Source organism: Python bivittatus, unplaced genomic scaffold (genome assembly GCF_059951505.1).
Source record: "Python bivittatus isolate LINGU-HERP-01145 unplaced genomic scaffold, Pbiv_v1 ctg000080_np1212, whole genome shotgun sequence".
In the NCBI taxonomy this organism is placed as follows: Eukaryota; Metazoa; Chordata; class Lepidosauria; order Squamata; family Pythonidae; genus Python; species Python bivittatus.
The window spans coordinates 22,741,162-22,863,057 of NW_028277035.1; the positions used below are offsets into that span (position 1 = coordinate 22,741,162).

A 121,896-nucleotide genomic window follows, 5' to 3' on the forward strand; every position below is an offset into this window, starting at 1 on the left:
TGAAACTGACCCAACTCAGGGAGGCAGTGAAGGACAGGAAGGCCTGGTGCAATATGGTTCATGGGGTCATGAAGAGTCAGACACGACTTAACGACTAAACAACAACAACAACAATGGCTGTTGACTCAGAAAAGAAGGAGAAAGACCCAGAATTCAAACCCTGGCATGGACATATATAAAGGAAGAATTCCTAGCTGTTTTAGGTAGAGAATGTCGTGTATGTATGACATCCAATTTTCTGCAATAACTTTGCTTATCTAATCTCCTTGAATCTGCTTGAGGAATATGGAATGAGGAGAGAATGTCTAATCACCATATTGGGTATGAAGCCCAGGCAGAGCACATGCCAGCGCATTGCAGGTGGCATGTTGCTCCAGGTTAAAGTCAGAGTAAAGGATTATGTTCTTAAAAAGGAGGAGGACAGTCTAAAAGACCTATTGTCAGCACACATGTGACATTCCCCCAATTATTCCCTGGTTTACTGGAGCATTAGGTACATGACTAGTGAATTAAGTGGGAATGGAGTATCCCTATCACTTCTCACATGTACTTGCTCCCATCCTTCAATGGCATGTCTTTTGCACATACATACCACCCTCACATACATACCATTTCACTTCCTGTATTCCATACTGCCCTGAAAAATCTGTACAGCACCTTTGCAGCGAACACTGGGGAATTGAGAGGGAAGGAGGGATTAGTGAAAATCATCTCTCTTCCTTTTCCTCCAGTGTAAATAGAATTCCACTCATAGAAACTTGAATCCCACCTGATAGATCATTAAATAATATACAGTACTCAGTTCTTTATTTTTGAGAAATAACCTAATCTCTAGTTTCTTTGTCTGCATTTGTATTTTGATACAGAAAACAGGACTTCTCTGCTGTGTCCAGTCATCTCTTCTGCCCATTTCTGTATCAGATTTTTAGAGTTCCTTGCAGTTCTCTCTTCTTCATTGTTTTCTTGTAAATTATTTATTGTTACTCCCTGATTTGCCAGCTCAGCAGCAGTGCAAAAAAAAAAGACACTCCCATAAACACAGATAATTGTAAACCATTGGCCAGCTGACATTAAACAAATTACTTGGCCTCCACATCAGAAGGAATCTAGTAGCACCTCTTCCAATGAACAAATTTTATTAAAAGGCATAAGATTTTGTGAGCAGTAACTCATTTCATCAGTTGCATGGAATGGCTAGATTAATGTAGGATTTAAATGGGGATGGAGAGGGAGGGAGGGAGGAGAAGATAGGTTGGTTATGCAGATGCAGATTACATGTGAGATACAGTACAAGTACCTTAACAATTAACAACTGTAATGAGTTAAAAACCCATGTGTTTGTTGAGACCTTTTGAGATTGACTGAAACCTTTTGATTATGTGAGTTCAGCAATTTCTCACACAATGTTGCTGAATGTTTCTCACTAAATGAGACTTTAACAGCAACATTAAGTGAGAGAGTGCTGAACTCACAGAGCAAGACTAACACAGCTGTCCTCCTACATTGACCTGCTCATGTGGACAGCATATACAGTCTTTGCTTTCACAAAAGGAGATCAAAAATTGATTGCCATATGCACAAACACAGTTATTTGAATGCCACTACCATCTAGGCCTTTCTCAGATCAGGCTTCCAGATTTTGCTGATGACTAGAACATCAATAACTTTGCTAGCTATTTCTATATAGTTGCCTGGCATAAATAATGGTCCTATATTCTTCAAGCCCCATGTTTTCATTTTTCACTTTAGGGTCTCTCTCATCATTCTCTTGGCATAAAGAGGTAATCTGTAGACTACCCAGAGTCACTTTTCAACAAGATGGGCAGTGACAAATTCGATAGATAGATAGATAGATAGATAGATAGATAGATAGATAGATAGATAGATAGATAGATAGATAGATAGTTAGATAAAATTGTATGCCACTTAATCACTTGAAGAAGAGAGACCTGTCTACAAGCAAGAGCTGGTATGGAAATCATGTCCACTGGGTCTCTTGACTAAAACTACTATGGGGATAGGGACATGACCTGTTAAGAGAAAGATGTTTCACTTTCCTGGCATTCTACTACTCCAGCCAGATGTTTCCATGACACCCTCTCTTTCTATTCATGATCTCTTCAAATAGAGCTCAGGTTTGCATAATTGTTATCCACAGAACATGCAGGCTCTTGCCTGGTCACATAGTAGTGGTCCTGTCCTAACTTCATGAGGTCACTTGAGCAGAGGGCAAGAACTGAACAAAACTGTTGAGCTTCTCCTGGGACAGCTGGAAATAAAAATGCCTATTTGCTGTTCTTCTCTAAACTTTGACTTCAGAAAGTCAATTGGCTGCAGAGAATATACTTTCCTGTCAAATCACTTCTTGCTAGGTTCCTTGGGTGCCGAAAGTTAGCCAACAATTTTCTAAACAATTTGTTTCCTTTCTTGAATCACACTCACTTTGAGTTTCATTTCTCTCTGGATGTTCATATTAGGTTACATGCAGGTGGAGAAACTATTTGAAGAAATTATGGGATCGCAATTGTTGAAAATTTTCAAAATAAAAAGCTCTGACTAGAGTATACAACAGGGAGGTACTCAAGCTCTTTATTTTTCCTGTATTAAGAAGGAAAGCCTGTTATCTGAAATAGTTAAAAATTATTATCTAGATATTTAAATTCTGAGAATGCTTCTTGTTGAGTGCTGGGAAATCAAATGACACTTACTTGATAGTTAACTCTTACTGGTACTCAGAATAGTTCCAGCTTCCCCCCCCTCCCTGCCTCTATCCTAAAGAGAACTAGGGAGGGTCAAGTCTGAGACATTTTCTCAAATTACATTCCTGCTTTGGACTCAGATTTTTCTTATCTGACTGTTGTCTTGGTTGTGGCTCTTCCTTCTGTTCCTCAAGGTTATTCTCACAGCCCATTATGGAAGCAAAAGTTGGGCTTTGAAGAAGCAGGATCAAAAGATTATTGATGCTTTTGAATGTTGGTGTTGGAGAAGACTCTTGAGAATATTGCAATCAAGGAAACAAACCAATGGATCATTGAACAAATCAACCCAGAGTTCTCACTCAAGGTACAAATGACCAGTCTCAAATTATCCTACTTTGGGCACATTGTGTGAAGACCCACTTCCCTGGAAAAGGCTGTAATGCTGAGAAAGGTGAAAGAAAAGTGAAGAAGAGAATTACTAGCAGCAAAGTGGATGAACTCAGTTACAGTGGCAATGAGTGCACCGTTGGAAGTCTTGAAAGAACAGATTAGAGATAGATCGCCATGGAGAAACTCTATCTATATGGTTGCTAGGAGTCGAAAGCAACTTAATGGCACATAATCAGTCAATAACCAATCAACTAGGATAATGTTTCATTTTGCACCCTGATCCCAAATGGGGTGCTCTCTGTTTACCTTTAAAACAAGATAATATCTAGAAGTGGACAAAAAAGAGTCATCAAGTTTTTCTCATTTTGTGACTGACACTTGGTTCATTGAATTTGAAAGTTTTTGCTTTATGTTTGCACTAAAATATATATGGTATTTTGATGTGCATTTCTACAAAGTTATGCATTTTAAAAAATAAAAACCCTAATATAATTAATTTTCTATATTTCCTTTCAGGAATATATATATTCCTTATCAGAATTTTTCCTAAAACACATTTTTAAGGGAATTCAAATTTCAACTGATAATCTGAGTCTATTTATTTCAGTCTATGTATTGTATAATGGAAATTTAAATGAATTTGCATTCAGATTTGTACCTCATCCCTACAGTAAGCTGTATTCTTGGTTCTAAACTGTCAACATTAACTGTGTACAAATCAAATTCTTTCATGACTAGGGATAATAACATGAATATTAAGTACACATGTTCATACCTTCACGTTTCCTAAGATCACGAGCAAAGTATTAAAGCCAGTATCCATTCCCGCAGCAATAGAGGATTTTTTATTTGTTTTTGATTTTGGGTTGTGGTTTGTTTGTTTGTTTGTTTTAGCAAATAGGAATGGATATTTTTTTTTATAAATCTGGGGATTTGAAGAGATAATTAATGAGATCAGAAGGACTGTTTAAAATTGGCCAGTTCTAACTTTACCTTCCTTAAGTGCTGGCTAAAAGATGCTTCCTTAAGAACTACTACCTGTATGTTCTAAAGGAGGACATACTTTTCATGACAAAGGATTGTGTGTGTGAAAAGAAGGGGGGGTGTAATTTTTTAAATTGGGGAGAAAAAAAAAGAGTTTCAGGTTGACTTTTTAGTATTAAAAGTACATTATTTCCAAAGATGCTGAGTCGCCTTTTTCTGGATGATCTGATGTGGAAGCAGAGAATTATGTTACTGCTGGTGTGGTAAGATGGTTCCTCTGTTTGCACTTAGTGTCTGAAATGTAATTAATTCCTATACAGTATTACATTATATGTCAGTCTTTATTCCAATTCTTTCTTTCAGCAAAAGAAATCAAATCTAGGTAAGAACTGCATCTATGGAACTTCTATTTTACTCAAACAAGAATAAAGTATTTGGATCCAATCCCATCATCTCTGCTGTTAATATTCATATGTTTTTCTCCAAGAGATGATGAGCATTGCAACCCAGCATATATGCCAACTTTCTTCAACCAGGAATTCCTCCCCTAATATTCTGAACTTCAAGCTAAACTATATAAAGCAGGACTGCACTGACTCCTTGTCTGTATCAGGCTTCCCTATGCTGGCTGTGGATTAGAAGGTTGGAGAACACCAGTCTGGAGAAACTTAATATACAGGCAGTCCTCATTTAGCAACTACAACTGGGGCCACAACTCAGTCGCTAAGTGATGCAGTCACTAAGTAGGAAATCATGTGACCATGCTTACAATTTTACTTCAGGTTTCCTTTTTTCCCACTCCCCCGTCCTTTGGAATGTTTGTGTTTATATTCATTGGAGAGGAAGGGATTACAAGAGAGTAGGCAGGTACACAATAGGAATACACATTGAAAGGAATGTGCTGGCACCAGCTGTTTGCCTAGCACACTCCCAGCTCCATGCCCTGAGCTGTTAGGGAGCAAACAAAAGCCAAAGTGTGAAAGTTATTAAAGTCTTGTCAGTGTCAGGCAGCAGCTGCCAGCCGACTAATTAAGGTCACAGAGCTGAGCTTATTAATTTGCTGTTAGCATTTTTTAGGGACATGCTGCACTGCAGAGAAAAGCAGATCAGGAAGTGGGGGGGGGACAAAAAAACAGGTTAGGCACAGAACAATGCATACTGACTGTAATGGCAAAAGGCAACTCTCCTCTAACAGCCCAAAGAGGGCTGAGCTTGTTCATTGCCTTTTTTAGGTTTGGTTGTTTTTGGTTTTTTTTGAGGAGAGGAAGGGGTGATACATAAATGGGCATCTCCATTTTAAGTTATTGTTTAAATTTTATTTTACTGCTGGCTCTGATCCCAAGCAACCATAGATAATTTATACAGTATTATGACATCATAGTGACCTTTTGATAGCCTGATTTAGCTATATGGTGACATCATTTTGAACAAAAGACCTGAAGGACCAAGTTAGGGGCAGGTTTTCCTGGAGAAAATCTATCTATGTCATCACTCAGATCTGACACCAACTTGATGATACATAATCAATCAATGAATCAATTTTGAACAAATTAAATCTTGCCTGCTCCTTACTAGCTGGGGAGAGGAGTGCTCCTTTGACTGTTCCTAGTACTGCTCCCTTTTGATCAGCTTCACTGCTTACCATTACAGTATGGAGAAGCAGAGAATATTGGCAGCAGAAGTTATGCTCTTTCCCAACCAAAAACATCTTTATACCCCTTTTTCTTTCCCCTCATAAAATCACTAGGAAGGAAAATACTTAATGGAGATGTAAAAGTTCATCTCACCTGTATCAACTCAGCTTCAGTTGTTCCTTCTTTTTTAGCCGAATCATTGGTATTTCTTATCTTAAAATTGTAATTCTACTTATAATTCATTATAATTCCATTTATGAATAATTTCCCACAACTCTCTTTTTTTCTCTCCATGAACTTCTGGAAACACTTTTTAACTTTTTTCTACAAAATAAAGTATACGCATACTTCATCAGTTAGTAAAAAGGAAAAATCTTACTAACCAATGAAGTATGCATACACTTTATTTTTAGCTCAATTGACAATCTCCATTTGATTGATTCGTTAATAATGACTATGTACCATCAAGTTGATGTTGAATCTTAGTGACCAGATAGATTTTCTCCAGGAGATTCTGTCCCCAACATGGTATTTCAGATCTGCCAGTGGTGCACCCATCACCACTTGAATTGAGACCATCTACAGTACCTTGCTGCTGGTTGTCTAGGACTGTGATGGACTGGAATGGAGAAAGGGGGGTGAAAACGGTGCTCTCGTCTCCAGACGCTCCAGCAATGCTCTGGAGATAAGCGGAGAAAGCTGGTGCATCCCTAAACATTCCAGAAGATAGTAGAGACTTATGCCTGGGAACTGCTGGTCAGTCTGAGAAGATTTCTGTAAACAGGTGCTGGCAAATAAACCTTGCTGATTGAACCTGCATGGTCTCCAGGAGTTCTTTGGGCTAGGCCTGACAAGGACCTCCCAATTCAGGAACGGGCACAAGTAGCATACTCGATGAATCTGGGCAAAGGCACTCTTGGCCATAGCTGCCATCTGCACTTTCTGCATTGATTCAACATAATGTCTCTATGGGCAGCTTCTGAAAAACACATCGTACGGGCTAATCTCTTCTCATTCCTGCTATCTCTGCTTCAAAAGAAATCTCTGGAATAATTTTTTAAAAAAATATTCAGGTGAAACCTTTGAAACTTTGCAGAGTTGCTGTCCTCTAAACAATCTATCATCTCTAGTCTTATTCTGCCAAAAAAATAAAGCAGCTGGACATGTTTGTTGATACCCATTGTACACTATGATCAAATCTCTCATCAAATCTCAGATTGGTTTTGAGATACATCTTCTGCTTTCAGGTCTCAAATCAGCTTTAAATCTAATCTAACCACCTCTGAATCTTGACTTGGAATCAGAACCGATCTGATTCACGTGCCCCTAGTGTCTAAAACTGTGCAGTTAATAATATGCCCATAAAATAAGCTAACATTTTTCCTGTTTCACTTAGACACTAGAATAAATTGATTAAAATAGTGATGGATTAAGGAAGAGCTGACTACTACTGCAGCTAATACCAAGTCATTTTTCAACTCACAGAAAGGAATAAAAAGGCCCAACTTTTACTAAAACAATTTATAGATAATGTACCAGGTCAATATTGAATTGTGCTATGGCTAAATGCAAGATCTTTGCAGAATGCTTACAAATCATACCCCAAGTGTGAAACTTTATTTAGCTCCTGAAAGTAGCATTATATCATTTTAGGTAATGCATTCAGCTGCTGGTCCTCCCAGCTTGATAATGTGGTAATTCTAAACAGTGATCGGTACAGTAATTCTCTGCCTCCCACATCCACTCCAACCTTTCGAGCTGTTCTTAGTTCAAAGAGTCACTATAAAATATGGTATGGTACACAGCCCCCTCCTCTCTCTTCTACCCACTGGGTTAGGACAGCTACTTGACATTTTATGAACCAAGAAGGAACGTTGCTGCCTAACAGACAGAAATCAACAGAAGAGGCTTTCCCTAAAATTGCTGGAGGAAAAAGAAAAACCCTCCTCTCTTGATTTTTGTTTTTTATGCAGCAACTAAAATAATAGACTGCTTATAATAAAGGGTTGGAATCCTGTTGTTTGGATGTAGGAGGGGAGAGAGGACTGATTGTACATATATTCATTGCAGCTATTTTTCTGCCATGAGGGACTGCAACTTAGAAGCATTTGCCCTAAGTGGTGAACCACTAAACTGCACTTTCTCAGTGAAGTATTTTCAAGCTTTACCACTTAATATCTTCAGAACCAAACAGATCCAGGAGGAAAACTTGTCAGAGGATCTGCAGTTGGAGTTGAGCATTTCCTTACCAAAAAAGGATGGTAAGGATTGAATTACCAGAGGATGCTCCTGTGATTACTTTTCAGCCCAACTTTATGAGTTGTCTTCTGGTCTGATTTGGTCTTTTTTTGGGGGGGGGGGGCTTCAAGTCAGCATTGACTCCTGGCGACTGCCTGGACAAGTCCCTGCAGTTTTCTGGATAAGATTTTTCAGAAGTGGTTTGACCTTGCCTGCTTCCTAGGGCTGAGAGAGAATGACTGGCCCAAGGTCACCCAGCTGGCTTCATGCCCAAGGTGGGACTAGAACTCGGTCTCCTGCTTTCTAGCCTGATGCCTCAACCTCTACACCAAACTGGCTCTTTGATATCATCTTTACTTCTGTCATAATTCTAGGCTCTTTCGCAAGGCTTCCTGCTTGGTCCTGACTTAATGGTTTTGTCTCACATTCATAGTTTATATCGGATTGCCAGTCCTAAACCAGCTTTGATTCTGTACCATGAACTGGGCTTACCCATTCTGATAAGCCAAGGTTTGTTGAGTAAGCCATAGTGACAATGTTCATAATTCATGCTTAGCCATAAATCATGTTTTTTTCAAACCACAATAGCTGGGTTAACATAAAACACTAAATCAAACCAAACTACAGTATGACATGGCAGAATGTGTAATCTAATCATATTATGTTGGTTTTAGAGACATAAACTGCTAAGCAAATGAGAAATGATGCAATGGGGCTATTATATTGGCTTGTTTGAAGACTCAGCGGAGTTTTCACTTGCAAAATGTCACAGGGGTGAAGCTGAGATAAAACTTAGCTCAAATCGATGCAAGTTTCTTCTGAGGACAGGGTATTATTAATTATGCAGTTAGCCAAAGACTAATAAGAAAAATGTAAAAAAAATAATGTTCTTGTTTTTGATGTCTGGGTTGTATGTAAACTTGGCCTAAGGTATAAATGGGATGATAAAGAAATGCACTTAATGAATGTGGAGGAATGTAATGAAGTATCTGGAAACCACTGTTTTTGTGTGCCACGTTGAGGACTGAAGGCTTTTTTTGTTGGTAACAGCAACAGCATGAAACATCTGGGTATTTGCTCAGCCAACATTGCATGTGAGTAAGTGCAGGGCTGCCTGGACAGCCTTCTTTTGGTTTCCATGTTCCAAGAACCTGCTCCATTCTGAACCCTTAAATGAGGTGGCTAGGAGGAAGGAAGTATATGGTGTGATTTTTGTTCCCGTGATTGTTGTTCCCACTCTCAAGTTTGCATTTATGGACAGCAGAAGAAAAAAGTTTGTGGATCCATTTATACAGCACATGTGGTAAGAGAGAATGCTGATGAAATCTATTAATTAAACAAATAAAGGTAGATTTAAAAACCAAAAATAAAAGTGCATCTGAGAAGGAGGAGGAGGCATAATTCAACCAGTTCACAACATTAGCACACTGGCAGCCTTATCTAGGCTGGCACATTGAGCTTTTCCTGCTTCACCGCCATGATGGTGTGTTCTTCCCCCATTATCTTATACAGCATAATAAACCTAACAGAGTGTCTATCATTCCGACCAGCTATTTGCATGGAAACTCAGTTTTATGCAACTATGTCACCCTCTAGTGGTCATTGCCTAAAGGAAAATTATTGCTTGTATCTGAAGAACACATTCTGGGAATAACTGGAATTACACCACAGAGAGTTACTCAGTCTCACTGAAATCAGAAAGAATGAAGCTTGTAAGAACATCAGTTATCACACTGGAACTTAGATGTAATGGATTTTTTGTCATTTTGACCCACTTAAGGACTGGCAGCAAAGGAACTGGAGGGAGGCTCTTGTCCAGGGAAGAACTTGTGATAGAGTTTAGGAAAGCCATCGGGAGTGTACATGGCCGATAAATAGTGTTAAAAGGGATGTACGTAATGCTGAGCTCCATTATAAAAGCAAGGTGGACTACCCCAAATGGAAGACCAACCCACCTATCATTAATATACAATATAAGCCATGGAAAAAAGTTATTGGAAACAAGGTAGCCCACCAAAGAAAGTAGAAAGCCGTGGCTAGTGCAGGCCAGTAGAACTGTTTGTTTAAGCCAAACGTTTTAACTCTTTCTGAACAACTTCATTGCAGGAATGAGCAGCCCATGGAGGCTTCGCTATGCAGCCCTGGAGGCCCTTCCAATCCCAGCTGCTAGAAGTCAACAGCATATTTTCCGATCCTCTGGAGATAACATACACATGAAAACTCTAGCACATTCCCCAAAACCAAAGAAACTGCCCCTGAACCTGGGATAGGATGGGGAGATCATCCAGACCCCATCCATTTTTGTGACACAACGCCACTCATTGTAAGTAGTTATTTTGCCCACTGTGACCTTTGTCTTCCCTGGAAAGTGTCATGTCAGCTCCTTCTCAATAAAAGGTTGCCGTTCTTGCTATAATCATCAGCCAACCTCTCCCGGTAGTTGTAGTTGTTGTGGGGGAAAATAGGAGGAGGAAGTATTATGTATTATCCTTGAGCTCCTGAATGAAAGGCAGGATATAAATCTAATAAATAAATATGCTCACATACCTCATGAACCATACTGTGCAGTTTATAATAGCAGTGGCTTTTCCTTTCTTAATAAATTTTGGAGCAACAGATTATTATCTATTCTGTCTGCAGTTGAATCTCTTCCTTGGCCCTGAAATGAAGTTCCCAAATAATCTAACAACTACCTGATTTCCTTGTGATCAATAAAACTTGGTTAATTCCTGAGGGGGACTACTATGATTAAAGTTCATCTTTCTACCCCTCCAGCAGAGAGGTCATTTGGTTAGGGGTCAATAGATCCCTTTATCCCTGAAATTTTAGTTGATGTGGTGGCATTCTGTGTTTACTCAAAAGATTTGCTTGGAGAGATGGCCTGTTAGTCTTGGCAAACTACACATATGTTGCAAACTTTGTCAGAACATTTCACTATTCTGAAATGAGGAAATGATGAAGCACATTTTCCAGCCTTTAGGCAGAAGATTCTGTAGATCAGCCAAAGTTCTATGGACTAGTTGTCCTGATTTGATCATTTTACTTGGTCTGAATACAAATAGGGACCCATTCTAACACTGTAGGTTGGGTCAAAAGCATCTCTGGTGCAAGCCAGGAACGACTGAAGGCCATCCTTGCATATTGGGTAAATGTTTATGTCTATTGTCATTAAGCTCTTTCGTACAAGACTCTAGATATTTGCTGACACTTATAGGATCCAGGCATTACTTAGCCTGCCTAAATAGACTCTTTTTCTCTAATAAATTCCAAGTACACTTTCTAATATTTTTACTTTGTTCTGGAAAAACATACTGAAGAGATTGTTAACAAAGCATGGCTTGTAACTGAGTATTGTAGGAAGAACCTGTAATATGTTTAACTTAAAAATAGAGTGAGTTTTAATGAGGATGCATTGAACAAGGAAATGATGCTCAGGTATAATGTCCCTTGTTTGGTCTTAGCTGACTGTGAAGGGTATATCAGCTTTGAGGTTTGTACACCACAGTTAGAGGTTATATAAGCAAGGCCATTACAGCTTATTCAGCAAACACTGGTAAAAAATAAAGCCATATCTTTGCAAAATGTGTGAACCCAATAATTATGTGAGCCGCAACACTTTCCTATCCTATTAATGATCCCTACTAGAGATGTTCAGATATTCTAGGCAATTAATTTTAACTTTTTTTCCAAATAGTCAGATAACACATGTATTTTCCCAACAATCATACCAGCCTAGACTCCAGAAATCAAGAGGACCACTAGATGAGAGCAAACTGCCACAGAAAACTGCAACGTTTTGTTGCCATCCAGTGGTCCTCCAGATTTATGCAGGTCAGATATAGGGAAACAATAGGCAGCCCTGAAATGCCAATTTGGAGAAAGCAGGGAAATAAAGATCAGTGAATACCTGTAGGCATTTCTGTCTGTTAGATTTATACATTATGCAAGGCCATAATGGAGTTTGCCCACTTGTCACGTAGCATGTTCTATACAGCTACAATATTGGGGCTGCAAAAATCTAGACAACCACCCGGCATGGCAAGAAGATACAAGTTTATTGCGGCCAAGTGGTCATCTGGACTTTGCATCTCAGATCTTTAGCTCTAGTTTTGTAAATCCCTGTATATAATTCAGCAAGTTGTGTGAACCAGACAAATGTTGCTTCAGCAAACAGTTTAAAAAATGGTCCCTAGCACAATGTGTATGCCAGGCCTTAACGCACACTTTACAGCTTGGGTTCAGTGTTGTGCTAAGGGATAGTTAATTCCTGGTTTACTTAACATGCTAAATCATAACTGTTTGCTTTTGGCCATCTGCATTGCATGAAACCAATCAATCTGTGCCAAATGTCATCTCAGCATCAAAAATTACATCTCCTGAATAAAATCTGGCATATCTGTATGTTTTGATTCCTGCAGAATGAAATAGCTTTAATTAGTATATTAACAGCAGTTCAAAACATCTAATTTTTTGTTCCTGGACTAATATTTTAGAAGCCAAAGATGCCAAGTTAAATGTCTGCAAAACCAGCTATTCTGAACATCTTAAAACAGTGTAGTATAAATCTGTTCTGGTTGTAAATGACTTCTTTAAAGATAGCCTTTTTGTATTTGTTGGCCAAGTCTCACATGCAAATTTTGTTTTCCAAATAAAAACTCAGACTGTAAGTTAGAAGTGTAGTCATGTGGCAATGTTGTTGATGGGATAGCTGTTTCTTCACTGTGCGAGTTGCGGGAAACTGGGCATATTTGAGCAGTAAACACATTTTGCAACAACGCTAAAATTACAAAGTTATGAAAATGCAAGAATATCCTGACTGAAGCATTGTCTATTTAAAAAATGCAAAATCATTTTGCAAAATCATACAAAAATAGAAAGTTTACAAGGACTTGTACATTTTATCTTTATAAATTAAAAATAAGCTAAAGACCTTGATGCTTATGTAGCACAGTATGTAATTTTTTAAGGCTACAAGATCTGAGCTTCAAAAATCTGGGTGGCCACTGATAGCAATGAGTTAAGAGTTTTCTGTGTCTCACTGCTGACATCTAGCACTCGTCCAGACTTTTTGCAGCCCAGATCAGGTAACCATGAATTTCTTCCCTTTGTAAATTGATAAAATTAATGTACTTATTTGAAAGTTAGCCATATTAAGCTCAACTGGACTTAATTCTTAGTGAGGATACTTCTGATTCCAGCTGTAATTTCTAAATCTTTGAGGCCATATTGAGTTGTATCACTGCTTCATTATCTTTTGTTTACAATTTGTACACAATATTGATAATTTGGCTTGGGGCAGTTGCCATGTGACAACTATGATACCACTAGATGGTACCCATAGATTTCCAATATTTTAAAAGAACAAGTATGTAAATGCCTAAGATAATCTTTGGGTGTTTTCTATGCTTTCATGTGAGTTCTCATCAGATTTGGGCAATGGGAGGGAAGAGGGGAAGGGTATAATCATGACTTTACCCATACACAATGCTACCTGGTTCACTCTTGTTGATTCTTTAAACTACTTCTGTTTCTCCTCATTTCTGACTGAGTAAAACCAGATCAATTTTTCCTCTTTCCCTTGGATGACTAGCATACTCAGCATATTGGTATGACATGTGAAGACCAAACTGGTACAAATGGCTGCCAAGCTCATTTAATTATTCAGCACTGCATAGCCATGAACAATCTCAAACTGATGCCCAGCCAGGAGAGCAAAAAGTGAGTTAAAAGCCCCAGTGCATCTGAAAGGTGTTGGATTGGGGAAGATTGAGTTGGAGGAAGAATTATGTGGCCCCTGACTGCTCAGGAGATCTTACTGAAGTTTTTTGGGGTTTTTTCCCATTCACACAAGGAACTCTGTTTGTGTAGCAAGCAACTTATACATACAAATTTGGCAGGTTACTTCAAAAAGTTTCAGGAAAAATTTATAAAAAGTAATTTGAAAAATTACCAGACTAAGAAGACAGATTCTCTCTCATCACTGACACACAGTGAAGCATTCTTCTGTGTAAAACTGTTGACAGAAGCCACACCATAAGGTTAACCACTCTGCAATGTGACTGAAATGAAGAGATCTCACTGCTCTGTTAGGAAATTACACAAAACAGCTGAAGCCAGATTTTAATTAGATGGACAATATTTCATTTATTGCCTTTGTCTTTCCCCGGCACACTTAGAAAGCCACATGAGTAAGTAGACCAGCATCTGTGTTTCTGAGCAAACTGAATGGTGTTTTTTTTTTAAATCACAGAAACAGCTCTGTGTTTCATTGGTGCACATCCCTTTCTTCTATTCTTCCTTCTCCTGAATAATGCCTAATCAAGAATCCAGGTTTGTTTCAAATTACTATGTCAATGTTTATTATGCTTTGACTGTATAACCAAATATGATAATGTCCAATCAGGTGACTTTCCAATACTTATTTACAACATTACTATCAGGCCAGCCAGCAAAGCAAATTGACATGTACGATGGGAGGGATCCAGGTTGGAAAAAGCTGCATCCATAAAGGAAGTTCACATGTCCTCTTTCCAGGTTTTCCAGGCTGAGTAGAAAGTACTCACAAATGGACCCAGGAGATCATAGCCTTAGGAGAATGTTGGATTATTTTCCATGGAGAACAAATATATTCTAGGTTTTTGCAGGGCAAAGTATTCCTCCCTCCCACACATACCACTGAAAAATGCTATTAACACAGCATTTTAACATATGCTACAATCCAGCAGTAGTGGATTATAAAAAATGATTTATAGCAGATTTTAAATCCATCCAATTGTGATGTAGTCAGACAATAAAGATTAAAACGAACTGTGGCTTCACCTCTAATTGTCAATGTCCATATAGAATAAATAGAAATAGTACTACTCATTCATTGTTTGGATTAGCCTTCCCAGTCCTCCAAATATTTTGGGAGAGAGCACACTAAATCTGCTAATGTACATATCTTAATTTCTATGATTAGTAAACCATTTGGTTTCTTTATTTTTACTTTTTATTTTATTTTACTTTATTTTATTTCTGCCTTCAAATCATTGTTGACTCCTGGCGACTGCCTGGACTAGTCCCTGCAGTTTTCTTGGGCAAGATTTTCAGAGGTGGTTTGCCATTGCCTCCTTCCTAGGGCTGAGAGAGAGTGACTGGCCCAAGGTCACCCAGCTGGCTCTGTGCCCAAGGTGGGACTCAATCAAGGCTAGAAACTCAATCTCCCCGTTTCTAGCCTTGTACCCTAATTACTACACCAAACTGGCTCTCTTCTTTCAAATACATTCAAATTACTATTATTGTTATATTCCCATTGTGCTAAGATCTATCAAATATGCTATTAATTATGATACTTTTCTAAGCTTTAAATAATTCACATAGATAAATTAGATATATGATCAAATTAATGTGTGCTGCTTTAAACAATCTATTGGCCTAACAGAGAAGGGATCTATTTTAAATAAGATTCACACCAACAGATGACTCAATCTAGGTGACAGACTCCATAAATCAAATATATTCTGTGTAATTGGCACGTGTTGTTGCCATGATTAACAAGAAAGTTAATACTAATAGAGCAGAAAATCCTGACTTCCAGTTAAAGTTTATCATAATAGATTTATCCTGTTGACTATGAGCTGGATCTATGTTTAAACATGTTTGCAGTGGATCTGTCAAATCAACGAGACTTAATAACTAAGCCTGCTAGGTTTTTGTGGGTTTATACTAAGCATGATGAACCATAGCTACTAGTCTTCTGTATATTGACATGAAAGTAAGTAAACATTGACACAAATGCAATGGAGTTTACTTTTGAGGGAATGTATCAATATGAATAGGATCAACTCTGACTTGGTTTTAATTTACTACATTTTTCTCCAAGGTATTTGAAGAAAATATCTGCTTGACTCAAGGTGATCCACTAAATTTTATAACTAAGTGATTTGAAGGCGGGCTTTTCTAGCTCTAGTACAACACTAAGAGTTACATTATACACACATATATACCCATCATTCTATTTCAGAGTAAGCAACAGCATGCCAAGTGCAAAAAAGAAGAAATAATAAGCTATACATTGTCTTTTAGTTTATGTTCTTTAAACTTCTCTTTTTGAGGATCTCATCCATTCCATTCAATCATGGTTTTCTCAGTCTTCCCATCCTCTCAGCCTATTCACTCTTTCTTGTTTTGCTTGCTTTGTAGTTCAGTCCTCATTCAAACCCCTCCAACATGCTTCTTTCATACAAGTCACTCACTTTTGTAGTCAAACCATATTCATGTAGCACCAATTCTTTCTTAACTGTTTCTTGACCCTTCTTAACTACTTCATTCCCCCTGCATTGAACTTACTTTTATATTTCTTCTGACATACCTATTCTTACTTCCATATAACAATGTAGAACAAGCATATATATATTTAAAATATATATATTTAAAAAGTTTAAGAGTGGAACTACCATCAGCCACCTCCTCTACATGGATGACATCAAGCTGTATGCTAAGAGTGAATGAGACATGGACTGGCTGATCCACCTGACATGGATCTACAGTGAGGACACTGGGATCTCATTCAGGCTGAGAAGTGTGGCTGGATGGTAGTAAAGAGAGAGAAGGTAGTTAAGACTGATGGGATGGAACTACCAGCAGGGCATATAGCAGACATACAGACAAGCTACAAGTAACTTGGTATCCCACAGTCACATGGGAACCACAATGAGGAGGCAAGAAAGTCAGCAACATCCACGTACCACCAAAGGATAAGACAGGTCCTGAAGAGCCAGCTCAATGGGAAGAACAAGATCCATGCCATCAACACATACGCCCTGCCAGTTATCAGATACCCTGCCAGTATAGTGAGCTGAACAAAGGAGGACATGGAGGCCTGGAAGCTCCTCACAATGTACAGAGGTTTCCACCCCAAGTCCAACACCCAGAGACTGTACGCCAGCTGGAAAGAGGGCAGGCGGGGTCTGGTGGGTGTCAAAGCCACTGTCCTGGATGAAACCCAGAGCATCCAGGAGTACATCAGTAAGATGGCACCCAAACATGAGCTGCTGAGAGAATGCCTGAAGCAGCAGCAGGCCTGGGAGGAAGTTCAAGCAGAGGAAGTGCCATGGCAAGACAAGACCCTGCATGGGATGTACCATTGAGAGATAGCTGAGGTGGCTGACGCTGGGAAATCCTACCAATGGCTGGAAAGGGCTGGACTAAAAGACAGAACTGAGGCACTGATCATAGCAGCACAAGAACAGGCACTAAGCATCAGATCCATAGAAGCAGGGGTCTACCACACTAGACAGGACCCAAGGTACAGACCGTGGAGAGGCCTCAGAGACAGTCCAACACATAGTGGCAGGGTGTAAGATGCAGGCAGGAACAGCATACACTGAACGGCACAACCAAGTAACTGGCATTGTGTACAGGAATATCTGCACAATGTATGGGCTAGACCCTCCCAAGTCCAGATGGGAGATTCCACAGAAAGTCATGGAGAATAACAGGGCTAAGATCCTGTGGGATTTCCAGATCTAGGCGGACAGGCAGGTACTGGCCAATTAACCAGACATTGTGGTACAAGGACCAGGAAACAGTGGTGGTGATAGATGTAGCGGTGCCAGCTGACAGCAACATCGGGAAGAAGGAGTATGAGAAGCTGGAGAAGTACCAGGGCCTGAAGGAGGAACTAGAGAGGATGTGAAAAGTCAAGGCTAAAGTGGTCCCAGTGGTGGCAGGAGCACTCAGGGCTGTGACTCATAAGCTGGGAGAGCGGCTCCAACAGATCCCAGGAATAACATCAGAGCTCTTTGTCCAAGAGAGCACAGTGCTGGGAAGAGCTAAGATACTGTGCAGAACCCTCAGACTCCCAGGCCTCTGGTAGAAGACCTGAGATTGAGGAAGACACATACCATCCATAGGGGTGAGAGGGGATTTTTTTCCCCCTTTTTCACTGCTTTTGACAAACATTCATTCCTGACAGCACACCACATACCTTTCTACCTGCACTTACCCATCTTATTATTTTTTCATCCATATTCCATCTTTAGGTAACATTCTATTTCAAGTACACAAATTTGTGCACTTACTCTAATTTTTGCCAGGTATGTATAACTTGCAATCATCCACTACATTTTCCCTATCAAAACACAACTACCTTTGTTTTTGGTACATTACTTCTCAGATCCATATTCTTGTTACAGCACATAATCTAACACTCACTGCCAATCATACAGGTTGTCAACTAATAACATACAAAGTACACGCACAATCATATTTACAACCAAGACACTTCTAACATCACTACAAGCATTTCCAAGGTTTTAACCATAAATATGTTAAACCACCAAGGGAACCACACACATCTCTGTCAGTGCTGAACCATTTGCTAAGCATGCTAATTTTTCTCATGTATGCATTACTTCCATCCTACACCTCCATTACTGCATTCAGCAACCAACCTTCAATACCATATTCATGCAAAATGTTCCATATTTCAAGCCTGGATGACATCAACCCCTGAAGCCAAGCTTGCATAGTGTGAGCTTGTTTGGTGTGAGCATCCTGGTGATAAAAAGTGGGCTTTTTTTCCATTTGGGGCACCCTGTTCAAAATATGCTAAACTAACTGGCACTATTGTTACACACGCTGCTCCCAGGTTCGGCTTATGGTCACTCACTCACACACTCACAGCCTGTTGAGGCACACGGATCTTGTCAGCCCCCCTTGCTTTCTACCTGGGTTTTCCAGATAGGTGCGGCTGGAGCAGACAGACACACAGCCCTGGTCAACAGCCGGGTAAGAATTAGGGATACACACAAATCACTTCCAAACGAACAGTGAGGCACAAGAGGTTCTTTGTAATACACGGAGACCCAGTGAATTTAAAGTAACAGCAAAACTTTACTGGTTGCAAGGTACATTTGCTCTTTCTCCTACACACACACACACACACTCATCCACACTTACCCTTGTCCTTCCCAACTAGGCTGCCAGGCACTAGCTAGAGGGACGGAAGCTGCCAAGTCTGGATCCAAAGGTGACTCAGATGACTCTGCTCAGACAACTCAGACGACTCAGAGTGGGCGGGCTTTGGGACCCCTTTTATCCCCAAAAGTCCTTGCTTTGTTGATTCACAAGTCTGGCAGTTGTTGATGGGATTGGGGTTTCCATATGCTCAGGCCCAACTTTTTTTCTGGTTTAGGTCCTTTGTTTTTTCCTTAATGTTCCTTAATGACTTGCTTCCTTCTCATCTCCCTCCCTGAAGGGATCTCATAGACAAGATTCCTGGCTTTTGTCCTCTCTGCTTACGTGCCTGCTTCATCTTTAGGTTATGGCAGCTTCAGCCTAGTCTCACACTATCCTTACCATTAGCAGGGAATGCTGCTTGTGGTATGTGTTCTCTTTCCTTCTCTTACTCAAAAGCATCATATGAAAGTCTCACTACACCACATAATTTTTTCTCTTTTTCAAAGAATCCACTGTCTTCTCTTATGCTTCTGACATCACCAATCTATCAAATGTTGGTGATATGTCTGGAGAAATTTTATATAGCAACCTCCTTCTTGGCCATATTTTTAAAAAAGCAATAGTGTGCAGTAAATAGCATTTCACTTGCTTTGACTAGAAGAACCAAACTCGCTGTTCTACAGCAAAATGTCATATATAGGTGTATGTCAGGGAATCCTACATATAAATTCTGAAACCAAGAACCTTTAGATTTCTTCCCTTTTTAAAGAATCTTTTGGAAAAGCTGTGTTTTTCAGAAGCTTGCTGCCACCTATGGACAGGCAGCTGTAGTGGACATGGACTGAAAATGTAAGGCCCATTGCACAATATCATACTTAAACTAGGATATGTTTTTGTAATTGGCTGTCCTCCCCTGACCTCCTTCTCCAATAAGGCAGTTTCTGATATGACAAGTAGGGTGATAATGACCAGAATTCCCAAAGAGACTGGCTCATACTTCTGGGGGACACCATGGGAGGGAAACTGTTTTATGATGAATTATCTCTTGTTTTAACCTAAGTTCTTCTTTGACACTTGTAGGATCATGTAAACTACCATTCTCCTAGTTTGAGAGTATCATATTTAGCTTCATAATGCACCAATTACAAGTAAAAAACCCAACCATGAATGGTAAAATCCCTGATTCTAATCCCATTTCAGTCTCCAGAAAACTTCAGCCTCTTGATTATACTAAATAGCCAGTAGAAACATTGACCAGCCTTTCTGGTTCATATGCTGCATTAGGCCATGGTGTCCTTAATCCTGCTAATTTAATGAACCAACTTGGCTGAATCTGAACAGGCTAGCTGTGAATCATAGTTGGCAAATCAGTTGTCAGGTTCAAATGACATGCTAAGCCATAAACAAAAAAAATCCACAGTATAGTTTGGACAAAGTGTGAACTAATTCAGTGTCATTATTTTGAACACTTAGGAAAAATGACACAACTGAAACGGGCAATGTTTTTATATAAAAATGGCATTTCTGGGAGCTAGAAGTGAGCACATATTGCAATATTTTGAAAGCACCATTATTTCTCTTTCCTTCTGTTATTCTTTTTTTATATCCACCCAGAGTCTCTGGGAATCAGGTGGTATAACAACAACAACAACATATCTGATATGCTTATACCCCACACACAGGAACACACCATCGTAGCACTCTTCTTTTCCTCTTCCTTTCCTCAACCAGCACAGCATTTCTGTTTGCCCTCTGTTTCTCACACTCCATCCATCCATCCATCCATCCATCCATCCATCCATCCATCCATCCATCTCCCTATATTATACTTCCCTTTCTCCCTCCTTTATTTTGGGCTAGGGAGAGTTGCATGACCTGGCTTATTTCTCCTGCTGAAGCCACTGATTCTATGTCTCTCATCTTCATTCACAATATACCGGAGGAGCTTAAAGAAGAAGGAAGGGAAGAGGACTGGGAGGAAAATGCCCAGCCACAAGGGTGATGTTGTCTTTTGTCTAAGGCAGCCACTGCACAGACTGTTTTAATGAAATTGGAGGTCCTGAGGCATGTGATTTGTCTGTGAAGCTATCAGAATGGCATATCCAGTCCACCTTCCTTTAAGCTCTCAGAGCAGAGAGATACCTCATGTATCGGGTTTTGCATGACTTCCACCTCCAACCTTTGCGGGGGTGGGGTGGGGGATTTCTCTATTCTCTGCCATGCTCAAAAACCCATTTCCACATACAGTTTGGTTTGGGTACCTCAAAAAACATGCCATTTTCTCGCCTCCCTCCATTTTTTAATATTTGATATTATTGCTATTGGCAGACAGAATCCAGAAGAGACATTTGCCCAACATGGTCACTGTTGGGTGCCTATTCACTTGCCTGTTCAAAGTCTTAAGCCATAATCTCCTACTTCTTGCACCATTTGTCCTAATGAGGAAAGAGAAGGGAAGCAGATACTTGTTTCTTGAGAATATGCCAGCTTCCTCAACCTGATGTCTTCCATAATCCAATGCTGCAGCGACTGTGTATCATGGCATTGAATATCCAATGCATCTGGAAGATGCCACGGTAGGAAGGGGAGGGGTAAGCTAGAGCCAGTGTGGTATAATGGTTAAAGTGTAAGATTAAGAGCAACAGAGACCAAGGTTCTACTTCCCTCAGCCCCAGAAGTTCACTGGGTGACTTTGGCCCTGTCATTCTCTCTTAGCCCAACTTATCACATGGAGTTGTTGTTTCAGGAAAAAAAATAGCAGAAGGGATGCTATATATGCAGCCTTGAGCTCCTGATGAAAAAGTGGGAAAAGAAAGAAAAGGAAGGAAGGAAGGAAGGAAGGAAGGAAGGAAGGAAGGAAGGAAGGAAGGAAGGAAGGAAGGAAGGAAGGAAGGAAGGAAGGAAGGAAGGAAGGAAGGAAGGAAGGAAGGAAGGAAAAGACTATCACTAGGAAATCCCTGCTCTTAACAAAAGCACTACTGTACTTAAGTATTTATTCATTTATTTTATTTATATTCCTCATTCAGGTGCTCTAGGTAGTTCCCTCCTCCTATCCTTTCCCATGGAGTACCCACAATATTCTCCCTAAATTCCAAATATGCCCACCAGCCCAAAAAACTGATGGAGCTCTGTCTTAATTATATTAAATGCTTCATTGCAGAAATTGATACCAGCTGATGTACACACACATTTATAAGCACCTTATTGCCTAATGTGGAACCATTGTTTTATTTTAAAATTTATAATCTGAAAGTCCACTTTTACATGGCTGCCAAGTGGCATGAAAAAAGAGGCACAGATCAAAACAAATATGAAGCAAATCTATTAATTTATCCCCCCCCCCATGCAGAACACCATGTTTACCACAAGAGGGAAGCAGAGATCCGTTTTAGATTGTTAGCCTTCCCGATATTTCTCCCCTGATTCAGGGAGCAGTTTGGAGAATTGACTGAAGTGTAGCTGAATCTGTCTGGGACTAACCCTATCTGAGGCACAGGCAGACAGCTGCCTTAAGCAGTATGCAATATGCGAGAAGGTTTTGTGTTTTTCCCCACTGCAGGCATCCAGTCATATATCATTCAGATATTTACTGAAAGCGACTGGGGTGTAGTGGTTAAAGTGTTAGATTCAGCCGCAGAAACTCAGTCGCTGACTTTGGGCCAGTCTACCGCACAAGGCTGCATTTTGCGGGGAAAACAGGAGAAGGGAGTCCTGTATGTTGCCTTGGATTCATGGAAGAAAGGTAAGAGATACATCTAATAAATATCTTCAGTTTGCCCTATTTTAGATTTATATTTAAACTGATGAAACAATTAAAAAACGAATCATAAAATTAGAAGCTTATTTCCTCTCAGTATGACATAGCAGGTATTCTTAAATATCCAAATAATTCCCACCGTCTGAAGGTATTCTTTTGTCTAAGAAATTTTCCCGGTGTTCTTGGGCCACCTCACTTTATACATCACTGTGAACCCAAAGTTGATTTCAACAGGTAGCCTCATAAGGACAAAACCAACTCACCTCACAGCAGTATAGCTCAACATCATTATGGGCAACTTAAATACCATGGCTTTCACAAGCTGAAAAACAACAGATGGGCCATGGCGTAGACATCCCATATAAACTGCAGTGATGATGATCAAGGTGATGATGCAAAAATGATAAAACGTGTAAGTCACGTGGCTTGCGTTGTGATGTTGTGATGCACATTTATCCTTTGCCCTCACTGCAGATGCCCATGGCCCTTGGCAAGACAGGTCACACATGGAAATGCTTTGCCTTAAATAATTTGGAAAGATAGCTTTGAAGAAGGCATCTAAAATGGATTTAACCAGCCTTACCTCATATGACCTATTACCTTCATTCAGTATGACGTTATTGCTGCTATAGCTGCACAACTCAAGAATTGTATACTTCCACCAACACGGAAAACATTGCTGGTACAAAGAACTCTATCTCTCCATTGCATCCTCTGAAATCTTCTTGAGGGTTAAAAAGCCCTTCCCAGTAAACATGAAGCCATGTGAGGTGTGCAGGAAGAGGAAAGCAAGGAGACAATTCATTGCACAACAGGAGTTTGTTCCTAGGTCATTGAAGGTATCCAGAGTGTTTTCTGTGGGGGAAAGAAAAATCCTCCCTCCCTCCCTGTATGTGAGAAAGAGAGTGAGTGAATGAATACAGTAAGAACCTTCTGTACCAGAACCTGATGCCCCCAGGAACACAGGGGTTCGTTGTAAGTGACTCTTGCTTTAAGGTTATGAAACAAGCTACATTAATCAACCTTCTGTTATTGATCTAATACTTTCCTGACTATGTGCAGAAGGAGTTTATTTTCTAAAATCAAGTTGTTTTTCTTAAAGCCTTAGAGTCCTCATGATGAAATCTCCCTATATCCATATGTAGGTGTTCTCTTGCACATAAATAGAGTAAACATTGGGTTGAGGGAGGAGGTCCCATCACCTTTCTCCTCACCTGCCCTCAGGATCCTGAAGTGTTATAAATACTTCTGGCTGCATTTGTTAAAAAACTCTCATAATTAGGAACTCTGAGAAAGTTCCTTGGTTTTTAAATGCTCTGTAAGAGTGTTAATTTGAACACACTTCTAGGGCTTTTTGTAGAACTGTGCCCTGAAAACAAGAAGATTGAATAGGCAGCTGCACACGTGGAAGCAATGGAAATGAACGAAGCTTGATGCACGTCCACATCCTCTTCCTGCTTTAGTTTTGTCTGCAGGTGAATACCTGCAAAGGCCTTTTCTCATTCTTGGTTAAAAATAAGCCATCTGTAAGTCTTCATTTCTTATTTCTCACTGCAGTGCTGACTCAAGTGCAAAAGAAAACATGGTTCATCTATTTCTGCTGTCTGTGCAGAATCTAGATTTCAGCAGTTTGTCTCACTCCAGAATGAAAAGGTGTATTTGCAGAAATGTCCAAATGGGATAGTTATATACGGCTGTTGCAGCAAGCAAAAACATCACTTTGATGGGGCTTTATGAGCAAAGAATCTTTTGCAAGACAGTCAGAAGCAGAAGGCACAAGCTGATTAAATCCAAGAGGAAAATATATTTAAAAGTCCTGGCTTAAAAATGTAATTTCTGGGTGTCAAGAGGCTTCCCTCTGCTTTTTCTCTTTATACACATAGACACAGAGGAACGGAAAGATGCACACTGGGGTTAGGGTGAGAAGAAAAGCAAGCTATAAAATCTATACTATGTTTATATCAGTTCAAAGCTCAAATGTACATTCTGCACAAGCACAGAGACAATTCACAACGACATATCTTGATTATTAGAGGAAAGTTCTACATTTAATGAACTGGGTGCTAATAAACATTTATGCTAAAATAAATTCATTCTCCTTTAAAAGCTCCAGGTTCGTTTTGCTCTTTCACACAGCCCTCCTCTGCATCTAGTCTCCCTCAAGCTAAGGAAGAGAAATGTGGCCAGAAAGGCACACATAGAGAGGGACTGAGGAAGCATGTGTCAAGACACCAGCTTTGTATGTGTTTGTTTCATTGCTGGCTCACTCAGTTGTACGAAAAATCAGATTCACCAGACTGCAGAACTGATCTTTTGCAATGCAGACCTTTCACCTGTCCTTAATAATAACTTCCAGCCTGGTCCTAGGAATATTTATTTGACTTACAGAGCCACTGCAATATTATAATAAAATATTTATCTCTTGTAATTAAATTTAGTTACAAGAAAATCCATGTTGGTACCAAGAAAGCTGAACTGTCCCATAGGCAAAAATTATGCTAAGAAAGCACTTCCATCCAAGATATGCAGATATCTGCTTATTTTATCTTGCTTTAACTAATCCTGGGGAAGGGTAGAGAACTGTGTACAGCACTGTAAGCCTGCTGCTGACCATAATAAATACTCTTTGGTTCTCTTCAGCTGCTACAGTACTGTTTTCCTTGGAGTTGCCTGTATATTTCCAATCATGTTTCCCCTAAAACCTAGAAAGTTGCTTTAGAAAAAAATTCACAGAATTTGAATGCTACACCCCGTTCCAGTGGTTGTCTTTCTATGGTATGACCATGACATAAGTAGGTGCACAATGTGCCTGAAAGCACATGTAGACCCAAGAATGAAGCTGTGATGTAAGTAAGAGGCCCTAATCTCAGAAACACTGAGTTAATGTGATCCATCCTTGAAATGGCAGAAATCTATATTGGCAAAAAAGTTGCAGCCATTTGTGATCCTTATCCTGCTTCTAATGCCTCTTTTTTGACTCCACTAATCAATTTCCATCCAAGGTAATGGATAACACACCAAATAGATATTACATACCTTGAGGTCTCCTTGAATAGTTTTGAAATAAGGGGGAAAATATTATTTTAACACTGGTGTACTAAATACAAAAGAGCCAGTTTGGAGTAGTGGTTAAGGCAACAGGAGACTGAGTTCTTGTCCCACCTTAGGCATAAAGCCAGCTGGGTGACCTTGGGCCAGACACTCTCTCTCAGCCCTAGGAAGAAGGCAATGGCAAACCACTTCTGAAAATCTTGCCAAGAAACCAATCTAGACAGGGACCAATCTAGACAGTCACCAGGAGTCAACACTGACTCAAAGGTACACACACACATAGCTAAATATAACTTAAACACATGTCACTCTTAGGATGGGAGGAAGAAAATGTCAAGAGGGCATTGCAGAAAAAAGAGGTTGCCTGGGCATTGTGGCACAAGGTTTTTGTGCCATGATTAGATGCAAGTGGGGAAAAGCTTCTAGACATGTCCATGAACAATTCCACTTGGAACAGGTAAATAAAAAAATTCTGGATCTATCTGCTTGACTGTAATTTATGCCAACAGTCACAAGCATATTTAGGTAGAAATGATTTGGTGTGTCCCTCACAAGAGTGAATTTACATTGACCCATCAGGTCTTTTGTAATAAATTGTCTGCCATATTAGAAAATGTGAGTATACACTATGTTTTGTCCTCATTGGCGTGGAGCTTACTCTACAGAGCATAAATTGATTGAAGATTACTTTTCCAAATGGGAAAGTCAGGGGGTGGGCACACACTACTAGCAGTGGGGCCAGAGTGAAGGATTGGTAGGAAATGAGCACAACAGCCCTTTTCAGGAAAAGTAGATATCTCTGCTGTTTAAAGATACTAGGTTGGAAGAAGAAAGTAGCAATATTTAAACAGTGCAAAAATCAGTCCTTCCACTGAAGGATATGTAGGTTTCCTATTTGCATGTATATCTTGTGGCAAGTGGTTTACTACATAATTTGTAACAAGGAGAATTCTATTTTCACTTGCTGCTCCCTGGGTCCAATGTAATCTTTGGGTACTCCCTTTTTAATTTTGGCAATCATTATGGATTGTTACCTTGTCCTTTTCTCTCCATCAGTCTTAGAGAAAGTTGGTCTATTGATAAGATGGCAGCAGCAACATAATACCTGCAGGCATAACATCACACTCAGACAACACCTGTGATACCTTTCAAGACTCCTTTGGCTGATCTTCTTTTGAAGGACGGGATTAAAAGAAAAAGGCTTTGGATGCTTGTACCATTGGAAAGTAGCAGCGCTTCAGCCTTCCCTTCTTCCACCTTCCTCATCCTGCATGTTTTTGGGATCCACATGAACTTCAGGAAGGAGAGGAAAAGGAAAAGATAGCTGGAGATCCACTTTTTCCCCAGCCCATCAAATCTAAAAAGGATAAAAGAAAAACTGCTCCTAGACAAGCTCAGAGAGCAAGAGTCTGATGGTGGAAAGAAACAGGTAGGAAAGGAAAAAGACCAAGGAGACAACAAAGAGGTTGGGAAAATTAATGGTGAGCAAATATACGAGGTACAGGGAAGGGAAGATGGATGAGCGTGACAAATAAGTCATAAGAGTGAAGCAACAAAGAAATAACATAACATGAAAAGAACTAGAATTATCTGTGCATAAGTGCCCAAAATAGCAATTGCTTTGCCAGGTTAATAGACCTGAGAACCCTGTCCACTTCCTCAGGAGTTACAGGCTCAAACCTGCCCCAGATAACCACACAACATCTTGCTTCCATCACTTCAACAGGACATTCTCAGGTGGAGTCTAGCTCTGAGAATCCAAGTGACCTTATCCACCAGATGACTAGAATATTCCTCACAGTGGCTATCCAGATGATCCCAGCAAAGAACGAGTCACTTTAAAAAGGGTTGTTGGGTGGATATCTGCAGTCGCGATAAGAGTGGAGAAATAATTAGCTTTTGCTGACCTTATCACCACAACATAATCCCTAATATGGGCTTTTACTTGTGCTCAGTTGGCTTCACTCTCATCTTCCTCCAACAGTGCTCTAGGCATCTCTTCTGCTGTTTTATCTCCTGAGATTCTTTGGAAAACCAAGGAGACTCAGGACTGATTCACAGTGAGAGACCACATGGGAACAATCTATTCTTCATCACATGCACATTCCAGGCAGCAATCAAGGCTTCAGATGAACTACCTAGCATATCCTTGGGGAAAAGACCAAGCTCCCTCTGGAACCCCATAGGATCCATTAGTTGACATTCCAGTAAGCCAGAAAGTGATCAGAGAATGATCTGACTATGGCAAAGGACTGATTGTAAATCCTCCATTCCCAGATTGTGTCAATTGCCCTGGGACAACAACCATATCTAACATGCAATCTTGGTTATGTGTTGGGCTTTTGATGACAGTTAGGGTTAGGGTTTGGATTCATAGGTGTCCATGAATTCTTGAGCTGTCTCAGACTCCATGCTATCTCAGGTAGGTTGAAGTCCATAGGTTTTGGGGACCTCACTGCCAATCTGGCACTGGAATTTAGCAGCTCAGGCAGGGATGTCATTGCACAACAGGGAGGCTGGTACAGCAGCAACAAACCAACTGTTCCCTAGAGCCAAACATCAGCCAGAAGGTTACATACCCTATTATCTGTAGAGCAGAGTCTCTAAAAACCATTACTGTATGGTCTTAGGGATGTCAACTCCTCCACTACCCCCCTGCTTTGAGTTCATGATTGGGTGCCAAACCCAAAACCCAGATGGGCACATCTCCAGGAGCAGAATTCCTCCTCTAAGCCCACTGTCAGTCCTTCAAAGTAGACCAGACTAGGAAACCAAAGTCATGCAGGCCAATATTACTTTTATTATAAAGATATAGTAATAGAATCTTGCAAATCTGAATGTACTTCCCCCCCACCCTTCCTCCCTTTATCTTTGTGAGAAGTAGGGAGGGTCTTGTCTGAGATGTTTTCTCAGGTTACAGTTCTGCCTCAAGTTTCTTTTATCTGACTGTTGTCTTGGTAGCAGCTCTTCCTTCTGTCCCTTAAAGCTATTCCCTTGGCCCACTATACCCACCCAAATCTTGGTTATATACACCAGGTCAGTTGCTTCATCCATTATCACATCATGGATGATGATAGTCTTATTGCATACCAACCAGGTGTTCAATAACAGCAGCCAGGAGCCCAGGGCCATCAAGGATCCAAAGTCCTGGCCCTGGGGATGAGGGCTGGAGCCTAGGACAGATCTTAAACATCAGCCTCACCATACTCACAAGTAGCCTACCCTCTACTTTCCACCATATCTCCCTCTGCCTGTCACAACCCTGATAGAACTGCCTGTTCTCTCCTGCCCCACAGCCCCTCACCCCCATTACCCTTTCAGGCCATAGAGCCGGTCATGCACCTGATCATCCTCACCCTACTGCCCACATCAAAGATGACCTCTCCAGCTCCTGCATAGGGCTGAGGGAGGGCAGGAAACATTGTCATGGATCACCCCCCCACACACACACACTCACTACCTATCCATTTGCAATCACTGCCCTCTCTCTCTTTACTCCCTACACCCCCCCCCCAGGCACAGTCTGGGCCAGGTTGTAAATCACAAGGGGGTTAGCCCACTGCAGATACTTCCAGTACCGTAGCAAGAGATGGAGACTAGATTCTGTAAGAAGTTGGAAAGAAACCTGGTAGGATTGTGTAAAGGAAGAAAAGCTTCAAAGAGTGGTTTCAGGGCTCAGGTTGATAACAAGTCCCTCAACCTAAGCCCATTCTTAGTACCCCAGTGACCTCCAGCTGCACCTCAGAACATACTCACCAAAGCTCCTCCCAAGGGAACAATACTTCCCTGAACCAAAAGTCCACTGATGCTCCTCCACCAGATAAAAAAGAATCCAATCATGCCTCCTTGCAGCTGCTAGCACACACTTGTACAGGTCAAGCCTCTGTGCCACTCCAGGGGCCATCTTAGGAACCAGCAGAGCCAACAGAACCCAAATCACCAGTGAAGCCAGCACTGCTAGCTCTCAGGCCACACCACACAGCCTGCTTCCCAGCTAGCGAATGTCTCCAGCTGCCACTCACCTGGAACAGAGCATTTCCAAGTAAAGAAGAGGTCAGATGTTTTCAATGGGCACACCATCTGCAGTTGCATCTTCACGTACACTTCTATGCCATTAAAACTCAAAAACTCTAAAACTTAGAAATATACTCAAAAGCACAAACTCAGCTCCAGACCTCCACAAGCAAAATCTGAATATGATCTTTAATTTAATTTAAATTATATTTATGTTCATTACACTACCCAGAGGTTACACTTAACAGTGAGCTGCAGCCAATCGCAAGATATACGTAACCCATGTTGTTTGCAAATGCACATTTTATTAGTTGATTACACTTTTAAGGTCTCTCTCTCTCTCACACACACACATACACACACTGTTATGTAGTTTTAACTTTGAGAAGGAAGGAAAATATATTGTTTTGTTCTTCAAAACAACTGCACCCGCATTTTTCTTACTGCATTTCAGGAATTAGGGCCATAGAATTGTTGGGAGAGTGGGGAAGTTGAAAGGATCATAGTAGGGGAAGAGGCCAAATACAGATCCTTCCAAGGGTAGCAATTACCTGTTGCTATCCTTCTAGCAAAGCAAGAGTATTTACAGGGTCCAGCCATGTGGACTCCATAAGAGCTGCATCGATCCAGCAGGGCTATTCCAGCTACAGCTACTGGATCCAAGCAGCAGGAAGGAAGAGAGCTGGCAATGGAAGGTTCTTTTCTTTGCTCACCAGAGCAGTGACCAGAAGCCTTTCCCCCCACCTTAGCCTAACCCTAATCTTTCTCTCTGACAACAGACAATTTAAGGAAAATTTTAATAGTTTTTTCAGCTGGAGCTTACAAACGGGAATATCAGCCTCAGGGAAGGTCTTCCCTGAGTGGGTATTCCACTGCCCAACCCAAAGAAAGAAAAAAATGGGGGAAAGTTCCTGGGTGAGCTTCTATTCTCTCTGACAGCCAAACCAGAAACATCAATGGAAGAACAGAGCCATGTGGTTGGATTTAACAGGGGGTAGGGGGGCAGTCCTGCAGCAGGCCAATTGGAGCCCAGCAGGCCCTTCAGATCCTCTGAAGACTCTCCTTCCATGTGACATAGAAGGTCTCCTTAGGAGATTTTCTTCCATTTTCTGATGGAAAATACCAGTTTCTTGCTGGATTGCCTTGATCTGGCTTCAGCCTGCATCAGTGGAGGGCTGGTCCTGAGATGGAGGCTTCTTTCTAAGGACATGTCATCAACGAACGTTAAGTAGGTTGTCTTGAAGTATGTGGATGAGCCCAGAATATACACATAATATCTTAAAACTAATACAAGTAGTGACTCTTAGGACTGCATATTGAAGAAATGTTGTTGCTTTAGTGGCATGAACTTTTTTTTCAGTGTTTCAATATTTGGTGAATATACCATAGATCTGCTGAGGATTGCTTTTCAAAATGTCATAAAAGCAGCTATTCAAGCAACAAAGATGATTGAAGTCATGAAACATAATGAGTTACAATAACTGTTGTAACCTTAATGATTATTACATGGCTGCACAGGCAAGCATGCAGAATTTTCCAGGATTTAGAGAAGAAGAGGAAGAAGCAGAAGAACTGTTGGTACTTCAGGAACGTTTAAAACAAATCAGAACGATCATAGCCATGCTGATCCATAATGAAAAAAACCCTAACTCCATAGTTGGATAATATCTATCGGAACAAAAATCCTGACCATTATTCTGTGATATCCTCACTAGTCAGACTAAATCAAATAAGTCTTAGATGTTTCAGCCCAAGAACTATTTGTTGTAGGATTTACACTGTTAGAAATAGTATCTTTACCCTAGATTATGGATAAGAAGAGGAAGACTCAACATGACCATCAGATATTGCTGATACTTCTCACTGCTCTCCAGTTAATTTTTGAATGTATGAATGCAGCACACAATGAGTTGCATGTTATCTCAGCATTATCCTGTGTTGCTCTTGCTGCTATAAGATCACATCTTGGGTTCAGTCCAGGAGCCAGATGAAGGTGGATGGCAGAGGCAGATATTCACTGAAAATCAATACAGTTGGCAGCCCCTACCCACCAAAGCTACACTTAAATACTGCACACTCTTCCTCCCATTTTGCTTTCCTCTTTGACTTTCCATCAGTAGAAAACAGCTCACTACATTGCTCTGGAGACTTTTGTGATCCCATGAAAATCTACATATCTAAAAATTGCAGAGGCAGGCTTGTCACTGATGTTTCACTTCCCAGGGTGGCAAGCAATTCCCAGGGAAGCACATAGCAGTATAAACTTATTGCACCTGAGTAATAATAACCTTTTCATCTGTTTTATCAATAAAGATACGTATACACCATAGTGGACTAGAAGAGGTATTTCTATAAGGCACCATATATACCCACATCAGATCTTAACTCAGAAACCTGAGAAATGTTCTGTATTTTAATTTGCATCACTTGCAGCCAATTCAATTCTTTATGTGCTTTCCAAAGTATTAACTGCTATGTACCTTTTAACTGTTAACTTTTTGCTTACAAAACATCTACTTAACAAAACACCAGGGAACCAGATGCCAAGACAATCTAAATAGCTTCCACATGGAAATATTTTTTTCCAGGAAGCAAATCTGCACAGTTCCCCCATAGTGGTAAGTTTATGCCATCAATTCGGTCAGAAATCTTAACATATAACATGTCAACATATGAGCTTGATAAAAATCATTATGGATGTTGCACCCAGAATTGGGCATAACTGAACCCAATATATTCTCTTTATAAATATATTTGGACATTGTCCAGATTTGGACACATTTGGACAAAAACTTATTTGGACATATTTGGACATAGTTTCAAATGCTATTCCGTTCCCCCCGCCCCCCCCCCCCGGGGTTTGGTCCCTGAACTCAGTTCTACAGTTATTAATGAGACAGTACAAAGAAAAATGCAAAATTCTTCACTCAGGAGACAGAAATCAAATGTGCAGAGAGGGCATACTGCCTTGGAGTAAACAACAAATAAAGAAATAAAGAAATAAACATGTTAAAAAGCAGCTTGGATTTTTAAGTGATGGTTATAATGTAATGAGGCTGCTAATAAGACAAATACAATTTTAGCTCATCATTTGGAAATCATCATTTCCAAATTACACTATATTCTGCCTTTACAATTTTAATAAGTCGTCATCATCATCATCATCATCATCATCATCATTATCCTAAGACCCCACTTTGAGTATTGTGTCCAGTTCTGGGCATCATGATTTCAGAATGGTTCAGTGCAATTGGAAGAGGTGCAAGAAAGAGCAATGAGTAAGTTTAGGGACCTAAAAACTAAGACCTGTGAAGAAAAATTGAAGGATCTGGGAACTGAATCCTGAGAAAAGACAACTGAAGGGATATAATAAGCATTCTTCTAGCATCTGAAAGAGTTTCACAGACAGAAAGTCAAGACCTGTACTCTATTAGTTCAGAGTGCAGAATACTGAATAGGGCATTTAAGTTAGAGGGAGATAGATTCTAATTGCAGATGTTTGACCCCAAGGGAGGTGATAAACTTCCTTTTACTGGTTGTGTTCAAACACAGGCTGGAGAGCTATTTGTCTGTATAACAATCCAAACTAAAGCACCTAGACAATGGATTCAATGGCTTAAATGACCCCTTCCAAAGCAATGATTTTATGGATTTCCCCTGACCCCAGTAAGTTGAGTTGAAGTCCTATCTATCCAACTTGAGACACGAAACAGTAACACCTTAAATTTTGCTGCACCCATTGCTGATTCCTATAGTGCCTCTCTTGCTCTATTTCAAGTAACAGCAGAATGGTGTTGTCCCCACACGTGAGGGGGCCAATCATTCTAGGTTTTCTTCTCTGGCTTTGCTACCATCCCTTTCAACATGTCATCAGTATATGTAGAAAACATTCAGCAAGGGGACAATGCAGCCTGAATGAGGTGGGTCTGACTTAACTCTCTCTGGGATTCTCTAGGCTGGTTTGTCAGCATCTCCTAACACTCCTTATTTGGCATCTCCTAACTAAAATACAGGCAGACCTCACTTAATGACCCTAATTGGGACTGGCAACTCCATTGCTAAGCGAAGCAGCCGTTAAGCAAAACATCATGTGACTGCCCTGCTTAGCGATGGCAGTTCCGGCAGTCCCAGTTGCAGTCATTAAGTGAATCACCCATGGTCGTTAAGTGCAACATCATGTGACTGTGTCTTGTGATCTCCTGCTGGCTTCCCCATTGGCTTTGCTTGTTGGAAGCTGTCTGGGAAGGTCGCAAATGGCGATCACATGACCAGGATTCTGCAACCATCATAAATGTGAGAGGGTTGCCAAGCGCCCAAATCGCAATCACATGACTGCAGGGACGCTGCGATGGTCATAAGTGTGAGGACCGGTCATAAGTCACTTTTTTTCAGCATCATTGTAACTTCAAACTGTTGCTAAACAAATGGTTGTTAAGCGAGGACTACCTGTAATGGAATTTTAAAAGGAGAGAAGATACCCAGGCAAAAATAGAGGTAGACTGCACCACAATTGTGCAATGACCAAAGTATTATAGAGCAATAGTTGAAACTGACTAGGGGAATGGGGATGGTAGTGGGAGGAGGAGTAACAAAGACACTGGCAAAGAAACAACAAAAGCCTAATGTGGCATTTCTTATCATTTTTCAGATGCTGCACTGAATCATAATGGGGCTGCTACATCTAAAGGTAATGACTTTTTCAGAAGCCATTTCAAAGCACTGTTAATATAAAAATATGCTAATACTTCCATTCTTCTTTAGATCAAATAGCTGAGAAGAGAATCTACTCTTTTTTTCTGCTTTGCTGGAGAGAATATGGTTTCAAAAATATGGTGGGTGGGGTAATGGGTCTGAAAGAAACTCAGGAAACATGGTGCTAATAAAGAAGACACATACTGAAAGAAAAAAGGCTGCAGCAGAGGCTAGCTAATGACAAAGGCAGTTTGCCCACATTTCCAGCATTGGTTTGGAGTTGGGCAGGGCCTAAATCAAAAAGGAAGGAAGGAAGGAAGGAAGGAAGGAAGGAAGGAAGGAAGGAAGGAAGGAAGGAAGGAAGGAAGGAAGGAAGGAAGGAAGGAAGGAAGGAAGGAAGGAAGACACCTCTGTTCACACTCACAACACAGTCCCTGACTTTGCCTCCAAGGTCACAGGTAAGAAAACTTTACAGATTTTAGACACCTTGAAGCTACAAAGGGAGAAAGCAGGCTTAAGGAGGGAAACAATGTATTTTTATACAAGTGCACTTGGTGATGACTTAAGGCTGTTCACTCATGGGTAGGGACAAATTAAGTAGCATCATGCAACCAGGGGGGAAGACAGCATCTGGTTGGGGTGGGGTGACAGCATCTGGTTCTACATGGAGGCATTGCTGCATGATGAGTTTGTGCTAGGGCAAAGTTGACTCTGGACTTGCCTAATCAGATGGTGTTGGCTAGTTTGAAGAGTTTAATCAGCTTTTTTCTGACTACGTGCCAGTCATCTGAAACTGGAACGAGCAGATTTTTCAGCAAAGTTATGATTGATGGAGCTCGAGGTCGATTTACTGATTGAGAGAAAGTCTTGCCGTGCCACCCCCCCCCCCAACTGCTGGACTCTAGAATCTTAATCCTTCTCTCCTTCCCACCCCATAGAAGCTTTGCTTCCCATTCCTCTTATCTCTCTCTGGCCACCTGCAACCTACTGAGAGAAACACTGCGGTGCAGAACCACTGGCATGTTGAGTATGCTGTCATTCACCTTCAGAGTTTTTTTTAAATATAACAAAACTGTATCAAGGGCATTCCTGTAGCATGTGAGTTTTCCAAGGTACATCAAACTTGGAAACCAAAGACACACAATTTAATACTACTTTTATTATAAGGTTTTAGTAACAGAATCTTGCAAGTCTGAGTGTGCTTCCCCCCCTCTCTCCCTTTATCTCTGTGAGAACTAGGGAGGATCTTGTCCCAGATGTTTACTCAGGTTACAGTTCTGCCCCAGACTCAGATTTCTTTTATCTGACCATTATCTTGGTTGCGGTTCTTCCTCCTGTTCTTCAAGGTTATTCCTTTTGTCCATTACATTGCATCTCAACACGTGCAGGGGTATACCAAGAATAAAGGCAGGAAAGGGGGTACCTAAGTGCCTTAGGATCCCCTTTGCCCTGAACCTTTAACAAAATGGTTATACAGGCAGGGCTCCAATAGAATATCCAGTGGAGAAGCAGCAGAAAGGATGAGAAAGAAACCACAGCGACACCTGGAAGTGAGGCAAAGAGATCTGTGCAAGGAAGTTTTGCTCACTGTCTGGGCTGAGGCTTATTTCTGCAACAGGAAAAAAAGCAGCTATGAGATCCTCTTCCTTCCTTTCTCCTACATGCTCTGGACTTGGATAGTGGGGCTTGGTGCCTGAGCACTTTCACCATTGGGAGACCTCATCTGACAGGTTTGCTTGAGACCCAGAGAGTTATGCTCATGGTCTGGACAACATAGTTTAGGGAGGTTGGAGAGCTAGAATTTTTACTTTTAGAGTATGAAGCTGAGGACATTCCTTGCTATCTCAGGATCCACACCAGCTCAGATGGCAGAACGTTCAGTGACTGCCAATTTTTGCACTCTCCTCTTGGTTAGCTAGAAGGAGCAGAGATTGGCTCACATTTTCTCATCATTCAGAGGCAGGGAGATAATCAGACCATTCTGAAGCTGGCTTCAGAATGCTTTGGAGCGAATGGAGGGTGGAAAAAATGCCATACAAACAAGCCTCAAATGGAGTGAAAAGTGAACATTCTGAAAATAATTCTTTATAGCCTACCTTCCTATCTTCTGTACTTTGGGCTGACATGCATCTGTCCATCTAAAGTCAGGGATTTAAATCTACATATGTCCCTCATGAATTCAGACACCCATTTTATTTAAATATATATGCAGCCCTTCAAAATCAAGGTTTCCAAGGCAGCTGACAACAAATTAACATGACAGGCCTGACAATAATTGCTGTTTTGAATAGGTAAACATCAGGCTTGCTCTGTTTTTAAACAGATATCTGCATCACCTCCAGTAAAAATACTTGGGAAAACCCAGCGCTGCAAATGATTCTAATAAAAGAGAATATATGTAGCTCAGGGTTGAACTGTGGAGTCCTTGGTGCTCTCCACAAATGATTCTATTTTAAGAAGAAAAATAATGCCTAAAAGGAGGGGTCTGAATAGATGGAAATCTTGCATATTTGACATTGGCTGCAATTAATTCCTGGCAGTTCGGAGGAGGAGAGAAAGGATGATGCTGCCGCGATCTTTTTCCTGAAGCGGGTGGCGACAACGGGAGCCACCATGGCAGGTAGCAAGCGCTTCCCCGCCCAGTGGGTCTGTGGAAAAAAGGTAGGGGCTCGGCAATTCACCCCGCTGCTTCTCGCGGGGGTGGCCTTTCATTTTCAAGAGAAGCAAGGAAGCGCGCGGCTTGGAAGGGCACTTCGGCTCCCGCGGTGACGAGCCCGAAAGGGCGAGGGCAGCAGACCCAGCCTGCGCCGGAGAGACGGCACCGCGCGGGGCGAGAGGGGCAGCCCCCCACCGGGTCTCTCTTTCGGGAAGCAGGCCAGAAGGGGAGGCCCTCCCGCCAGAACCAGGCTGCGTAGGGGCGGCTGGCGAGCCGAGGAAAGGCCGTCGCGCCGCCTGGAGAGTGGCCGCTGGGGCCCGGGCGGCCCCTCCGCCGCGGAGGAGGGCCTGATTGGCTCGACGGAGGCCGCCGCGCTTGCAAGCCGCGCTCCCGGCCCGGGGCGGGCGAGTGAGCGCGGGAGGCGGGCGCTGAGGCGGGGCCGGGCCGAGCGCAACGAGGAGGGGGCGGCGGCTCCGCAGCCAGCGCGCCTGCCCGACCGGTGGCAACGACGACAACGACGGAGGAGCTCGGGCGGCGAGCAGGCGGAGGAGGGGGTCTCCGGGCCGGGACGGCCGGGCCCCATGGGCGGGTGTGTGGGCTCTCACCACGACTCCTCGGGCAGCCTCAACGAGAACTCGGACGGCACCGGAGGTGAGAGCGCGGAGGGGCTGGGCTGTTCTTGGCCGAGGCAGGGAAGGGAGGCGAGCAGAGGCAGCTGCTTCTCACAATGAGGAGGGAAGCCGGGAGGGGCCCTCGGCGGCCGCCGCCTCTCTTTTTCTTTCGACGGCCTCCGTTCGTGGGAGCCTCGTCCGCCCGTCCGTCCTGCCTTCCTCCCCCGAAGAGTGCGCCCCGCTTCCTGGAGGTGGTCCTCCTCTTCCTCCTCCTCCTTCCAACTTTCCTCAACTAAAAGGGTTAGCAGACGCTCCCCAAGAGGGAGCGCGACCTCCAGGGGCCGGGGCAGGGCTAGGGGCAGGGGCCTTGACCTGAAAGAGAAGGTGGGAACGAGGAGGGATGGTATTCCCGTGCCTTCCGCCTCAACCACTCCAGGGATGGGGAGAGAATTGTTCTTCGTCTACCCAAGGTGGCCCGTCTCTCCCTCAATCTTGCCATCTTTCTTTAAGAAAGGACACTAATAAAATCACGGACCCTTTCTCTTCCAAACAACTTTAACTGTAGGAGCTGCTTCTTCTTATTCATTTTTTTAAAAGAAAATAATGCATTTTATTGATACTTTGAGGTTGCCAGCCACCTGGCATGGTGACAGGTAGAAGAATGGGATGAACATTCACTTAACATAAGAGTCAACAGTTTTCACCTATAGTTCAGTGACTTCTACTTTAAGGTAGTGACATTGTACATTGTGGGAAACAATTCTGTTGTAAATGTAGCTTTTCTTAAAACTCCCCTGCCCTCTGGAACTCCAGAATACCCTGAAGTATAGAAACATCTAATTGTGCCAGAGAATGGAACTCTTTAAGGGGAATATTCTTTTCCCTTAAAGCAGACTGTACTCAAAAGTTGTGGGGTGCTGCAGCTGATGTCTTGCCTGTTTGTAACTCTGCATACAATTATATGATAATCAAGCGAGGATGAGGATAATGAGGATAATGCGTTTTTTCCCCTGCTTTTAGGATTTTCTCCTCCTCTGCCACCTGGAGAGCATTTACCACCCCCTTGAGGGTTATGCCCCCTGTTTTTCAATAAAACAATGGCTGCTGTTCTCCTTAGTGGTATGGCATATAGCTATAGAACATCCATTAGAGGAATCTAAAGGCCTGCTTAATAAGTTATCATAACCAAGGACAATGAAATATCACAGGCTAGACTTACATCTAATAAAGTGAAAGTTGCCATTCAGATGGCCCTAGATAATTCACCATGTCTGTGTAATGTCATCCATTGTTAAGAAACTGCCATGCTGGTTAGGTATTATGAGGCAATGGAAGGTCATAGAAGAAATAGTCTTAAATGTGATTTTTTTTGCTTTTATCTTCATCTTGCAGCCTAGTGAATAGTTAAGGACTTTTTCAGTAGAGGGTATCATTATATTAAATGCTATATCATTTTGCACAATAAAAGCATATAAACAACTGATCACAGTGGGATTATGGTTCCTTTTTGTCCTGGATTTACCTGTCAGGGTCTTGTGTGTATACTTTGGAATAAATAGCCTATAATATGTAATATAGCACCTAGATTTTATTGGGTTGCCCAATATGTTGCCAATTATGTACAGGGTTTAAGCTAAAAAAAATCACAAGTGAGATATGATTTCAGTTGATAATGTGATCGTCAGACTTGAATCCCAAATCATTGGATGTAGGGTTTTTCCCCCTATTTTTATTTAAATGAAGTGTTTAGGTAGATACTTGCACATCACAATAAAACAAACCAGGGAGTACAGTACAGTAGTTTTTCTATTTCTACAGGACGAAATAACTGTAATGTAGTGTAATGTATCAGCAAAGATGTCATATTCTCCAAATGTATTGTATATTCTCTGCCTTTCAGTAAATATGCATTTGTGATGAACACATAATCTGACTAACCATTTCAAGAGAAGTAGCACTGTACTGAAGTTAGAACTGAACTGCCATTAGGGCACAAGTTCAAGAACAGACCTATTGAGGTTGAGACTAGGACTGTTATCCTACTAGGTCATTTCTGTCTCTAATTTCACTTGCAGTGCTAGATCACAGAATATCAATTTACAGATTCTTGCAGATTATTACTAGCAGATTTTGCACATTGGAGTTTTATTTCAGACATTTCCAAAACACAGCTTTTGTGTTTTTGCACAGAGCTCTGAATAATAAGTGATTAGTGTTCATTAATTCACCGCTGATCAGTGGAATTCCCCAAATTATCTATTTTTCTCTTGAGATTGCAATCAAAAATATACTATATACTATAAGCCTTGAAAGCATTATAGTTAGCTACATATCATAATATATATATGTTAAGTATGTGGGCAAGGATTTGACATACAGATGTCAAGGTATGTCTTTCTCACTGTGTTGTCATTTTGACCTTTTTGCAGTTTTGCATGATAGACCTGAATTCAGCTGGATTTCTTATGGGAAGTTGTTTGATAATATAGTTGAGAAGAGGCATGACAGTTGGTACATCTCTGCGTTGTAGAATGGTCTTCAATTGCAGTGGGGCTTAAAGACTATGATGATGCCATTATCTGCTTTTCCTGAGTTACAAAGGGAGGAGTATCAGCTGAAAGCCTACTACAGTAGATAATTGTTCTGTTTGCAAGCAGGTTGAAATTTATGCCACACAGAAATTGACAGGCATAAATTGATAGCATGGCCAAAATAAATTCATGTCATGTTGTTTGTGTGAACTGAGACCTGAAGTGTGTTCAGACTACCAGAGCACTAACTTGAATGACTTTCATAATTATTCCATTCTACAAATCTTTACCGCCTATCGTGTGGTTTGTTTTCTCCAATCTGATATTACAGTGATATAGGCCAGCATGGCTTATATTAATTTTCTATTGTGAACAAAATCAACAGTTTTTCTACTGCAATGTTTGTTGATAAACTTTTTTTAAACCTCTGTTAAAACTTTTATCTCTTTTGACCGTTGTTAATGTCACTGAGGCCTTTTCTTAATTGTACACAATGGAAGAAGAAAGCTATTTATTTATTAGTTTATTTATTATTAGACCAAAAAACTACCTGGTACATTATAAAATAATAAGAATTAAGATATTAGAGTGATAGTGGTGGTAAACACTAAACATTATTGACTTTTTAGGCCAACTTATATAACCAAGATCCAAACCTAAATGTAATTTAAAACCAGAATCTTCTGACAGCAGTCACAATTGAACTTGCAAAAAAATTTAGATAGACCAGTTTGCCAGTAGAAGTTCCATTTCAGGCCAACCTGTATATTTAATAAGGAGAAGAAATATAATTCAGACCACCAGGTATGGCACAAAGGGCAACAAATAATATGTGATGTGCAAATGTTGGCTTAGTTCTCCAATAATGGGATGTTACTGAACTTTCCCTCCAACATCCTTGAGGGTAAGGCATTAAAGCTTGTTAGTGTAAATGCCCTTCTGTACAAGACAGGGAGGATATTAGAAAAATACAAATAGTGAAAGGTCTCCTACAGAAGCCCTTGTAACAATTGTTTGAAACTTTGAGTATGTTGTTCTGGAAGTCCAAATCAACGATTTGGTCTCTGCTTGACCTTCAAGATATCTTTCTCTGGCCAAGCATTAAGAGGGATTGGTGTAAGAAGCTGCAGTAGGATAAGTCAAAAGCTCTACTGTTTTTTCCAGAGGACATTAACTTATCAGCAAGGATTGACTAGGCCGGGGGTTGACCCCAGAAAAAGTTGTTCTAACCAGTATTTCAAATGACCAGTTCTCATATGGGCCTCCTCATAAACACAGTCCATTTCCAGCCAAAGAATAGAGTTTGGCACAGATGGAGGCAAGTGGAGCATTGTTCTTACAAATTTTGATTTACATCATTACAGGCCCAAAGTTGTGTGCCATACAGCAGAAGGCTTAGCACCTTGGCTCTAAATAATTTAACTGCTGCAGGGACAAAGTTATTATCATTACAGTTAGTGTATCTAATTATAGCATTGGTGGCCTTTTCAGCATGTATTATAATTTCTCAAGTTTGCTATTTCCAAGCAGTGGAAGATTGAAAGTAGATTCCTAATATTTGAAAACACTATTTGGCTCAGTTTGGATGTCATTGATTTTCCAATTACGGTGGCAGTTAACATGTCTGAAGGTAAATAAGACCACTGCCATTTTAAAGTAATTTCTAGTTATTTGTCATAGTAGACTGTTGCTGCCATAAATATAGATATAAATAAATAAATGAAGAAGATGGCCAACTGCTTTACGTATGAGCCTTTTAAGTTATTGTAGAGTAGTAAACCTTTGGCCTGCTGCTACTGCTCTCTTTCTGACTTGTGCCTTGCCTGTTCATGATTCAAAGTACTCCAACAATTCAGTTTCATTCTTCTTTCACCCCTGTCTCTTAAAATATTCTAAGATGACCAATGATTAGTAACAAGAAATAGAAGCATATAACTGCACAAGATGGATAGGATGTTCAAATAACGACTATATGGGTAAAAAGTCTAATATTATGTTTCTCTTATCTTAAAAATACTCCTAGGCCAAATATAGCTCTTGGACTATACTTGAACTAAATAGAAGAAAAGCCATGAATAGGATTCAGAAGCTAGAAGTCAAAATAGGAATATCAAACATTTTATATTGCTGATTGTGTTAGAAATTTTGGATGCATTGGAAGAGTTTGATAACCAGGACTTTACTTTCCTGTCTCTTCTTTCTTCATGTAACTCCAATTCTTAATATTGTGCTATTAATATATTTTTAGATATATTTTCATAAAGGTCAAGACACATAAAATTGAAATTATGATTCCACCTTGGAGACTTATTTTTCCAAATTGCCTGGGGAGCTCACTTCTTCCTATAAGTTCATATTCAGAGATATTGTTATTTCTAGTAAAGAAAAAATTAGCCCTGTTGTCAAGTGTTTAGTATTGTTGTAAGGAAAGATGCTATATAAATAACAGTTATACGCATGTGATTTAAATATTGCATTTCTGTAATACCATTTGCATGATTTCTAGGGTAAGATTAGAATTGATAGAAACTCTTGGCACTTGCAGAATGTTAACATGGCCTCTAATCAGTGAAGGGCATATGCCATAAAATCCCAAAAAGATTTCAAAATGCAGTAAATGTATTTCCAAGCTTTATGGTACATATCTAAATGTTATCAAGGAAACTCTTTCATAACTCTTCTATGTTTCAGTTTTTGTCCTAAACTGAAATTTCCTACAGTGGAAAACTAGTTACTTCCAAGTAATCTTATTATGATTTCCAAGGTCACCTAAAATCCGTTCTTCAGGGATAGGCATCTGTTCTTAATTCAGAATGGCCCACAGAACTTATTGAGAGTTGGATAATTATTACCGTAATTGGAAGAGAAAGGGTTGGAGAATACAGCACAGTATACAATGAGATGGGTATGATAGTTCTTCACAGTATTTCTTGTGTTTCCCAACTACCTAGGGAAAAGACAAAAATCCCAAATTACATTTGCAGGGTTCAAAGCATCTGTGGATTTTTGGCTGTTAGAAGAACTAAAACTGGATTTTAATGAAGTAACTAGCATAGGTTCTGGATTTGGTAGTAGGAATATCTGCTACCAAAGTTGTGCATTATTTATTGTAAAAGAAACTTTCCACAGTTTAACATTACATCCTAGTGTTACTTTAACTGCTTGTGTAATTCTAATTTGCCTGATTAATATGTGTTCTATTCTGTCCTCTGGAGGTCCTAGTATGCATTCTTTCTGTAAATGTGGACTATTTACAGAAATGTGGACAAACCTTAAGTGATGATAAAGTAATTATTTCTCTGTGATCTACACATTCCATCCCAAGTAAGCTTCCAGCAACTATTCTCTTGTTCCAAAAAGGAAGTGGACAAGCTTTGAAACTCTAGTGGGGGATCCCATGCTGAAAATATTCATCATTAAGCAGATATAGTTAAAATAAGGTGTTTCAAATATTTAATTTAACAAGTGCTCTTCTGTTTATGAACTGAATTTTTTTTAAAAGTGATACATTGTTTTCATTAAGTATGTATTCTCCTTATGGTCACAAAGAAAGTATTCTGCCCATGGGACTTCATAGCCATATTCTGGTTTTATTGATCAGCAAGAGCTACTGAGCGGTAGGCATATGTATCATTGTAATAGGTTCTTAAGCCATGTGATAGAAAGGCAAGATATCTGTCATCTAAGTAAATGATATTGGAGACAAACCACAAAGATAATAAAATGTATGCTTACTCAGATGTAATTCCCACTGTGTACAATAGTACACATCCCTAAGTAGATGTTACAGTATTAAAATTATAGCCTGAGCCTTGCTGTGAAATCACTGCAGTTTGTAGAAGTAATCTAAAAGTATCACTGGTTCCAGCAGTAGAGAATATTAACAAACCTTGTAGGTAAAAATTTAACACTTCAGGAAATGTTTATATGCAGTGAAGAAATATTATGTGTTCAACAAGCAGAAATATACACATTGAAACTGGGTGAATTAGTAGTTTGGGAATATTTCCTAAGAAATAATGTTGCTTCAGTTGTTGCAACTTAACTGTAAATAAAATTTTATTTCTTACTAGACAGCCCATGGCCCATTGGGTCATCGTTTCAGAGATATTTCCTTACCTAAACAGAGAAACTGAATGACCAAGGGCAAAAAAACAGTGGGAATATGAGTGACGATTTGGTGCTGGCTTCTCCATTGACTTCGCTTGTGCGAAGCTGGCAGGGCATGTCAGCAATCTCCCCCCCTCCCTCCACAGACCATGAGGAAAACTGCACCCCTGTTCCACATTCCAGCATGTCTCCAAGGGCCCCCTCCCTTAAGGGAGAAAGAGGGCTCACCCATCAACCACCGGCACTCCATAGCCAGCCCTACCTTGCCAGCAGGCATCCAAGTTGCTCCCTCATCCTTCCCTCAATGCCCACCACTGTTAAGAAATTTCAGATTTCTGCCTCATTTCCAAAACAGTCAATCGCCACTTGTCCATTGGGCCTTGCTGCCAGCCGATTAGGTGCAGGGGACAGAGGGAGACAGGAAGGAGGTCAGGGATATGCCCATGATGATCACATGATCTGGACTGACCACAGTGGCGTGGCAGTATAGTACTGCTGAAGTGGCCACAAATTTCCCAAATTTCAATCCTACAAGAGTAATCGGTCCTGGATTTTGGATACATTCTGTAAGCTAGCCCATTTGAGGTACCTTGGTTCAAAAATGGTTGCCCTATGATGCACAGTTTCGCACAGCTGAAGGTTACAGACACAAGAGTTTTAGTAGTATGTAGATAGATTTCAGTTTCTCTTTGGGTAAAATAATTTGGAAAGACATATATAGAAAGAGAGATGCAGGGAGAAACTTGTCAAATTCGAGCACCTTGGGAAGTTGCCGTTAAAAAATCTAAATAAATTAGTTGTATAAAAATGTGATTTATCACATTGGAACACAATGTAAGAACTAACAATGCCATTCCATCTAGTAATAGTAGTTAGACAGTTGCTATACAAAAGATTCAAGAGGTGAATAAGAAATAATATAAATTTGGAAAACACATAAAGGCCAAAGAAACTAAGCAAATTTAGCAAAGGAAAAGAATGGAAAACAGATACATAATTGTAACTGCATACTTTATTTCAAGTGGGGTCTGACCACAACAGTGTAAAGTGGAACAATTACTTCCCATGATCTGAACTGTATGCTTCTGGTAATGTATCCCAAGATAGCTTTGCCTTTTTAGCAGCTGCATTACACTGATGACTCATGTTTAACTTGTGGTCAAGAAGATCCTTTTCACATGCTCCCTCATCCTGTACTTGTACCTTTCATTTTTCTTACCCTGATGTAGAACTTCGCAGTTATCCCTGTAAAATTTCACTTTATTCATTTCAGCTTCCTGCTCAAGCCTATCTAGATAATTTTTTAATCTTCTCTCTCTCCTCTAAAATATTACCCCCTAGGCTTTGCAGCACTTGTAAACTTGATAAGTATTACCTAAACTCCCTCATCCAAGTCATTGATAAATATGTTCAACAATGTGAGACCCAGGATAGGACCTTGTCACATTCCACTTGATACTTCTATCCAAGCTGAAGTGGAGCCATGAATAAGCATTTTGGGTATAGTCATTCGGCCAGGTGTGAACCCATCAAATAGCCCATATTTTACCATTTTATTAAGGAGAATATCATAGGAGACTTGCTGAAGGCTTTGCTGAAATTCAGGTACACTGTGTTTACAGCAGGGCTACCTAAAGTGTTTGGTATCAACCCCCAAGGTTGGATGGGACTATCCAAGGGGTCGATATTATTGATATTTATAGTACTATTAAAGTAGTATTTATTACATTATTTTCATATAATAAATGTTTGGAGGTCAGTGAACAATCTGGAACATCCTGAAGGGGTCGCTGAACTGAAGAGTTTGGGGAATCCTGGTCTATAGCATTCCCCTGATGATCTAAGCTAGTAGCTCTATCAGAAGAGGAGATAAGTTTTGTCAGGCATGAATGGTTTGTGAGAAACCCATGATGATTCCTGTTAACTGTAGCCTGCCGATCCAAGTGCTCACAGACATGATTGTGGCAATGTTGAAAATTGGACACAATATTATGTTCTTGATAATATGTTCAAGGACCTTGTCTGATATAGGCATCAAGCTAACAGGTCTGTAGTTTCCTGGGTTCTCCTTCTTACCCTTTGTGAAGGTGAGGACACTTCTCCAGTCTTCTGTGACCTTGCCAGTCCTCTAGAAGTTTTCAAAGACTACCAAGAGTAATTTTGTGATCACCTACACTGGTACCTTCTGTATCATCTGTCATCCATCTGGCCTTGAAGTAATTTAAATTAGCTAAGTTCTCTCTTACTTTCACCTTGTCTGTCCTAAGCCACAGTTCCTCCCTTTGCTCAGTGGCATAACATTGACCAGCTAGGGTTCCATTTCTCTTCTGAGAGAAGACAGATACAAAATAGGAGTTAATTAGTTCAGCCTTTTCACCGACATCCATTTTCAATTTGCCACTTTCTGCTTACAATGGAGCTGTTCCCTCTTTGGCTTTATTTTTGTTTCTAATGAACCAAATAGTTCTTTTTGTTGTTTTTGGCATCTTTCATGAACCACAGCTCATTCTGAGTGTTAGCCTTTTCAGTTCCTTTCTGGAAGAAACATTGTATTTTTATTTATTTATGCTCCTATCCTTCCATTTCCTATATGTGTGTCTTTTCAGCTTTTTGGAGAGCTTTGCATGTATCTGTGTTGGCAGATTTCTCTCATTTTTCCTTATAAGAATTGTTAGTGATTGCTCCTTTGGAATCTCATTTCACAGAATTCCCCATCCTTTCTGGACACTTTTCTCATTCAAGATTTTAAGATACTAAATCCTATCTATCTTCTTTTAGAGCATCAGACTCCACTCTTCTGAAACCCAGGATGCAGGTCTGCTTCTTCTCAGATTCTCCTCCTCTGCATTTCACATATTCAAGGACAGCATTATTAGTTCACTCAAGATATTTCCACTTTTTCAACCTTTCCTCCTTATGGTTGAAAAAGTGAAAATACCCCCTTGTTCTTTCTTCCACCTTGTGACAAATGAAATTGTGAGCAAGAGATGACAAGAATTTGGATCTGTCCCTTTTGAATAAAGTGTAGTTTTCTTGGGCTGTGTGCCAAACTTCAGTTATCATCCCAACTTTTAGTGATGCTGATCACAGCATATTTGCCTTCCTGAGTTAGGATCGCTTGTTCCTCTTGTTTATTTCTTATACTCTGTGTATTGGTGAAGAAACATCTGAAGTTTTGAGTGGTACCACCTCTTGGCTTCTGTCTTGTATTTTCCTACAAAACTCGAGTCCATAGCCTGGATTCTGCTTCTCCCTTTGCATTCTGCTTTGTTAGCCTCATATTTGGTTCTAGGTTCTTGTCACCTTCCTCCTTTTGTTCTAATTTAATGCCCTCCTGATGAGATTGGTAAGGTGCCTGCCAAACATTTCCTTCCCTGTCTTTTCCTTGGAGTCCTTCATGAAGATAACATAGACTATTATAATAGAATTCAAACCCTTCTTGGCGATATCATTTGACTTCAAGGATTCTGTTTTCTTGTATCATGACTGTCAACTGGCAGGATTAATGAAAAAATTACTTGTGCTCCCAAGTTCCTTCACCTTCCAGTCTAAGGCTTTATAATCTTTGGAGAGTCTTTCAAGGTCTCTTCTTTCCATGTCATTCATCCTGACAGGAATTCAGAGGAAAAGATAGCTGTCAGTGAGTTTTTAATAGGCTTGGTAACCTCTCTGTCATGTCCTGGATATAGGTATGTGGAAGACAACACACTTCCTCAATATTGTATTGGATCTGGACATCTGTCTTTTAACAGGGAATCACCTACTACCTTGATTCATTTTTCTCGAGGTGGTTCTTTGATCCATAGGGGCCCAAGTATCTTCCCCAGGGTTCCATGGACTGGTTTGCTCAGGTAGCTTTGATTATCCTCTAGAGGAAGTGCCTTGTTCCAGTTCCTGAGCTCCACTGGCACTGAATCCTTCCAGATCCTCTTGCTTTCATGTGTTTGCTTCTACCAAATTGATCTTTTCCTCTTCTGTGATGTTCACTTATCCCATTCTGGAGAGCTCAGTTCTCCTGTCTAGGAACTTCTCCTCTTTCCTGACGCATTGCAGAAACTCTCCCTTCAAGCCCCTTATCATTATCTTCATAACGGACCCAAGCTTGCACTTGCAGCAGGTTTGGTTTGTGTTCTGTTGAGGTCAGAAGACAAACATGCACACGGTTTGCAAATCTTTTCAATTATACTTCCTTTGCTGCCCATGTTGTCCATAGCTTCCCCTTTGAGTCTGCCAATCAAACTCCTACACAAATCTTTACTCTCTTTGCTTGCTCTGGTTTTGAGCTCCAAAAAACTTCCTGTCTACATGAGGACTAGGCTGGACTGGAGGAAGAGGAGGGGAAAAAATAGAAAAAGAAAACTAGTGCCTCCCCGTGATATCTGTTGCCACTCTGGTTTCTTCTACCTGTTTGCTTGCTTGCTGTTGGAAGAAAATAATTTATATATTACAAGAAATAAATTATGAAGAAGAAAATGAATTGGAATAAATTATTTAGGTGTTCCAAAATATTTCCTAACAGTAAGACTGGTGTAACACATCTGCACACTTTGTGACCAGGCGGGCCGAACATTATATCTAGACATTGCAAAAATGATATTGTCAGGCCCCTAGTTGGTCATATGCCATGGTTGATGGTCTGAATGTAGCCTGGTAGGTTTCAAGAAGTGCAGACATAAATGAGAACATGGACTATATTGATAGGAAAATTGACAGCTCTCTTAAAGTGAAAGAAATGTCAAGTTTATGGCTTATATATAAGAAGTTCTGTTATTGGAATCCATAGCTTTCAACTTCATTTTAGTATGCCATGAATTAGTTGTTTGAACATAAATAATTTAATGGTTATTATAAATCACTGTGGTATTATCATTGTTGCATCTCATTTTCCTCTAGCATAAGCTTAAGAAAACTAAATTATATACACCTCACAAAAAAGTAAAATAATCTTATGTGCTATAGGGATAGATTTAAATTAAATGCAACATATAGAATCTGAGCTTATAAAATGAGGATTGCCAACATGATGAGCACAGATGCCATATTGTTCACAATAAGATGAGCGTGGTAATTTTCAGGGTTGGTTTTTTTACTCCCCCCCCAAAGTCAAAATATTGTGAGATAGTCAAAGATTATTCTGTATTTTCACATGAAATATCTTATTTGACCATTGTATACCTTAAATTTAAAGAAGATATTTACTTATTACACCCATGACTATGATTAAATTATATGATGGTGCCTGTCATCTGAAAAAAGGTTGTTACAGAGGATTGCTCAATTGGACTTCATAACTTATTCAGATACAGTAGCTTTGAAGTAGTAGTCACTGAGACTTCACATCAGGAAGTCTTTACCTTGGGATTTAGAATCCCCATGCAAACTTTATTCTAAGAACAAGTCATGTCATCTGTTTCAGCCTAATTACAGCAGATTAACCCCAGTAAATTTTTAGTGGCCAACCAGCCTGTGTATATGTAAAAAGAACATATATTTTTTGTCAGTCTTAAAACTTGCAAGTGTCCAGAGAAATAGGTTTTGTAAGAATGGATTATTAGCATCAAATCTTTGGTTGAATAGGGAGGGGGAGAGAGGAGGAGAGAGTTTCTGGTAGCAGCAGTAATTAACATACAAGAAATTCATAGTTAAATTATCTTTTAAAATGTAGTTGCATTAGTTCTTAATAGCTAGATCTTACTATGTACTCATTTTGTTCCTATTGCAGAATATATCTCATATGGATCACTTTGCACATATACATGTACACATATACATGCCTGCTATTTTCATTGAGAAAAAAAGTCCACTTCCTTTAATCAGGATGGAGATCCTCTGAGGGTATCCATGACCTAAATTTTACATGTTTTTGTGGGCTCTTTTGGTTTTTGTTTCTAATCCTTTTATTGGAAAGGCAAAATACATACTCAAAACAGGTATCTCCTGGTATACTAAATAATGTGATAGAATAACTATTGGTCAGTTTTTTTACAAAATGTAAGGGCGGTGTTCAAACTAGTGTGATATGCTTTGTTTTCCCAAAAGGAAGATGATCCTGAATTTAAGATCATTCATCTCCCCCAAAGGAAGACTAGATAGGCAGGGGGGAAAACAGACAAATAAGCAAACAATTAAATCCTGTACAATGTTCAGCTTCCTCATCATATCAACCTAGGATTACTAGCTGAATTTCCCCCCTATTAGAATGTTCATGTGACACAGTTGCATGTGTATATACATTGACCAGAAGCCAACACTTAAAACAGGTAGGATATGATAAAAAATTAAATAGAATTGCCTCTACAAAAAATAGGCCCTCCATCTGTATATGCATATGTGTGTGTGCGTATACACACACACACACACACATCATTGTGTCTCTAACACAAAGCTACTATTTACTGTATGTACACAAGAATGCATTCACTCACATATCTCTTCCTCCATTCCAGTGCAATGACGCACATCCAGATTACAGTAGTATGGTGGTCATCTGAATATCTAGTTGTGCTCTAAATAATTCTGTGTGTTAAAATATCAAGGCACTTTCTAGAAGAATTAAATGCTGACTCAGGATTTCTTTTATTTAGCAATGCATTTCTCACTTAATCTTGAGAGTGCAAATTAATTCAATGTATATATGGTTTTATATTTCTTCAGTTTTCTAAAAGCTTCATGATATGTGATTTGCACTAAATTGGAGTTGTGCTGATAATAAATCAATGGATTTCTTTATAGCACTATATAAAATATTAAGAGTAATGGTTGTAAGTATAATTATATGGAAAATGCACAATAATTTATCTGTCCTCCCCACCTAATTTAATATCATTATATATAAGTGTGATGGGGGCAGCATTTCCAAATCATTGACTGACTCTCTAAAAAGTACTATTTTGTATTCCAGTTCTTATTACCCATAGGCATGGTAGATGCATTGTCAGTATTAAATTACAACATTTTCCTAATTATCACAGCAACTGAAGAACATTGTGTGTTGCATTCCAAAATATATTTTTAGTTGATAAACTCAGACATACATTTCCAGATTGTGGGTACATAATGATTTCTATCTCTGGTTGGGTAGAAGCACCATCCCTTTTTCTCTAAACTTGAAATTCTGTGTTTCCTCTATCATTGACTAAGTCTATATATCTAGACTGGAAGTAAGTATTAAGTAAGAAAATTAATTGTATGTACATTTATGAATGAAATGTTTATTGTTTTGTTGTGAAATTGTTAATCTGTCCTATAATAAAATGAGCCAGCATGGATCAAAAGAATTAGAAATGTCAGTAATATCAGTCAGGGGTATTCCAGACTATAATGGGAAGTATATGTCGGCAACGTTGGGAAGCCATATTGAAAAAATGGAAATTTACCTACTCTAATAGTGACTGGATTTCCTTTTTTGGAATACAGAATTGTTGTGTTTGAATGCAACAAATTTTATATTCAAAGCTTTAAGTGGAAACAATTGTTATTAGAATACTTGCAAACACACTTGCTTAAATTTCAGATTGGGACTAGGTTAAGGCACTGAAAACTATTGGTGTACCTATATTAACATATCCAAAAATGTAGTGTGATATATGGGTGGGTTTTTTTAGCAACAATACATGTTTTAGAAACTGAAAACATTTTATGTAAAAAATGAAGCACTGTATTTTTCTAAGTCTCATAACTCACTCCATCTCTGACTTGCAATATTAAAAGTGCTGTATTGCAAGACTATGATTTTATTGTTGCAACTTTTCTTCTAAATTTAACTACCAAAGTATTGGCTGGGTTCATGCATCATGCTAAACTAAAAACCCTAGTTTACAAAATCTCAGGGATAGATTCATACAACATATACTACAGTAGAATTAAACCACATTATGGCACAACACAGATTCTAATCCCTATCATTTTTAATAAGCTAATTACCTCTTTATGATTTGTATTCATATAAAGCTGTTTCTCAGCTGTTACCTGACAACTTATCATTTACTAAATGTAAAAGATAAATATACTTTTCTATGTATTGATGGTAGATTTGATTCTGGAAGAGGAGGGAACCTTCTCCTATTCATATAAAAGTTGAAAGCTGATGCTGAGGTAAGATGATTTTGTGACAGTAGATGTAAAACAAAAACCATGATGCTGTCACATTCATTAGTGGCCAGCTGGATATCATTAAAATTACTAGCATGAAAAAATACATTTGGGAGCACTGGAAAGCTTGAGGATGATTGGGACAATGCATAAAAATAATACCCATTTACTATTTAGGTTATGAAATATATAACTGTATATAAACATAGCACAGGTCATGTAATGTACCTGAAAGTAATATAAGGTTGACAGACATACTCTGATAAACTCTTAGCCTCCAATATTTCGTGAAAGTTTTCAAATATATGATTTAGCAGTTGTCATTATGCATATTTCTTCATTGTCAGGAGGATTTATCTTCTCAAGAATTAGAGGGAGATTGCTTTATAGCACCCTGAAGTATATTTGATGTATAATACAATCAGGTGAGGTTTTATTTGGAACTTGTCTCTCTCAACAGTGAAACAGCTTCAGGCTAACAGAAAGAGAGAAGACACTGTTCTAGCAATAGCCTCACTAATGCATTTAGGAATGAGGAAAGAAAGGGTGTACTAAATATCAGGCTTCACACCAAAGCTTGGCAGTAAATCATAGGTATCCAGACATTTAACCCTGAAGTTGTTTCTCAGCTAGATTTGGCAGCAGATTTGCAGACATGACTCAGCTAGATTAAAAGCTTTATTGCAGACAAAAATAAAGCCACAAACACAATAGTTGATTACCCATAGTACTGCAAAGAAGTCACAGACAGGCTATACCTGTGCTTCAATTTAAATTCTAAGCTTCTTCCTCCTGCCCTTCCAGAGTAGTGGATATTTGGCAGGTCTCTTAATGGCCTTGGAAGCCACCTGTAATATGTTTACATAATGGCTGTCACTAGTCTGGGAATCAGTGGTTTCTGTCTTGTTGGGCTTAGCTCTCACCTTGTTCTCTTCTTTATTTTCTCCTCCTCTTCCCCCCTCCCCATTGAGCCTGGAAGTATCACATGCTTCTCACCTCCTTTCCTTCTGGACTTGGGTATTTGGAAGATATTGGGCCCTTCCTGTCTCCATTTCTTCTTTGACTGAAGCTGGCAAGATCTCCCCTTTTCAGGTCTCTCCAACCCTCTTTCCTCCTGACTCAGCACAGCCAGAGAGGATTTCTATTTCTTCTACTTCATCAGGTGGTCCTCCCATTTCACAACTCTCCCTCTCATCTTCAGATGGGAATCTTTGTCTTTCATTAGATTTCAGAAAAGTGCTGGGAAGGTAAGTGGTTCTCAGTGAGACATGTCATGCTAGAAGGTGTCTTTTCCAGATTTTGTTTCATCTTAAACCCAAAACAACCAATGTATTCCAAGTTTCAGTTTTGCTGAAGTATGGTTGAGCCAAAATGGTTCAGCAGAAATTCTAGAACATGATTTATTCCAGGCTCAAAACAAAAGTTTTTTTCCCCATCTTGTGAACATCCCTATTTGATTGGATGTTCAAAGTAAGGCCTCAGGTGTGCCATACTTTTTTTCATAGTTATCTAAATCCAGGCTATGCTAAATCAGAAAAAAATGGTTCCTCTTTTTCAGTTCCCTCAGACAGTAGGCTAATTATAAATTCCACATGAGTTTGGCTGATAACATTTCATTCAGTCATGGGGAGTTGTGTAGTTCACATTAAACAAAGAAGATTATCAGTGTTCTCGAATTCTCAAAATTTGTCAGGGAAGGAGTAAGTGCTGTGCACAGCATTTGAGTGCTGTGGCTGCTGAAGCAATTCTTGAGGTTCTTAGGTTGGGACTGGTATGGTGAAGACCAGTTATAATAGATTATGTCCCACTTGCTGGGCTCATGGTCTGGGCTAACCAGTGTATCTGGGTCACCACGTGGTTCTGGAGCAAGGCATTGACAACTTGATCACTGGTTGGGAGGGTTCCAGGATGGCCTGTAGTAATTCTTGACTGCAATCCTTGACTGTAATCCTTTACTGCAGACAACTGCCCTTCTCCATGTGATGGAGGGTAGGAACGGACAATGAAGCAAACAGGCTTCATATCAGCACTTGGCAGTAAATCACAGGTCTCCAGACCCTTAACCTTAAATTCACCTCTTGACTAGATTTGGCAGCAGACTCCTATAAGCAACCCAGCTAGATTAAACATTTTATTGCAGACAAAAATGAAGCTGCAAACACAACAGTGCAAAGAAGTCATATATTTTGCACGTCTGTGCTTCAGACATATCTTCTTTCTCATTCCATTCTGGAGAAATGGATACTTGGCAGTACTTTTGATGGCCTTGGAGGCAGTTGAAATACATTAACATGACAGTTTTCTCTGTGCTGAGAATAACTGGTTCCCACCATGCCAGGCTTAGCACTTATGTTAAATGTAATAATATGCATAAAAGCTAAACACCACATTGACTCTAGCTTTGTGTCTAATTTTAATGTAATCTGAACACGTAGTATTATATTTTAAGCATTTTATAATGGAATTTGTTTCTTTTTCCATACATTCTTTTCAGTGCTGTTGGATTAATTCTAAGGAATTGCCTTTGTCATAGAACCATTTAGAAAGTTCAGAATTGCTCTATTAGAGAAGCACTTTGTGGATCTAGTGTAGACTTCTGCTCTGAAGTAGGACTAGATAATCCTATTTCAGGTTTGTTTAGATTTGATTTTAATGGATTTATTTAACTATTTATGGGGGGATTTTTAATTGTTGATGGGGTTTCTGATTTGTGAGCTGCCCAGAGTCACCCGTTGGGAGGAGATGGGTGACATACAAATTTAATAATAAATAAATAAATAAATAAATCCCATCTCTTTAAGGAGGCAGCAGTTTCAAGTAGTCCCAACAGGCAGTTTTATTCTTCCCCAGGAGCTACTCTTTCAGAGCAACATACTTTTTGCCGTTGCAAGAAAAACTGGAAAAGGTGAACATTTTTTTTCTCTAACTTAAAATGATTTAAAGAATGTAAAGAATCTTTGATCTATGTTCCTTTTAAAGATTGTCTGAATTGGTGACTAACAACACATCTGGTAGCAGCAGATTTCATCATTTAACTGAATTTTGTAAAGAAGGACCTCCTTTTACTGATTTTGAATTTCCCCATGTCTTTGTGCCTGAAAAAGCTATAATCTCATAATATTTGATCAGCATTTAGAAACCGTATGACCACACAGAGAAAGCATGCATTCTTTTTTTTTCTCCTTGAAATGTAACTTTAGTTAAAAATTGGATTGTTGGATCGACTTCTGCCTCTTCAAGATGTCTGTTACATGCCAGGAATAGCTTTGGCAATCTTTCTTTGATATTTCTTTCCATATAATGGTTAAGCAAGAATTTGTAATGGGACAAATATGTATTTTTGAAAATGATATCATTGTATTCAATTGTACATAACTTTGGTATTTAATTTCTATATGTTATTCCAGCTACAGTAAAAAATATCTTTATATGATCTGGTGTAATGTGAATTTCATTTGCAGGAAAGATGTAGCAGTCATTATACTTGACAAAATTGCAGAATTTTAAAATGTATTATTTAATGCAATTTTGAGGCTGCCCAATTCCTTGATCACTCTAAGTCACTGAAACGAAAAGAGGCTCCACAACCATCCTATCCCAAGATCTGGAAGAACAACCAGGTTTTTAGTAGTTTCCTAAACATTATAAGGATTTATTATTTACGATTCAGATGGACAGACAGACTTACAGGAATGATAATTTCTTCATGTTATCCTCTTGTAAATTATTACTCTCATTCCCATCCACTATTAATCAGTTGAGCATTAGAATACATAATAGGATCTTTGCAAGAGGAAAGAGTAGTTTAAACTAGTGGCACACAGCATGCAACCATCCACGTGTTGCCCAATCACAATTTCCAATATCCTTGCAAGAATAAATTCTCACACAGTATTATACTAGATAAATCTACTGCAAAACCAAAGGCAGATGGAAACCATTTCTCCCACTCAAAAGAAAATGGCTTCTAGCCTGTTACAGGCAGGAAACAAGAAGTGCAAGAATTTGAACCTTGATTTCATTAAAAGCAGGGCTTGTGTTTGATACACAGTGCTTGGTGGAATTTATTTAGATGTATATAACTGCCTCTCTCACCAAAGCAGCTCTCGCAGTGAACAGTGACAGACAGCATTCCAGAGTAAAAATAATGTTACCAATATAACATAGAGAAAAACAGCAGCTGAGAATAAAAAGAACTGCTGAACGGTATCAAGTACCTGACCCCCATGCCTGGGCAAACAGCCATGTATTCAGTGCTGTTTGGAAGGCTAGCCAGGTTGGGGTCAAAGGCAGATGGAAACGTGCTGCAGAGGGCACGTGCTGCAACCAAGAAGGCACCTTGGAATTTTTACAACAACGTGTTGCACATCTCTGTAACCATGTAAACTCTCCCCTGAGCTAGGAGTGTTGAGTACATGTTAATGGGTGTGCATTGTTATTTTTGTGAAAAAAGGGTTTCATTCATATGCAGATACAATAGCAATGCTAGCTTTGGCCATACTCACAAGTATGCAGCCTCACAAGTAAAAACAAAGTTTCCTTTTCCTAATTTAAAGAAAAATGCATCTCACCATGCTAGGGAAGAACGACTAGGTGGCTTGTTGACTATTGATGGACTGCTTCAAAGCTTGGGCTGCTTTCACTTCGTGCAATTCTTCACCTTTAAATTGGACTGCCTCTTAAATAAATATACCTTCAAACAGAGGATTATCCTCTGACACTTCTTCAAATAGGAAACTTCCTTGTAAAGTAGGATAAATAGCTACAGAATATAATGGGATACTTGGAGTACAGAGAGTTTGGGATCAGAATTTCTAGCAAAATACTAAGGTAAGTATTGCTTGTGCTTTTGATTATACTACTTAAATCTGATATATGGGTCATCCCTCCCCCCCTCCTTGAATATCTCTTGGATACCTATGGATCTGCCTTTGTTCTGTTGTTTCTGCCCAACTAGTAGGATCTGGAAGAGTTGGTGCACTCCAGATCTCAACTGTAGAACCCTGTTACCTTGTGGGACCTAGGAGATGTGTCTTCTCAGCTGCATCTGCTGTGGAACAGCATGCCCTGTTAGATCCATATGGGTCTGACCCCGTGAGGTTTCCACAAAGCCAAAGAATCTTGGCTCTTTCATCAGGCCCTGAGGTAGGATAGAGTGGTTTGCTCCCCTATGGTAGTTTAGTGGGGAATGTACTGTGTTGTTATCTACCACAAAACCAGAGACAGGTGGAAACCATTTCTCCCACTCAAAAGAGAATGGCTTTGTGCAGTGTGTACCATGTATTATTTCAGTTTTTTGTTTTGTTTGCTATTAGTTATTTACTTACTGTTTTTAATCCTATTGCATAAGCTGCTTAGTCATCCTTTTATTAAGGCAGCATGCAAGTGGGTGGGTGGATGGATGGATGGATGGATGGATGGATGGATGGATGGATGGATATTCAATTTATATAGCTGCCCATTTCACATTTGTGACTCTGAATGACTCACAGAGTTAAAATAAAAAACAAATAAATACAAATAAATACAAATAACTAAAACACATAAAACCATTAAAAACAAATTAAAACAAATCAAACCATAACATGATCCACGGGCGGGGGAGAGACAGGTGTTCTTTTGCTCAATTTGCTCCTCTTCTGTTGCAAGCCATTGGACAAATTCATAAATAATATATCATACATCCAATTAAATAAATGCAATTGAATTTTGTAACTTCTGTACTGTAATAATATAGCATCATTTTGGGTACAGAAAATGTGCAGACATTATGGTTCCTTTTCAAAATGAGACTGGACAAAATATGCTTGAAATTATGGTAAAAACTCACATGAGTTGATTATCATGTACATATTTAATTTCTGTAGAAGAGGCACTTGTGTTTGCTGAATGTACTATGTGAAATGCTGTTAATGGTAACTATTTTTTTAGTTTGTTAATTGGTTCTAAGAAATATTAAGTGTACATTTTTAAGTTTGTTTATTCTAGAAATGCCCAACTGTTTTATACTCTCTTGGTAGCAGACAAATATTCAACTAAGATAATTAAGATGATAGCCAGTCTAGTGGGAGAGATATAGTTGCTGAAATGGGTGCTTGCTTTAAAAATATTTAGAATTTGATTTCAGTACTATTTTGAAGCCAGTTGTGTTGTTTTGTTAAATTGTCATTAGTTTCTTTGTGTAACTCTGGCTCTATGTACAGAACATCCTTAACATGGTTTATTTATTTATCAAATTTATATGTCTGCCCATCTCACAAAAAGTGACTCTGGGCAACGTATAAAGATATAAAATGATAAACATATAAAAAAAACAGTCATTATTAAAAAGCTTTAAAAATCACAAGGCATATAAGAGATTAGATGTTAACAGCAATAATGAAGCCACCTCAAGACCTCACCAGTCTCCTAGGACCCCCAGGCCTGATGACATAGCCAAGTCTTGAGGGATTTCTGGAAAATAAGTAGGGATGGAGCTAACCTCTCTTTGGTGCGGGGGGGGGGGATGTTCCATAAGGCAGGCACCACGGCAGAGAAGGCCCACTTCCTGGGACTCGCCAAGTGTAGTTCCCTAACAGATGGGACATGGACCATGCCTCTTCTGCCAGGTCTGATAGACGGGCAGATGTAATTGGGGAGAGGCAGTCCCTCAAATAACCCTGGTTGTAGTATTTATGCTGTTTAAACACATGCAGTGAAGGAAAGTCCATCGTCTGTTGAGACAGTCTGCTTCATTCTTGAACAGCTCTTACCATTAGGAATCTTTTTTTGTTGTCCAACCAAAATCTTTTTGTAATTTAAAGCCATTTTTTTCTTGTTCTGTCTTATGGAACAACTTTGCACAATTCTGCCCCATCTTATATATAATAACAGCCCTTCAGATACAGTTTTCATGTTCCCCTGAGTCTTTGCTTCTAACACCTCTAACCATTCCTCATAATTTTTTTCTTCCTTATCATCTTGGTTGCTCTCCAGATTGTAAGTGACCTTTCTAAAACATGCTGCCCAGAACAGGGTGCAGTATTTTGGTCTGGCCAATGCAGATAAAGAGAATAAATTATTTAATGGCCTGTGTTCACGCAACGCGCTAAACCACAAAAAAATAACCACATTGAGTACTAAGTAAACAAGTTGTATTGTGTGGATGCAGTCACCATGTTTGTAATTGTTCTAGTTAAGCATCTTGTTTGAATAGATCCTGCGTATACAATTAATAATATTGTGTTATCTATGCAAAGCAGATACATACAAAGGTATTTGGATTTATATCAATAGAAGGAATTGAGAAATTTGATTTTTATTTAGTTTTCTATGCTTTCAGATTAGCTTAACTTGAATAGCAGTATCAAATATGCCAAAACGATTTCCTGCCACAGAGCTTTGATCAAGATGCTTTTAATTTTTTTAATGCATTGCTACTTATCTTATATTACAGGGAAATAGTGGTGTACAAATTTGAGTATAACTAGTACTACTTGTATAGTAAGTCCTCAGTTTAGGTTTAGTGTTTTCCAGATGCAGTGAACAAAATATCTACGTTTTATGCTTCTACCCATTCATAAAATACCACTTGTGAATCTATGCTTCATAAAAAGCTGGTGGGGGTTAAAGTGTTGGACTAAGAATTGGGAGAATCAGGTTCTAGTCCACCCTCAACATGAAAGGTCACTGGATGACTTTGGGCCAGACACACATTCTCAGCAGAAGCTACCTCATAGACTTGTTGTAGTGGGGAAAAACAAGAGGGGATATAATGTATACTGCCTTGAGCTCCTGAATGAAAAGCAGGGTATAAATCAAATCAAATACACATGTGTAAAATCCTGTTCCCATTTTACATGTGCATAAAATACAAAATACATAAAATATATATGCATACAATCCAGTTTGCCTTTTTATATATTTTGCTATATAAAATTCCATTCATAGCTAATAAACACTCCTTGTCCTATTAGTCTGTTAAATCAATGATTTACTAGAGACTGAAATTGATTGCTCAAAGATTCTGACAATAATTATTACAACTATTGTTGTTGTTTACTTACTAAACCTTACTAATCTTTGCAAGTCCTTTAAGGAAAGGAAAACTGGAGAAGAAATCACAGTTTCCCTAAAATGCCTTTTCTTTTGATTTGAAATGTTAGCCTGCCAGATAAGCTGTCACTTATCAACTCTCAGTAGAAAAATCCTGGCTTACCTACAAAAACTAATGTTCATTCTCTGCATAATTTAATTTTTCCTCCTTTTCAGGATTGTGCAATATAACATCAAGAATTTAAGTTTCAGCTGCACATACCTATTGATAGGTTAGTACTGTAATTACTTTAGACTGCATTTTCCCGTGGGTCATAGGGAAAATGATAAAAATATGATAGATAAAATCTTCATAATAGCAGTGGATTATATACACTTGATATCAAGTATGATATCTCATGTTTGCTGGGTGTTACTTGTATATTTTCATGATGTATCAGAAATTAAAGTTGCCCTCAAGTTGAATTCAACTCCTGGTGACTGCATGGATTCAGCAGTGATGTTTTCTTGAAAGCAATAGGGAAGTGGTTTGCCACTTCCTTCTTCCACCATATACAGTGGTACCTCGGTTCATGAACACTTCTGTTCACGACCAATTCGGGTCACAAACAGCACCATTCGCAAAATTTTGCTTCTGTTCGCGAACTCCGCATCGGGTGACAAACACGACCCGCAGCCATTTTCCCTGCTGTGACACGTCGTCGTGGCTTCCTGTAGGGAGGGGGACTCTCCCTCCAAACAAAAACCACCTCCCCACTCGCCTTCCTGTCCTCCACGTCAGAAGTCGCCTCGAGCAAGGTTAGTGTTCTCTCTCTTCGTACTGTACTGTACTGTACTTTGTTTCATATTTTTGTGGTTTAAAATATATATATATATATATATATATATATATATATATATATATATATATATGGTTCAGAACGGATTAACCGTATTTACATTGAACCTTATGGGAAAATTTGATTCAGTTGGCGACCAAAATCGGTTGGCAACCACATTCGTAGGGGTCAGAACGGATTAACTGTATTTACATCCAACCTTATGGGAAAATTTGATTCGGTTCGCGACCAATTCGGTTTGCGACCAGAGTCGCGGAATGAATTAAGTTCGTGAACCAAGGTACCACTGTAGTTTGAATTCCCAGTCTAGGCTATAGTCCTGATGTTCTGTGGTGAACTGCTATCTAAATACTAACCAGGCCTAACTCTGCTTATTAACTAAAATTTATTTATATCGTAACTTCTATATTTGCATAAAATAATAAGACAAAATTTTGATGAATCAAGCCTTCATTAGATAAACTGTTGATAAATGTACTCCCTGTACTCACCTTTGGCCCCTACTACTAATGCTAAACAAAGTGGTTTGTTTACTGTGTTCAAAGGCATTTATCTGGCTTGCACAGTGGGCCGTAAACCAAAATGGAGAATGTTTCCAACGTACAGAGCAAATAATTTCTAAACTCATGCTTCCCTCTACTGCAACTACAAAAAAGGATCAGAAATATTCGCTTAAATTGTTTATCAGTCCAAGTTTATTACTGATTAATCTAGGATTATCAGAAATTAGCTGTTTTTAAGCAGTGTTTTGAAGTTGGCTTGTTTTATAACAAACAGTAGTTAAGATTAAACAATTTGTTAGGTTCAGATAGCATGCAAGCTATGATTAATTAAAACTGGAAGTTTCTAATCTATTTGCAGTCATGCTGGAGCTTTACTCACATCATTGTAAACATTGGTTGAGTCTAGCTCCTAAATGCACCTTGTAACAATTTGCAGGAGTGGCATGCTAGGTTTGTAGCTGTCTTTGAGGTGTTACCAACCCAGCATTGAGCAAGTCTTTTAATATAGCCCAATAGACTTGAGAAGTGCCACACTTTGAGACTGACTTTGCCTTTAAGTCCTTTAGCTAGCATAAAAAGGATGTTCCCTAAAAATTGTCTGACATTTGAGAGGCCTATCGAATCAGTTATTTTGCCGTTATACGTTCAACAAGATGCTGTCTTTTTGCCACTGTGGATGATCAACAGTTGCAGGTATTCAGAGCAAAAGCCGCTGTGTTTGGTTGCAGACTGACTGATGTTTTAAGAAAATACAGAAGCACAGCTTTGACAAATTAAAACAGTTTACGTGTGACCTTTTAATTTTTTAAAAATCATAAGAAGTGAAAGTAAGTAAAGGCGTGCTAGCCAAGCATAATTAGCTGAAATAATGGTCTTTGAAGTAGAGCAAAAATGTTTACAATTTTATTACACTGCTGTGAATGTTGATTATTTTCACATGGCAGTGTGGTATAATATTTATTGTCCTGAGGAGCTATACATTTAGGAATTGCTGTTGAGTTTGTAAGTTAATAGTACTTCATAGAATCACAGATTTGGAAGGGACCTATGAGGTCACCAAGTCCAGTCCCCTGCATGCTGCAGATTCACTACACCATCCCAATAGATAACTCTGTTAGAACACCTCCAGTGAAGGGGAAGCCACTCCATTAGGTAGCCTAATCCACTTCTTTAAACATATGTCAGTCTTCCCATAACTGTTGAACTGAACTAGTTCAAGATTAAATATAATTAAATAAAATGGTATTTGAATGACAAAAGTGTGATCTGACAAATGCAGTGCAATTAACAAAAATTAGTCATTTAGTAGAACTCTTCATTTTCTACATATAGTAGAAAGTGCAGAGAAATTTTGTGGAAGTAAAATAATCTCTAGATCCATATAGTGATTCTGTGTGCTATTAGATGGGTACCTTTGATCGATCTCTCTCTCCATCTGGTACTTACTTCAGCCATACCTACCATACCTAGTACTTCATTCAGTCCAAAGTAGAATTGATTATTGTGGGTCACAATAGTCTTTCACCAACTTTATCTTTGGCATTGAATCTTTACTCAGGACCAAGTAAAAGGATTATTTATTTTAATTTTATTTATTTATTTGAATTTATTAGCTGCCCAATTCCAGTGGACTCTGGGTGGTGTACAAAACTGGAAAACCCGTATCAACAGGTAAAACATCAAACCAAACAATCAGCCTAGATTATAATCTTATAAACAACACAAATCAAACAAAACAGGAGCCCTAGACAAAAAAACAATAATACATCAACCACAGGCCTGGGACCAAAGCCACGTTTTCAGAGCTTTCTGGAATCCCAGGAGAGAGGGTGCAGTCCTTATCTATGGGAGAATGCTGTTTCAGAGGGTGGGGGCCACAACAGAGAAGGCATTTAGGAGCCAGACTAAACCAGTGTTTACAATGATGTGAATAAAGCTCCAGCATGACTGCAAATAGATTAGAAATTTCCATTTTTAATTAATCATAGCTTGCATGCTATCTGAACCTAACAAATTGTTTAATCTTAACTACTGTTTGTGTAAAACAAACCAACTTCAAAGTTGCTTAAAAACAGCTAATTTCAAATAATTATAGATTAATCACAGTTATAAACTTGAACTGTTAAACAATTTAAGTGAATATTTCTGATCCTTCTTTGTAGTTGCAGTAGAGGGAAGCGTGAGCCTGAAAATATTATTAGTATGCAAGAATGTTACATCAATCCTAATAGGAAGGAGAAAGAAGAGAAAAAGCAGCTTATAAACATTATGAAGGAGGGTATTTGAGTAGAAATAGTTCTAAAAGATTCTGCTATTGGTATATTCTAGAAGATTCTGCGTTATTCATGCTAGAAGATTCTATGTTATTCATGCTAAGACTGAGCTGGTTTACAGGAACAGTGTCCAGCCTGCACTGCAGACCATTGTTGGTCTTCAAGGATACTTCAAGTTGTTTGTAGGGAGTGTGGGAAGTAATGTAATAATATAATTTTTAACTTCTCATGGATCATATTCAGTGTCATGCTAGTATTTGCAATGCAATTTGTTTCTCAACAACCTTGTGCAATACAACATTCTCTGAACCTAATCAGTAATGTTTTTGTGTGCCATAGGTTATATTAAAATGTTGGAAATGGTTTCCTTATGTAATGATCTACAAAACATTTTGATATAATGTAGGTCTGTATAAAAGAAAATATTGGGAACCACTGGCTAACCATGGAGCTTTTTCAGCATATTTTTAGTCTTTCTGGTCAGGCACTTCTGTTTGTTTTTTCTTTTCCAATGGGACCTAGTTTAGAAGATAGTATTCAAATGTAATAATCATTCTATAACTTCTTTTATCACAATCAAATCACTGCCTAGTGAGACTGAGTGCAAATCCATCATTCTGCAGGGGTAGTAGATAAATTAAGATGGTTTGGTCCCAAAAGCTGGTTGTTCAGGACTTGGGAGTTTCTAGCTAGGATGGCTGGTACTTCTGTTGACATTGTGGATATTCTGTGAAGTACAAAGATACTTAGGGCAGTTGACACAATTAGTGTTAAGCACATAACTTGCTAGATAGAGTAACTTTTACTCCATGCTTTACTAAGTAGCTGTGGACGATGAAACAGAACAACTAAAATGAAGTTGGTGGGAAAAAAATGAAACTGTAGTTTTTATACTGTTTAATTCTCTGTTTTGTTTTGCTGTTTTAGTATTATTGATACCATTTTATCTTCATTATAGGTAGTTCTCACTTAACAACCCTAATTGGGACCAGAATTTCTGTTGCTAAGCGATGCAGTTAGTAGACGAAACATCATATGACCACCACTTAGTGACAGCAGTTTCAGTACTTCTGGTTGCAGTCATTAGGTCAGGACTGCACCATTGTTAGGCTAGGACCTCATATTCCGCCACCCCTGCCACCCTGCACTTCGTCCTGCACCCCCACTGCCGCGCACTCCGCTGCCCCCGGCTGATTTTGCCATCTTCTTTTTCCTGCTGCTGCTGAGGCATGTTCAGCCTGGCCCTTCGTGAGACAACTGTTGACTGCATGAGGCCTTGCGAAGGACAGGCAGGGTGCACCTCATCAGCAGTGGGAGGAAGAAGACGGTGAAGGCTAGCTGGGGGCAATAGGGCAGCAGAGGTGCAGGGTGGAGTGCAGGGCAGGGTGGCGGGGCTTTGGAGTGGCAAGGGCGGCAGAGTGCAGGGCAGCAGGAGTGCTGGGCAGAGTGCAGGGTGGCTGGGGCAGGAGAGTGGACAGCCAAAAGGGCAGAGATAGGGAGAAGATAGACTGGCAGGAGGAGTTGAAGTGCACCTTGCAGTCATAAATGCAGGTGAGCTACCAAGCACCCAAATTTTGTTCACGTGTCTGCGGGGGCACTGCAACTGCCATAACTTCAAGGACCAGGTATAAGTACCATTCGTTCAGCACCATTGTAACTTCAGTCTCTGAATAAATGGTTGTTTAGCGAGGACTACCTGTATTTTTTAAACCTCTGAAAGCCAGTTGAAGATCAAGGACATTCTTCTAAATAAATACCATCTGCTTGCCACTTTAGAATAGCTGTGGGATTTTGAGGTTTGTATATCTTTCTGCTTTCAGATGTGAAGTTCCTATAAGATGCTATCCATAGATAGCTCTTTATTGGACACATGAATAGAAGTGTTGTATACTGTGTAAAGTAAATTAAAATTGTATGCTGTTTGTTTCTAAGAAAAATACAGTACATAAGATGTATGATCACTATGAAAACAGGGCATATCTTTTTATTAATAAGCTAAAAATCTTTCTTGTGCCAGATTTGTAATTAATTCAGTATGCTCTTCCTAGTCTAAAAAAGATTCTCAGGAATTACAGATTCCAGTGAATTCCTCAAAATTACTGGTTCTTTCTTGTTCATATTCTTCTAATTGCCTATTATCACATCTGCTATTTCACTTTTGTCTGATATTCACATCATATCACTTCCCAGATAGTACTCCATCAAAATTCCTGAGGTTATTTTTCTTTGTTTTTATAGAGAGTCAATATTTGGGGGGGGGAAATTGCCTATATTACTCATGTTTTTATTCAGAGTACTGTACTAGCCCCCACACCATAGACAGATATTTGGATATTAGAACTGTGAAAAAGCAGGACTCACACAGAAATGATATAGGAGAATGATCCATCACTGTTCTTTACTTGTTTCATTAGCCTTATTTAGCTTGCATTTAAGAATTTGCCTTAGTTTGCTTTAGTTTATTTGATATCTTTATTTTGGTTTAAATTCTGAAAGCAATAGTAAGTTCTAAACTAAAATAAATGTTTAAGATCCTGGTGAGTTCCCAGCGCTACCTCATTTTTTAAAAAAAAGATTATATTAAAAATCTAATGAAAAGTTGACATGCTGCAAAGCAAAGTGCCAGCTTTCAGCATCAATTTTATTTACTAGAATGCCCTTACCCCCCAGCCCCAAATATTTCAACATTCTTAAAATATGAAATTACAGACCGGCTACCATGCCCCCTGTAGCCATTAATGACCAACAGGAGGTAGAGTGAGGGGGAAGGATTTTGAAAAAACTGATGTCTGTGATGGCCAAAAGGATACCTGCACTGTCCTAGAATAATTGTCATGGGCAGCTCTGAGTCCAATTCGGAGTCAGAGTCGGAGGCTGCACTGGATGAACAGCAGGCTGAGTGGTCATCAGAGGTGGGGTTGGACAGCATGCAGCCGGAGTTAGTCTCCGATAATGAGGCGGAAGATATGGAACCACCTGATGTGAGGACGAGGTGTGCGGAAAAAAGAATATTGCAGAGGCGTTTAGTGAGGCTACTCGCGAGAAGGGAGCCTCGCCCTCTGAAATGAGGAACACTGGATGCCATTATAAAATAGGCGCGATGGGAGGGGAGGCTTCGAGGACGACAACCGTCTAGTACCCCCTCGTGCCTCATTTGTAATTACTCATGTCTCATTGTGTCTCAACTGTGTCTCGCTCGCGTCTCCGCTGCCGGGTGTCCTGTCTCAGGCTACGTTACGCTCCTGCACTGCCAGACCAGACTCAAGAAAGCTGCTGTCAGGCAAGCTACTAATGTACCAGAGTATAAACTCCTTTGTGTGTGCGTGAGTGTATCAGGATCACGACAATGATATTCTCAGATGAATATCTCTTTTAAAAAGATGATAGTATTTTTGGTTTTATTTACAGGGTTGATTTGTTTAATCATTTGATAATGGTATTACTTTCCTCAAGAAACTTGAAGAAAATCTGTTTACAGCTGCATTACAGATATTCTGGGTGTATAATAAGATTATCAGCTGATTTTATCTTATTTTGACTTAAGCATCAGATTTCAAAAGTTTCATGGTCGTTTTTTTTCCCCCACAAATAAATGTCATAGTAATAGTTAGAAATAGATAGTTAGATAGTTAGAAATATAACTATATAATATAACTGGATAGTTAGAAATAACAATGTGGCAAAAAGAAGTTGTGTTCTGGACCTGTCCAAATATATAATATCTAGTGGTTATACCTTAATTTAATTAAGTTGTCACATGTTAATAAAAATTGTTCACATATTTTGTCCTTCATTTAATCAAGAGCCATAGCAGCTAATTGTCTAAGTGAGATGAGGCCATTGGGTTATCTCAACAACTTGGTATTCAGTGCATTGCACAATAGCTCTATGAAACTTTGAGATAGTGGAATTTCAAATTTGCTGTGCATATTCTGGACACAGTTGTACATTTCTACACCTGTTTGCAGAGCAGAAAAGAAAATGTAAAATGCAAATACTAACTTTGACTAAATATTGGAATTTAAGTTAATGCATATATTATGGAAGACTTTCTATATTAATTTATAAATCCTAAATTGGCACTCATTTGTAAATGGAGCAGAGTGCAAAACACATTAAAATATGACATCTGAAGTAGAATCTTCTCAAACATAGCACTTTATAGCCTAAAGTTTTTTCTTTTGACTTTCAACATTACAGCTCATCTGAAACATTCTCCCATTTTGCTCACTGCCTCCCTGAATGAAAGGCAGGATATTCATCTAATATAGAGCTTTCCCTGTACTGTATAGTTCTATGCTGTATACTATAGAAGTTCACTCCAAGGGCTGGTGTAGGTGTTGCATGTGTAGACTTCAGAAGAGCCATTATCTATTTAACTATAGAACACTTCAAAATCGTAATGTTGGTTGATTGCTATTCTCCACCTGCTTGACAGTGCTATAGTCAGATAAGCTCTCATTTTATCTGTTGAGATTGCTCACATGATACATATTTTTAAATGGTATGTTTCTTCATCATAATGAATGGTTTCTTGCAGTCTGCAGAGGAAGCAACATCTGAACACTGAGCATGGGGATGTCCTGAGAGGCTCCAACTCAGGACTGTCAACATTATTAAAAAGAACAGGAGGTGGCACTGAGAGATCTCAACCCAGAGATCCATTTCCAGCCACCACTGTAATCTTCCCCATTGTGGCCCTAACTCTAGATAAATTTCATGGTGACATGGGTAACCTATCTTGGGAACCTTGCTCAGGACTTCTTATATCAGGATTTGGCTTGCCTTGGCACAGGTACTTTAGATTATTATTAAAGTCCTGTATCCTTTGTCCTTAATGTGTGACTGCTGTGTCAGTTAAGATTTATGCAAAAGAGAGTGTTTTTTTCAACAATTCTTGAGTTTTTCTCACTCAAGAATAACAAGCATTTTCCTGTTTCCCAATTTACAGAGGAGTAGGTGGGTTCAATATTGTTGGTCACATCTTACAATTTTTTCAAAAATTGTGCACACTAAATGAATTTATTGATCAGAACTTAAGTGGGAATGGAGGAAAGGATGAATAGATAGGGAGAGATGCATTTATCAAGTGAGCATTATAATTTTATTGTAGCATAAGATGTAGCATAAGATAACTTTCTTAGATACATAATTTGTTAATACAAATTGATTTGTTGATTTTGAAAATAGGTATATAGTACACATCAGAAAGCAGCTATTTTATTAGGATTGTGGATTTAGCTGGTTGGTAGGCTGAAGATGAAATGTGATTGATCTTTTTCCTCCTGTAGAAATGTGTACATCATTTGGAACTGCCATATGCAGCATCTTGCTTTGCAACTATGCAGAGCATCTACTTTGAATTCTAGCTATCATTAAAGGGTTGGGAAACTATGCAGTATGGCCCTCAGCTTCTCCAGGATTTATATCTTTCCAGTCTTGACGCACCTTTCCTATGCTTTTGCATTACCCTTTTGATACACAAATGCACACACACTCCCCACATTAAGCAATTAAGGGAAAAAGGCAATAACGTTGAAATATCCCATTCTCCTTGATTTTTCTGTTGGTGTTGCTGTTGCATAGAGGCAATAAAGTATTAGCCATACAAGAGAAAAGATTCTCTTCTAGACATACCACGCCTTAAGACAAAAGATGGAAGAGCCCTATTAATAGATTTCTGCCATAATTTTACATGAACAGAAAGAGGAATCATTTTAAGAGGAGGCAGCCAAAGTAGAAATTCAATGCTATGAATTATTATTATTATTATTATTATTATTATTATTATTATTTTGCTCTGCTCTGGATCTCTTAATTTTAAATGTAGATTTTTAATAAATAAGGGAATGTGGTTTAATAGATTAGGAAATATGGTTTCATGAAGTGAATAATAAAGAAAGATCCAGAGAGGATGAAATTCTGTCAGTCAAGAAAGAATTAACTGGGAAAATGAAAAATGTTTGCAGCTCTGCTTAGTACTAAGAGAAAGTGTGCTTTGCTTTGCTGTGCTTTGCTTTGCTTCCTTTATAGCCATTTAAAATTTTTAGTGTACAGTGGTGCTTAAAAATTTGTGAACCCTTTTGAATTTCCAATATTTCTTCATAAATATGACCTAAAATTTGATCTGTTCTCCACACAAATCCTAAAACTAAATAGAGAGCTCAATTAAACAAATGAGTCAAAAACATTATACTTGTTCATTGATTTATTGAGGAAAATGATCCAAAGCTAAATATTTGTATACAACCTAACCATACACTTTTGTGCAACCTACTGTAACTAAAGTCATGCAGTACTATGCAGACTTTGAGTATAAAGAGCAATAGAAGTACATATTTTATTACAGCCTTAATCAGAACAATTATTTTGGAAGGTAGGAGAGATGACCATTTCAAAAACAATATACTCTCAGCTATACGAATGGAATTAGAGATTTAATCAAACTCATAGTAAAAATGGATAAGCCTATTTATTTCTAAATTGTTTCAACAGTACTATTAAATGATATGTCCCTGCTTGGCCTATTACTGAGAAAGAGATGAAATATGAAGAATTAAGTGAAGGTAAACACAAACGAGCTGTAAAAAAGAGTTTACTCGTAATCGTATTTAGTAGATTTACAACATGCAGAATAAACTTTGCAACATGCTAGATACCTGTGGAGAATATAAGAGGAACTGTTGAATAATAGTAACAATATTGAAGTTGCCCATTAATCATTTTTGTAATATTATATTCTTTGGGTTTACCTTCAGAGAAGACATTGCCTGTTTACTGAAGCAAATACTTTCTGAAACTGACAGTGAATGTTTTAGGGAGGAGTTTTCTGTAAAAATTAGCTTAATTTGCATTTCAAAAACAGTATATCCTACTTGATTTCAAAATGAACAGAATATATTTATATTTGAAATGATTTTTTTTTTCTTTTAAAAGTCTTTCTCCACTACATGGAAATGAAGGGGAGATTATTTTGAAAAGTATCAATGCACTTGCCTGTAATAATTTGATTTTTACTAGCATTGGAAGTAAGTTTGTTTTCAGTACCCTTGGTTAAGGTAGTCCTCACTTAACAACCCTAATTGGGACTGGCAACTCCATCACTAAGTGAAGCAGTCATTAAGAAAAACATCACATGATCACCCCACTTAGCAATGGCAGTTCTGGCAGTCCCTGTTGCCTTCATTAAGTGATTCCAATGTGGTCGTTAGGCGAGAGGCCATCCCAATCCAAGCCATTCCCAGCTTCGTTCCTCCCAACGTGAGCCTTGGTTCTTCCAAGGCAAGGAACTGTCTCCCCTTCAGCTCCCCCCACCCACCTATCTCCCCCCTCCCCCATGGTGTAGCATGAAGCCCCAGAGCTGCAGTGGTGCAGCACAAACGATAGTTGCATAGCAAGATGCTGCATATGTCAGTTCCAAAGTGTGTGTGTGTGTGTGTGTGTGTGTGTGTTCAAAGTCATTTCTAGTTTGGGTGATGCAAAAATTGACAGAATTTTGATATTCTTTACAAGCTGAAATGATTCACTGGAATAGAATGCAGGTTTTATTTAGGCTTACTTTTCTAATTTAGAAAACACCTATGAAATTGAAATCAAGTTATTTGTACAGCACTGAATACCACTGACAACCTGCATATTTTTGTTTACGAGTAACTTAATATATCATTTGCTTAGTCCTTAATCATAACTTAATCTTACTGTCCAGCAATTTCACTAATGCCCTAGAAGTTCCTTCATACTTAATGTATCTATTATGTTTACTGTGGTTATATCGCTATTCCCCATACCAAATGTGAAATGTTAAAATATATATAAATATCTTAGTGTTTAGACATAAGTGATTCTTCTTCACGTTTTGTGTTTGTTGCAGACATCAGCAGACTCTAACATGACCATTAGTAAAGCAGTTCTCAAAGAACTGGTTTTAATCACTGCCAGACTATTGCCTATGCAGGCTATTAAAAAGGCATTATCCATAATATAATGAAACACAGAAATATTGTTAAACATTTTTTTTATTGTATGAGTTGCCCAATCATGTTAAGGATGTGAGACAGCATTTATCTGTCAGAGCTGATTATATGCTTCAAGTTATTATGCAATGTATACAGAAGGCAGCAATCACAATTACTGTTTCTGTATGAAAATCCACCATAGCCAAGGTATTTTCCATGGAAGTACATTAAATTAGTGATCACATCTAAGCCATCATTCAAAATTATCTAATTTCATAATGGGGCTATTCACAGTAAAGAAAGGAAAGATAGCACAAGAAATTTCACATTCTAACACAAACCCAAAAATCTTCCATACGTATTGTGGAGGCCAATTTATACAAAGCCAAACAATTACTTCATAGGTCATATTCTGGGACAAACAAATGAGCCATTACTCCTAAACGTGCCATCTGCTCTCTTTCCTTAAAGGATTGAGTGCTCTGTGATATACAGCTTCCCTGTACCTTTTAACTATGATTCTGTGAAAAAGAATTTGTACCCTTTTGGATTTTCTGAATTTTTGCATACCTTTGCAACTGAATGTTATCAGAGCTTTATGTGAGTCATATTGATATATAAAGAGAGTTTGAGTGAACAAGTAACACCAAAGTTTGTTGCTAATTTCATTTATTCATAAACAAAGTCATCCAACATGCAGTGTGTTAGTATGACAAAGTAATCCTCACCTGCACCCCCGCCAGCCAGATCAGTCAAAGAGAACATGAAGGCTAGTTGTGTGAATACTTCATTTAAAAATGAGGGTTGATTCAACCCATATATACTTTTCACAAAACTCTGTCTTCATCACAGTAAAATTCTCACCATACAGATTGTAGAGGCACTTATCTCATTCTTTAAAAATGAAGATCCGAAGATCTCTGTAAAACAGTTACAAAATCATTTCTGATGCTTTGAGGCTTTGTCAGTACTCAGTCAGAGACAGTGTTGAAATGATTTGGGATGGTAGTGAACCTTCCCAAGATTGGCTGTCCTGTTCAAAATTGCTCAAAGATCATAACATAAAATACCATGTCAGGATTTGTAGACATGTCCTATTTGGCCAAAGTCAGCATTCATGACTCAATTACTAGGAAAGCATTAAGTAACAATGATATTCATGGGAGGGTAACAAGCCAGAACTCACTAAGAAGAACACTAATGCTTGTTTCAAGTATGCAAAAAAGCACATGGGTAACCCTTCAGAATTCTGGAGGAACTTTCTGTGGATAAATGAGTAAAAAGTGGAACTGTTGAGCTACATGAATATAATTCTGTCTGATGGGAGCCCAAACACTGCATTCCACAATAACAACCTCATACCAGCTGTTAAGCATGGAGTGGTAGTGTCATGGCTTGGAGGTGCTTTGCTGCCTCTAGGCCTTTAGCATTTGTTATTACTGAAGGAAGCATTGAACCCTACTTTGTGTCGGAAAACTCTATTGGAGAACATACAAGTCTACAAGGTAATGGATGAAGGAGAATAAATGCATTGTTTTATAATGGCTAAATCAAAGTCCAGAAATAGATTTCATACAAGTATTTTGGCAGAACCTGAACAAACATTTTATGCTTGAAAAGTCTCCAGTGTTAATTATGTTGAAGCAGTTTGCTATGAAGGAATGGGCCAGAATTGCTACACAGCAATGTGAGAGACTGATTACAAATTACAGGAAGCATTTGTTTGCAATTATGGCAGCTGAAGATGGTACAACCAGTTACTGAATGCAAGAGGGACTTTTTCACACTGGCAGTTGCATGTTGAATAACTGTTTATGAAATAAATGAAGCAAGCACCACACTTCAGTGTTAGGACTTATCAACAGGATCCATATGAAGATCTGACGTTTAGTAGTTAATTTGTACAAAAATTCAGAGAATCCAAAAGTGAATACAGTACTTTTTCACAGAACTGTGGCATTCTCTTCTCATGTGGAAAGTGGATCTGAGAAACATGTTTCTGATTTGTTTTTTAAAGAAGAGAGAGAGAGAGCAAGATATCTGTAAATGAATATATTGAAAATGTTTTATATTAAAAAATACTTGATTATTAGCTTTTAATAAACAATAGCTCCAGGCTTGGTGGTACATAATCTATAGAAGTTTATTTCGGTTCAAAACAATTTGGCCTCTGTAAAGCCAGACAAGAAATGACAAGCTAGAATTGTGGAGTTGGTTTATTAACTACATTTCCTCTAGTTCTCTTTCTGAACTGTTGAAACATTTTACAAAATATCAGTAGAGAATGCTTGCCATGATGCTGAGTGAAGGAATTTGTGTGAGCTTTCAGATGGATACAGAGGTATGCTTAAGCTTCGTGTGTGTGTGTGTATACACATACATACACACACAAGCATGTATGCTTTTATTTGCATATGTGTTTCTCAAATGCCAGCATGGAAAAACTGTGGGCTTATGCAGTAGCGTATGCCTTCTTTAAGATGTTCTTTCCCTCAGTATTGGCTTTGTCAGCATTTGCACACACAGGAAAAAGAACAAACCAGACGTAAAATATTTAGTTTGTTAGAATCTACTGCCTGGAATAAAAGAGAAGAGTGGCCCTACTTATTCTCACATCATTTTAATAGCCTCCTGTAAAGTCCCCTGCATTAGGCAGTTTCTTTTTAGGAAGCTCATACAGCCCATTGAGATTAGGATGGAACCAAAGTGATGTGGGGGCTTTTAAGGAGCTGCATAGTGCCAGATGAAACAATGCCTGTTTCAGTTCACAGCTCAAGAATGCTAATGTCTAAGCATTAATCACCATGAATCAACAAATTGGTTGTCTCTGTAATACATATATGGTTCACATTCAGCTCAAATAGTTTTTCAAATATATACATAATTTGCACTATGAGATAGTTTTGGAACAACTGTTTGTTTTTTGAGAAATATATTTCTGTTCTATGATACTAGCATTAAATAGTGAAAAGATCCAAAACATTCAACATTGCCAAAAACAAAAAGAAAAATTAGTGAAAATGCTTTCCTTATAACGTTTCAGTTTATTGTAATGGTTCTCCTGGCAACAAAGAAGTGGGAGATTGAAATGCGTTCTTGCTATTTATGATAGTGGGGAGGCCATTAATACATAGCTCTATTACTAGAGCAATTGCATTTTGAAATCATTCTGTTATGGCGGGGAAATCAGACTGCAACACATAGCACAAGAAGTGAAAAAAATGTGGATAATTGGGGAAAGTTTGTGGAAAGAAACAGCTACTTTCAAATGACCAGATAGACTACGGAAGGTTTACAAAAGTTGTTTGTCCTTCTTCAAGGCTATAAATTACTAATAACTTTATAAGCAAATTATGGAACCATCCAGTACAGTACTAGATTAACAGTTGAAATGAATAATAGTATGTACAATAGCTGTTTAAGTTATGGCCAAAAACTATCAAAAGCTGTTGCTTGAACTTGAGCTTCTGCACTTGAGAAGGCAGGCAAGTTTACTTTCTTCTTTCTTTTCATACAGTTGCACTTGGCCGTAATCAGCCCCTGAAAAAGGAGAAACCAAAATGGAAAAGCGATTATCCAATGACAGATGGACAGCTACGCAGCAAGAGAGATGAATTTTGGGACACAGCACCTGCTTTTGAAGGCCGCAAGGAAATTTGGGATGCCTTGAAGGCTGCAGCGCATGCATTTGAGAACAATGATCATGAACTGGCACAAGCAATCATTGATGGTGCAAATATAACTTTACCGCATGGTAAGTATATTTCTAATACTGTAGCATTTGTGAATAGAAAATACACTACTGTATGAGAGTCTTAGCATGCCCCATGCTTTCATGCTTCCCTTTCTTTTTCTTGGTCTCCTAGAGCACACTGACCTAACTGAAATAAAACAACTCCAAAAAGTGTGATTTGATATTACCTTGTTTTCAGTGCATGTTACTAAAATTAACTCTAGGGTTTTTTTTTCTAGCTTTGAAAGATTATTGGGTTACTATTAATATACAGTTGAAGGGAAATGGTTCTGAACTTCTTGTTGCTTTGTGAACAAGGGGGGAATGAGTGCGGTTGCAGTATGTTGTGACTTGTTTTCAAACTAGCCATCTGTCTGTCAGCTGAAAATCACTTAAGTTAAATAGTGAAAGACTCAGTTTAAGGCAAAGGTGATTGAGAGTGGGTGGAAGTTTTAAACTCTGAATCTGTTGATTTATTTATTTATTTATTTATTTATTTATTTACTTACTTACTTACTTACTTACTGAGCAGGCTGGATTTTGCAGTCAAGCAAAGGAGTAAGAATTTTTGAGACATTACAAGACCATTAATATAGCTCCAGCTGGGTATAAATGCCTCTTTATAATTCACATATGTTCATGAGATCATAAGAAAAGCTCTCCCATCTTCCTGTTCCAAACAATGGCAATGATTAGCAATGAGTTGCTGCTAATCTTGGTCATAGGATAGAATGTAATGAGTACTATTATCCTCCATGAAATTTGTCTAATCAAATTGTTCCACTTTTTTGTTAAACTTTTTCACTCCCATCTCCCTGAGAAAGGGATCTTTATATGAGCAAATGTTTAACAGGCTGAACTTCAAGATGAAGGTAAAACAAAACATGAATAAATAAAATATAAATATTTTATAAGATTCTTCAGTCCTTATTCTCAGAAGTAACTACAAAACATCCTAGGGAGGAATTGTTTACTTTGTTTTTTCCTTCCTCCACCTCACATTTTTAATGAGTATGTTTTACACTCTTTTAATTTATTAACAATTCTGAGTAAGAACACCAAAATCTTGCAAGATTGGATAACATTGCAAGAGAGTTTGTTTTGTTTTGTATTACTGCCTGCACCTGCAGTTCCTTTGCAAACCAGCAGTGGTCACCACTGCTTTAAATACATACTGCTTTTCACAAAAAGTTTGCAAAGCGGTTTTCACAAGGACATACAGTATGTGTCATAAAGTTGTTTACAGTCTGTGTTGCGAGCAGATTTTCTTATGTAGTCCTTCCACTCTCAAAGGAGTTATTTCTCCTTACCTTCTACCTGATTAATTATTAGATTCTGTCTTGCTTGGAGAACAATTTCTCCTGATATCTCCCATCCAGTATCCCCTCTCTTTTAATAAATTTGGGGTCTGATTTAGTCAGAACTCAGGACTGCTTGTGTTGCCAATTCTTTTTGCTGTTCTCCCCACTCCAGTGCTAATGGGTTACAAAGATTTACTGAGAGCAGCGGTTTGGATCTAAAAACACACAGTGCCAGTTTCTCCTGAATGGAGTCCCACATATGGGATGCTTTACTTCTTCAGACATTGTAGAAATTCTTCTTCTGAGTATTCTAAAAGAAATCATGTTTATTTCTTGTCACTTAATCTTCACTGTGGTATAAAACATTTAAGTTTCTTTCTGTAACTGGAATGTTGGCTTACCATCATGTCCTGCATTTCAAAATAAGAACAAATGCCTCATGTTCACAGGGTTCTAATAATGTGATATTAAGCCATAGAAAGTACCAAAGTGCAATTTATAGGAAGTACCTAGCTATCACCAGAGAAATTGCAAAATCTGTTATTAAACATATATATTAGAAGAATTTGAATTCTACAAATATAAATACTTTGTACATAAATAAATATGTAAGTTTGTAAGAACGTTGACAAATTGCTAAGATTTCAAGTTAGTTTTTAAAGGAATTGGCTTTGTCTTTTAATAAGAAACATATTTGATAGTTTCCCCAGGCATCGGTTGTTTTTGTTATATACCACATATATAAATCAAGGATCAGGCATGCTTCAAGTAAGCTGCAGCATACCAACCCTTCTAAGATATTACTATTCTGTTTGGACGTTCCTGTGTTGTAAGTATCTATCACAGAATTACATACCTCATTTTAACATGCAGATATTAACTTCCCTGCATGTAAACAAATCAGTGTAGGCACAGGCCAATTAATTATTTCACAAGTCACAGATTATTGTTGCATGTGATTTGTGAAAACTGGGGTTATTCACCTAAAGTGGTACAGATAGTGAGTGTGCTCTTCTTTCCTTTATAAAACAAATAAGGTCACAGAACTTTCCAGAAGAAAATTGCAGCAATTCAGTGAATGGGCTTTCATAACTTATAAATGTTTAATAAAACAAACCTTCCTTTTGACTATGAAACAGAATATTAATGCACATCATACATGCATACATACCAATCATGCAGTTATCTTTCAAAGTAAGCCACATTATGCAAAGTGTGGAGAATAAAAAAAAAGAAAACATAGCTAAATCTAGTTTATAACAACATTAATCACTATCTTTGGAAATCATGCTTGCTTCCACCATAACCATATACATTGCCTTCTCTTCTTTCAACTTTTCACCTTTTTTCTCTTTGAGGAAAGTTACTATTTTGAGGAAAGCTACCATTTTCTCAATCTTACACTCTTATTTATTGTTTTGCAAGTCAGTCCTCATTCATTCTCTCTATATGACCCAGACATTTCAATGTACTTCTTTTGTACTGATCACTGACTTCAGTATTCATCCACATTCATTTAGTACCCATTCATTCCTAACTGCATATCTTCTTGTTTTACGGTAACATTTCTTATGTAGCTTAATTCCCAGTGCATTCAATTTATTTTTATATTTCTCCTGACATAACCAACTCTCACTTCCATACAACAAAGTCAGCAGGAACACTTTTTGCTTCTTTCAACATTCATTCATTCCTCACAACAGAACTTGTACTACCCACTACCTTTTTACCAGCATTTGCATGTCTTAATATTTCTCCATCCATTCTCCTATCTTTAGTAAACATTCTACCAATATACATAAATTTACTTATTCTGTTTTTTTACCATTTGGGAACAATTTGCAGTCATTTATTGTTTTCTCTGTGAAACACAACTTTTAAAACTTTTGAGAACAGCTGACAAAAGAAGCAACAGACCAACCAAAAGGCTACCCAGGAAGAAGACGGAAGCAAATTAAATACCATGAAGTATTTTAGGGAATACTTCATTGAAGGAAGTAAGGTCCTTCATAAGGTTGAAATGACCAGTATGGGTCTTCTAATCCAGCACTGACCAATTGCTGCAGGGGATTCTATAATTGAACAAAATCATCTAATAAATGGCTCAACAAACTCTTTTCCTCTGAGGACTAATAGCAAAGTTCCATGCAGAAGCTGATACCTGCAACTAATGAAAGCTAAGCTGGCATTTACAATTTCCCAAAACCTAGAGGCTTACTGTCACAGATGGAATGAAGATTGCATTTGGTGCATCTACTTCAAACTTTCACACACACCCCTTAGACTTGTTTTAGATGATATTTCAAAGGTGGAATACTTGTATTACAATGAAGTGACAGCAAGAGCACTGGTAACTTTTGACTTTGTTAACAAGGCACAAATAGTTTGTCAGTTTAATTACCTTTTTCAGGCAAGAGGGCTTGGAGTTACTAGATGTTTTAAGAACATTTTTGTAACCCCTGTAGATAAACCTAATTTACATAATCCAGTAGTAAACAGGAAATAGATTTTATAAATACTTTTAATGAATTGCTCCCTATGGAACAAAATAGCTAAATTGTCCTGGTTAAGAGCAGAGTTGATTAATTAACAGGTACGGTTACCATCTATAATTTCATCCCCTCCTAACCTTAAAAGCTCTGAAAAGGAGGGAACAATTAATTAGACAGTGGCAAATCCTGCATCATAGAACAATGAAGCCGAAAATACAACGATCATCCTCTGCAGAAAGATAATATAGCCTCACAATCTCCAGGGAAACAGGTCCAGTTAATAGTGGAAATGAATCCCTTATATGAAAATTTACATTCCACCCCTACCCAAGTGACAGCAAATTGTGCAGCTCCTTGCCATAGAGATCTAGGACCCCTGCAACCAGCTGAATTTAATGTTTTAAGATCCAGTCACAATGGTATCCAAACTTGCCTCTTGGATTTAATAAGGAAACAAATGTCGTCAGAGTAAACATCTCAGACAAAGTAACACCTTGCTAACCTTACCTCAAGGCATGAAACTATTGTTATTCAAAGAATAAATAGAAACAAACCTGCCCATGTGTTAAATCAAACTGACACTAATAGTGCCCAAGTTATAAATGAGACAGGTCCTTCTGGTTTTGTAAATAACAGGAGGACTGAACATAATAAATGACAACTAAGTCAGGGATCTATAGGTAGTTTATCCATCCTAGTGTGGAATGTAGCAGGATGGAATGCTTAAGCTACTGACAAGGATTCCCTGAAGTTACTAAAATGATACGACATAGAGTGTTTGCAAGAAACTTGGATCCCAGAAAAACAGTCTGATACAATTTATTTAGCTGCTTTAAGATCATAGGTTACTCCATCAAGGAAACTACATTCTATGGGCCGCCCTTTTGGGGGTTTGGCTACCTTCTTAAATAGGAAGTAGAATCTGGAGGCAGTGCAAGTAAATCTGGACTGTAATCCCTCTTTCCTCATAGTGAGATTTATTATAACAAATAAGATTGCCCTAATAATATTAAATGTTTATATGCCTCCCAAATACACTAAATCTCAGAATCAGGACCACTGGTCTACAACCAAAAATACAACTGATGCTCTAGAAAACAAATACTGTACCCACTAGATACTGTTATCTTAGTGGGTGATTTTAATGCAAAAACAGGGTGAGATAAGCACAAAATAGCAAAACATGACATTGATAAACTCTATCTTACTTTCCCCCATACTTTGAAGGCCTCCAAAGTAAACCTGGCAGAGCTTAAATTTGTAAATCTACTTTAAAAATGGAATTTTCACATTTTGAATGGCTCTCGCCCAAGAGATTCTCCTAATAATTTTACATACATATCAACAATAAACAAATGGAACAACAATAATTGACTATCCTCTGCCAAAATAGGAAAATTTCAAAATATGGAGATTATCCCATGAGGCTATAGTGATCACTAACTTATCACATTCCAATATGCTGGCTTTGAAGTCAGTGGAATGCTGAAAATATATAATGACCACATACTTGCAGTAAAAGTTTTGGGTCAAAAAAGAATTAAATGGTCTATTAATTTAGCTGATAAAATCATTGCAATACTTCACTCAAGCCATCTGGCATGTATTTCTTTTAAATTGATTAAAGCTGACCAAGCTTCTTCAATTATCCTGAGCTACTATCACAAACAATTGGACATTTAAAATCAGAATTAATGTAGGACAGCTCTAAATTAAGTTCATTTCAACAATATAGCCACTGGTTTAATATAGAATGTAGAACAGCATGTTGTATGGTTAGGAATTTGACAAGAAGAGCAAAAGATAGTTTTTCCCCATGGGTAATTAGGGAACTGCTTAGGAAGAAAAGGGAATATAAACTTCTCCTAAAGCACAAGAACTTATATCAAAAGACTCTTTGGCATTCACTCTTGACTGTCATAGATTCTAAAGACACAACATTATTCTGGAAACTGGTAAATGCGAATGTCGGTGAAGATAAGAACATCCTAGAATATCCAAAGAGGAATGGGAGATTGTTTGCTTCCTACCCCACTCCTGTTAATTCTCCAATTAATCTAAATCCTAGTGATGCTACACCCTGCCCCCATCTCTCTAAAAAAAAAATCAAATCTCTGATCCTGGCGTTGCCATTAGGCAAAGTCCCAGGAGAAGACTATATCCTTGGTGATTTATTAAAAGCTAATATCATTTGGTTAGAAGCCTATTTTGGTTAAACTCTTCAACAACATTAATTCCTCTGGCCAACTTCCCCAGGGCTGGAACACAAGCAAAGTGATCCCAATATACAAAAATGGTGATCGTTGCCTTTCAGAGAACTATAGACCAATTAACCTGATTAGCATCACAACTAAAATTTATGTAAAACATCTAGCTAATAAGTTAGAGGACTGGGTCATTGATAACAATGTGCCTGCAGAGGAATAGGCAGGGTTTATAGCAGGATACTTAACAATTGATCATGGTTTTGTATTGGATCATCTGATAAATAAGTATGTAAAATACACCAACAGGAAACTGTTCCCTTTGTGGATTTCTGTGCAGCTTTTGATTCTGTTGATAGAAACAAGCTATGGATTAAGGTAGATCGGTTGGATTTGGATAGAAGGTTATTGATTCTAATCATGGCTTTATATACAAATACTCAAATTCAGGTTTGGTTCACCTGACAGATGACATCAAGACTTTTAAAGGGGTGAAACAAGGATGTGTGCTTGCACCTCTACTATTTAATTTATTTATTAATTATATCATTCCAGCCCTGAGCAGAGAATTTTTTTTCAGTAAAGGTGGGAATTAGGAACTTGTCTGTATTACTTTATGCAGATGACTTATTGCTTATATCCTGTTCTCAGATAGGCTTACACAGACAGGTAAGAGCATTGGACACCTGTTGCTCCTCAAATTGTCTAATCATGGATGCTGAAAAAACAAAGGTGGTGGGTATTTGGGGAGAAAAGGAAAAAGTACAAATAGAGAATTGGGGAACATAATATAGAGCAAGTTCTCTCTTACAGATACTTATTTGAGCATCCTTTTTACCGCTTCAGGTAGTTCGCATTCTCATTATCAGACCCCAAAATAAAAACTGAGAAAGCTTTGGCAGGAATAGTAAAGTTCTGGCATACAAGTGGTCGCCGACAAATTCCCCCATCTTAACTCTCCTAAAAACCAACTTGTCCCTTGCTTTTCATACAGACTACAGTTATGAAGAATTTCTACCCATTATTATATGGAATTTTTTTCAAAATAAGCACCTTAGAGCTATTTTAGATGTACCCAATGGTACTCCTGTTCCCTTTCTATATGCAGAAACTGATATGTACCAGTTAAAGCTAAAATAATTGTTAGGTTATTGTTAATTATTGGGTTAGACTCCTCCCACTATTTGACTTGTCAAGCAGTGCCTCCTGGAGCAATTGAATTTCTCCACTCTTTCTTGCACTAGTTGGTTTACATTTTTATCCAATTATATGCATATCTTTGATTTTTAAGAATTCTTTTTAAATTTAAAGAACACAAACAGTAAGCTACTATTTAAAAACATGATGTTGGATGTCTTTGCCCAAAGAAATTTGCCCCTTGTTCGCATTCAGTTTTGGTTTTATTAAGTGCATACCATTATCTGGTGTGTTACAGTACCATCCCTCCAAGGGGCACTCACAAGACTCAGCAAATGGCATCAGCAACTAGAGAGGGCCAGTTTCTTAATAACCCATATAATATGCATTTCTGCCCATGTTCCAAGGAAATTATAGAAGATTTTACAATTATTTATTGTACTGCCCTATTTCCTCTTCAGCACATGGAAAATTTTTGGAGCCCCTCTTGATAGGAAAATCATTTTGGCCTGATTCACGTAAAATTGAATAACTAATTGATACAAGGACACACCAGTATAAAGGTTAGCAAGCTTTGCACAGGATGCTGCTAAACAGATTATTTTGTCAAAAGTTCCTAATGTTTTTCCATTATTTTATCTGCTGTAATAACAATGTTTTAATGTTCTTACTGATTTTTGGACATTTTAATGTATTTTATTAATGTTTGGTTACTTTTATGTAGGTTTTATCTTATTTGTTATGACTGGTGGTCAAAACGATAAATTATTTGATACTGTCTTCACTGCCTTTCATTGTTTTGGTCAGGCATAGTTTCACTTGTAGAATATGTGTTCTTTTTAGACAAGAAGGGTATACTTCTTCATTGGTTTGGATTTTCGTTTGTTGGTGTGGTGAAATCCCAGATTTCATTGAGGAATTTGCAAAGAAGTTTATAAATTAAAAGAAGCAATAAAAAAGAAACCAGTTTGCACAACTGAACAACATATGTGCTTAGTGATTTCCAAGATTGGAATGACATTTTATATAATCCTGTGGAAAATGAAAAAAAAAAAATGATAGGTGTTCAACCAGTAGTGACTTCTAATATTTTGAACATGACACTTGGGGGCCCAAAGACACAAGACATTAGAAGTGCACAACACAGTGGGTTTCAACTATAAAGTGAGATGGGCAAATGGCTTTGGGACATTTATAAATCATAATTTGTCTATTTACTTACTGCTTCAAAATTTCTGTATCCCTGTTTAATCTCAAGACACTGGGTAGCATGCAGGACAGCAAACACATAAAAATAGCATTCTGAAATGATCAGCACTCCCCAGAACTAGGTTTAAAAGCATAATGGAGCAATGTTTAACTGTTCTACCAAACACCTTCAAATCTCTGGGGAAAATTAGTTCCAAACTAAGAAAACTGCTTCCAGTGAGGGTAGGCCTCAGCAAGCCCTAGAGATTCACACTACCCACTCTTTATATAAACAAAGAGTGAGAGGGACAAGAGTCAATGTGATGATATGCTTCTATTACATCCCAGTCAGCATTCCATTTCATAAATATACATTAAATTTTAAATATTCATAAATATTTATTCAATGCAATGAATCCTTACTTAATTTTAAAATAATTCATTAAAATATATTAAAAAATAAACATGTGATACCTAATTAAATAAAGCAGAATTAAGCAGCTAAGCTTGTTTCTATCTTTATAATTTGCTGATAATGTTTTGGATAATGGTATGAATACATTCCCATTAAATCACTTCAATTTGCTTTGGAAAATATCTGTCTTGTATTATATTGCTGTTGAAAATGTAGTCAGGCTGCACCCTATATGCCAGCTACAGAATCCACATTCCCCTCAAGTGAGAGATGTTCTTTGTTACATACACAGAGTCAGATAGCCTAGCCCCTCCCAGTGCTGGAGATAACAACAGCTTAGTCCTTTTTAAAATAAGGGATAGGGTTCAAGAGAAATAGTGAACCAAAACTGGGAAAGAGTGGGGCTAACATTTCCCCACAGCCTGTGAATGAGGTCTGGAATTCCGATACCAGGGATGTCTGTGTAAGAGATAATAGAGGATCTTAACTACAAGATGAATCTATTTTTGTAGGAATAGGAAATACGCTCAAGCCAGAAATTTTGTGCTATATTTTTATGGCATGTTTCTGTGTTGTGCTAAAGTATAATTTTCTACTATCTGTGTGTATAAGTTAGAAAAATTGGATTATATCAGCCTTGAATCATACCTCAGCCTATGCATGAGGGAATTTTCTCCCTTCCATTCCTTCCCACCCTCCATTCCTCTCATTCATTCATCTTGTGACATGTAATATAATTTGGAATCACTCCAGTGTCTTTTCAGAGATCTTTTAACAGATTTGTAGATCAGTACCATCTTGTGGACTCTTTGGAGCCTTGTACAGTGGGGCAAAAAAGTATTTAGTCAGCCACCAATTGTGCAAGTTCTCCCACTTAAAAAGATGAGAGAGGCCTGTAATTTTCATCATAGGTATACCTCAACTATGAGAGACAAAATGGGGGAAAAAATCCAGAAAATCACATTGTCTGATTTTTAAAGAATTTATTTGCAAACCATGGTGGAAAATAAGCATTTGGTCAATATCAGAAGTTCATCTCAATACTTTGTTATATATCCTTTGTTGGCAATGACAGAGGTCAAACGTTTTCTGTAAGTCTTTGCAAGGTTTTCACACACTGTTGCTGGTATTTTGGCCCATTCCTCTAGAGCAGTGATGTTTTGGGGCTGTCACTGGGCAACACAGACTTTCAACTCCCTCCAAAGGTTTTCCATGGGGTTGAGATCTGGAGACTGGCTAGGCCACTCCAGGACCTTGAAATGCTTCTTACGAAGCCACTCCTTCGTTGCCCAGGCGGTGTGTTTGGGATCATTGTCATGCTGAAAGACCCAGCCACGTTTCATCTTCAATGCCTTTGCTGATGGAAGGAGGTGTTCACTCAAAATCTCACGATACATGGCCCCATTCATTCTTTCCTTTACACAGATCAGTCGTCCTGGTCCCTTTGCAGAAAAACAGCCCCAAAGCATGATGTTTCCACCCCCATGCTTCACAGTAGGTATGGCATTCTTTGGATGCAACTCAGCATTCTCTCTCCTCCAAACACGACCAGTTGAGTTTAGACCAAATCGTTCTACTTTGGTTTCATGTGACCATATGACATTCTCCCAATCCTCTTCTGGATCATCCAAATGCTCTCTAGCAAACTTCAGACAGGCCTGGACATGACCTGGCTTAAGCAGGGGGACACGTCTGGCACTGCAGGATTTGAGTCCCTGGCAGCATAGTGTGTTACTGATGGTAGCCTTTGTTACTTTGGTCCCAGCTCTCTGCAGGTCATTCACTAGGTCCCCCCGTGTGGTTCTGGGATTTTTGCTCACCATTCTTGTGATCATTTTGACCCCACAGGGTGAGATCTTGCATGGAGCCCCAGATCGAGGGAGATTATCAGTGGTCTTGTATGTCTTCCATTTTCTAATTATTGCTCCCACAGTTGATTTCTTCACACCAAGCTGCTTGCCTATTGCAGATTCAGTCTTCCCAGCCTGGTGCAGGTCTACAATTTTGTTTCTGGTGTCCTTCAACAGCTCTTTGGTCTTGGCCATAGTGGAATTTGGAGTGTGACTGTTTGAGGTTGTGAACAGGTGTCTTTTATACTGATAACAAGGTCAAACAGGTGCCATTACTACATGTAACGAGTGGAGGACAGAGGAGCCTCTTAAAGAAGTAGTTACAGGTCTGTGAGAGCCAGACATCTTGCTTGTTTGTAGGTGACCAAATACTTATTTTCCACCATGATTTGCAAATAAATTCTTTAAAAATCAGACAATGTGATTTTCTGGATTTTTTCCCCCATTTTGTCTCTCATAGTTGAGGTATACCTATGATGAAAATTACAGGCCTCTCTCATCTTTTTAAGTGGGAGAACTTGCACAATTGGTGGCTGACTAAATACTTTTTTGCCCCACTGTATTTTCTTTTGGAATATTTTCTGCTTAATTCAGTTTCTGGCTGCTGTATCCCCTGATCTGAACAGCTCTGTAACTTATTCTTTCAATATTGGATGTTTGCATTTTAATATATAAAGTTAAAAAGAGGTTTTTATATTTTGTCAATTTTTTAACAATATTTTATTTTGTTTATGTCTTATGAGATTGGTTTACCTCCCAAAGACAGAAGAAAGGGCTGAATCTTCTAGGCACATGCCTATGAGCCATATGGGTTAGAAGCGGCACTTCAGCTTTCATATTTTGACATTTTAATTTCCAGAAAGGCAGCACAGATTGTGAAACCTCTGTCTCTCTCACATACTAAGGTTAAGGGGTAAGTGCCAGATGAGCACCCACTGGAAGATAGGTGGTGACAGCGGGAACTATCAAGCTACTATCTCAAAGCTGAAGGTGGGGCTAGAATTCTGGGAGAAGAGACTTGAGACTTCTACTTTACAAACTTGGGCAATTGCTTTCCCACATTTCCGCTTTACATAAAAATATCAAGCTTGACTTCTGGTATCTATATGGACAGTTCCATACAATTTTCTTGGCAACAATACAGAATTGATTTTCTGTTGACTTCCAGAGAGTTTTTCAACTTCCTAGTCTAGCCTGCAGCTCTAGGATTGTGTAGTGGTCTGCCTCCAAATGTTTTATTTGTTATTTATTATTAAATTTATATGGCTGCCAATCTCACTGCCATGACTCTGGGCAGGTTACTTTTTTTAAAATAATAACTTTATTTATTTAAAAAGAACAACAATAAAAAAACTAACAAAGACTAATATTAAGACTCTGGGCAGATTACAAGGTTAAAAATTAAAAAAATAAAAATAAAAAAGCAACCAAAAATAACCACAGAAATAATTAAAAACATTTAAAAATCTGATTAAAACCATTAAAATATTAACCAGGTCCAATCCTGTTTTTTTTCCCAAGATCAGCAGTGGTTCCCAAACTTTTTCCTTCATTACCCAAAACCACTTATCAGAAAGTCCTTTTTATGTAAGTCAATTTAAATGTCCCTGTTGTGGTGGGTAATGGGTTCATGTGTCATTACCCAAAGAAAAACCAATTTTATCCAATTTTGGGTAATTTACCCAGATTTGGGAAGCACTGAGCTAGAGGCTGCCATAGATAATTTTCAACTTATTTTCTATCAATTACTTTTGATTCTCTACCTACTCACTCTAAATCTCTCTGTTAAATGTGTCTCTGAGCTTTATGTGTCTGCCTCCAGGAGGTGAAATTACATCTCTCTTGTATGTCTCCAAAAACCACAGCATATCTTGTAGGCACTCCAATGTTATTTTCTAATGGAGAAAGGTGGAAGCAGTAAAAAGCCCACAGACTTCATAATGACAGCAAGAGAAAGTATGTTTATGCAATGGAGGTTCTTTAAGAACTGGGATTTTTCGAGGGCTCTTCACATTATGAGAAATTGTCCATAATATGCTAAGCAATTAGCAAGCAATCAACAGCAAACTCTGCCCTTCTCCAAATAACAGGATGCTATTTTAAAAGTCAGGGGATCTTTCTAATTCTTCTGCAGCAGAATTTCAGCCGTGCCCATCTTGCCACGAATCATAGCAGCTTGGCATTGTTATTGCAAATTGATGGCAACTAAGAGGGAGTTTTGGAGGGGCATGAATCTGGGAAGGCAGGAGGCAGGCCATCTGCTCTACATTGCTGACTCCTGCAATAAAGTTCAGGTATTGTCAGAAAGTGACAGATCTGAGCATTGCATGTCATACTGTTGAATTTTAAAAATAATAGTGGGCTGTTGTTATTGTTTACAATTTTAACTATTTTGGTGCAGGATTCTATTAACTACTTTGAGAATTATCTTACACTGAAAAGTGAGTTATAAATATAATAATTAAAGTATATAATTTAGTGCTATGAAGGTTAGGAAAAAGAATTGGCATTCCCAATTATTTTTCCTATCAGTGAGCTCTAAACGGTACTTACTGGATTTCCGTTAGGCTGGTTGGAATCCTGTTTATTTTGTTGTATGAAATAAAATAATAAATAATTGTTTCATTTGTATTGTTTATTTTAGAAATAAAGTGTACACAAGGAATGTTTCTCTCAATGTTATACTGAATAGTGTCCATAGATCTTAATATTTAAAATTAGGCTTTAATAAAATGTTAAAACTTTAAGGGGATTTCATGAATATTTCAGGTATTTCTAACTTTATCTCATGAGATTTGTGCATGCGATTTGTAAGGATTGCAGAGGTTATAAATAAATCTTTATTTGCTTCTTCCTAAGATAAATGATAGTTGATTGTGCTTATTTGGTTGAATGATTGCAAACTTAATTTCATGTAAATTAATTATCTGAAAAGAACAGGAATGTGCTTTAAAGGCTTTTGGGTTGATCTTCCATGATATAAACAGGAAAAAAAATAGCTAAATAAAATAGCACAGCTGTTAGTTTTTGAAGCTGATAATATTGTACTAATATCCTGCCAGGGAAATTAGATGTAGCAATCTTAATGATAAATTACACACAAATTCAGTGTAGAATTAATTAGATATATATTTGCATTTTTGGTGAGCATTCTCATAAAACATGAGGTGGAAAAAGTTGCTGCCTGCTACAAAGAGAAAGCTCATCTTCTGACAGCCAGCATTGATGGGAAGGGGATCCATTTATTGTTTTTACTGCACCTAGAAATTGTAGTTTGACTTACCAATGGTCCCAATAACGAGGAAGTGTTCTTTTGAAATTCATTCTCCATAGATAAATACACAGCATTAGATCTAGATGGGGGATAACAGCCTCATAAACAGCCTGATTTGTAAGCAAATTTGGTGATTATGGGTTTTGGCATTTTTACTGTTTCAGACAAAAAATAATTATTTTTTAAAATAAAAGGCTAAAAGGTTTTTTATGTACCAAAGAACTGCTAAATATCAATGGATTGTTGATGAATGATCAACATACACAGTTTTGATTTTTATGGTTGAATTTGATTTTATGTTTTAATTGATCCTTGAATGAATATTTTCCAATAAAGATAATCAGCTAGCACTTTTTATGAAGCTCAGAATCTTTAAGACTACACTTAAAACATTATATTTGGAAGTAAGCACTCTAACTTGTATCCTGTCATTCTAAAACTTTGAGTTCATCCCATTTTATTCTTATGATAATCTTATGAGGAAGGTTAAGTTGAGGAAGAATGACTTACCAAAAGATATCAATTTATATTCATAGTTATTTTAGGATTTGAAGTCAGAATTTTTCCAAAGTCCATTGATAGTATGCCGCACCATAGTTAAGTTTCCCTTTTGCCATATAAACACAGAAATGCAGGTGTATCTTCTGTGTAATATTATGTAAAATACAAATAATAAACTTAAAATGCTGTGGTTCTAAGTAGTGGACAGTATTGCAGAAAATAATACATCTTGTATTAAACTTCTTGTGAATTAAGAACTTGATGTTGTTGAATATTACAGGCTTTTTGACTGTGTTTTATTACTAGGCTTTAGTCATCAATAATGTCTGAATGTATGTAGAATGAATTATAAAAGCTAACATGCTATCTTGGTAATGATTCTGTAAAAGGATGGGCTATTCATTTCATTATGCAGAAAGTGTAAAATGGGTGAAGGGACTCTTGTTCTTCTGTTGCCCCATTTTATTTTGATATTTCTACATTTCTAATAAGATGCATCATTACAGTTTAAAGATGTGAACGTTCCTTTGAATTATATACCAAAAAGTGTTGGCCCATTCATTAATGTTAGAAATGCAATGTTGGATTTCAGTGTTTGCTTTCTCTTATGAAAACCGGATAATTATCGACATAGTTGTTCGTATGATCAAGATTTAATATTTTGTTTAAAAACTATGCCGAATGTTTTTTTGTATGCAGCATAATATGTTTTTGTTTCCTTTGTTTCTGTTTTGTTTCTTTTGTATCAATTATCCTTAATCAAACTGGTAGAATCATATGTGCAAATATGTTTCTGAAATGCTTTCATAATTTATTGATGATACTCCTAGATGCAAATTAGAATCCACATACATACATACAGGTGTGGGAATGAAATCTCTACTTTCCAGTGCAAGTTTCTGCTTCAATTTTTGTACATTATGGGCAAAATAAAGTTTTAAAATAAAATTTAATTTATGAAATTATTTATTTATTGTGTGTTAAGGCAATTTTATGGCTTGCAGTACAGTTTCTGTGTATTTCCCATTACAAAGTAATCAGTTAAGCTGCTAGTATTTGATGGAAAAAGGACATTGAGGGACCATGGGTTACTCATCCTAGATATAGGGGAAAGGAGTCCCTGGAAAATCTGAGTAGCAGTCTGGTTTGTTTCTTTCCTGCGCGGCTTCTGTTTCTGAAGTCGACTTCAAACACTCCAGTCCGGATTGCAGTGGTTGGGAACTATGGCCACTGCAGGCTTTGATTGGTTTTTCCCCTGCTTCTTGCCCTTCCCATCTCATCCATGCAGGGAAGGCAAGCCCACTGGCTGGCCCCCATGCAGGCAGGTCTCCCAATGCCTGCCTTTTCCTGTTAGGGATTATTTCTTCCACTAGTTCCCATTCGATTCTTTGCTCTTCTGAATGTTTTTATACAGGGATGCTCTCATAACTGAAGTTGTGGGAGGGTGCATCTTGTGAGTGGAGGGCTTAGAGACCCCTCATGGAGCATCTAATCCACCATATACTGTATACATGCATGCCTATACATGTGCGTGCATACGCACACACAAAAACCCTTTTATTTTTACAGGTAGTCCTTAACAACTGCAATTTGGACCAGCAACTCCATCGCTAAGCAATGTGGTCTTTAAGTGAAATATCACATGATTGCACTTGACTTACAACGTCAGTTCCACTGCAGTTGTTAAGGGAATCACCCATGGTCATTAAGCGCGACATCACATGACTGTGACTTGCAACTTACTGCTGGCTTCCCCACTGATTTTGCTTGTCAGAAACTGGCTGTGAAGATTGCAGATGGTGATCACATGACCATGGGTTGCGGCAACCATTGTAAATGCACACCAGTTGCCAAGTACCCAGATTGTGATCACGTGACCACTGTAAGATTTGTCCCGTTCGACAGAGAAACTCCCGTGACACATGTGGTTCACAAAAGAGGTTTACTCATGCGTAACATAGCGGTTACAAGCAAAGCCAGGACTGGCTTGGTACATTTGCATTACTCGTTTATACTTCTCCCCTTCCCGCGCTTTTCGCCCCGTGATCGCGTTACCGCTGCAGATTATCGGCCCCCCAATAATCCCCCTTAATTGTCCATGATGGCAGGTTCGGCCAGGGTCCATTGTCCTTGATTGGCAGTCCCCTCCGGCGTGGGTTGGTTCCCCCCCCCCCGTTACGTGCAAACCCCGAGGTTTCTGAGTTGTGTGGTGATCTCGTTTTGCTGCCTGCAGCCCCGCTCATTGTTGGCTCACGCCGTTTATCAGTGTAGAGTTAAAACGTCCGCTGCGGTTTTCCTGTTTGGCTGGGCGCAGGTGGCCCATTAATTAGCGGCACTCTGAGTTCCTCTTTCTCTCAGCTAGCCACCGCCAGCGGAGTTCGTGCGGTGCGGCTGCAAGCTTCCCCGAAGCGCCGTGCCGGCCGAACCTGACATACCGCCCCCCTGAAAACAAATCCCCCCCCAAATTTATTTCGGTTTCCCGGGGTATTTGTTGTAAAAGTCCCGCACTAGGTCCAGCGCTTTTATGTGGGCTTTACTTACCCATTCGCTGTGGGACTTGGAGAAATGCTTCCACTGCACCAGGAGCTGGACCTGCCCCTTGTGCCTCCTGGCGTCCAGTATCTGGTTGATCTTTAAGTGCTGCTCCCCACTGACCATGATGGGTGGTGGCACCACCTCTGCCTTGTGCCAGGCGTTCCCCGGCTGGTGCAGCTTTAGCAGGCTGCAGTGGAACACCGGGTGGATCTTCCCAAGGCTTTTTGGGAGCGTCAGCCTGATGGTTACTGGATTGATGACCTCTGCGATGGGGAATGGACCCACGAATCTCGGGCTGAGTTTCTTCGATGTCTGGTGCGTCTTTAGGTTTTTGGTTGACAAATACACCTGGTCCCCCACTTTCCACTGCCCCTCGGGGAGTCTTTTGCGGTCCGCGTGTTTTTTGTAGTCGGCTTTGGCTCTTTGCAGCGCCGCGTGCGCCGCCCGCCGGTGGCGTCTATTTGGGCAAACCAGGCGTCCAGGGAGTCGATTTGGGATGCCGGCTGAAGCAATTCCGGCATGGGAACAAAGTCTCTCCCGGTGGCTACTTTGAACGGGGAAAAGCTGGTGCTTTTGTGGATGGTGTTATTGTAGGCTACTTCCGCGAACAGCAGTAGCTCCACCCAATCGTCCTGTTGGTGTCCCACGTAGCAGCGCAGGTACTGCTCGAGCCCCCCGTTCAGGCGTTCCGTGGCTCCGTCCGTCTGTGTGTGCGCCACAGAGGAAAGGGCTTGCTGCATCCCCACCCGCTTCAGGAACTCCCTCCAGAACCACGCGATGAGTTGCCACCCCGATCGCTGACGACCCGTCGGGGTGTGCCGTGCAGCCAGTAAACATGCTGCACGAACAGCCTCGCCAACCTCTCCGCCGTGGGGACTTGCCGGCATGCTACAAAGTGGGCTTGTTTGGAGAATAAGTCCGTGACCACCCAAATGGCGGTCTTCCCCTTACTCTCCGGGAGCTCCACTATGAAATCCATGGCGATCTCTTGCCATGGGCCGTCGGGGTCCGCTACCGACTAGAGTAGCCCCCTAGGCTTGCCTTTAGCCCCTTTTGCCATCGCGCACACCGGGCAACCCCCCGAGTATGCTTCCACGTCCTTCCGGAGCGTTGGCCACCAGAACTGCCGCTGAATTAAGTGGAGTGTCTTCATGAAGCCGTAATGCCCCGTGTTCCGGCTGTCGTGGGCTCTTTCCATGACCCGTTGGCACTCTTCGGGCATGTACAGCTTCCCCTCATGCCACCACAAACCCCCCTGGCTGGTTAGCACGTCTCGGTTTTGCTCGAGCCAAGTGTCCCACTCCGCCGCTTCCGCAAACCCTTGCTTTACCTCAGGCGCCGCGTCCCGCCTCTCCCCCTTGGTCTGGCTCCGGGTTACCGCCTTTGCAGCCAGCCTGCTGGCGGGGATGATGGAGTCCACGATTTCCTCTCGCAGGCTGGCGTGCTGGGGCATGCGAGACAACCCGTTTCCCAGGAAGTTATGCTTCCCGGGGATGTGTTTTAGGGTGAAACTGAATCTCCCGAAGTATTGGGGCAAACGCGCCTGTTTAGGGGATAGCTTGTGCGGGGTCTTCAGGGCCTCAAGGTTCTTGTGGTCCGTCCACACCTCGAATGGTTTGGCTGCCCCCTCCAATAGATGCCTCCACGTGGCTAGCACCCACTTGACCACGTACGCCTCTTTCTCCCACACCATCCACCTTCTCTCTGTCTCCGTGATTTTGCGAGACGTAGGCACACGGGTGGATGGCCCCCTCCAGGCTGGGTTGGAGCAGGACCGCCCCCATTGCCACATCTGACGCGTCTACTTGGATGATAAACCGCCGACCTGGGTCGGGATGGCACAGGATTGGCTCCGCCGTGAACCGCCGTTTTAACTCCTGAAATGCCCCCTGGCATTTCGCAGTCCACACGAGTGCCATGCTGGGTTTGGGGGGCTTCCCACTGCCTTTGGTTTTTAGTAAGTCCGTTAGGAGAAGAGCGATTTGGGCGAAGTTCGGGATGAACTGCCTGTAGAAGTTCGCAAATCCCAAGAAGTTTTGAAGTTGCCTCTGGGTTCGCGGCGCTTCCCAGCCCAGGACATCTTTCACTTTCGCCAGGTCCATTTCAATCCCCTGACTGGATATACAGTAGCTGAGGTAATCCAGCTGCTCCCGATGAAACTTGCATTTTGAGAGCTTCGCGTACAACTGTGCCTTCAGCAGTCTCTGGAGCACCATGCGCACCAGGTTCACGTGCTCCGTCAGGGTTTCGGTGTAGATGAGGATGTCGTCCAGGTAGACCAGGACGCCCCGGTAGAGTAGGTCGTGCAGCACTTCGTTTATTAGCTGCATAAACACCCCCGGGGCCCCTTTTAATCCGAACAGCATCACGGAAAACTGGTAGCTTCCGAGTGGCGTATTGAACGCCGTCTTCCACTCATCTTCTGCCGGATCCTAACCCTAAAGTATGCTTCGCGCAAGTCCAGCTTTGTGAACACCCTCCCCTTGGATAGGTGCAACAGTAGGTCCTTCATCAGGGGGAGGGGGTAGTTGTACTCAGTGCTGATTGCGTTCAGCCCCTGGTAGTCCACGCACATCTGGAGCGAGCCATCCTTCTTCTCCCGGAATAGTACCGGGGCCGCTAACGGTGACTTCGCAGGTTGGATGAATCCCCGCGCCAGGTTTTTGTCTATGAACTCTCGAAGGGCGCCCATCTCCTTCATTGACAGGGAGTACATTTTCGGCTTGGGCAGCTTTGCCCCTGGCTCTAGCTCAATGGCACAGTCACTGGGTCGGTGTGGTGGAAGCTGGTTGGACTCCTTCTCCCCGAACGCCGCCATCAGGTCCCGGTATTGCCTCGGGATGCTGCTGCTCAACGTGGTTCCCCCGGACTCTGGCCCTTGTTCTGCCGTCATCCCGCTGGCTGCTGCTGCCTGCCTATGTCTCGGGATCGCCGCAAGCCTCCGGGTCTCCAGCACTGCCGTCGCTGCGGTCGCTGCCTGGGTCCCGACCTCAGTCTGCTCCTGCCTCGTCCCCCCGTGCCTCGGATCCTCCACTTGCCCGTCTGTGGCCGCGGCCGCGCCTGTCGCCGCTGGCTGGTCCCACCTGCTCTCGCGCTCTGCTGGCTCCTCGGCCCCGAATTGCACCGCCTCCGCCACCCAGTCGACACGTGGGTTCCGTCGCCACAGCCACGCCAAGCCGAGCACCACCACGTAGTTGGCGATTGGGACCACCACGAACCTTAGTTCTTCCCGGTGACTCCCGATCGTCATCTGGACCAGCTCTGTGTAATACTGAGCCGGCCCCCCCGCCAGCGAGCCGTCTAGCTGGCTGAATGTGATGGGTTCCCGGAGGCGCCGCAGCTGCAGGCCGAGCCCCGAGACCACAGCTGGGTGCATCAAGCAGTGGGTACAGCCTGAATCCAGCAGCGCCCGCAGCTGTGCCTCCCCTCCAGACCTCACCCCCCGGATGCGTATCCTCACCCGGAAAGGAGGGCAGTCCTCATCCCCGATTGGGTCCGCATGCCTTAGTTCCCCGGCTCACACTGGGACGCCGTTCAGTGCGAGCGCGCCTCATTTCCTGCCGGCTCCGAATCCTCCCCGTAGGATGCCGTCTCAGGGGTCAACCACCCCATTCGGCCTCTTTCGGTCACTGCCACCACTGCACTCTTCTGCGGTCGGTCGCCTGCCCTCTTTCCAGTAGGATGTGGGGGCTTGACCTCGGGCTGGGGTGGGGCTCCTTCCCACTCCGTCGGACACTCCGCCGCCCGGTGACCTCTGCCCCTGCACTGGAAGCACAGGTTCGGGGTTTTGGTTGCCTCTCGCCCCCCGGTGGGCTGCCGCCGACTGCTCCACCTCTCCTCTGAGGGTCTCTCCCTCGGCCGGTCTCTCGTCTGGTCCCGTCGCCTCGCGCTCTGTTGAATCTGTCGCCACGCCAACTCCGCTGTCCCGGCCAACCAGATCCAATCTTTCACTGTGGACGGGTCATCCCGGCCCAGCGCCCGCTCCAGGATCTCCGGATTGAGCCCCCTCTTAAAATACTTCACCCTCAGGGACTCCGGCCAGTCCGTGAGCTTCTTTACCAGCCTCTGGGACTCCAAGGCGTACTTGGACAGTGACTTGTCCCGCTGCCTAAACTGCAGGATGTTGTCCTCGGCTCGCTTGGCACTCAATGTGTCCTCGAACCTGTCCCGGAGCGCCTGCATGAAGTCCGGGAAGCTCCTCAGTTCCGCCGCTTTGGCGTCGTACAGTCCGATCACCCAGCTAGCCGCTTGGTCGTCTAACAGCTCGGCCACGTAGGATACTCTATCCTCATCCCTAGCGAATAGGTGACCACCCCTCTGCATGAAACCCCTGACGTGCATCAGGAAGTGCGGCAGCTGTTCAGGATCCCCCAAGAACTTCCCGGTGATGCCTCGAAGTCTCAGGGCGTCAGCCGCCCGTCGATCCACCGACCGGGGCGCCGGGGGCAGTACCAGCTGGGGTACCGGGCTGCCACCCCTGTTGCTCGTGCCATCGCTCGCTGCCGACGGCCCCACTCCCAGCAGCAAGGTCTGGAGCATCGCCTGCATGGAGTCTAGGCGCCGCTTGATCCTCTCCTCCAGCCGGGCGAACTTTTCGTCCCACTCGCGATTCCGGGCCCCCGAGCCCCGGGTCATCGTGACCCCCGAGCTGTCTGGCCCCTGGTTCATGCACATCGACCACCGCTCCGGTGGAGGGTCCACAGCCCTGGCCGCCGTCCCGTCGCTCCCGGGTGGCTCCGCCAGCCCCTCCTCGAGTCCGGGTTCCTCGTGCTCCAGCTGACCCACGGATTCCTCGTCGCTGGTCATGTCTGTGTTAGAAAAGGGAAATGCTCCTCAGTGGCACCGGGTAGCGTTAGCGGTGAATCCTGGCTTTATGTAAGATTTGCCCCGTTCGACAGAGAAACTCCCGTGACACGTGGTTCACAAAAGAGGTTTACTCATGCGTAACGTAGCGGTTACAAGCAAAGCCAGGATTGGCTTGGTACATTTGCATTACTCGTTTATACTTCTCCCCTTCCCGCGCTTTTCGCCCCGCGATCGCGTTACCGCTGCGGATTATCGGCCCCCCAATAATCCCCCTTAATTGTCCATGATGGCAGGTTCGGCCAGGGTCCATTGTCCTTGATTGGCAGTCCCCTCCAGCGTGGGTTGGTTCCCCCCTGTTACGTGCAAACCCCGAGGTTTCTGAGTTGCGTGGTGATCTCGTTTTGCTGCCTGCAGCCCCGCTCATTGTTGGCTCACGCCGTTTATCAGTGTAGAGTTAAAACTTCCGCTGCGGTTTTCCTGTTTGGCTGGGCGCAGGTGGCCCATTAGCGGCGCTCTCAGTTCCTCTTTCCCTCAGCTAGCCACCGCCAGCGGAGTTCGTGCGGTGCAGCTGCAAGCTTCCCTGAAGCGCCGTGCCGGCTGAACCTGACAACCACAGGGATACTGTGACACCCTTAAGTTCAAGGACTGGTCGTAAATCTCCTTTTTCAGCACTGTTGTAAATTTGAACAGTCGATGAATGAGGCAGTCATTAACCAAGGACTACCTGTATAGATATGGCCATTAATATGGCTGAAGCACCAATTTTTTAAAAAAATAATTAGAATCAGAAATTTTAGAAAACTGCTAGGAACAAAAGTAATGCTCTGGAGGACTGCTAAGGGGGGAGAGTCTATTTGTTTATGTGGCTCCTCATTTATTAGATTAAAGGAAATTGCTGTAGGAACCAGCGATATATCCCTTCTGACTTCCAAGTTATTCTCCAACCACCTGCTGTAAAGATACCTACCAATTTACAGAAATACATACTTGTTCAGAAATGCTTTTGAATTCAGAGGTGTTTCCAAGTGTGCTTAAGCTTTTTACCCTTTAATAAATAAAACTTAGCAGACCATGGTGTCTTTTTTGTTGTTGATGTTGAATAAGTCACAGTTGGCGGAGTTCACACATCACACTAAGCCAAGACCAGTCAAACCAGTTTATGGCTGAGTGTGATGTGGAAACTCAGGCTAACTCAGGTCTATGTGCTAGGAGGTAAATACACTTACCAAGCCCTTTTTGGGGGGTGGGAGGTAGTATATGTGCTCCTTTGCATGCATGCATATATGAAGGGAAAGAAAGAAAGTGCGTATGTGGACTTGAACAGCGGATTGAGATAATTATTCCCTACTTTAGAAGTAATAATTTGCTACTTTTTTGAAGTGCATGCATAAATCTGTGAATGTCACACAGCTCCAGAAAAAGTCCTTGACTTGTTATCTTAATCTGGACATATGCACACATGAAAGTTTGGATGAATAAATGAACCATATGTAGTAACAGAAGATTAAATAAATGGAAGAATATGTTATTACTTTAGTTGTTCTGTGTACCCTGAATTAAGGAATCCTTTTTAGGATACATTTGAAGAGGTGTAGAACCATGCCAGTGCTCTGAGAAGTCTCAAGTGAAGGAGGCAGTGATACAGGTTATTCATTAGCTGTTTATTATTTTCTGAGCTCTTCTGTGTCTGTTCGTGCAGATTGCAAAAACATGCATAATTGTTTATTTACTTTGCTGATAACAATTTTAAAATATTTTTGACATACTGTATGTGACTTGAAAAATCCCAATAGAACATTCTGAATGGGCTGTTCTGAACTTGGAACAAAACTTTCTCATTTTGTGCATACAACTACTCCTTTATCCTGTAACAAACTACTTTAACTTAAATCATCATTTACTTATTATAAGATGGGCAACTTTCTCTCTTTCCCACAAGGGCTCTATTCCTTCCTTTGTTGAGGGATGCATAGTAGGTAGTACTGAAACAAGAGAGACGCAGTGGCGCAGCGGCTTAATGATGCTGAAAGTTGCCGGCCAGAAATGGTCGACACTTCAGCAGTTCGAGCCCAGCTCCGTGCAGCAGAGTGAGCTCCTGCTTCCTCCCCAGCTCCTGTCAACCCAGCAGCTCGAAAACGTACATTAGTAGGTAAATGGGGACTCTCACCCCGGTGGGAGGAAAAATGCTGGCGGTGCCTTGCAAAGGAGACGGGAGCGGTTGCTGGTAACGCAGAAGCCGTGTACACCCGAAAAAGGCACGAAGCAACGGAAACCCCGCCTCCTGTGCTCGCCAGCTGGGCTCTGCTTTAGGAGGCAATGGCAAACCACTTCCGAAACACCTTGCCTTGAAAACTGCAGGGACTCGTCCAGGCAGTCACCGCAGAATCAGTAACCATTGAGTGCGGATTAAAAAAAAAAAAAAATGAAACAAGAGGTAGATAGGACCAGATTTCTTCAATATGATTTGGGAAGTTTGAGGGACACCAAAAAGAGATTAGCATTCCACCCATGCATTATTGGTTTAAATACAAAACTATATTTTGTACCTGGATATTTGTGAAGAAGAATTTGTGAATTACTCAGTCAACTTCTTTTACTTCCATGGTGTAAAGCTGTACATCATGAATGATCCTGTAATCATGAAAAGAATCTGACTCTTATAAATTGTGAAATACATTTTCCATAATACATCTCAGATGGTTCTAGAATACCATTGCAGAGAAATATAACATTTATATACAGTGGGGCAAAAAAGTATTTAGTCAGCCACCAATTGTGCAAGTTCTCCCACTTAAAAAGATGAGAGAGGCCTGTAATTTTCATCATAGGTATACCTCAACTATGAGAGACAAAATGGGGGGGGGAATCCAGAAAATCACATTGTCTGATTTTTAAAGAATTTATTTGCAAATCATGGTGGAAAATAAGTATTTGGTCACCTACAAACAAGCAAGATGTCTGGCTCTCACAGACCTGTAACTACTTCTTTAAGAGGCTCCTCTGTCCTCCACTCGTTACCTGTAGTAATGGCACCTGTTTGACCTTGTTATCAGTATAAAAGACACCTGTCCACAACCTCAAACAGTCATACTCCAAATTCCACTATGGCCAAGACCAAAGAGCTGTTGAAGGACACCAGAAACAAAATTGTAGACCTGCACCAGGCTGGGAAGACTGAATCTGCAATAGGCAAGCAGCTTGGTGTGAAGAAATCAACTGTGGGAACAATAATTAGAAAATGGAAGACATACAAGACCACTGATAATCTCCCTCGATCTGGGGCTCCATGCAAGATCTCACCCTGTGGGGTCAAAATGATCACAAGAACGGTGAGCAAAAATCCCAGAACCACACGGGGGGACCTAGTGAATGACCTGCAGAGAGCTGGGGCCAAAGTAACAAAGGCTACCATCAGTAACACACTATGCCGCCAGGGACTCAAATCCTGCAGTGCCAGACGTGTCCCCCTGCTTAAGCCAGTACATGTCCGGGCCCATCTGAAGTTTGCTAGAGAGCATTTGGATGATCCAGAAGAGGATTGGGAGAATGTCATATGGTCACATGAAACCAAAGTAGAACGTTTTGGTCTAAACTCAACTCGTTGTGTTTGGAGGAGGGAGAATGCTGAGTTGCATCCAAAGAACGCCATACCTACTGTGAAGCATGGGGGTGGAAACATCATGCTTTGGGGCTGTTTTTCTGCAAAGGGACCAGGATGACTGATCTGTGTAAAGGAAAGAATAAATGAGGCCATGTATCGTGAGATTTTGAGTGAACACCTCCTTCCATCAGCAAGGATATTGAAGATGAAACGTGGCTGGGTCTTTCAGCATGACAATGATCCCAAACACACCGCCTGGGCAACGAAGGAGTGGCTTCGTAAGAAGCATTTCAAGGTCCTGGAGTGGCCTAGCCAGTCTCCAGATCTCAACCCCATGGAAAACTCCTTTGGAGGAAGTTGAAAGTCCGTGTTGCCCAGCGACAGCCCCAAAACATCACTGCTCTAGAGGAGATCTGCATGGAGGAATGGGCCAAAATTCCAGCAACAGTGTGTGAAAACCTTGTGAAGACTTACAGAACACGTTTGACCTCTGTCATTGCCAACAAAGGATATATAACAAAGTATTGAGATGAACTTTTGATATTGACCAAATGCTTATTTTCCACCATGATTTGCAAATAAATTCTTTAAAAATCAGACAATGTGATTTTCTGGATTTTTTCCCCCATTTTGTCTCTCATAGTTGAGGTATACCTATGATGAAAATTACAGGCCTCTCCCATCTTTTTAAGTGGGAGAACTTGCACAATTGGTGGCTGACTAAATACTTTTTTGCCCCACTGTACGTATACACTAAGGCAGCAGTAGAGCAGCAGTTTCCAAACATTTAAAGTGTTAAGGCAGAAGCCACCATTCATGCTCCATGCCTTGAGGGAGAAGCCCTCAAGATAGGCTTGTGCCTCAAGTGGCAAGTAAATACCTCCCTCCTTTGTTCTCTAGACAGTGAATATTCTCTTTGTTAATGTTATTTGAATGGCCAATGGATCAAGGAGAGCACTATCATGCCTATTATTTTCTCTGTGTGAAGCAAAGAAAATAACTGAATAATCACTAAAAATAATGACTGAAATAAATCTAGCTTATGTGATTACAGTTCATGTTTTCCAGTATCCAAGAATCATTTGTGTAAGTATAGCTTCTACATCACCTTGAATCTCACATATCTGTTTAAAGTGTTTGCTAGTGCTGAATTAGAAGCATATGAATAGGTTTTTAATGCAACAAAGTGTAAGCATGGTAAATAATCTTTAGTGCAAAACTGAATAGGCAATTGATAGGTTATTAAGAATTAATAAGAATTGAGTTGAATCTAGAGGTGATTTTTTTTTTAATTTGAAAGCTGTTTTGCTAATCTATTCACACTAAAATGTAGTGATTCAGGGAATAGAGAGCAGCGCCCCAATATTGTTGGGATGATGAGCTTATACATGCAGCTTTCAAGATACTTGTATATTCACAACTCAGGTCTTTGTGTAGACTTAAAGAAAGAATTAAGAGAAGTGAAATTGACTGATTCTGGAAAACAAAATGGGTAGATTTGTAGCATGTTTTCCCTTTTAACCACTATAAGTCGTCTTAGGGTGAGATGATACTGTTTTATTATATACCTAGAATCTCCCTAACCTTACTGTATACTGTAATTGAGGTTTACATTGACATTACATTTTCATGGACTGAATTTTCTGGGGTTCATTCGAATTTGTTTGGCATTATGAGCAGACAGCTGTACAGTGCTAATTTGTGTTGTCTCTTGATGAAGATTATGCTCTTTGTGTATGCTTGTTACTTTGAGTTTTGGAGTGGGGACATGACATATTTTTGGTAGCACATCTTCCTTTGATATGTGCCTTTATTAATTCTTGCAGGTGGCAGCACCTAAGCTGATCTTGGCTGAGTTCAAAAAACCTAAGCAAGATTAGAACTGGTTAGTATTTGGATGGGAGATCACCAGGAAATAAAAAGTGAGAGAGAACACAGCAGTAGCAGACCACTTCCATATTGCTACTAAGAAAACCATATGAATGTGTCCATATAGTCATCAGAAATTGAGTTCAGCTTAAGTATTTATCTTTACCCTGAAGTCAGCTTTTGAGGTGAGAACAGTTGCCTTCAGATTAGGACTTTGTCAACAGTTGAAGATGACGGATGGAAGCCAAGAAGCTACTGAAACTAAAATGCAGATTTTCAGTATTTTCAAGCATTCAGGTTTTTTTCTTTGTGTAGATACAATTATTTGTCAACTTTGGGCACAGTGATTTAAAATATGGACAGTAATATCTCATTTAATGTTAATCATGAGGCTTTATGCAATTGTTTAGTCTTATTATCGGAAGTTATTACTGCATATCTTGATAGGAAAAAAATTGTACTGTACTGGTCCTATTCACCAAAAGGTAGTGCCGACTCTCTACACAGAGTATTGAATAGTAGTGCAGAAATGGATGACTATATCCCCAAATCATAGTTTAAATTCTTGGAGTAGTTGAAATTTGCATTTTAATTTTAGCATTTATCCTAGTTTCTAATTCAACAATATGAAGTTATTTATATTGTTGAACTTGACACCAGCAAGACAAGTTCAATTCCTAGTAACTGCATCTGTGCATTAGTTTTGCAAGAATTATGGACATGGTTTGCCGCTTTCTTCTTCTCAGTTGACTTCCCAGTCTATTCGGTAATTTTGGAATTCCCAGGTGGTCATCTATCTAAACTGTGACCATTTAAACTTTGTATTTTAGACTTTCTTCCTACAAATGCATTCTTGAATCACAAGAATTATGTATAAGTAAAAATAACAGGAAGATTACTTGGATTCTTTAAGTTCTGCCAAAAGTTTTACCTAAAAATTACATTTACTAAACAACTGACCCTTTCATATAGTCTCATTTGTGGCCAGCGTTAGTTTTGTTGTGTATTGTTTTAGACTTAAGGCAATGTCTGAATAGATTAATAATTCTTTCACATTGCACTTGAAATGAATAATGTGTATTTAATAATGTTTTAAGCAATCACACAAAACATTGTCTAAAATAGTATTTTTTTATGATAGGATGATGAGTACATTTATTTATTTCAGAATTTTTAACATGGAATGCAAGGAAACATTTCTCCATAATGAAATACTGTGACCTGTATCCATTATTGTTAAAAATTTCATCATTTTATAAAACTTTTAAACATAATGCAGTAGGAATATAAATGTATTGTGTATACTTCACTAGCATAGATAGCTTTTTTTGCTGCTGTTGTTTAATATTTCTAAGACAGGACTTTTCAAACTATGGGCTGAGACACCCTGGGAGTTATAAATCATCATCATCATCATCATCTTGCTCAGGCAAAGACAGGGCATTGTCCAAAACTTTCCTGCTTTGCCTGGGCAACCTTGTCCCAGGCTTGCACTGACAAGGCAGAGAACACAACTCTGGAGTGAATTTTGACAATTCTCCTATTTTGCCCAGACAAAACTCATTTCATGTTTTGCTGAAAATTTGTTCAGGCAAAATGGGGAACAAAGCCTGGAATATCTCTTAGGAGGTGGTAAGATTTCAGTGTGTAGCCATCTGTCAATCTGCACAGTAATTGGTGGATGGTTTTGTAATGGCTGGTGATTTCCAGCATGGCATATAGTAGTATACCTACATCTTCAGAGTATTTGTAGAGGTCTATGTGTCAGTGAAGTTCAGTATTTTATCTGTTATTTTAAATTTCTGGCTTTTCAAAATGGAAAAGATTTTGCTGCACGATAAGAGAAAAGCCTAAGTCAAGTTATGTATCTTTTAATAAATGGTATATTTATTTCTTACCCAAACCTAATACTAATCATTTTATTCTGAGATGGTTTGCCAAATCCATTTGACATTTTAGGGAGTTGTGATATCACAAGTTTGAGAATCCCTGCTCTAAGAAATGGCTTATTGATAGTGGGATCTCCCCTCTTCTGGCTAACACCAACCCCCAGCATTGCAATGGAACGTTACCTGTTGCATTGATTAGATAATTGTTAGATTGTGTCTGTGGTAACCGCAAAACAAGGATTCAGTCCTAGAACTGTGATACATGATTTCAGAAATCTTGGAAAATTGCTGACTTTCATTTCAGCACTCTTTTAAGAGCTGTCAGACCCTTATAGTAGTGAGAACTTCTGCTAGTGTCTCTTTTGTGCAATCGGTACTCAAGCAGTGGACAGCATAGGAAGTGTACTGGCCATGTTACCCAAACCCAAAGCCCTCCCATCTTCTTGCTGTGCCCCTTACAAGAAGACGAAAGAATAGAATTTGCATTCTTCTTCTCCTCCAATTATTGTCAATGCAGGAAAAATAAATTAAGAATAAGCACCAGGAAATCTATCCCCTACCTTTAGCTCTGGCCAGTACAAGCAGAATACTCTTCTGTATCATGGATTCTCCTTTTTTAGAATGAAATTGTCAAATCACCTTCTCTCAGAAACTCTTCAAAGCACCCAATATGATTTATGAATATGTCAACTGCTGTCTAGTACTTAATCAGTGTGCCCTGGTCATGATTATAGACAGCCACTTCTGTCCCAGAGTTAGTAGTTTAGCCTGAATAAAGAACTTTGAAAGAATTGCCCATAGGGACATTTCTTTATAATAAATCAGAAATGAAAGCCTTTTTCCCCCAAAAAAGAGGCAATTGAAAAATATTAGGGGAGAATTCACACATAATGCACATTATTAACTGGATTATAGTTGCTTGAATTTATTATAGATAATAAAAATATTGTACTGCCAAGAAAAATAGTTCCCCCTGTGGCTACTGAAAATGAGATCCACTAAATAACGGGAATAATACAGTAACCATTGCTGCAAAGGCACAATATAAAAGATACAACATTTGCTTGTCATATTAAGAATTAGCTTTGCCAGAAGATGTGTAAAGAAAGCTTTGATGCTGTTTTGAGGAGTCCTCCAGCAGTAGTGCTCAAACAAGTACTCTGGCAACTTTCAGGTATAACTTGCCTAAAGATTCTTGGAATACAGGCAGTCCTTGACTTACAACCATTTGTTCAGCAACAGTTTGAAGTTATGTCAGTGTTGAACAAATGGTTGTTACGACCGGTCCTTGGAGTTCCGGCTGTCCCAGCACTCCACTGTCATGTGATTGCAATCTGGGCCCGTGGCAACCGGCTCACACTTAAACTGGTTGCTGCACCCCATGATCATGTGATTGCCATTTGTGACCTTCCCTGCCAGCTTCCCCAAAAAGTCAGTAGGGAAGCTGGCAGAGAAGGTCACAAGTCACTGAGGTACGTCTTCCCCACCTGCGCATTTTCCCCCAGCCCTCTGGACTTGCACCACGCTGGCCACTCATGCACCCTGCAACCCTCCCCAAGCCTCGCACCTCCCTTGCAACCCCGTGCGCCCTTGACCATCCTGAGCCTCACCGCACCACCCTCACACATCTTCCCCAACCCTCCCCACCCTTCTTCACACCCCTGTGCACCCTCACACACCTTCTCTGACCCTCACCATGCCTCCCTTGCACCCTCATACACCCACTTGGGCCCTCCCCCATCCAGCAGTAGCCACTTACCTGCCTGCTGGCCTGCTTGCAATCCACCTGGGACTTGCAATTTCCTGCCGGCTTCCCCACTGACTTGGTTGTGGGAAGCCAGCAGGAACTTGCCTTGCCTAAAGACCTTGAGATTTGGTTAACGACTGCAACTGGGACTGCAGGATTGCCATTGTTAAGCAGTGTGATCCCGCTTTACAACCACATCACTTATAGGCAGAAATTCCATTCCCAATTGCCATTGTAAGTTGAGGACTACCTCACCATCCTGTGATGGTACCTCACCTACTATATTCTGTTACAAATGCTGACCTGAAGGGGATGGGGAATGATGAGAAACTTTGACGGAAATGCCTTACTATCTGATCTCTTATAATGATTTTTGCTCCATCTTTGAATTTAAATTTATAATATGGTAGCAGGGTCAGTGGGAAAGCACATATAATTTGAACTTAACTTACTATCATTAACCAACATATTCATTAACTATTATAATACAAGCAAAAATGTTGTTCCTGGCTAGAAGGCATTTATTTTGTGGATTTGTGGAAACAGCACAAGAATATAGTAGCACTTTTCCTTATAAAGAGAAAGCTTGATTGAAATTGAATCATATTTTTCCTGAGTTTTGTAGATCTGGCACTTAAAAAAGAAAGTGTTTCTTTGGTTTGACAGTTGTGGTATGGGTTCTTAGTTTTGGTGGGTTTGGTTTGTCTCTTTCTGCAGGGAAGAAGACTCTTGTTTTGTTTTGTTTTGTTTTGTTTTGTTTTGTTTTGTTTTTTTGCACCTTGTTTTAAGGAGTGCCAGTTCATAGGAAGAGAACAGTGATCACATGTGGGTTAAGACTCTTCTTTTAACTTCTGTTTTTCATTTGATATTTGTGCCTTTCCTCTATTGCAACATTCATTCTAAGTCCTTTTTCCAGTAAATCTTCAGAAATAACAGATGCCAATGTTAAATATAGATGTCAATCAGTTTCTTAGAATTTGATTTGATTCCCACATATGCCTATATTTTAATTTGATTCCCACATATGCCTATATTTTGACCTATTAACAGAGCAAAGAAAGAGAAACCAATTTATTTTGCAGAGGAAAAAACAAGTGGGTAGTTGTTTACAACACACTTACAATAGCTTATAAAACCACGAAGAGTTTGCATCTGTAAACCTCAAACAAAACTTTTCCCTTGTGTCCTGTCATAACCACAGTTATGGTAGCCCCTGTTGTGTCTTTGATCTCAAGTTTGAACACTAAAGAGAGCATTAGTTTTAGTGACTGCTGCCCACCTCTGTTGAAAAGTTAAATACATTCAAAACTATATCAGACATTAATTTTGTTTTGAAAACTCCTTTCGGGAGTATTAGATGTTTTAAGTTTATTTTGAAATATATACCAACTGTTTAGAAACCAACAGGAGGACAATAGAAATGAGTATGGCACACTCTTATGATTATAAATAATTAGTTCAATTAGGTTGGAAAGACATTCACCTTCTGTCAAATATATGGTGCTCTGAAGAACTCTTTCTGTGTAGCATTTTATCACAGAGCCTTCCTATTGGAAGACTTCTCATTTGTTTCTTGTTAAGCAAACTAACTGTAATATTAATAATTTATAACAAGACATGAATTCAAGTACATGAGAGATGTACAGTATGACTTTGTGGGTTTTTCTCTTTTTTTTCTTCTTTTTTTTCCAAATAAAAAATAAGATTTAATGCTGGTATTTTGCAAAAGTACTGCAGGATTGTGGGCCAATGTACAATAATTGGTATTAAGATGATTTGGAGTAATGTTAATCTCTTTTATTTCCTTTTGTGATTTTATAACATGGTATGCTGGACTAGTCATTACTATGAGCTCTTGAGGATGGGTTAGGATAGTAATTAATTACAATACTTTCTTTAGAAATTTGTAAATAGAATTTAAACTTTTTTTTAACATTTGGTTTTTCCTGTGTTTTAAACTCTTAGACTTATATTGAAGACGATGAATCAGTAGCACTAGTCTGACTAGTCCCTTTGTATTTAATGAGTATTAGTGACCAGCAATAATAGTGCCATAACCCCTTTCTCCAGTCCCTTTTCTTACAACTCATAATAATTTATTATCTGATTGCACCCTAAAAATGCTAAAGGAAGAATTTAACTAGTAGATGCTGTTAAGATATTATCTTCCTATGCATTTAATGGTACAAGAAGAAGAGAAAAAGTATGTCTTAATTAAAATGGAAAGTAACATATTTCTTTCACTTCTGCCCAGCATCAAAAATAGGATAGTATCTTATTATTCCTATGAGCATTTTTTAACAATAAAAAGTTTGAAGCCAGAACATATTTCTCATGTTTCTTCTCTTCCAAAACCTTTTGAGAAACCAGCACCTTTTTAAAAACATATTTGAAAATTCAGACCTCATATCCAAATGAGTCCAGAGAAGGATGACTCTTTGTACCTTCCTTAGCTAACAGCTTTATTCCAGAATCTGGAAAATCTGCTAAGAACCTTCCAGTGTTACAAAATCCTCCATTTATAGTTCATTCACTCACTTTTACTTTCAGACACCCTACTGAGGTACCTTCCATATTTCCCTTGTGTCTACCTAATCCAGAGACAAGATGGGTATGGCTGAAGCTTTGTGCCAACTTGCTTTGAAGTGTTTGTATCTGTGGCGGGGGGGAGGAGTATTGGTGGATGCAATCTCACATTTTCATCAGGAATTCAGAATCTTGTGCAATAATGAAATGTTCCAGGAAATACAAAGCACACAGAGAAATATGTGTTAACTTACAAATACTTCATTGGATACAGTTTGCTTAAGCATTACACATACATGCACACACACTTTTACTCACATTTCCTCACTACAAATTAGTCTAGTTTGCAAGGGGTGTGGGAGAGACAAGGTGCCACGGTCCAATTATACCAATAATGAATGTGGAATCTCTCAAAATGAGGTTCATTATTGTTCCTTTTAATCCCTTGCCAACAGTATCCATCACACATTCTGTTCTACATTAGCTGAGTCTTTTGTTGACTGTTAGATAACTTGTTGCATGGCAGCTTTAGCTATAGAAGCTGGTTTTCAAACCTGGTCTGGTTATTTCCTTGCTTTTCATTCTCATCTGCATGTCCACATTTTTCCTCGGGTTCAAATTATCTTCATCTGTTTTCCCCAGTATTTTATTTCTTGTAATACCAGTCATGGTCAAATAAGAAGGAAGAGGCTTGGGACTGCAGCATCTTGCATACAGCAGTACAGAGAACAGGAAAAGCAGTAAAGTGACTTTTGCATAGATTCGGTCTGACATGAGCCAGAGACAGTTTCATAATATAGCCATTTAATTTAAATGGGACAAACTGGTGTTGTGACCTATATAAGCACAGGCATCTCTTGTTCTGTCACAACCAACTGAACAAATAATCTAATTTACCTTAAATCTAATTCCATGAATTTAGTGTATTTTTGGTTTCTCTCAGTGTTCTCAAATGTCGTTAGAGCTACTGATTTTCATCAATTGATATATGTACTGAATGATTATTCTTCTAGTTTGTAACAACAGATTGGAGTTCCATAATGCTAAGAGAAGATAAAATATACCATAAGATGTGCCATTTTGCCTAATCAGTTGTTTCTAAGCCTTGGGGCACTAGGAGTTTTTGTTGTGATTTTTATAATCTTTGTGTTTATATGAGGCTCCCAGGATTATGGTACCTAAGATGGGTGGCTATACAAGTCTTTGCCTGCCATTTGCTTTTTTAAAATAAATGTCTGCCATTTGCTTTTTTTCCCTTTGAGTTATTAATATTTAAAGTGTGTCATATTAAGAATTTATTTTGTTAACAAAGGTTCAAGTTGACTTTATAAATGTTACATCCTTATGATGTCAACCATTGAAAAAACAAATTCAGTTTTGCTTCACTTTTTTTTTTTTTTTGGTAGCATTCATTATAGTTTTAATTTTAACTGAGCAACATGGGAAATTAGCGTTCTTAATTCTGGCCAAGGATTGCATCAAAATTATATGTTTTCCGTGTTTTAATATATATATCTTAATATTTCTTCCATGAAATTCTCTTCCAGAAAGAAAATATGCTCACCTAAAGATCTGCTCAGTATTCAACTTCAGCCTTGCTTTATTTGTTACCTGTCAACTGTTGCATTTTTCCCACAGTATTATTTGACAATTTTGATGGCCTAAATGTTGATGAGGCAAAGAGCTACAAATAAAATCAATAGCTGGGAAAATTCAAAAGACTGGATTGTCATCCATAAATTTAAAGCTCCAGTGTATGTTTCAAAATTAAGGGAGGGCATATTTTTAATACAGTCATATCAGATCTCACTAATTTAGGCCATGTGATACCTTCATAGTAGATATTCTTTTCATTTGTTCAACTAGGAATCTAACATAAATATGGGTGGCCCCTAATATTTTACTGGCTGGTCTGTTTCAGTGTACATCTGCAGATAACCAAATTATGGATAAAGCAAACTTGAAGCAATGGGAGTTGGGAGGCTTGGATTCTGAAGTCCTGGAAAATTACTGATAGGACTCTGCACAGACTGATAGGAGTGCAGCTTGAGGCCGCGCAAGTTGATAGAAATATCACTGGCAGATTGCTGGGAAGAAGGAGACCCAATTTTTTATTTTTATGCGTGTACAAAATGGCAGATGGTTATGCATAACTCTTTACTGTGGATAATGAAGCCTATTCAGTTATTATCAACAGAAATATCTAAAATCCCAGATAATGATACAATAATAAAGAGGATTTGTATTGTGCCACAGTCAATAGTATTGTGATCTGATGATCACCATATTGTCTCATGCAAGTTCTTTTAGAAACAAGCAAGAGGAAAGTTTCAGCTCCTCAGAAACAGAGCAGGAAACAAGGGAAAGTTTGAAAATGGTACTGGAATAGACTGTATTTACTGAAGTTTTTTCCCTCCTAAATAATGTATCTTTAACATAAAAGGGTCATTTTACATTTGCTGAGGATACGTTCATGGGAGGAGGGAAAGATCTATTGAATTTTTCTATGGTGGGGTTGGGGAGGAGTTGGCCATCTTAAATTTCATATCTCCTTTCTTTTGGATAAATACAGTATTTATTATAGACTATAAAAAGTTTAGTAAGATAGGCAACTACTTGAGATGAAATACCTTGCATCAATAGAAACAATATCTTTTAGATACATTGTGCCTTTTTTATATATTTCAAGAGTTTTTGCTCAAAGAAAGCATTGACTGAAATACATTACAGGTAGTCCTCGACTTACTACCATTCAGCGATTGTTCGAAATTACAACAGTGTTGAAGAAATGGTGGTTATGACCAGTCCTCAGAGTTCCAGCCATCCCAGCACCCCCACGGTCACATGATTGCAATCTGGGCCCTTGGCAACTGGCTCGCACTTACAACTGGTTGCAGCACCCTGCGATCACTCTGCCATTTGTGACCTTCCCTGCCAGCTTCCCCAGAAAGTCAATGGGGAAGCCAACAGGGAAGGTTGCAAGTCACAGGGTAAATCTCCCCCACCCATACACCCTCCCCCAGCCCCTCTGTGCTTGAGCCACGCTGGCCACTCACAAACCCCCACGCACCCTCCCTTAGCCTCATGCCTCCCTGCCATTTGTGCATCCCCATGCATCCTTGAAAGCCTCACCATGCCTCTCATGCACCTTCCCTAACCCTCTCTGTGCTTCCCTCACACCTTTGTGTACCCTCCCTAACCTTTGCCTCACACTCTCACCGCACCTCCCTCACACCCCCATGCACCGTCCCTGAGCTTCACAGTGCCTCCCTCACACCCTTGTGCACCCCCTGAGACTCGCTGTGCCTCCCTCGCACCCTCCCCGAGCCTCACACACCCCTTTGTGCTCTCCCCCACCCGGGAGCAGCCACTTACCTGCCTGTCAGTCTGCTTGCAAGCCGCTTGGGTCTTGAAATTTCCTGCCAGCTTCCCCACTGACTTTGTTGTGGGAAGCCAGCAGGAAGTTGCCTCGCCTAATGACCATGGGATTCAGTTAATGACAGCAACTGGAACGGTAAGGATTGCCATCGCTAAGTGATGCAGTTACACTTTATGACCACATCACTTAGCGATGGAAATTCTGGTCCCAATTGCCATTGTAAGTCAAGGACTACCTGTATACCTTTTAGATGATACAGTAAATTCATATGTGTGTGTGTGTGTTCATGTGCATGTTTGTGTATTAATGCACCATTGTGAAATGAGACCTTTTTTCTTCACACGTAAACCAGAGCCTGATATACACAAGCTTTCTTTAACTGGTCACCACTTAACATACATAAAGGTGGTCCTATTACATACATTTATTGTAATTGGTAATCCTGCGCCTATTCATATTCTCTGAATATGATAAATGCTCTCATGATGCCAAAAGCAAAGTAGAAATAACCTGTGTATGTGAGCAAGACTCGAGATGAACATGCTGTATGCTCTGAAAGCACTAGTGTACAAAAGTGAATGTTTTTGTACTTCCTTTACATTTATTGCTTACAACTTGCCATTGACAAGGTAAACCCCTTTTTTCAAAAATAACTCAACATATACATGTGTATGTATACTTATAATTCTGGGGAGAATGGAGGATAAAAAGTGTCTGCTATATGTTGTGCCTGAATTAAAAAACAAAGCAATTCAAGAAATACAATATTGGTTTAATTTAAAAGCGTGTGATTCACTCCATTTTTTTCCCCTCTCTTCTGAAGGTGCTCTTACAGAGTGCTATGATGAACTGGGAAACAGATACCAGCTTCCAGTCTACTGCCTTGCCCCACCCATCAACATGATAGAAGAGAAGGGGGATCTAGAGACTCTGGATTTTCCGGATCCACCACCTAACTCCGGTCATGAATGCCAGCTTCGTTTACGCCTCTCAACAGGCAAAGACCTCAAACTTGTGGTCCGCAGTATGGACACTGTGTATCACATGAAGAGACGACTACACACAGTGGAAGGTGTAGAACCTAGAAGTCAGCGATGGTTTTTTTCAGGCAGGCCACTCGCAGACAAAATGAAACTGGAGGAACTGAAAATACCAAGGGATTATGTGGTGCAAGTAATTGTGAGCCAGCCCTTAACAAATCCTATCTCGGTGGAGAACTGATTTTTGCCTATACGCCTATTCTTTCCTTTCCCTGCTCTTCTATCATGTGGGAACTTTTTCACTTTCCATTCTCTCCTGCAAATGGTTTGGTTCCAAGCAATGACCAGCAAACCCTCCATCTGTGATGGAATTTAGGTGAAAACTTACACATGCAAATACACGCACACACAAATCTATGTATAAACACACAGACCCTGTTCCTAAACTATCCTTGGAGGCTTTGTTCAATTTAGTATTTCTTAACAAAGTAAATGGAAAAATGTTTGTTCAAGGTAGATAAAGGTAAACCTCTGCTTTGAACTGTAAGTGATATATTGATCCATGAAGGTGAAAAGCACTTTTTAAAGGATTAAACCAAATTGAACTGTTTCATGAAATCAGTGTCACTTACAGTTCAGCTGATCATTGTAGCCCCCCTGGTTAATCTAGCATGCTGTGATATTTGTAGGGGTTGTTTCTATTAGGGTTTTATTTACTGGCTCAGTAAGACTCCTGCTTAACAATGAGTAGCAAAGAACTAGAGGTACACTCCAATAATGGTATGTTCTCAGATTCAGGTTTTAATAAAAGTTTTGGTACATTCCAATTTAGCAACACATAACAATTTGCCAGGGCTGACTTCAGGGTGTATAAATACTGCTTTCTGAAATATTAGGCAATAACTTATTAAACACATACAGAATTTCTTGTCTACTGTAAGCTGTCAGCTGCAAGGAAACTTGCCATACTAATCCCTGTCACCAATAAAAGGGCCCATCAAATAATTTTACACTACTGTGATTGGTGAAAAATCAATTATTCAAGATACACCAGCTTGAAAATAATAAAGGCACAGGACACCTTTTACTTAATATGTTCAGCTCTGAAGTTTAAAACAATAGTTTTGAACCTCCTTTATCCTCAACAATAGCAATGAACCAATTATTGGGAAAAAGCACAAGCTGGTTTCATACACTTTTCTAATAAGAGTTCAGCTTGCTTGATAGCATTTTTACCCACTGATGTTTGTATTTTCTTGCCATAATCAGGACTGAAGGTTTTACTCCTACTCAAATTAAATATACATACATACATACATATGTGTGCACATGCAAACACACATACTGCCATAGTACACAGAATGAGAGAAAGTGATGAGAAAGGAATGGGAAAAAAAAAACCTCACTGGCAGGTGAAAATATTATAGACTGTCGTATACTAGATCTTTCAAATATACCATTAGACCCATAAATACATTTTGGGGAATTCTGCATTGCATGTATATTTACGTTATTTTCCCTAAATCCCTAAATAAGTTGTAGATACGGAAGCTTGCATTAAGACTGGATTCATTTAGTTTGTGAAAGCAGCATACACCCCATAAACTTTTAAATAAGAGAGCATCTTTCAGGTGCTTTTCTCTTCCATGACACCTGTTCATACTTATGCATTTAACAGTGTATAAACAGTGCCTGTGGCAAATAGATTATAACTTTTTATAGTTGATAGATTTAAAATGATGTTGTCATTTATCTAGAGCTCAATGTGATCTTAGCAATATCTTACAGGATTTTCCCTTTAGAATCTGAAAGTAAATTATTCTTTAGGGGAATAGGTATATCCATTTAAGAGTGCTTTGAGCAAAATTAGTAATGATTCTCTCTAGAATAATAAGTACATTTGCAGAACTGACACTGATCAACTGTATCAGAACAGTGGGCAAATTCATCAAAGATGTTATTTTAGTTTAGTTAATTATGTCATTGGGTCTGCTCCTTGATTCTGATGTGGTCATATTCTTGATAGCAATGTCATCATTAATTTTTGACATAGCTTTTGCTGGCTAAACACCAAATCTATTTATCTATATGCACATGGCCCTTACAGTTAAAGAACTTCCAGTTTTGATGAAATGGATTTTTTAAAAGAAGATACAATGAGCATTATCCCCTGATTTTTCATTTGGAAATCAGTTCTCATATTTACATGAATGTATCATGCATCACAACTATAGTACTCTTCTGGCCATTGTCTATTACCGTCTGACCTTTCTGTGTAGTTTAGGGTCAGTTAGTAATTAAAATGTCTTTGTAGAAATATTTAGTAAATGATAACTCTTTTCAAAGTGTTGATTAAGTTTCCCATTTCCTGAAACCAGTGTTGGTGTCCACTAATACTAAGAGCTCAACAATCATTGAATGAAATTCAAAATCAGCCAATCCTGCATATCAGTAAGGATAATTTTTAATATTGTCACTATATGAAGCAAGGTCTAGATGTGCTTTAAGTGAAATTTAAATTTCTCCAGTGTCAGAATTTTCATTTATTTGGGCAGCGCCTGGATAAGGAATATGCAGTACATTTTGTGCAGGTCACAGATTACACATCAGAAAAACTACATCTGACAAAATTTATTATTTAGCACTTTTTGTTTTTTCCAGGACTATTAAGAAAAGGAACTAAAATTACAGCTTTTAAGAAAAAAAAAATCCAAGTAAATATAGTCTGATGATTTTTGTAACTACTTCCCTATTTTTATGTATTCACCAAGATTATTAAATCAAGTTGCTTGATGATAGGGTAGAGAAATTGACCACTTGTCCTCCAGCAAGTTATATTTTACATTCCTGCTGCCTAAAGGTGGGGGGTGGGGGTTGTGGAATCAGCACAAGGGGAGTGAGCAACCATTTCTTCCTAGCATTGGCACTCGCCTACCTCTTTGCAGGAAAAATATGGCAGACAAATTAGTGGCAGCATCTACTCTGCATTATTGCTGCCAATTAACAGATAAATCAAAAGGCACAGCCACTGCTTCCTGTCCTTTTTCTCTGCATTGAGAAGAGAGAATTGCCCTGTTGTTCAGAAAAGGAAGGTGGTGGTTATTGCTGATGTTCTTCAGTGTTGATGCATCAGGATTCAATTGTGGATCCTCAACAGCAGCCCAAGAATGCTGGCCAGCATGATTATAGGTTTTCTAGGATCACTCTAATAATTTTGTAAAAACAACAACATATTTTGAACATAGTCAGCTGTAAAATGCTCTGCAATAAGCATATTGCTCTGAAGTAACAATCACCAGAAAACATTAGAATAGTTTCTGTATTTTCCACAGCCCCTAGTCAGGTCTCATGAACAGAATGCACATTGGAACAATTTTTTTTTAATGCTATGATCATTTTTCTTTGATGTGTTTATAAATCAGCATGGAAAGCACATTGCAAGATATTCCCTGAAAAAAATGAGGGATGTCACTCTTGCAATTAGAATGGAATACTTTGGAAGAAAAAATGAATTATCCATAAAGTTAGAATTTGGCTAATACCAACAAAAGACCAATTTGGGGCAGGTGCATGATAATCTAATTACTTCTTCTTTTGCACTGATATAACAGCCTCTATTCATAAATAAGGGATATTTAATATCTGGTTTAATTCATAAGTATCAATAATTTTTACTTTGAATAGAAATTTCTTTCTAGAACAAAATGAGAGTGTGGTGAGTCTATTATTACTTTCCTTTTCTGCTCCAGAGAGGTTATTTTAAAGATTATAGTTTATAATATGTCATCTCTACCATCATCCAACTCTTAAGAATTAATAAGCCAACTATAGGTTTTTAATGTTGTTAATCTGCAAGACAAAACATTTATTGCTTTAACAAAAGTTCAAGCAAGCACTGTTAAGTGCATTTAAATTGTATTTGTATGTAGTCCAGATTCTGATTCACTGCCAGCTCATCTTGGTCTACAAGATGTGCTTCCCCCTCCCCTCCTATGTAAGGAAGTATGTATTATAAAAATATAATACATTACTTTGAGTTATCAACAGTGAACAACAATAGGATAGTTTTCCTAATAGCTACAACAAATTCCCATGACATTTCTGATTAACATTCTTTTGCTGGTGAATTAGATCTACAAATATATGCAATAGTAAATCTGTTTGCTTCCTTGTCTGGCAAAGGTGTCAGTACTATATACTACAGAATGAATGGATAGTCTGTAATCTGCTTGTCCTGGAATAGCTTGAAAGAGAAAAGACAGTAGCACCTGTCTTGTACTGCATTATGTAAAACAACACAACAACAAATGAATGAGACAAATCATGCTCACTATGCTTTATTATGCTGTGGAAAAGAAAAGATGATCAGTAAGATTAACGTAATATTCATAGGAAAACCATTATAATTTCCTCATCTCTAAAGAGATTTTCAAGAAATAGTTTGATAAGAAAAATAGTGTAATATACTGTGTTTTAAAAGTAAGTTGATGGATAAATCTCTCAGTTTTCTTAATAGTATAATTTCACAGTTCATTCCACATAAATAATTAGGATTCATGGAGAGATCATAGAGCAATATATTTGGTTGGGAGATAGTGTTTGATAAAACATGACACATACAACTGACAAGGTGCAGAAAAGATCTTGCATGTACAGTGGGGCAAAAAAGTATTTAGTCAGCCACCAATTGTGCAAGTTCTCCCACTTAAAAAGATGAGAGAGGCCTGTAATTTTCATCATAGGTATACCTCAACTATGAGAGACAAAATGGGGGGAAAAATCCAGAAAATCACACTGTCTGATTTTTAAAGAATTTATTTGCAAATCATGGTGGAAAATAAGTATTTGGTCACCTACAAACAAGCAAGATGTCTGGCTCTCACAGACCTGTAACTACTTCTTTAAGAGGCTCCTCTGTCCTCCACTTGTTACCTGTAGTAATGGCACCTGTTTGACCTTGTTATCAGTATAAAAGACACCTGTCCACAACCTCAAACAGTCACACTCCAAGTTCCACTATGGCCAAGACCAAAGAGCTGTTGAAGGACACCAGAAACAAAATTGTAGACCTGCACCAGGCTGGGAAGACTGAATCTGCAATAGGCAAGCAGCTTGGTGTGAAGAAATCAACTGTGGGAGCAATAATTAGAAAATGGAAGACATACAAGACCACTGATAATCTCCCTTGATCTGGGGCTCCATGCAAGATCTCACCCCGTGGGGTCAAAATGATCACAAGAACGGTGAGCAAAAATCCCAGAACCACATGGGGGGACCTAGTAAATGAGCTGCAGAGAGCTGGGACCAAACAAAGTAGTAACAAAGGCTACCATCAGTAACACACTATGCCGCCAGGGACTCAAATCCTGCAGTGCCAGACGTGTCCCCCTGCTTAAGCCAGGTCATGTCCGGGCCTGTCTGAAGTTTGCTAGAGAGCATTTGGATGATCCAGAAGAGGATTGGGAGAATGTCATATGGTCAGATGAAACCAAAGTAGAACGTTTTGGTCTAAACTCAACTCGCTGTGTTTGGAGGAGAGAGAATGCTGAGTTGCATCCAAAGAACACCATACCTACTGTGAAGCATGGGGGTGGAAACATCATGCTTTGGGGCTGTTTTTCTGCAAAGGGACCAGGACGACTGATCCGTGTAAAGGAAAGAATGAATGAATGGGGCCATGTATCGTGAGATTTTGAGTGAACACCTCCTTCCATCAGCAAGGGCATTGAAGATGAAACGTGGCTGGGTCTTTCAGCATGACAATGATCCCAAACACACCGCCTGGGCAACGAAGGAGTGGCTTCGTAAGAAGCATTTCCAGGTCCTGGAGTGGCCTAGCCAGTCTCCAGATCTCAACCCCATGGAAAACCTTTGGAGGAAGTTGAAAGTCCATGTTGCCCAGCGACAGCCCCAAAACATAACTGCTCTGGAGGAGATCTGCATGGAGGAATGGGCCAAAATACCAGCAACAGTGTGTGAAAACCTTGTGAAGACTTACAGAAAACGTTTGACCTCTGTCATTGCCAACAAAGGATATATAACAAAGTATTGAGATGAACTTTTGATATTGACCAAATGCTTATTTTCCACCATGATTTGCAAATAAATTCTTTAAAAATCAGACAATGTGATTTTCTGGATTTCCCCCCCCCCCCATTTTGTCTCTCATAGTTGAGGTATACCTATGATGAAAATTACAGGCCTCTCTCATCTTTTTAAGTGGGAGAACTTGCACAATTGGTGGCTGACTACATACTTTTTTGCCCCACTGTAAGTGCTTTTATTCCTTAAACATCCAAATCCAAACATAGGTTAATGCAACAACTATGTGTATGTGTGTGATGTGTATCACACGCAGGTACAATGGAAGCATTGGCATATTACAGTAGTGCTGAATTTTTCTTGCTTAATTTTGAATGTTATAATCATGTACATCACTTGAAATTCTCTGGTGTTCTAACACAAAGAGCATGTCTTTACATTTGTTTCATTTTTACATGATTGTGCATTCATAGGTAGTATTTGCTTATGATTATGTGGAGCTTTCCTTGAAGTGCAGTTTCTTCATCAATCTAGCAATGTGCTTCACTTGCAAACGTCTCCCAAGTGTGCTTTAAAAAATCCATTTGCACCAAACAGTATGTAAATAGCAGAAAGAAATGCTATGTATGGGAGATACAGAAGTGAACCAATCTACATTTTCAACATTTTACTCAAAGCAAGGGAATATTAAACTTAATACTAGCAACTTCTATTGGCTAGCATCCATGTTTCCAAGTTAAGTTGGCAGATTCTAAAATAATGATGTAGCCATTAACTATTCTTTAATTCAACTGTTTTGTCTCCATCTCCTCTGTGTACTCCCCTTTTGAGAGTGGAATGTTGGGAGGCATGTCAGTAAATGTATAGAACTAACAAATATAAAGGTGGATTCATTTTTTCCCCCTTAGAGCTTGCTCCATAATTAAATTTGAACAACAGCTATTGGTCTTCATATGGCATGAGCAATCGATGAAGAATTATGTTCATGCCTTCTGATTAAGGTCATGGATTAAATATTTCTGGAAATGGTGCAGATGGTTTGCAAATCAGAACTATGTTGTCAAACAGAAGACACAAGTATTATTTTTATGGAGAATAATGAAAAATGCATCTGTTTGATCCATTTTTCTTTCCTGGCAGTTAAATCAAGCCAAAGATAGGAGTCAACTTAAATGGGTTTTTTTTTTCTGTTTGTTTTTTGGTTTATTTGAATACACAGACATATAAACCATTTCTGGGGCTTTAACTGAGATAATGAAATTGCCTTCTATCAAGGGCCTTCCTTGTGCCTCTCTTCTCCATATCCTGGGAATGTCAAGAAACTGGAGACAGCCTTTCAAGCAATTGTGCACTAGGCAGCTGGAGGTGTATAATGACACTCTTTTCTGATGTGACGAGCAAAGGACTCAAGTTTAATGTCCTATTTGCCTCATGGTAGTGGCTTCCAAAGATGGCTGGTACCATCAATTTGTATTTCTTGAATAAAATATCTTCTCTTTTCTGGTAAATCTTTTTTTGTACAGTGTTTGTTGTGTGCCATGTATCTAAGAAGCATTCGTGTTCTATAAATGGTTAGTGATTGAGTACCAGTACAGGTGGTCCCCAGTTTAAGAATGAGTTCTGTTCCCAACGTCTGTCCATAAGTTGAAGTTGTATGTAAGCCAGAACAGTATTATTGTATAATACTGTATAAGTAGTATTATGTATTTAACTTGAATCATTGTGCATTTAACTCGAATTTTGCTACAGTAGGCTCCATTGTTAACTATGAGTCCTGTAAACGGGACGTTCTTAACCCAGGGACTACCTGTACACAATTTCAGTGGCTAAAAAGAAAGTCAAATGAGGAGAATTACAGTGATGTGACACTTTTTCTCCCTGTAACTTTTATAAAATTAAAAAATCTTTTAACTTTATGCATGGGTTGTATGAACCTTTTTTAAGAGGCTTTTTCATTAGCCCAAGGATAAATCCTTGTTCTCTCTGAAAATATAGCAAATGTTTGGGATAATCTTAAACTGCAGCATATATTCATGCTGTATCTCTGCTATACTGTCATTGCAGTAGTCTGTGCTCATATTTAAATGTCTCTATGGTTTGAGATCTCTGAGCACAAATAGTGAAATGCCACTATTTGTTTTTGAACAATGAAATGAAATTATAAATGAAGCTTTATGATTTCCAAAAAGGGAGAAATGTATAATATAGAATTCTATGTGTTAAAAAGAAGAACAAAACCCCTTCTAGTCCTTTTCTGGGTTTTAATAAGATACTGCAGGATATATCTTGCCTTAAAATATAAGTTCTGTTTTCTTTCTCTCTTAAACTAGAGCTAAATTATTTGGTGGATGTTCCTCTCCTGCCTTACTGGAGTCTGTAGGTCAGCAAATGCCCTTGAATATATTATTATAGGAACGCACT

At 39.5% G+C, this 121,896-nt stretch overlaps 1 protein-coding gene across 5 annotated transcripts; it reads left to right on the forward strand.

Annotated features, from left to right (window-relative positions):
* Positions 1 to 36,954: 36,954 nt before the first annotated feature.
* On the forward strand, positions 36,955 to 121,388 carry UBTD2 (ubiquitin domain containing 2). 5 transcript variants are annotated; one of them, XM_088133669.1, is made up of 4 exons: positions 52,342 to 52,405; positions 53,374 to 53,649; positions 75,524 to 75,760; positions 113,277 to 121,388. In XM_088133669.1, the coding sequence occupies exons 3-4, from the start codon at positions 75,586 to 75,588 to the stop codon at positions 113,672 to 113,674; spliced, it is 573 nt and encodes a 190-aa protein (XP_087989795.1). In that variant the 5' UTR covers positions 52,342 to 52,405; positions 53,374 to 53,649; positions 75,524 to 75,585; the 3' UTR covers positions 113,675 to 121,388. The 5 variants fall into 5 exon arrangements, with proteins under 5 accessions (XP_087989796.1, XP_007437745.1, XP_087989795.1 ...); XM_088133670.1 differs by lacking the exons at positions 52,342 to 52,405; positions 53,374 to 53,649 and adding an exon at positions 36,955 to 37,064; XM_007437683.4 differs by lacking the exons at positions 52,342 to 52,405; positions 53,374 to 53,649 and adding an exon at positions 37,149 to 37,710.
* The last annotated feature ends 508 nt before the right edge of the window (positions 121,389 to 121,896 follow it).

Bases quoted from the DNA above. Each gene is read 5' to 3' on its own strand.
- UBTD2 (XM_007437683.4), top strand. From the start codon at position 37,641: ATGGGCGGGTGTGTGGGCTCTCACCACGACTCCTCGGGCAGCCTCAAC. The intron at 37,711-75,523 runs GTGAGAGCGCGG...CTTTTCATACAG, and splicing joins GAACTCGGACGGCACCGGAG to TTGCACTTGGCCGTAATCAG. The intron at 75,761-113,276 runs GTAAGTATATTT...TCTCTTCTGAAG, and splicing joins AAATATAACTTTACCGCATG to GTGCTCTTACAGAGTGCTAT.